This window comes from Liolophura sinensis, chromosome 7 (genome assembly GCF_032854445.1).
Source record: "Liolophura sinensis isolate JHLJ2023 chromosome 7, CUHK_Ljap_v2, whole genome shotgun sequence".
In the NCBI taxonomy this organism is placed as follows: Eukaryota; Metazoa; Mollusca; class Polyplacophora; order Chitonida; family Chitonidae; genus Liolophura; species Liolophura sinensis.
The window spans coordinates 6,533,787-6,677,965 of record NC_088301.1 but is presented as its reverse complement, the minus strand read 5'-3'; the positions used below and the strand labels follow the sequence as shown (position 1 = coordinate 6,677,965).

The following is a 144,179-nucleotide window of genomic DNA, read 5'->3' as shown; positions in this document are numbered from 1 at the left end:
TTATAAATTTGTCATTTTGTGATTTTTAGTCTTAAGAAAATATCCCGAGTAAGAAGGTTTTCAGTTATCATAATATTTTTGTAATTTTGCCAAATTATGTACGTTTGTGTCGGATGTACTGAAAGAATATGTCAAAGCCTTCTTTGTGTCATCGATAGAGCATTATATCTGCAAAGTTTCTCTACAATAGTGGCACGAGCAAAATATCCCGTGTTTTTTGTGTTGAGTTTTCATTATTATGTTCGTTTATACTTAGTCATCTTTGTATGTCATGTATATTTGTGTTGTTTACCGTAGTGTAAGAGTATGCCAGATATTCCCCGGAGTCAGTCGATAGCTCCAATCGCCTCTTCGACCTTTGCATTTTCGTGTAGGTGTGTTTTCGACCTTATACTTGTGTGGTTGAAATAAGAAAACGCACCTGGTTTTCACGATCGGACAAAAACATTCATATCAGTTCTCTTACACAAAAACATACGTGTAAAATTGAAACTTGAAGTCTCTTAACCTTTTTCTTTTAAAGTGGATTATATAAAATTCATCTCGAACAATTGAAAGACTTGTTGACGGTTATAAATATTAAGCTTACATGAAACCAATCTGCAAGGAGCGCTCCCAACCTTATCAAAGGGACACTACTCTCAATAGAATACGCGGCTCACATGCAAAGCTAAATCCATAAGGAAGATCTTCTCAAAACTGTCGCTGTTAGAATTGCCCGTGTATGTAGTCTTAGAAAAGACAGCATGAGGTAGTAGCTATCTGGCACAAGCCCTTCATGTGTGGAATCATTTTTTTCGTTCGCCAAGTGTGTGTCAGGGTTTTGGATTAATTTAAATCCTCGTATGAAGAGTGTATGTATATATGTCTGTGTATGTATGCTTGGGATTTTTAAGTTGCACTTAACCACTTTACAGTCAAATACCAAAGAGGAATCATTGGGTGTGTATAGCCACCGTCGTATAAGTGAAATATTCTTGAGTACGGCGTAAAACACCAATCAAATAAATAAATAAATAAATTGGGTGTGTATAAATATACTGTGTCTTCTCGCGGCAGGGAGAGTGCATGCGGCAGGGAGAGTGTATGCGGCAGGGAGAGTGCATACTGCCACTGAACTACCATGCCGAACACACCAGACATGACATAATATTATACTGACACCGGGACAACCAGTCCTGTTTCTTTGCTCTACCTTCTCAGTGCTAAGCGCCAAGCGAGGCAGCAGCAATTACTATTTTTAAAGTCCACCTTACATTACATACTGTATATAGGATCATTGTAGCAAAGATACTAATTATCAGCATCTCCTTCCTACTGTAGTGTAAATCTCTAAACAACACCATTTATGTATATACAATGCTCAAAAATTCCCTCTAAGAATTGAAATGTTTTATGTTACATTAATGATGTTAAATCCAACATTTTTGGCGGTGGCGGAGGAGGGAAAACACTTGTAGTGTTAGGTTACCGTGGTGGAGGATGGAAAACATTTGTCATGTTAGGTTCCAGTGGAGGAGGATGGCAAAACACTTGTAATGTTAGATTACAGTGGCGGAGGAGGGAAAACACCTGTAATGTTAGGTTCCAATGGCGGAGAATGAAAAACACTTGTAATGTTAGGTTACAATGGCGGAGGAGAGAAAGCAGTTGTAGTGTTAGGTTACAGTGGTGGGGGATGGACAAACACTTGTAACGTTAGGTTACCGTGGTAGATGCGGGAAAACACTTATACTGTTAGGTTCCCGTGGCGGAGGAGGGAAAACACTTGTAATGTTAGGTTCCAGTGGCAGAGGAGGAAAAACACTTGTAATATTAGGTTACAGTGACGGAGGATGAAAAACACTTGTAATGTCAGATTACAGTGGTGAAGGATGGGAAAACAGTTGTAATGTCAGATTACAGTGGCGGAGATGGGAAAGCACTTGTAATGTCAGATTACAGTGGTGAAGGATGGGAAAACAGTTGTAATGTCAGATTACAGTGGTGAAGGATGGGAAAACAGTTGTAATGTCAGATTACAGTGGCGGAGATGGGAAAGCACTTGTAATGTTAGATTACAGTGGCGGAGGAGGGAAAACACTTGTAATGTCAGATTACAGTGGTGAAGGATGGGAAAACAGTTGTAATGTCAGATTACAGTGGCGGAGATGGGAAAGCACTTGTAATGTTAGATTACAGTGGCAGAGGAGGGAAAACACTTGTAATATTAGGTTACAGTGGCGGAGATGGGAAAGCACTTGTAATGTTAGGTTACCGTGGAGGAGGATGACAAAGCACACTTGTAATGTTAGGTTACCGTGGAGGGGGATGGCAAAAACTTGTAATGTTGGATTACCGTGGAGGAGGAGGGAAAACACTTGTAATGTTAGGTTACAGGGGCAGAGGAGGAAACAGTTGCAGAGGAAGGAAAACACTTGTAATGTTAGGTTACCGTGAAGGAGGATGGCAAAACACTTGTAATGCTGGATTAACGTGGAGGAGGAGGGAAAACACTTGTAATGTTAGGTTACCGTGAAGGAGGATGGCAAAACACTTGTAATGTTAGATTACAGTGGCAGAGGAGGGAAACACTTGTGATATTAGGTTACGGTACGGTGGAGGAGGAGGGAAAACACTTGAAATGTTAGGTTACCACTTTTTACATTTTAACCTAACATTACACTGAACACCATTTTATGTTAAATAAACACTTTTAGCTGTCGTCTAAGGCATTATAAATGTTATAGTCAACAGTATTTTACAGCTTGCAAGCATTTTACAGCATTTAACATATTGTATTGTTCAAACACGTAGAAAATGTTTACACCAAGCTCCCCAGTTTCTCCCATCCGTAAAACTGACCGCCATCTTGTATATAAGTGAAAAATTCTTGTGCAGGCAAGGTACATGCAGCAGTCAAATAAATAAATAAATACATTCACTCTTTATATAAGTAAATATATAAACTCATAAACTGTTGAAATTTAAAGATTTGCGCATGAAGAGAGCGTCTGCTCGGATGTGGTCGATTCCTGCTCAGTGCAGCAAATTGTTCCGTCATAAAAATTACTAACGTAATTTCGTTGAGAAAATTCTTAGCAAAGCAACAAGATATATACACGACGAGATTCCCTGTCTGCCAAGTCACACAATAAAATCACTAACTCATAAAATCTCGTGCTGATACAGCAATCCTGTTTTATTGATTCCTCTATGGAGAGTATATCAAAGCTCTTTTGTTTGTTTTGACTACATTAATATATGGTCTTGAACAAATTCCATGAAAATGGTCCCCCGTATGCCACAAAAAAAAACATTTTTATACTCCTCTTGGTGTAGTTAACATATAAAGTGAACTGACTAAAACTGAAACAGACTTGGTGGGAAAACATTAATGAAACGTCTACACGTACTTATTTTGGTTTAAAAGACTTTAAACACAACTATGTTACAGTGGTTCACATTGGAGCTGTGCTATTTGGAAATCTCTATTTATTTCAAAGAAGGAAGGGCAAGTGACTTGGCTGTAAGCGTATGTAATTTAGCTCTAAGCCTATATGCTTTAGCTGTGTAAAGCTTCTGTGATTTAGCTGTAAGCCTTTGAGATTTAGCTGTAAGCCTATGTGATGTAGCTATAAGCCTATGTGATTTAGCTGTATGAAACCTATGCGATTTAGTTGTAAACCTTTGAGATTTAGCTGTGAGCCTATGTTACTTAGCTGCAAGCGTTTGTGACTTACAGCCTATGTGATTTAGCTGTAAACCTATGTGATTTAGCTGCAAGCGTATATGATTTAGCTGTAAGCGTATAGGATTTAGCTGTAAGCCTATGTGATTTAGCTGTAAGCCTATGATATATAGCTCTAAGCGTATGTAATGAATCCGTTATGGTCGTCATATCCATATCGATATCTTCTGTTTTCAGCCCTCTTTGTTAGTATCTAGTTCTTCTCGAATAGCCTCGGCAAGACGGTATAAAGCCTGAAATAAAAAAAACATCAGACGTAGAACCAACATCTATAGGGCGGTAAAGTCTGAAACTATAGTATAACAACGTCAAAATATGGAGAAAAATCATTTTTTCCATGCGTCGAGTCAATAGTATGATACCATTACAGGATAATGTTGGATGATATCGTGGCACGATACTGGGATACGTGTCCATACCGTGATACCACGGCACGTTACAGGATTCCATTCCACGATACGATAACCATAATATACCATATTATGACAAGACACCTTTACTTAGACCTGACCTGATACCAGGAAATGATACTGTGACATAATGTCGTGACAGGACCTAATGACATGATACCGCAGTACAGTAACGTGACATGATACCATAGCACGGCATTGTGACAGGATAACTTGCTACCGTGACACTATTCCATGAAATAAACAAAATAAACATGATACCGCAATACAATTACGTGAAACCATAGCGTGACATGGTAACGTGACGTGAAGGCGTAGCATGAAACCACGACGTGATACCGTGACATGGTACCGAGACGTGATGTCGTGACATGGTACCACGACGTGATACTGAGAAATGGTACCACGACGTGATACAGTGAAATGGTACCGCGACGTGATGCCGTGAGATACCGTGACAGGACGAAATTACCGTATTCATTTCCTTCTCCGTAACACTGGAGTATGATATCCGGACGTAAGAAGACACAGGGTCATTTTCCGCGTGGAATCCACAGCCTGGAGCACAGATCACGCCCTTGGGGATTACTTTACCCCGGATAAAACTGTTGCTGTCCTTAATACCCTTCAGTTTCAACCAAAGGAAGAATCCGCCGGATGGAACACTCCACTCTGCGAGATCTGACGGGCAGAATTCACAAGACACTGAAAATGATCTAATTCGTCGTATAAACTCACATTCGTATAGCAGTTGTCAACCATAATGGACGTTCCAGACCAATGAGAACAAGGCCAATTTCCACAAAAACGTTCAACACAAACCACCAGGCAATGTACGAATTGTACAATTGTACAAACGATTCCATGTTTTCTGGCTGAGAGATTTCGGGTAGTTTTGAGTAATCTATGACCGAAGCAAACTGTACTACGTTCACATTTAGGGGTCTTTCAATCGCAGCCACGTTGGATATTTACCGAAAGAATTCCATGGTCTATGCTAGAGCGTGCCTTTCAATATGTGCACTGGGCCAGGGAATTCTTTCAATAGAGATCCAACAAGCAACCTTTGACTGAACGTAAAATCTTCGGTTATATTTCAGGACTATTAGATTGAATAATTTAAATATCGGAATTCATAAAGTGCAAGAACTGGATGTGGTTGTTCGAGGCGTCGTTGTTAGGGGCCTGAGGTATTGTTCTCGCCCCAGCTGATCATCCTTTGATCAATGAGGTCGCAGACTCGAATCCAGCTTTCGTCGATTCAGCTGAAACTTTATGCCAGTAAATTTGTCAAGTACCTGGCAAATCATCGTGGTTTCCAGGTTCTTGATCTATTAATTTAAATATCGATAGGTGAAAAAAAAATTCTGGAGCGCTGCGTTAAACACAATCAGATAAATAAATAATTAAGTAGTGAAAGGCTATAATAACTAAAGTTAGTCTTGGACTGACCCTTAAGATGAGTTTCAGCTGCTCGGACACACATATCTCTCCTATTCTTGTAGGTTTTACAGAGCTTTTCCACGTGCTTTTGAAAACCTTCCATTCCCCAGTTCTCCATGAGCCCGAGTACCATCATCTGTAGAAATACACCATCAAGTTTGAGCGGCAGTGCGATTTCTCTTTCTTAATTGGAACGACTATGTTGCTGACTTCTCCCTAAAACTCTTTCAGCAAAAATTTAATTTCAATTTTCAAGAGTCACGAGATAAGCTCACCTGAGACAGATGGTTACCATGGACACCTGAGGACTGTATGTCATAAAGCAGAACGTTCAGAATGGCTTCCGGTCCGCTGACAAAACCAAGTCTCATCCTTCAAGTAAATTAACATGGTTGATTGTTTGATTGATATATGACAAACTGATTGATTACAAACTGTCTCTGAAAGACAACCCATTTATTCAGAGATGTAAGCAGCTATGACAAAACATTGGCTTTTTGCGTTAATTTGCTTGCTTCCACTCCAAAACAGTGTTGTTTACTTCGCACGTATTGAGAAGTAAAGAAATCTGTACTCTTACTTTCGATAAAATATACATACAAACAAGTTTTAATGTGAATAACGGCCTACCATTTTACCAATCCTGACTCCTGTCAGCTTACCTAAGATAGGGTTTTATTGAAACTGTTCATGTAAATGATTAAATAGTAGGCCCCTAGCATGCACCATGAATTAAACGGAAGTAGATAATAGTTCATACATCTCAAGCTAGTAACTTATTTATTGTATTTATTTGATTGTTGTCTTACGCCGAACTCAAGAATATTTCACTTATAAGGGTATGGTGGGAGCCAGCATTATGGTGACAGGAAACCGGGCAGAGCCCACGGGAACTCACGACCATCCGCAGGTTGGTGTCAGACTTTCCCACGAAGGTGTGGATTTCAGATAGTTGTCAAAATGAACAGAATGCTGGCCGTTGTCGTAAAAGTGAAATATTCTTGAGTACGATGTAAAGCATCAAACAAATAATTAAATAATATTCCTGACTGAGGCGTGTGACACAAATCAAATCAAACTGACACGATCGCCTGTAACTAAATGTACACCAGAGAATGAATGAATGAATGATTATGGCTTTACGCCACATCGGCAATATTTCAGCCATATCGTGGCGAGAACATGTTTAAAACCAGGAATCAGTATATGGTTTTCAAGACTGAAGTATGAACATACAAAACAAATGAAAAATGACAGACATGTTTAAAACTAGGTAAAACAATCAAAGCTCTTTAAAAACTTGAAAACCACAAAGCTTTTGAAATTTTAATTTGTATATATGAACTAGAAATATCTATGTGAAATAAAAATGAAATTATATCTTATGATATAATCCAATATGTTTTAAGTAATTAATGACAGTATCGCCAGCGACACTGTCAAATAAATCAAATATAGAGCTGACTGTGTAGAATCTTTGCCTAATATGAGCAAAGTCCACACAGTCAACGAGAATATGTTTGATGCCGTACTGTGTACACCAGAGATGTCGTACATGTATGATAGTCGCACATACAAGACGGTAATGGTGACGTACAAAACATTGCACGACAAATATACGATAAAAAATAAATGTCGTGCTCCACTGCGTGAAACTGGGCCCAGCCAATGAGCGAACAAATGAGTAAAGCAAATCCCAAAGCATCACGAGGCCATCAAATTCAGTCATGTGACTTACCCAGGGGAGATAATCTTGGAGAATGAATCCAGTCGTATTACCCTGCCATCTGTGTCCAAGGAGAGGAAACTCGGCGGGGCCGTCTGCAGTTAAACAAGCAATGATTGGCCGACTGACTGATTAACTGATTGACCGATCGATCAATAGATTGGTTGGGACGCGCCCAAGAGTTATTAAGTTATATGATTGTGGTCAGTTTTATGGGTGAAGGAGACTGGAGCACAGGAAGTAAACCACCGACCTTCCCCAAGTACCTGACAATCCTCCCAACGCTGCCAAAACATCGATAGTTGTCCAGATTCGAACGCTTGACCTTACAGTGCCTTTAACCATTGGGACCAGAGATGTACCCAACAACCAATGAATGTAGCATTGAAAAACATGAAGCCATACAATAGCTACATTGTCTTGTCTAATGAAGTAGTTCATCTGTTCAAACAACTGTGCTAAGTTTATAGTTGATGATACAACTGCGGCGACCCCAACTGTTCTTCTCCCACCGTAATGGTGGCCGCCGACATATAAGTGAAATATTCTTGAGTACGGCGTAAAACACCAACCAAATAAATAAATAAATACAAGTGTACTATACTTCAGCGTATTGACCTAGGAATCTCTCACCAATGCGGTCGCTATGAGTTCAAGTCCAGCTCACGCTGGCTTCCTCTTCGGTCGTAAGTGAGAAGATATTCCAGCAACCAGCGGATGGTCGTGGCGTTTCCCCCGGGCTCTGCCCGGTTTCCTCTCACAATAATGCTGGCCGCCGTCGTATAAGTGAAATATTCTTGAGTACGGCGTAAAACACCAATCAAATAAATAAATAAAAAAAAATACACACGCACCTCCTCAAAATTATGAAAGTAGTAGGGGTCGTCTTCCATGATTAGAAAGTCGTACTTCTGGGCCAGACTGTATATTTTCCGCTTACTCTCCAGGGATAGATTCTGGCCAGTGGGGTTACTGCCCGTGGGGACGACGTACATCAACTTAGGACTGTCGCTCGTCTCATTCTGGACGTCTTTGGGAGACCATTTGCTCAAGACTCTCTCCAGATCTTCTACGTCTATACCTCCCTGAGTAGATTTGACCGTTTGCATTCTGACGCCGTGTGGCCTAAGCTAAAAGAATGGTTCATCGATCGATTATTCGCATTTGTAATGTATTGGTTCATTTATTTCATTGATTTATATATCTGATGTCTGAGAAAATATTAAAACTCGCTGAGTCTTGTATAAATGCATATGACGGTGGAAGACACTGTCCTAAAGCGCCATTAGGACTTGAGTGTTAAACATGTATATTGATTATCTGAGGTGAGAAAATGAGTCCTAGCAAAGTTCAATCCAAGCCTAGCTTGGTCTGTTAGTTGGCTTGTTACGTCCATTTTAATATTACATTGTTTACATTATTACATTATGATACATCAATATTACATCGGTTCTATCATGCATGCAAGATGGTGTCAGTTTATAGTGGTGCAAACCAACGTCAACATATTTATAGCGCTGCCTCCTTGACACGCAATGCTAATGATACTATGCATGGTCAGTGCACCCATAGTTTACTGAAAGCAGCTGCGGTATATCGGGCCTTCACGTCTAGCTATGACGTACCAACGAAACCAATGTTATGATCTTAAGAATGATTCTACACGGTATATTGAGCCAGTTTCACGCGATAAAGACACGAACGGCTAGTAAACATAGATTACCGCTCACGCATACAGAAGAATAGTTGAGGTAAAACATCCACCCATGTCATGATCAAAGGTTTGTGAAAAAAGTAATGGAGAAATTGAACAAAATCACTTACAGCAGCTAGGCAGCCTGCGTATACACTCTCCTCTATCAACACTGTATCTCCTTTAGAGCAGAGAGCCCCAAACAACTGTGATTCAAAAATGGGATGTTACATGTATATAAAATATTTCACAAATGATATAAAAAAAGTCAGGATAGCCAGATTCGAACGCACAACATTAGTGGCCAAGAGCTATTCATGAAAACAAAAAAAGCAATTTCCACGTGATAGTTTATTCACAACTTTTCGGAAGAATTGATCTCCCGTCATCAGGTGTAAACTGCAAAGGGGCAGTATCCTGAAAGAGTATACGTTCAAGTTTAGAGATTACAGAAGGGCAAAAAGGACACTGTTCGGCTATTTATAATGCAGTACGAAATTAGCAGTTTAATGGTATAACATAAATACAACAGTGGAAGTATAGACGCGAGGATAGTACCGTACACCCCACCTTTGATATGGCGTCCTGACATCCATTGGTCATCACAATTTTCGTCCGGCTGCCGTTAGAGGGCGTTGTCTGCGGGTGCAGAAGTTTGGGGTTGTGAAACTTCACTAGTATCCTTTCCAGCCATCCCAGTAAATCTTCTATCCTTTACATACATAAAAGAATGTTATAAGAGTCTGTTCGTGGTCTGTCTGGACCGTATGCCAAATCGTAAAATCTAATCATTGTCGCTCTGGAAATGTCGTGTTGTTCATCTTGTAAACTTGACGTCTATATTCAGCTCTCTGTAAAATTATTCAAATTCACTACCAAAATTGCCTTTAGTGAGCGATACGTAACAACACAAGCTCTACACATGGATATGTTGGAATCCATGTTATTGCAAGGAAAATACAGTTTGAATATACTTTTAATTCATAATGAGTGCAGGAAAGTCACTCCGGTCTAACGAAGGCCTATACAGTAGCAATGTGAATCATTATACTGATCACCGAACCAAAAGATTAACGGATTCGTTGATGTTTAAGTGATGCTCAAGAATTTTCCACCTATGTGACGTGGGCCAGATTTATGGTGGTTGGGGGAAACCGGAAAGTCTGGGGTAGACCACAACGCCTGGCAATGAAACAAGACGGGCGACTTAGCCACATAAGCGTCATCGACGGTTTATTGCTACCATGGCGTTGCAAGCAGAATCTAAAAACTCCGCAGACCGGGCGTGATAAACTGAACAGGTTCATGTCATTTAACATTTGTTCTTGATGCCACCAAGTATGTTCCTGTAACATTTACCTTAGCGTTGCTGTAGATACTGAAGTTACACTTTTCGAGCTTCAACTGTCAACGTTATTTTGTAAGACGCATATTCTTTTAATTTTAACGTTATGCTGAACTATATTTAAGGCGATTTTTAAATTTAGCTAAAATTTACGGCTTATTGAAATAAAAGTGTTTCCTGTTCTAATATGTTCTCACTACGGTGTGGATGAAATACTACAAAATGTTGCTGTTAACGCCATGCATTCTAAATATTTCCAAAGTAACCGCATGTGGTTACGTTATTTCGGACATACAATACACGATAGTGCCACTCCGCGCATATATCTAACTTCTGATCATTACTACTACTACACGCCCACGCGGTGGACACACCTACATGTACCCAGCGGACATACCTATCCAGCGGACACACCTGCCCAGCGGACACATCTACACAGCGGACACACCTACATGTACCCAGCGGACATATCTACCCAGCGGACACATCTACATGTACCCAGCGGACACACCTACATGTACCCAGAGGACACACCTACCCAGTGGACACACCTACATGTACCCAGCGGACATACCTACCCAGCGGACACACCTACATGGACCCAGCGGACACACCTACATGAACCCAGCGGACACATCTACCCAGTGGACACACCTATCCAGCGGACACACCTACCCAGTGGACACATCTACATGTACCCAGTGGATACACCTACATGTACCCAGCGGACACACCTACCCAGTGGACCCACCTACATGTACCCAGAGGACACACCTACCCTGCAGACACATCTACATCTACCCAGCGGACACACCTACCCAGCTGACTCATCTACATGTACTCAGTGAACACACCTACCCGGTGGATTTCCCATACTGTAGGCACTTGGCGGTTGTCTTCTCATCCAGGGTCACCGTCTTTCCGTCACTGTCAACAAATTTAAATAAATAAAAATTCACATAAAATAACTAACATACCCCTCTGCCCACCAAAAACAAAACCAAAAAATATATTCAAATACACAATACATACAAAAAGCCAAACATTGAACTATTGGTTGTATAACTGCATGTTCCAGGACGGCAGATGGACAATGACTAGATCCAGCTGCCAACCACTGCGGTCGCTATGAGTTCAAGTCCAGGATATGCTGGCTTCCTGCCGGTCGCACGTGAGAGCGTCTGCCAGAATTCTGCGGACGGTCGTGGGTCTTCCCCGGGTTCTGCCTGCTTTCCTTCTACCATAATGTTGGCTACTGTAGCACAAATGAAATATTCTTGAGTATGTGGCGTAAGAAATGTCTGGACCTGATTATTCCAGTGCCCCCCCCCCCCCCCCCCCCACACCCCCCACCCAACCCCATCCACCACTAACAAAGATGCACAAGCATTGGAGCTATAGCAGTCCGTATCCTTTCTTTCCCCCACATAACTAACACTGGTCAGACGGAGCTATATACCATGATGAACATCAGATGGTGCTGTAAGCCCACACAATTGACAGAAGAAGAACATTAGCTAGATGACCCTGTACCCGTCCCCCTACCTCTGCCAGACATCCCACCACACGGAAGATGAACATAAGCTAGATCATAGATGAAGCTGTATCAGTCAGTCTGCCTCTGTCACACATCCCAGACACACATCCCAACAGTGAACATATACAGAAGATGAACGTTACTACTCCTAGCTGTAACAAACAGTCCACATATCCCAACCCCGGAAGATGGACATTACTACGTCTAGCTGTAACAAACAGTCCACATGTCCCAACCCCGAAAGATGGACATTACTACGTCTAGGTGTAACAAACAGTCCACATATCCCAACCACGGAAGATCAGCATTACTACCCCTAGCTGTAACAAACAGCTCACACATCCCAGCCCCGAAAGATGGACGTTACTAGGTTTAGCTGTAACAAACAGTACACACATCCCGGCCCCGGAAGACTCAAACTACAATCAAAAAATTAATCAGTTAAACTTAACAGAAAGTCAGTTGTATGAGTGATGCTAGAATGTATTCTGTTATTATTGTACAATATTGTGTCACATTTAACATAATTTCCTGTTAGTCTTATAGAATGGTTATCATGAATTAATAGAATATGTGTGTAATATTTAACAGAATAATCTGCTGCATTAACAGAATACAATCTAGCATTACTCAGATAACAGACTATCTGTTAAATTTAACAAATTAATTTTTTTTGAGTGTAAGGAAATAAAGCTCTAACTGTTCACATCCCTCCTACAAATGTTACCAAATGTAATCCAACTGACCTGAGTTCAAACGAGATGGTTTTGACAGGAAAGGTATCGGCTGAGGGGATTCCCCCAGACAGAGATATCAGATGATCCATAGGCTCCTTCTGAGCAGCCGTACCATCTGTCCAAAATACAAACACGCATGCCCATTTCAACGTTATGGCAAGAAACACAAAGTGGTGGTGACGTCGTTTTAGTTGTGCGGTGATACAATTAAAGCTGTTAAAATCAATTTAATGGGGCTCCGCTCGGAAGGGCATTGGAGGGTAAGGAAGCTGCATTGTCTGGCCATTCCTGTGGCTCAGCAAGCTTTTCTGCAATGCTCTTCCCTGGGCTCCGTCGGAGATGTTTGACAAAAATGTACTTATCAGTACATGTATGTGCTAAGCAAATCAAATTTTCTGTATTTAACATGAATATCTCAAATTAATTCCCTTCAGTAAATATCGGACGGGTAGCTGTACTATTCATGATTGGTTAAAATGATTAAGAACTTTTAAACATCCTCAGCAAAACCTGTTTAACACATTTTGTAGTATAATATACACAAGCCAAACTGGCATGTGAGATAAGAAGGTATGATTTGGAAGGTTGATAGGAATTTGCTTATATGCGTAAATGAGCATGTAACAGTCGCGAGTTCATCCGTTTAGTGTGCAACATATACCGTAATGTGGCCTTAAGTCACCAAGGGACGACAGTGTGCTGTCACAATTACCTCCTAGAAATTTATTTATTTGATTTAATTGGCGTTTTATGCTGTACTCAAAAACATCTCACTTACACGACGATGGCCATCATTATGAAGAAACACGGCAGGGGAAAATTCACGACCATCCACAGATTGCCGCAGGTTGATTGACGACCTTCCCAAATGTTTCTTTTGACATCAATGCAAATAAATCCTTACTACATGCCCTTTACACACAAAACTACCATTATGGCGTTTCAAAAATCCTTGCAGAATTAAAAAAGAAATCCTCTTTGAGAAAGTTAATGCGTGACTAAATGTATGCAATGGAAGATGCCTTTGAATGTATAACTGAATGTGATTATGTAATCGCGAGCGAGCGAGAATATCCTCTTTCGAATCTTCGATGTTTAATAGTTGTCCACCCAACTGATGTACTACTGAGATGTTGGCTTTGTGGTTACTTCGCAAAAGTATCGATAAATCAAGGTGGTGCCAAGATTACCGATGTTAAAGTTTTACAGATGGTGGGGATTGAATCACGAGTCGTTATGCGGCTCTTATCACTACGCTACCACAACCGATCTCTACTCTGGAAATAAATGGCCCACAAACCTAACACAGTTTACATTTTGATCTAACATTTAGTGCGTGCGTATGAACTGTGGCACAAGTTACACGTTGACGACACTAGCCTGTACGTGGCCTGATATACACTCGTGAACTTATTTATGCAGGTCAAACGAAACACTTCAGCCAAGGGATATGACCCGATCCTCGCTCTCATGAACAGTTTTAGGTTGCACTTTTACAGTCACATACAGTACTATGGCGTCAACTAAATGCTGCTGCACTGAAAACATGTATGCCATATAAGTAAAATATTATCACACATCATCGATATATACAATGATACCGCGCAACAAAACTGCTGGCTATGATGACGCCTGGCCGAAAACAAATAGTACCATGTTATGAGACAAAGTTATGTTAATTCTAAATCAGTGACCTCTAATAGATTGTAATTACCATCACTGCATTTTTTAAATTCATTCTACTTAAGCAATGCATGGTGCTAAGAGGGCGTGTAATTTGCTTATATTTTTGCATATACATGAACAGTTATAATAAAACCCTTACTGAGATTAAAAGAGGCCGTATTTCACTGGTTACCTGTGCCCATTCGACAGCTATCACGCTGTCGTCGCTACTTTGCTTTTGCTCTCCATGCTGAAGGTCTTATAATTATATCAGAAGAGGCCTGAGCAACAAGTAGCACGTCAAAAGACACGAATATGTTATTGCTAGCATGCAAGTATGCAAGCAGTACATCTATTAGGTCCCTTACAAATTAAGCACGAGTGGTTCATACCTAATATGTGTCCACAAAAATTCAAAAAGTTCCTCATTTCATTAAATATGTCGTTCATAAGATTGAATGTCACCATGCATGCACAGAAAAGGTACAAAAATTGTAGGCAAGGTCTGTATGCATGGTGGTACATCAAAGGGAATTATAGGTTATGGTAGAACTTAATATCCTGCATCGTTTTATTTGTTGTGTATCGATTTAAAAAAATGTACTGCAAGGATGGACTTTTTGTAACAAAATATAAACTTTGTCCAAAAAGACACCAGAAAAGAGGAATCATTAGACGGAAAGTCATTGCCCGATCTATCAGGTCGAGCTAAACAGAGCAGCTGTTGACTGTTTATCTCACACGATAAATGGGACGGCCATGTTTAGAGGGGTCTACCCGAGATCTGTGGCCTGTATTTACGGACACAAAGGCGAACTGAGCGGCCGGTTTTTACCATATACTAACTGAGTAGGCTATATAATTCCAGACCAGGCAGTGACGACTGGTATATACTATAAATTGCTATTACTATTACCCCAATTACTTTTTATCTAATTTGCCGTACGTGGGAAGGTTGGTCGTGGGTTTCCCCCAGGCTCAGTCCGGTTTCCTCCCACCATAATGCTGGCCGCCGTCGTAGAAGTGAAATATTCCTGAGTTCGGCGTAAAACACCAATCAAATAAATAAATAAATTTTATCTAATCTTGCTTAAGTCATTTTGCAAAGGGGGAGGGGGATGTAAGTTGCAGCAACATAAGTATTTGCATGAACAGTTAGAACAAATCCCTAACTGAGGCATATTGGCATATGGTCGAATTTTATTGGTTATGCTCTGGTTTTATTCTCCGTGCTCTTTATATGTAAATAGTTACTCGTTTTTAAAGATAGACGTAGGCAAACCATAGGGCTTGGCAACAGATTCAAGGTTCACCATAAATCAGGGTAGTGTTTATCAGTAACATGCACACGAGTTAAGACAGAACCGTGTTGTCATGGAAAATAAACTTCAAATCAAAAACTGCTATTTGTACTCCAGAGAGCTTTACCTTCATAGAGCTGTCGTAGAAACGAGGGCTGGCGAGATCGACCGAGATCGCTGAAAAACCGATCGTAGTTCATGTCGGCTGTGAAAGCTTCCAGTGCTGGCCTTATGTAAGATGTGACACAGATTTCATCTGGTTATAGAATATTCGCAATTTCCAAAGGGTATATAGCTATAGCTGTACACGAACCGTTGACTGAATCTGCGGTCCATGTATGATCCAGGACATGTGCACTGTGCTGTTCAAACAGGGAGAGCCATCGTAAACAGAGATGTTCGTGATGGCTCGTCTAACTGGTACAATAACATGCTGTGTGCACGCATAAGGCTAGGTTTTATTTTATGAATCTTTTTTACAGAAAAGTACATACAGACTAAGCTTACTGTTGACAATTTATACACACGTCTAGGAAAACGCCGATAACTTTAGTCTATGTCTGGGGTATATAAATTTGAAATGATCACTAAAACGGGCTTATTTTTATAGCCGCTATAGTATGCTGTACGTGCCAATATATAAAACTAAAGGTTGGATTGGATTCATTTGGAATAATCGTATTGAACCATATGTTAACACTGGGCCAGCACATACGTAATGACATACACTATACAAGGATATATAGGCACACTATATAGCAATCTTCTTAGGTAAACAAAATATTGCTAATACCAAACAAATGAAGATTTTTCGTGTTGTTTGTAAACATGCGTCACAGTATAAAATATGTGTCAACATACCAAGACTGTAGTTGTAGAGTGTGCTAAGATTTAATTACTGATTATTGTTGAAAATTTTCTGGAGAGTTTAATGGGTGGAGCAGAGCAAGAAATAGAAAGTTTAATTCTTCTGATGCTAGAGTAGATTTTCGTTCCCAACACAAGCGAAGTGAGAGGTATTAGTGACATTCAGGAGAGGTGGGTGGCCACATATACAAGTAGTCGTGACATTCTGGAGATGTGGCTGGCCATTTTTGCCATGACAATGGCATCTTATAGGCAAATAGGTTATTAGTGGATACATGTTCGATATCAATTGCTTCTGGGTGTTACTGATTAATAGGTGGTTAGACATTGCAGCATTACAGTGATTCAGATATACTGTTAGCGACTCCTGAAAATGGATCAAACAGTGCGTCGTGCTTTTCTATTACCCAATGCCCCCAAAGAATGACAAGAACTGCATTTGACTGATAAAAAGTCACTCTCTATTTCTGACTGAAGTAATGCTATTAGATAACTTATATAGACTGAAGAAGGTCTAGCAGCAACCTGCGGATGGTCGTAGGTTTTCCCTCGGCTCTACCCAGTTTCTTCCTCTGATGTCATGCTATTAGATAACTTCTATAGACTGTAGAAGGTCCTCAGGATGGTCGTAGATTTTCCGTGGGCCCTGCCCAGTTTCTTCCCTGGCCGCCATCTTATAAGTGGAATATCCTTGAGTGTATCGTAAAACACGAATCAAACAAAATGGAGATTGTATATTTGAGGATTCTACAAATTTGTTACACATTTGTTGAACAAACATTTTAAATTTCGCTTTAAATGATTGCAGCAATGAAGTAGTTGGCAGTTTATGAAATGTTTTTGAATAGCATTGGTAATACCACATTCGCGATCGGTAATTAGTGTGAATTTCACTGTAGGCTAGATACTCTGGGTATGGCATTCACTACATTCCTTAAAAGTGTTCGCGAAGGCCATGATATTTCCTCTCGTGAATTATATATTATATTAAATATTTGTTGGCGTTTTAAATTGGCTTTCTTCTTTGAAATGTTTTATAACAGATGGGCCTGTTGTTTGTTGGGCTATAGCCACGAGGAAGTGGTGTATAGATATAGCTGTTGTCTTGTCAAGCGCATAGTGCGCCAACACTGTTAACAGATCTGTTGTTAGCCAGCAACACATGCGTTTAAACCATTTAGAGTAAATATGTCTCCTTCCACCTTTTAGTTTTAGTTTTAGGGGGGCTGGTTGGTTTAATACCGACGACATAGAACGACCACGCCCTCAAGTTGAGTGTTGAGGAAGAGACGCCCAGTGACTAACAACTTGCACTGGTAATAACCAGTTTTGTTGAAAATTTGCATTTATGCCTAGATGACTTACTAGTGCAGTGAAAGTGACAGGCGGGCAGTGTCGACGTTGACGTCATGGATGGTCACAGTACATCGTTTCAGAATGGTTTCCGCTACCTCGTTGATCTCTAAAGGGCTAAGTGATGGCCATCTCGGCCCAGGAGCCACCTGTTCAGCACCCCTCACGTAGGTGTTGAGCCTGGGTATAATCTTGGCCAGCCTTAACAGGTGACGATTTACATCAGTCAGGTTCCTGTTAATCTCATGCAAGAAATCTGGCTGAGTCAGGCTCCGTGGAACTCACAGGCTACGCATAGCAGAAGACCTGAAATGGTGACCAACATCCTGAATGAATTTGAAAAAAAAAATGTATGCACACCTTATAAAATAATCTGTTGTACTAAAACAAAGTAGTTTTAATTTATGGAACGAATCATTGATACCATCTCTATAGAACAGACCGATGCTATTGTAGACGTGAGAAACTGTTTGGCCCATTTACGGTCTTAAATCACAGTGAATCACAAATAAACTTCTGCCCAGGAACTTTCTAAATGAAAAGATTGTAGTTTTTAGTACTTGTGCAATTTTTGTTGCCATGTTGGAGGAAAATTGGCTTTCGTTCCATTCGTTTCAATTTGTAAAAGGATGCGAGGGATAAGTAGGGAATTTAGACCATAGTCGATTCATTAAACTTTAGTAATATTCATATTATTCATATCCATACCCTAGTGTTTATGTTATGAATCCGAGCGTGACAGATCGTTAAGACCCGACATCAGGTTGCATCCTCTTCGCTGTGTTATACTATATCCTCTGTCACAAAGGGATACAAAGAAAAACAACCCAACCAAACTTTTAGTGCTTTTTATTTCGTGCTTATTTGTACAGTGTCTGCCAAGAATATTTATAAGCTACGATTCAAGTATGTCTAACTCATCTGAAATGCAAGACTGCATTCTTCAATTATCTCATGGTGTTAGACTCGTCAAGTCCAAAAACCTCCCTTGACATCCTATACGCTTTAGTCTCAATTCCAGCATTGTATATTTTGTATGGTGTGTGCCATTTAATTGTGTCTCGTGCCCACCACTATGCCTTTTGTGTAGCCACATCGACCACGTTACTAAGGCAAGCAGTTCGAGATGTCGGACACGCAATGGTACAATCGGAAATTCAGCGAATACTATTTTACACATATTGTGTAAATGTTTATTTTTTACAATAAACATTTCACATGTATAAGATGAGGTAATGCATTTTTACTCGAAATAGTAATTTTTTACATAAGTAACAATCAGTAAACATGTTTGTATGCTCAGGTACGGGAACATCCCACACTCCACCCAAATAGCTGAACGTTTACATTTGGTCATGTACAAGACATAATGTAACCTTTACATTACAAAAGTAAACGTATACTTTTATGTGAAGTGAAACTTTCCTGATTCGGATGCTGCCCAGCTGGTTTACTAGAAGAATTATTACGCGGTGTGAATTTGTTTGAATGTAATGCACTCTGCAACTACCTTGCTTGAGGAGTTACCCGTGGTATTAACGATCCACTCCACCATCAGAAACAGCACTTTGGAGAGCTGGCTTACTCTTGTGATATTCCAGTTCACGAGATGTTGAAACAACATGATGGACTTTCAAAAAAAAAAAAAAGAATGAAGACAGAATCTATGTCATTACTACCTTCAATGAAGAATGAAAGAGTGAGTGAGTGAATGCTTGGGGTTTAACGTCGTACTCAACAATTTTTCAGTCATATGACGACGAAGGAATCATTAGGGTGCATGTACGTGTAATGTGCCTCCTTGTTGCAGGACGGATTTCCACCGCTCTTTTATTTAGTGCTGCTTCACTGAGACGACTTACCGAAGGCAAGTAAGCCGCCCCGCCCGAGCCATTATACTGATACGGGTCAACCAGTCGTTGCACTATCCCCTTCATGCTGAACGCCAAGCGAGGAAGTTACAACTTCCTCTTTTAAAGTGTTAGGTGTGACTTGATCTAAGATTGATCCTGGATCTACCGATCCCGAAGCGGACGCTCTACCAACTGTGCTATCCGGGCCGGTAAGGATGAAAGAAGCATGGCCGGTGTCTGGGGGTGGGTATAAAATGGTGGGACTACAGTACTGGTACTGTAGTATGTTACTTTTCAGAATGGTGTTTATATTCAAAATTGCCTTTTCTCAGTGACACGCAGCGCCACAGGCTACTGTCGAAAGCCCACATTATTGTGTATAACGTAAATGCAGTTAGCATACTTTTTCTACTTCATAATGTTAATCTTCATAGGCTTAGTTTTCGAGACGAATGGTTCACGACATCTCCTGCACTATACAGTTTCCATCTGGCATGGTCTCCATTACAGAATTGTTGTCAGTACTTGTACGTTTCTCACGTTTCTCATAATACGAGGCTCAAAAAGCAGAGAGATGGGAAATGACGATCTGTTACTCTCTAAAGCCAGATGATGCCAGTGTGGCAGAATCGTCTTATCACAAGCAGCCTTAATGTGAGACAATAATACTATCCTAGTCGATGCGGCGATAGCTCGTCACAACATCATAGTGCACATTCGCAGTATCGATCAAAACATTGTAGCAATGAAAACCCCAACAATGAGATTCTCCTTAACCTTACAGAAGTCTACAGAAGCTGTTCCCAGTGAATGGTAAGGTTTTAACATATCGTTTCGAGGATATAGGTTCGAACTTAGGAAGTAGTTAACTATGCGTTGAAACAGACTCTGGTATACCAGCCGTCAACCAAGATGAGCCTTCCGGGTTAATAATAAGTCTTTCCACAAGACTTCCAATCAAAACATCGATCCAAAATTCAAAAAGACAAAAAGTGGACATCTTTAAATGCAGCTAAGAATCCAAAACACTTATAATTTCAAAAAAAGCAAAAAAAAAAACACAGATAATAGACGATGCTCTATAGAATCTTGTTGCCTTAGTTACAGAATTACGGGAGAAGGTATCACAGGCACATGCCGAACGGTTGTGGTTTTCTACAAGCACTCCGGTTTCCTTCATTCACAAAGCTGATTGCCGTCCCAATAAGTGGAAAAGTCAGCCGTACATAGCATTAAACACAAATCTAATAAACAAAATCAAGTTCAAGAGCATCCCATATCAACTAACAATCCTGATTGAGATTTGTAAATGCATGTCGTCAAAAAAACCATACTACATTCGTATGTCTTTGAATACACAAAAAGTAAAGAGAAACCATCTCTGTTGTGTGATCAGTTTTTAATTATATGAAACATACATCGCAGGGTGATAAAAAACGTGGTAATAAACTGATGTATTATTTATTATAGTAATCAAATTGGATTGAATATCAGATTCATGGTGGCAGAGTTTCTAGGGGTCAACACCAGAGGGAGTCACATAAAGGGTATTAAGGTCAAGGCCGGGAATCACCTGTACAAAGTCGTCAGAAACTGGCATGACCAATAACCAGTCTTACGAATAAAATGAAGTTTTGTTCCTTTTGTATTACCTGAACTGACTCTAAAAGTTGAGTGAATTAGGAACTGAAATTTAGACAAAAGTGACAAACTTGTACAGCTGGCAGTTGCTCAGCAGGGAGGGTTAACAAGGGAAGTGTCTGGATGAAAAACTCACACTGGGATGTTACTATGTGATCTTCCCTGCTGAAGAACCAGTGAATTATCAAACTTACTGAGTACCATATAAGACAGTTGTACCCTTATCTCTGAGGGCAAACCCCTTACAAGTTGCATGATAGATCTGATACGTCACCTCCCGTATCAAACCTTTAACTGGCCCCAGACGCTCGACCCGTACGTTTATGCCCTCGTCTGGGACCAGCTGGACCATAGCTAATTTGATACCCCTAAAGCAGACCCCTAGACACTTGGGTGTACCACATTCGTTTGCCGCGAAAGTCCATTTGAGAGCTGTTGCTGAAACATTCACTATTTTGAAGTACTTTTACACCAGAATATTTCACTTATACGACGGTGGCCAACATTATTGTTGGAGGAAACCGGACAGAGCCCGGGGAAAACCAACCACCATCCGCAGGTTGCTGGAATACCTTGCCACTTACTGTCGGAGAGGAAATAAATAAGTGAAAGAGTAGTGCGTCGGACTGCTGCGTGTAGTCGGTTTAACAGATGATATCTCCGACACGACTGACAGTGTCTGTATGTCATCACTCATGCACTCTCCTTACCGTGAGAATATCAGTTCTTGAGATAATGCGTGGGAAAAAAGCGAATGACAAGTGAAGGTGAAGTACAATGTAAAAGACAGTTACCTCGAGGTTCCGGATTTCTCCACTCACCAAAAAGTGGCTCCCGCCAGAAAAGCTCGGAATTTGGAAACCCCCAAAATACCCTAACTCTTGTAATCAGATTTTTCCAGGGTTGTTTGTTCTCTACACCTGGAGACAACAAAACAAACAGACGTGCCCTGTAGTTTAGTCCTGAGATTGGTTGCTGGGTTTCTAGCTTAGCTTTCACATTAACCGCTATCCATGGTTACATTCACCAACCTGGACCTCGGTCCTGCTGTCAGCGATACCCTCAAAATGTGAAAGATGTAGGCGACGAAAACTGGTTTTCCTTAACGTTAAAAGTCATTCTGAATTCATATCACCTCATTATAACGGTAATAATGAAGACAACAACAACGCAATTAGGACGCCATTTACGAATAACGAAAATCACATTTCCTTGCGACAGGTACAATTTTTTTGTCAATTTTGATGTTAGCTTTGACAAAATGAGGATAGAACACTCGAAAAGACCGAGTTCAAGGTTAGTGAATGGAAGAATACAGATGTGTATTTCTGAAAGCTAAGCTGGGAAGAATGAAATAGTGTCAGGTGTATTTGTGGCTCAGTCTAATGCAAAACACGGGAAAAAAGAGATAGAAAATCATTATTAATGTTCTCCTCATTTGAACCGTGTTCTGCTCTGCCTACTTTAAGGGTCTTCATATTTAGCAAACACATCATAAATTAAGTAACTTTTGTCCCCTCCGCCGGCACATTGACCTGTCCCCAGTTAATTGATTTGATTGATCGGTAGGATGCATATAAGGGATAAGCCCTACTTTGAAGTAGTGTCGCCCAAGTGATAGATTGTTTTGAAGCGAAGTTGTTCCGATGCATGTATGTATGTTTCAATGGAGAAACTAGACTGGCGATAACCAAAACTTTTACTGTAAACTTTATCGTCGTTAAATTAGAACGTTATATTTGATGCTGTCTTTTGATTTCGTCATCCATTAAACTGACCGATGGTATTGTAAACATGAAAAACTGTTAGGCCTATATATGATCTTACTATCAGTCTCATTTTCAACATACCACCAAAGAACTAAGAAGGAATACGAGGTAAAATATAGCTACTAAAGCAGCAATGCCAGGGTTCAAGTCAGTATTTCCGGCCGATGCCGCGTTACTTTTGTTTATCTGAATGGTGTTTTTAGCATGTTACGTGTTCTAAATTTCAAGTTAATGAAACATGGGGTCTTGGACAAAATGACGCTCAAATGTTTTTATATCAACCCAACATGGCAGCCAGGTCACGTGACTCAGGACACTCAAATATTTACTCGCTATTGTTTATCTCCAGGTCTACTACATACAAAAGTTTTATTTCTGCCTTGTCTTTTTATTTACAGAGGTTACTTAGGTTTAAAAATGTAAAAAAAAAAAATGAGCGATTCTTTTTTTAGCATGTATTCCTTCCAATTGACGGGCTTCCTTTAGAGGGTTAAGTAAAATTTGACTCCTTGCCGGCTTCCAGTTTCACTTCCGGTTTAGCAAAACTTGCATGTACGAAATCAGTCTCGAAAACTGCATTAGATAAAATATTTCCCCCAGTGACATTTTCAACAGTTTAAAAATTATATACACCTGACATTTCCACCCAAAGTGAGCTTGTCCCCATGAACAGATTAAACATGCCTAAGTTTGCTGCAACTACAGTTTTAGTCCCAATCCAATCGCATTAGCCGTTCGGGAGAATAGAATTTTCTTTGTATTGCACAAAATCCAACATGGCCTCCAAGTCATCTGATCAGAAGTTCCCAAAAGTTAAGGTGCACAGTTACAGGTCCTTATCAAAAACATACTTAAGTTCCATAAATGTCTGATTAACCGTTTTCTCAACAACAAAAAAACGCTCCATGATTTTAATGAGAATAATAATAATCTGAACAGATACAATAGGGATTCGAGCTAAGGTGAAGAGATATAATAGGGATTGGAGCCTGAATGACTGTAACCTCTAATAAGGTAAAGAGATATAATAGGGATTCAAGCTCGAAGGGATCAAACCTCTAACAAGGTGAAGAGATATAACAGGGATTCGAGCCTGAATGACTGTAACCTCTAATAAGGTGAAGAGATATAATAGGGATTGGAGCCTGAATGACTGTAACCTCTAATAAGGCGAAGAGATATAACAGGGATTCGAGCCTGAATGACTGTAACCTATAATAAGGTGAAGAGATATAACAGGGATTCGAGCCTGAATGACTGTAACCTCTAATAAGGTGAAGAGATATAATAGGGATTGGAGCCTGAATGACTGTAACCTCTAATTAGGTGAAGAGATATAATAGGGATTCGAGTCTGAATGGCTCGAACCTCTAATAAGGTGAAGAGATATAACAGGGATTCGAGTCTGAATGGCTCGAACCTCTAATAAGGTGAAGAGATATAATAGGAATTCAAGTCTAAATGGCTGTAACCTGTAATAAGGTGAAGAGATATAATAGGGATTCGAGTCTGAATGGCTCGAACCTCTAATAAGGTGAAGAGATATAATAGGGATTCGAGTCTAAATGGTTGTAACCTCTAATAAGGTGAAGAGATATAACAGGGATTCGAGTCTGAATGGCTCGAACCTCTAATAAGGTGAAGAGATATAATAGGGATTCGAGTCTAAATGGCTGTAACCTCTAATAAGGTGAAGAGATATAATAGGGATTCGAGTCTGAATGGCTCGAACCTCTAATAAGATGAAGAGATATAATAGGGATTCGAGTCTGAATGACTCGAACCTCTAAATATTAGGACATAGTCATCCAAGGGAAGTATAGTCAACAGTTTTCAATGCTGGTGTTCAATTTTCACAACCTTCATGAAAAGCCATTCTGAGCGTATATTCAGAATGAACCGCTCCGCAACTCATACTTAGAAACACGTCAACTTCATAATCTTAAAAGACGTCCATTCTGATTCTAGGACAATTTAAAACAATCTTCCGCTGAGACATGTCCATAATTCCCTTCACGAAGTTTGAAGAGGCGGCTTTTGCTCAGACCAACAGCGTCTGACAACGACATTTTACTGCAGAGAATGGCACGATGGCTTCAGTCGCAACATCGTGGTGCAGATTCACAGGTTCACCATAATGCAGACTAAAAAGCCGATAATTTCTGTACAATGTTTAAATTTCCGAAGTATCATTGTATCCCCTATTAAGTCCACTCCAAAGACCCTATCTGGTTGAAGTGGTGATGGAGGACCTCTCGGTCACGACCTACAGTCAGATTCAGTGAGATATTCCCGTTTCCAAATCCCAATAACTATTGAAGCATGTGGGTTAATTACGGGCTTGCGCGTATCTATGGTTTCAGTAATCACCTTTTAAATACAGACTGAACGGTCGTGATGACGAGTATACCTGTAACACTACCTATGTATAGCGTAAAGCCTTAACCCTTCATGTAACGGCGTAAAACACCAATCAAATAAATAAATAATCCCTCATGTAAGAAAATTTTGATAATTTTGAGTGTGTTTCTTATTTCGTGTATCATGTGAAATAGTGTAATTAATCTCTTTAATTTTATGTAAAGTTGCTGTTACCGAAGCTGTTCTCAATGAATGATAGGTGTTGATCTCCACATTAGCAGTATTTTAGCCGTAACCTTACAAGATCATGTTGAAACTACGAAGTAAGGCTTTCGACATGAAAATCAATAGATGGTATAAGGTGAAGTACAATGTAAAAGACAATTACCTCCAGGTTCCGGATTTCCGCAGTTCTCATAGAAGTGATTGTATGAACATAGCATAATCAAGTTGGTTAACACAGGTACCAAGATACTATTCACTTATAAGCACAATAGCAATGTAAACGAATAGTTAACAGTACTTCCACTTCCAGTACTTGTCACTTCCACGTCATTATACTCGGTCAATGTCAGGTTAACACAGTGAATAAATCCCTCACTGAGGGAATTTGACAAAGGTCGACATTTCAACTAGCACACTGCCGCCGCAGCTCTGATTTTACTCTTTATATTTTGTGTGTTTATATTTCAGTGCACTCTGGGAAAATATATGATGTACAGTGTTATAAACTACCAGGCAAAAGAAAGGTTTCACCCACTTCTTGAGCACTTAAAACAAAAACAAAGGCAGATATAAGAATTAAGAAGATTGGTTTATAAACAGGAATCATTGTGAAATATTCTCTCAAAAAGGCTTTAAAATATTGGCATTCAATTGGTCACAAAACACAATGAAAGAGACAAGGGGTCAGAAGAAAAAAATTACACAAATTTAAAATTAACTGGCAAGTGCATGTAAAGTCACAGTATCCACAGAAATGAAGGACTACAGTCATCAGTAGCGAGTGTGGCCACCCTGGGCATCAATACAAGCAAGCACACGCCTCCGAATTGACGTCGTCAGTCGCCGGATGACGTCACCAAGGATAACGTTCCATAGGTTTAACAGAGCTTGCTCAAGTTCCTGTTGGTTAGTTGGAGGAGGCACCAGCTGTCTCAAACGGCGGTCAAGGTGATCCCAGAGATGCTCAATGGGGTTCATGTCTGGTGAGTTGGCTGGCCAGGGCAACACGATGACGTTTACGGTCTCGAGGTAGTCTGTAACAATGCAGGCAGTGTGAGGTCTTGCGTTGTCGTGTTGCAAGATCGATCCTCTTGGCTGTCGTCGGAGGAAAGGAACGACGACAGGTCTCAGTACCTCATCAACGTATCGCTGGCCAGTCAGATTACCTCGCACAATAACCAGTTGCGTCTTCATTTGGTCACAAATCCCTCCCCAAACCATGACGCCTCCGCCTCCAAACGGATAAACCTCTCTTACGCAGTTTGGCGCGAGACGCTCGCCTCTTCGTCGGAAAAATCGAACTCTGCCATCGTTCCTGAATAGACAGAACCTGCTCTCGTCTGTAAACAACACTCTCGCCCAGTCACGTCGCTGCCACCGACGTACAATACGTGCCCATCGCAATCTGCGTTGACGATGTAAAAGGGTCAAGGCCATCCCACGGAAGGGGCGGTAAGGTCGTAAACCAGCTGAACGAAGACGACGCAGTGTTGTTCTGGGACTGATGACATGGCCTAGTGCCGTCGCCGTGACGAATCGGTTTCGGAGGTGGAACTGCCGGATGTAGCGATCTTCAGCCGCAGTTGTTACCCTCGGTCTTCCCGATCTTGGTCTGTTTTGGGTCTGGCCTGTCTGCTGATAGCGTATCAACAACCTCCTGATGGTGGTTTGGCTGCAGTTGAACGTTCTTGCAATGTGACGTTGAGAGACACCCATGGTGGACATACCGATGGCCTGGTCTCGTTGCGCTTGCGTAAGTCTTGGCATACTGTTGGTGTTTTTTCGGTCACTGAATGTCTGCTCTTTCGAGCAAGAGTATTTATGCAACATTACCTCACGTGCATCACGAGCCATGCCTCAAAAGGACGTTTTGCATGTGGTCGCAATTTCACAATTCCAATTGCTTCGTTCGTGACGATGCGTTCTGGTAGAGGAAACGATGCAGTCATACACTAAGTCCTGCTTAGAATCAAACCCGGAACCGCGTTTTTACTTTTTTATGACAAAAAAACGGTGAAACCTTTCTTTTGCCTGGTAGTTTATTTAAATCCTCGCGCATGTGCATGCACAGGCTCAGAGGACGGTTTTATGAATTTGTCATATGACAGAACTCTAGATTATGATGCGTTGCTCAGGAAATGGCTCCATATGACGGTTAAGTCTCAAGAACAAACTGTCTGGACATAACAATGAAGAAAGGAGGTCATGCATTGTTTCTATTTCACACAATCATTTATGGTACAGTTAAAAAACATAAGCTATAGATCATGAGTTGTTGTTGAGGTGTTAATTGTGGAGGCCCTCTGATGCAATAAGGCTTACAGGTGAGACTTGGGTTGCCTCCTACAATGGTATGTATTGCAATGTGTTCCATGGGTGTTTTCTAAGCGAAACCCATATAATAATAACTGAAAAACCATAAAGAAAACTGTGCTATTTGTCTTTTTATCGAATTTTGAGGATGACCACTTAAAATTACCTTTGCTAACAAGAACAACAACAGGATGTATCTACTGAATTATGTTATCAATTATCTCAAAAACTGTCCGTTTATTTATTTATTTATATATTTGGTTGGTTGCGTTTTTTACTCCGTGTAGTAGTTTTCATCCATGAACATATTGTTTTTTTTCATCGTAAGCATTGTTGTAAAATCTCCTCCGTGCTATTTATTTCATAAAATAAACTTTTTTCAATTTCTCAAATGTTGCCACTGCAAGTCACCTCACTCCGCCAATGACAAACACCCACCCATCCCAGAGAGATCAACATGGCCCAATTAACAATGTCTCAATAGCTCTGGGAGTTAATAGGGGCCTTTATAGTTGGTTGACCATTCCTACAGGTGTATATGTCATATGCCAACATCAGCACACCAATATTTCATGCTATATGGTCAGTGGAGAATGTTGGTCAATCCGTAGAGCCAGACCGTAGTGATACCTTGACGAACCATGGCGACCAACCCACATCGTACTCGATCCGTGGAGCACGTTGATCAGTTCGTAGAGCCAAACCGTGGTGATACCTTAAGGAACCATGACGAATAAGCCGGATAGAGCTCGGTCCGTGGAGAACGTTGGTCAGTTCGTAGAGCCAGACCGTAGTGATACTTTGAGGAAGAATAAACGTGCACTATAAAGACAACTTTACTTGGGATTTCTCGACTCTCGATAATACTACATGTGTTGCTCACACACATTTAATTGATGAACTTCATCACTAGTTGTATCGGTTGGCACCCTGCACAATTTTTTTTTCAACGCTGAGTGAAAGTAAACAACGAATCAAATGTCATTTTGCATTTTATGGTACAGACTTGCTGGTCGAGTTCAGTACTGGTAAGTCCGTTGCGCTTTTATAAAGGATTGGAGTTTTGAACAGTTTCAGCGCTTGTGAGCTTCATGAATGGCCCTGCGACGGAGAGCTGCGTCAACGCGTGGAGGGCAGCAACGACGCTGGAACGACAGCGGAAGCTTAGGTATAAACTTGAGTAACATGAAGATGATTTGGAAAACTTGCCAGATGCGATAGCCTCCTGATTACGTATCACTCTGTCTGTATATATCACCACCATAGATCCAGAAACTTTTAAGTTGGTGCCGCTTGCACGGAGTACACAAACAACCGCGACGACAACAACAACAACAAATTGTAGTCTCAACCATCAGCAGAGACGTCTGTGAGGGACTTGTTTATGAGGTTTGTGTTTACATGCTGCTTTCCACGTGTCTCTTTACGTCACTTTTTTACTTCTTGTTGTACACCCAACGCTGACTCATTTCTTACAAGTGTATATCTGAGGTACCAGTAATTAAAAACCAAAAACCAGCGAAACCAAATCACTTAATTAAATGTGTGAAGGTTTGCATATAGTATTAGCCGAAGCTCTGTGTGTTGACTGGTACTCGCAAAATCATTTCTTAATTACTCCCATTCACCCCTTTTGGATAAAGTTTTGAAAAACAGTCAATTAACAATCTCCACAACCTGCCAAGTTACCTTTTCAAAATGCTTGGGGTCTTCAAGTACCACAGTGCCGCCCCGATGATAGGGCCTAATACCATTGAAGTATCCATGTTTATTCAAGTTCAACTTGTCAACATTGGCAGTTGGGGATTTCGCTTTTTTTGGGGCCATAAGCATTGTAAAGAAGTAACCAAATAGGCCAGATAGGTTAATTTTATTAGTACAGACATAAAATAGCAGACATAGTCATCTAAGACCAATATGGTTCATAGTAATTATGTGAACATGTGTATTTATTTGTGTCTCCAGGGCTGGCTTTTTGTCTTTAGGCAGTTCACTATGAGGGTGCCAGTGATAGATGTGAACAGTGAGAACCTGACGGAAGTCTGGCCTTCCTTAGTGCTGGCTGTCAAATCAGCTACGTTTGTCGCCTTGGATACGGTAATGTTGTAAGACTGAAGATTAACAGTGTTAATGGAACACAAGAATATGTTGTATTTATTCATACATTTAGGCATGGCAAGCTCTGCCCTGTTTCCTCCAACCATAATGCTAGTGGCTGTCATATGAAGTGAAATATTCTTGAGTATGGCGTTAAACACCAATCAGATAAACGAACAAAAAATTAGGTATGGACAGGTTTTATACCATGCTTGTGCTGATGAACGATAGTACAGAATATATATTCTAAGACGGACGGGTATCACAAATTATTAGAGCGTCTGATTTGAAACGCTTCTAAAATCTTGTGCTGACTACACTGACAGAGAATATGGCTGCCTCAAAATACATGTATATGCTGTGTCGATATAGTGTTGATGAATTTCTGAGTACATGGTGGCCTCTGTGGCCTAGTGGTTAGCCTAGTAGTGCAGCACAATGACCAGAAGCCTCTCACGAATGCAGTCACTATAAGTTCAAGTCCAGCTCATATTGGCCTTATCTCCACTGGTACATGGGAAGGTCTCCAACAACCTGTGAATGGTTGTGGATTTTTCCCTGGCTCTGAACGGGTTTTCCCTGCCATAATGGAGGATGTCAACGTACATGTGTACAAGTGAAACAGTCTTAAGTACTGCATAAAAAACTGATCAAATATGTGCGTAAATAAATAATGCTGGCCGCCTTGGTATAAGTGAAATATTGTTGAGTATGATGTGAAACACCGATCAAATAAATAAGTTCTCAGTACATGTTCTCCACATGTTTAGCCATTGAATTGACCAGGTCTCCCCTTTTCTCTTTATGTACAGGAACTGAGTGGATTGGGAGACAGAAAATGGCTAAATGCAAAGTGGGTATTTCAGAATTTCTGTATTATATGAAAATCCAAGGTATACAAGTAAATATACAAGTACTCTGTGGTAGTACATGCGTTGTAATACATGGATTTTTTTATTCTTGCATACATAAGCACCTCTTCTGTTCTTCAGTGTACAACTTTACCTTAGAAGAGTTATGTACCTGTGACTTGTACCTTACAACAGTTATCATGTATCTGTGATTTCACCTGTGATTAATACAAGCTTTGTATCAATGCCATAGCCTTATTTACAGCCTAATTTGCCATTAATATAAGTAACCTTACTTAACATCTGGGTTATTTGAAATAAGGTACAATTAAATTAAACAGTTCCATTTGAAAAGAACTATGGGTTAAGAAATCAATATGCGAACATTATAATAACAGTTGTAAAATACCTGTGATTAAACATTAGAACAGTTATCATGTACCTTTGATTTCACCTTACAACACTGATCATGTACCTGTAACCTTAGATTGGTTATCATGTACCTATGACTTTTACCTTAGAACAGTTATATGTTACTGTGATTTCTTATTAGAACAACTATCATGTTCCTGTGATTTCACCTTAGAACAGATATCGTGTTCCTGTGATTTCACCTTAGAACAGCTATCATGTTCGTGTGATTTCACCTTAGAACAGCTGTCACTTTCCTGTGATTTCACCGTAGTACAACTATCGTGCTCCTGTGATTTCACCTTAGAACAGCTGTCATGTTCATGTGATTTCACCTTAGAACATCTGTTATGTGATTTCACAGCACAGTTATCACGGTAAATGACTTAAAAACTGACAACTGTTTTATAAAGCAAAAAAATATACTTTTTTAATCCAGAAGATTACCACAACTTGCTAAAAGTTATGACAAGAATAATTTTTGGGAAACAATGATGTTGTACCATAAAAATAAAATTGAAATACACCTGAGGACTCTACTCACTGAAGCCTGTATACTGCCAGCATAGCCAAATTATATCCTACCATCACTACTTGAATCTCCTTATATATCTGAATCTTGCGTGTTTCTAACCTTAGTTTACATAGAAGTGTTTATTCCTTTGGGTACTAATTATTGGGAAGTCATCTCTTAACATTGAGCACTCGGGGAATTTACCACGCCCTCATATGGGCCTTCCGTGGCTAGTGCAGCACATTGACTTAGGAGCCTCTCAGCAATGTGGTCGCTGGGAGTTCAAGTCCAGTTCATTCTGACTTCCTCTATGGTTGTATGTGGGGTCGTCTGCCAGCAACTTGTGGATGGTCGTGTGATACCCCAAGGCTCCAGTTGCTTTCAAATTCCTTCCACCATAAAATGTTTGTCATCGTTGTGTAAGTGAAATGTTCTTGATCACTATCTGATTGATTGCAGATGTGTGGAGGAGAGGTACAAAGCTATCAGTCACATAGCAAACACCAGAGCCATTGTTTCCTTGGGAATATCGGCTTACAAGTTTTTACCTTCTACACAAGAGGGCAACTGCATGAAGGGAGACAAACCTTGCACTAACAGAGAAAAGCTTCAGTGTGACTTTGCGATGAAGTATATGGTTCAGACATTTAACATATCTGTATTGTGTCAGCAAGACTATGTGGTGGAGGCAGAAGCCCTGAGATTCCTGGTGGACCATGGATTTGACTTCAACAAACAATATTCTCAAGGAATCCCATATGATAAGGGTGAGGATATGGTAAGTTATAAGAGCTATTCTGTTGTTTGTTCATCTCCAAGTTAAAAGCCTTCCGGATAGGCCTGGAATATTAAGTCTCTTTGTTCATATGCCATCTTTAGTAAAATATGTATAGTGTGTTTTTCAGACCTAATTAAGTCTGCTATGTGAAGTCTTTTTACTTACACACATGCTCAGTCAAGTCGCTTTTTTTTCAGACTAAATTAAGCTTGGATAAGCCTGGAATACGAAGTCTCTTTGCTCATATCATCCTCAGTCAAGTTCCTGTGGTGTTCCACAATGCTTTCGTTGACCTTGGCTTTCTCTATGAGAATCTCTATGCCACACTTCCAGCCTCACTTGGTACATTTGTCTCGGACATTTCTGAGATATTTGAAGCAGGAGTTTATGACACAAAGTACATTTCCGAGTTTGTCGCTCATTTTCCGGCTTCCTACCTAGATTACGTTTTCCACAAGAGGTAAGTTATGGTTTTCTGTACAGTAAATTACTTCCAGTTTCACGGCATTTTTCACCAGCTAATTGCCTGTTTGATCATGATTATACATATCAAAGTGTGACTAGAAGGTGAAAAGTGATGAGAAATCATACATGTATCACACTGCAATACAATAATATTATGGTGATTGTGGTAAATAACCTAAAATTTGATCCACAACTATGTTGCTTTTTATTCTCGATTCTGAAGGATGTTTTGAGGTTTGTTGGAAAGTTTATTGGTTGATATTATACTGCAAAGTGGTATTTTATGACATTTGTTTGCCCCTAAAAGTGCAATTCCTTAGAGAGATATGAGGTCATTTCTAATAGACTGTGAAAAATTCCTTGATATTCTAGATTATTATTGTTTAATCAGATTAATATGGAGCTTAGGATTCAATCTGACTGTGATTAATGTTATGGGTCAGCTGTTAGTGTTATAAATATACTCAGAGATGGCCTGCTTAATAGATGGCCTGTTCATTACTCAGGGATGGCCTGCTTAGGAGGTGGCCAGATCAGTACTCGGGGATGGCCAAATCAGTACTCAGGGATGGCCTGCTCTGTATATGGCCAGATCAGTACTCGGGGATGGCCTTCTCAGTAGACTGCCAGATCATTACTCAGGGATGGCCTTCTGAGGAGATGGCCAGATCATTACTTGGGGATGGCCTGCTTAGTAGATGGCCAGATCAGTACTCAGGGATGGCCTTCTGAGGAGATGGCCAGATCATTACTTGGGGATGGCCTGCTCTGTATATGGCCAGATCAGTACTCAGGGATGGCCTGCTCAGTAGATGGCGAGATCAGTTCTCAGAGATGGCCTGCTCAGTAGATGGCGAGATCAGTACTCAGGGATGGCCTTCTGAGGAGATGGCCAGATCATTACTTGGGGATGGCCTGCTCTGTATATGGCGAGATCAGTACTTAGGGATGGCCTTTTGAGGAGATGGCCAGATCAGTACTCGGGGATGGCCTGCTCTGTAGATGGCCAGATCAGTACTCCGGGATGGCCTGCTCAGTAGATGGCCAGATCAGTACTCAGGGATGGCCTGCTTAGGAGGTGGCCAGATCAGTAATCGGGGATGGCCAAATCAGTACTCAGGGATGGCCTGCTCTGTATATGGCCAGATCAGTACTTGGGGATGGCCTTCTCAGTAGACTGCCAGATCATTACTTGGGGATGGCCTTCTCAGTAGATGGCCAGATCAGTACTCAGGGATGGCCTGCTTAGGAGGTGGCCAGATCAGTACTCGGGGATGGCCAAATCAGTACTCAGGGATGGCCTGCTCTGTATATGGCCAGATCAGTACTCGGGGATGGCCTTCTCAGTAGACTGCCAGATCATTACTCAGGGATGGCCTGCTTAGGAGGTGGCCAGATCAGTACTCAGGGATGGCCTGCTCAGTACTCAACAATGGCCTGATCAGTACTCAGTAATGGCCTGATCAGTACTCAGTAATGGCCTGATCAGTTCTCAGCAATGGCCTGCTCAGTACTCAGCAAATGGCCTGCTCAGTACTCAGCAATGGCCTGATCAGTACTCAGCAATGGCGTGATCAGTACTCAGCAATGGCCTGCTCAGGACTCAGCAATGGCCTGCTCAGTACTCAGCAATGGCCTGCTCACTAAATGGCCTATTCGGCACTCAGCAATGGCTTCCTCACTAAATGGCGTGCTAGTACTCAGCAATGGCTTCCTCACTAAATGGCCCGCTCAGTACTCAGCAATGGCCTGCTCACTAAATGGCCTATTCGGCACTCAGCAATGGCTTCCTCACTAAATGGCCTGCTCAGTACTCAGCAATGGCTTCCTCACTAAATGGCCCGCTCAGTACTCAGCAATGGCCTTCTCACTAAATGGCCTATTCGGCACTCAGCAATGGCTTCCTCACTAAATGGCGTGCTAGTACTCAGCAATGGCTTCCTCACTAAATGGCCCGCTCAGTACTCAGCAATGGCCTGCTCACTAAATGGCCTATTGGGCACTCAGCAATGGCTTCCTCACTAAATGGCCTGCTCAGTACTCAGCAATGGCTTCCTCACTAAATGGCCCGCTCAGTACTCAGCAATGGCTTCCTCACTAAATGGCCTGCTCAGTACTCAGCAATGGCTTCCTCACTAAATGGCCCGCTCAGTACTCAGCAATGGCTTCCTCACTAAATGGCCAGCTGAGTACTCAGCAATGGCCTGCTCACTAAATGGCCTGTCTGGTATCCATGACAGGGTTGTAGTGTATAATGTAAATTTACATACTGGTATTTGTATGTACAAGTACATGTGTGTGTGCACATGTGTATAGATACGAGACAGACATATGGGGTGTGGAAAAATAATTTGCATAGTGTTACGTAGAAGCTTGTATCCATAGTGACACAGACAAATCATTTTTGCATCATTTTGATTGATCGTGCAAATGCTCATCAAGTGTGCGTGGCACTACCTGCCTGGGCTTAGATCATGACTGCCAGGTATGTACAAACTTCCAGTTATGAAAAGATATATTTGTATGCATACAGTTATCTACCCATTGATTTATTGAACTTTCAGTTTGAGAGAAAATTCAGCAGATGGAGGTTGCCCTCATGTGGAACTGACTTTTCCCAAGTATCCAGCTCAACAGACCTCTGTCACCTACAGAAGCTGTACTGCCCCTGACCCCAGCCGACCTCTGCCCCATCCAGAGATTCTCAAGGTCATGAGGGGACTGGTCTGTGACAACTTTGCTGTGAGTTGTATTTCTTGTAGTCCTTCCATAAGTATTTCTGTTTTGCCTTATGGTTTCCTCTACTGCCTATCGAGATTGTACTACATTAGAGCAAAACATACTTTATTGGTAAGAAGAATCTTTAATTATTTTTTTTTTTTTTTTACCTTTATTTGTGTTTAAAAGATTTATCAGTGCGAAGTTCTTGAGGGTGGTAACTAAGGCACAGGCATGCGTTTTCCCCACAATAAATTGATCCCGTAATAATGTACACAATACTTCCATTGTGAGGTGCAATAAGCGGTTAATTCTACTTTTCCACATATTTGCCTCTACTGCCTATCCAGAAAGCAATGCATCAGGGGAAGAAAGTGTTGAAAGAAAATTTGATCTGTTTTCATTTGTCTACGTGTTTCATTCTAGATTCCGAATTATTTTATTTTACAAGCCCATGTATGTGACCCCAATAAAACAGCTTTTTTAGCTACATCAAGTACTGTAAGTCTGTAGGGGGCTCTGTTGGTCTGTGGGTTGGTCAGACATTACAGTAGCTCTATAAGGTGCTCTGTTGGTCTGTGGGTTGGTCAGACATTACAGTAGCTCTATAAGGTGCTCTGTTGGTCTGTGGGTTGGTCAGACGTTACAGTACCTCTGTAAGGTGGTCAGACATTACAGTAGCTCTATAAGGTGCTCTGTTGGTGTGATGTTACAGTAGCTGTATAAGGTGCTCTGTTGGTCTGTGGGTTGGTCAGACGTTACAGTACCTCTGTAAGGTGGTCAGACATTACAGTAGCTCTATAAGGTGCTCTGTTGGTCTGACGTTCAATAGCTCTATAAGGTGCTCTGTTGGTCTGTGGGTTGATCAAATGTTACAGTACCTCTATAAGGTGCTCTGCTGGTCTGTGGGTTGGTCAGACGTTACAGTAGCTCTATAAGGTGCTCTGTTGGTCTGTGGGTTGGTCAGACATTACAGTACCTCTATAAGGTGGTCAGACATTACAGTAGCTCTGTAAGGTGCTCTGTTGGTCTGACATTACAGTAGCTCTATAAGGTGCTCTGTTGGCCTGTGGGTTAATCAAACGTTACAGTAGCTCTATAAGGTGCTCTGCTGGTCTGTGGGTTGGTGAGACGTTACAGTAGCTCTGTGAGGTGCTCTGTGGGTTGGTCAGACGTTACAGTACCTCTATAAGGTGCTCTGTTGGTCTGTGGGTTGGTCAGACGTTACAGTACCTCTATAAGGTGGTCAGACATTACAGTAGCTCTATAAGGTGCTCTGTTGGTTGGTCAGACGTTACAGTAGCTCTATGAGGTGCTCTGTTGGTCTGTGGGTTGGTCAGACGTTACAGTAGCTCTATAACGTGCTCTGCTGGTCTGTGGGTTGGTCAGACGTCACAGTACCTCTATAAGGTGGTCAGACATTACAGTAGCTCTATAAGGTGCTCTGTTGGTCTGTGGGTTGGTCAGACGTTACAGTAGCTCTATAAGGTGCTTTGTTGGCCTTTGGGTTGATCAAACGTTACAGTAGCTCTATAAGGTGCTCTGCTGGTCTGTGGGTTGGTCAGACGTTACAGTAGCTCTAAAAGGTGCTCTGCTGGTCTGGGTTGGTCAGACGTTACAGTAGCTCTATAAGGTGCTCTGTTGGTCTGTGGGTTGGTCAGATGTTACAGTAGCTCTATGAGGTGCTCTGTTGGTCTGTGGGTTGGTCAGATGTTACAGTAGCTCTATAAGGTGCTCTGTTGGTCTGTGGGTTGGTCAGACGTTACAGTAGCTCTATAAGGTGCTCTGTTGGTCTGTGGGTTGGTCAGACGTTACAGTAGCTCTATAAGGTGCTCTGTTGGTCTGTGGGTTGGTCAGACGTTACAGTAGTTCTATAAGGTGCTGTGTTGGTCTATGGTTTGGTCAGATGTTTGACAACCAATGTTTTAACACGGACCATTCACGTAATGAGGTCTTCAGGAATGTCATAACTGTTGCAAATTTGTGAGTCTTGTATCATGACTGTTAGTACTGGAAATCCTCACATTTGACACTGAATTCTTTCTGTTTACAGTCACATGGATGGTGTAAAAGTGTTTGTCCACGTCAGGATTATTGCAATTATTAGTGTAATTCTCTACATTTGACACTTATTGCTGTCTGTTTACAGTTAAACAGATTGGGAAAAGTTTCTCCTTATCACAATTATTACTGTAATTCTCTAGATTTGACCCATATTGCTGTCTGTTTGCAGTTAAACAGATTGGGAAAAGTTTCTCCTTATCACAATTATTAATGTAATTCTCTACATTTGACACATATCGCTGTCTGTTTGTAGTTAAACAGATTGGGAAAAGTTTCTCCTTATCACAATTATTACTGTAATTCTCTAGATTTGACCCATATTGCTGTCTGTTTGCAGTTAAACAGATTAGGAAAAGTTTCTCCTTATCACAATTATTAATGTAATTCTCTAGATTTGACACATATTGCTGTCTGTTTGTAGTTAAACAGATTGGGAAAAGTTTCTCCTTATCACAATTATTAATGTAATTCTCTAGATTTGACACAGAATCTTTTCTGTCCACAGTCACATGGATGGTGTATCAAGAGACGAGAGTGCACCAAATCTCATGACATAGACCTGATCCTGGACTGCGAAGATGTGGTGACCAAGAAGAGACGCAGATATCGCAAACGTAAGCATCATTGCGAAGAAGACCAGAGCACCAAAGGGGCACAGTGTCTTCCAGACACTCCACATAGCAGTACAGAGGTTATGAACAGCACAGTGGAGTGTAGGGATGATCAGAGGAATGGTGCAGAAGCTGGTTCCCTATGTAAACAGAAAAAAATGTCCCCTGAGGACAGAACTTTTGGCTTGAATGGTGCAAATGCAGATCAGAGTGAGGAGAGCAAAGAGCCTGAAAGCAGGGAGATATTGCAGACAATCAGTGAAAAAATAGCAGGAGTCGAAGATCTGTCCAAACCACAGGCAATTTACACAAACGGTAACAAAGGTCATCGAGCTGGCTTTGATGCCTTTATGACTGGGTTTGCCATGGCCACTTTTGTCGCGCGATATGGTAGTGCTCTTTCCTCAGGTCACAAGAATAAGGTATCATTATCAGACTGGGGATTGGAAGAGTTGGTTAACAAAGTCTGCCTCAGTGGAAAGAGTATCCCCATGATTGTCACAAAGAGTAGTTACTGTAAAACATCCAAACAGCACACAGAGAAGTTGGAAATCTTACGCTCGTTGCCATTATAGTATCCCCATGATTGTCACAAAGAATAGTTACTGTAAAACATCCAAACAGCACACAGAGAAGCTGGAAATGTTACGCTTGTTGCCATTATAGTATCCCCATGATTGTCACAAAGAATAGTTACTGTAAAACATCCGAACAGCACACAGAGAAGCTGGAAATGTTATGCTTGTTGCCATTATAGTATCCCCATGATTGTCACAAAGAATAGTTACTGTAAAACATCCAAACAGCGCACAGAGAAGCTGGAAATGTTACGCTCGTTATCATTGTAGTTCTCTCTTGTATCAGCTTGTTTAAGACGACTAGCCTTCCGCAGATATGGCATACTTTTGTGTGTCACATGTGGGAAATTTGTTACTAAGACACCATGGGTTTTCTCCACCCATAAAAGTGAAAATCCTTGAGTATAACATTCAGCAACAATCAAATATAAAGTAAATAGACAGACAGTTGTAGTTGATGTCCAATTTTGATTTGCACGGTGGTGACAGATATGTAAGTTACAGTAATTTCAGATGTTGAAACGTTATTTTGTGCATCTGCATCATAGAGATGTTTTCATTTTCATCTGCTGTAAAAAGACTTTATTAGCCTTCCCATAAAGTGTATTCTGCGTTGCATATGGTTTACATTGTACTTCGTGAACACATAAAACAAATAAAGCCATCCGAGTTATGCTCAGTAAAAGTTTCTGGGGGAACTGCATATTGTGTGCAATCAGTGTCAGGTGAGCAGCATAGTCAGGTGAGTATAGCGTAGTGAGCAGTGTCTGGTGAGAGTCAAATAGTGAGCAATGTCTGTTAAGCAGCAAGTAGTGGGCAATGTTTGGTGAGCAGCATAGTCAGCAATGTCAGGTGAGTATAGCGTAGTGAGCGGTGTCTGGTGAGAGTCAGATAGTGAGCAATGTCTTGTAAAGCAGCAAGTTGAGGGCAATGTCTGGTAAGCAGTGTCTGGTGAGCACTATACGATGAGCAGTGTATAGCCCACATCTTATATCTGCCATTTAAACTTTCCTAACTACATTTGTTATGTCACCTGTACCTTACTGGCAATCTGTATATTCCATAAGACGCATTTACTTCATCTATCCTATGCACAAGAATATGAATAAATTTATTTTCAGTTTTATTCTTTTCTTTCATTGTGAGATGAAATTTGTAACTTGTACAGTGTAACAGATGAATGATAACAGATGACAGTGATTAAACAGGGACCAGTTTCATGAATTGCACCTACATGATGATCAGTATTCAGCGTTTGAAAAATACAAAACAAAAAAAACAAAAAACCATACATTACATGTATTATCCTTTAACTACCATCATTATGCTATCCTACAAGAAACATAAATTTAACTTTGCTGTATTTTTAAAGGGCTGTACTTAACAGTAAGTACACTTCAAGAACTGACCCTCTCTCTAAGAGCACCGGACTCACAGACAGACTTGTGTAAATCAGGGCTTTCCAACCAATCAAATCTCGACTCCAACACCACATACGTTTTCAGCCCAAGAATTACAAGAAGTGCATGTGACTTTAATCAAGATTAACATGTTTTGAATGTCTTTTTCACAGTAGTACATATATAAAACTGTATGTACCGTTGCATAATCCTAACAGATAACTTTTCATACATACAAACATATTTTTTTAATTAAATCAGAAATTCTGATGAGCAGATGCATTTAGTATGAACATGCTCTATATTTCAGGTGTATTTTTACTGTTTATGCTACAAAATTCAAGACAGAGACCCGCCTCTCAACCACTGGACTTGCAGACAACCGAGCCCAACCCATTACACACCTATACGTGTAGCTTACCCTCATTCTTCAACCTTTTCATCCACCTCTGCAACCAATATTTTGCAACATTCCGAGAGAACTATAGGTGATAGAGAAATGATTTGCACAGTTTTATGGAACTTGTGTATTTACGGACACAAAGAATTTTCATAATCATTGTTTGCATAAATTCCACTGAAAAAAAGTGCGTCTTAGATCAAAAACGTTGAAGATTTACAGTATGTTACTGGACTTAAATCATTTGGCCAGCACACAAAATGGCTACAACCGACCTGTACACAAGGTGGCTGTAACCATGTGACCTGTACACAAAATGGCTCCAATCACTTCACCCATACACAAAATGGCTGTTACCATTTGACCTGTACACCATATGGCTCCAACCATTTGACATGTACACAGTTGACCTGTACACAATATGGCTCCAACCCCTGACCGGAACACAAGATGGCTCCAACCATTTGGCCTGTACACAAGATGGCTCCAACCATTTGACCTGTACACAAGATGGCTCCAACCATTTGACATGTACACAGTTTGGTCCAACCACTTGACCTGTACACAATATGGCTCCCACCACTGACTGGAACACAAGATGGCTCCAACCATTTGACCTGTACACAAGATGGCTCCAACCATTTTACCCGTGCAAAAGATGTCCAAACTTTGGAACTGTGCACAAGATGGCTCCAATCATCTGACCTGTGCACAAGATGGTCCAACCACTTGACCCGTGCAAAAGATGTCCAACCTTTTGACCTGTACACAAGATGCCTCCAACTATTTGGCCTGTTCACAAGACGACTCCAGCTATCAACCTGTACACAAGATGGCTCCAATCACTTGATTCACAAAAAGAAATGGCATGAACCACTGCTGTGTTTATGAAAAAACACAATGTATTTGACTTGTACACCCACCATGTCATCATATGATGTGTGACTTTATGTAGCGCACCCAGTGGTGAATCTATTGTCCACAAGAAGTACATTTACACAATCAATGTTCATAGACAAACATGCAGCCGTTTCCAGACTCCCGTACCACATTCACTTGACTCTCTTGCCCATCCAGAACTTTGGTTTGGTTTTGAAGCCCTTGGATATATCAGCAGCAGACCTGCGGATCTTTCGTCTTTCCGCATGGTGTTGTTTGCTCAGTAACTGACGACGACTCTCTGTTTTGGGCTGGAACAGAACACAATGTATCAGTTAGGCATTGTGCATATGTATAAACCGCACCTTCTCTAAAATTTCAACACATGCATTTTTAGCAACTACAACCCTTGATGCCTTGCAAAGACTGTTGTCTTGGAGGTTAACCACTGTGCTTGTCATTCCAGACCTAAATGATTACACAATACTAAAGGAAAAGACAAAAAAAAACAAAAAAACATTTGGTTCAAAGCTACCAAAGAGCTGTTGTGCAGCACCAACAAGATTTCTAAACTCCAACTTAATAAAGAAGACACCACCTTCACATAGTTTCTAAAACACAAAAAGAGGCTGTTATGAAGGTTGCAATTTACTGCAATTAAAAACCATGCAATGCAGCAATGTGTGATACATGCATGCAAAAGCCGAGTTCAATACAATGCAGTACTTTTGAGTCACAGCCCTTATTAAACAAGTTTAATAATACAGTAACAGCCTGGGTGGAATTACATGTACCTTTTTCAGTGAGAAGGTGAGTTCCTTGTTGCCAATGGAGTTGCCAGCCTGCCTGATCTCTGATTGGTCCACTTCATCCTCCAGTCTCTCAGCTAAACTCTTCCTGTAAACATACAACACTTCGATCACTTGCTGGCTCAGATGCTTAAAGCACTGACTTGCTGCCAACGTCATGCCATTGACCCATGAGGTCACATGTTCTAGTCCAGATCGTACTGTTTCGGCAGAAGCTTTAAGTAGTTTGTCAGGTATAACAAAAAGACCAATGCTTACCTCCAGGTACTACAAAAAGGCCAATGACTAACTCCAGGTATTACAAAAAGGCCAATGCTTAACTCCAGGTACTACAAAAAGGCCAATGATTATCTCGAGGTACTACAAAAAGGCCAATGCTTAACTCCAGGTACTACAAAAAGGCCAGTGATTAACTCCAGGTACTACAAAATGCCAATGATTAACTCTATGGTACTACAAAATGCCAATGATTAACTCCATGGTACTACAAAACGCCAATGATTAACTCCAGGTACTACAAAACGCCAATGATTAACTCCAGGTACTACAAAATGCCAATGATTAACTTCAGGTACTACAAAATGCCAATGATTTACTCCATGGTACTACAAAATGCCAATGATTAACTCCATGGTACTACAAAACGCCAATGATTAACTCCAGGTACTACAAAATGCCAATGATTAACTCCATGGTACTACAAAATGCCAATGATTAACTCCATGGTACTACAAAAAGGCCAGTGCTTAACTCCAGGTACTACAAAAAGGCCAGTGCTTAACTTCAGGTACTTTAAAAAGGCCAGTGCTTAACTCCAGGTACTACAAAAAGGCCAATGCTTAACTCCAGATACTACAAAAAGGCCAATGATTAGCTCCAGGCACCCCCATTTTCCTCCACCATGACCACCGTCCCATTACATATACATTAAAGCGACGTATTCTTGAGCAGAGCACTGAACGTGGGGAAAACATAAAAATTACATGAAGTTCAGATGAAAGAGTTATATATATGGTCTTTGTTTTTTGAATTCTCATGAGAAAAATTCATTTGAAAATAATTTTTGTATGGTGGGTATTTGGGACCACCCCTTTTTATATGTTGTCATAATAATGTTTTAAATGAGGATGTAACAAATATGTTCAACCTGAATTTTAATCATTTATATTTTTAAATATATTCATAAATATTTTTGTAATCAAAATTTAATGTCTTTGGATATAGACAACAAACTTACATTGATTTAAATAATAGACATGCACCACATCCTTATTTACAACATTATAATGTGTAGGCGATATAGACCAAGATGTGGTGTCAACTACCCGTTATACAAAAATATTTTCTAATACTCTTTTCTCCTGAAAGAAAAAAGACAATAATTGTAAATGACTTTTCACACTCTTTCATCTGATATTTACATCGTTTTCTTCTCCTTTAAACAACCCCTCAATCAATCCATCAGTGATTGAATACTAGTTTTTCCCATTTTTAATACTGTAAATCTTCCCCCTTTTCAACCGCTGAAGCACATTTTTCTGTGCGATTCGATCGATTTTCTTGTGTCAATAAAGATCCAAGCTTCAGAAAACTGCACAAAACATTTCTCTACAACCCAAAGTTATCTCAGAATGTTTCAAAATATTAGTTGCAGTGGTGGTTGAAAGGGTCGAGGAATTAGGGTAGCTCCTTTATGGGGATGTTCCTCATTTGGACGATGAAGTATTTAATACTTAACAAATCGGTCATTTTCATATGGGCTACAAATTTTTGGCTCTAGATTTACCATGGTAAAAGTACATTAATCTGGTGTATTTCATCTTAAGTTAAAGTGACACAGTTTTCTGGATTCGGATAGCTGGATTCATCCACCATATACAGAGCATATTAGTGAAGTTTGATTATTTTTTCAGCAAAAGTCAAATATTGGCTTTATATGCCTCTCAAAGTGTATTTTTAGAGGCCAAATTTTTCAGTAGGGGAAATACAGTGTTTCACACAAATACATATTTTCTTTTATGTATTTCAGTCCATCAAGCTACACCTATAATAATCTAGAAGGGTCAAACGGCTGTAGCCATACAAACTACTTCCTACACTGCTTTTCCCAGAGCCAATATTCACATTTTCCAGGCTACTTGGAATAAATATTTGTAGTCATACAAGCTTAGAGCAATGGAAAATGATCTAATTTCTCCCAAATACAGCAGTTAATTAAGCAATCTAACAGATGCTGGGAAACAAATTTTTCTAAGAGAAAGTCTTCACACTACATGTCCATGTATAGACAGTCATTAATACCTCAAGTTGTTTGTCCCCTGTACTCTTAATTTCCATACCCAACCACAAAACCACTTGGTTTTCAAGGCCTGGAAAAGTCACTCTCAATTTCCATACCAAACCACAAAACCACTTGGTTTTCAAGGCCTGGAAAGGTCACTCTCAATTTCCATTCCCAACCACAAAACCACTTGGTTTTCAAGGCCTAGAAAGGTCACTCTCAATTTCCATACCCAACCACAAAACCACTTGGTTTTAAGGCCTGGAAAGGTCACTCTCAATTTCAATAGCTTTTCTCAGTTTCCAACATGTCCAAGGCCCACCACATACCCTGTCACATACATTACACTTTCTGCTCCACCAAGGATGAACTCAAATAAGTATTACATTTTCATGATGATTGCTCCCTTAAAAATACTACTAACTATCATGACATTTCTTACATGCCAATGTGCCAGTGATGACATGAATGTCTAAACACGTCATGGCTAATCAACGGTATGTTGTCGGAAAATTGGTCTCTTGTACACGTAAATTTGTTTATTTATTTGGTGGGAGGAAACTGGGCAGCCTGGGGAAACCCATGACCATCTGCAGGTTGCTGTCAGACCTGTGCAAACAAACACTATGATACAAGTTATTTTATGTAACAGCACGTTAGTCTAAGACATAAAAATGTAAACAGTCGTAATTAACTTGCTACTCAATGTCCTTGTACTCACTTCAATACTTTTGACTGTTTACTTTTATCTTTTAAGCTTTTGAATTCTGCCCCTTCCTTGATCTCATAGAATTTGGGCTTCTGTGAGGTACTCTCGTCGTCATGGTGACGCCTCAGTCGCTTTTCCGTTCTTAAGAGGCGGTGCTGCTTTTTGAGTTCAGCCTTCCACGCCCTCTCATCTTCATCATTGCTGCTACTGTCCTCATCATCATCGGGACTTCCATCGCTTTGCCCACCCTGTGATCCCAAGGTCAAAACAAGGTCAAATTATGACGATCAAACACACGTTCCTTTCACATTTCATTCATTTGTGTTCTGACATTTACCATGAAGTTTGTTTACAAACCATATCATACAGCACTGCCGATTCATTAACTTTCACTGAAGCATCCAGAAGTCAAGTTTGCAGGCTTTTTTGGGGTGGGGGTGGAGGGGAATGTCAATTTCTCACTTTAAAATTTCAGCATTTCGAAATTCTCATATTACTGTCGGATTGTTGTAAACAGCTAGATTTGAGATCTGTTTCATTCTTCCCAACTTAATTTGCAGATATACAGATCTGTTCTCTTTCATTCACTAAACCGGTAACACTGATGTTTTGCACGTGCTGTCCACAACGTGTCGAAGCTGTACGCTACCAAAAAATGTTTCCTGTAATCCTTCAGTAACTTTTACTTCATATAACCTAGTTATTTGTGAATAATAAAGACCTTTCCATCAGAATTTAAACAAACATACCTATTACATCGGCAATAAGCCAAACTCTGCTGACCGTCATTTTAAATTTGAGTTGGCTGCACTTGGCTTCATCAAAAAATTATAAACTCGTGGAATGATTTGATTGAAACCAATGAGACGTACACAATCTAAACGGTGATTGACAAATTATTTGAGAGTCTTTAATTTGTATCTTAATGAACAGAAAGGAACCCTACGTATAATCAACTATTGTGAAAAAGGAGATGATCTTCATTTTGGGGAGAGTAGGAATGGAGTCACATGATTCGAAGATGGCGGTTGGTAAAGTTCTGATACGGTCCGAGTCGGTTACATTTATGTTAACTGCGATGCTATGGTCTTTATTATTCCAGCATAATGCGGTGATATGAATTCAGAAGTACTTTAAGATCACAGGACGCCTCTTTTTGTGGTGTACAACATTGGGACTACGAGAGCAGCACAGACAACAGTATCGCATTCCATGTTTGTGATTGTAACGATTCAGAAAGATTGACGTGGGAAACATGGCTAAACTGGGAACATGGCCAACCCATCTCAGAGCTGGTAAAAAAGCCCTAACTATATGTGTACCGTACCATAAAATAGTCATAAATTTTGTTATAAAATACAGTTACCTCCACTTCCTCAAACTGCTGGCCACCAGGTGGCAGTTTGTGTTTTTTCATCCTCTGCTTGTCCAGCTTGGAGACCACAGGGTTAAGCAGCTTGTACTCCTCACTCTCTGTGTCCACTTGAAAGTCAGGGTTTTGGAACATGGCTGAGAAACGGTCATCCTTCAATAAACTTCCTACTGGCTCCTGAAAACAAATCATAAATTCAGATTTACCAATTTGTGCTTTTCTTTTGAATTCTCCCACCCCATTCAGATCTGAAGCATTATTAAGTACAATCTCTTATGTATGGTAAAGCATGAACCAGCTCACAACCATGAAACATTAGCCTTACAAAGTCCACATTAGCCTTACAAAATCCACATTAGCATTACAAAATCCACATTAGCATTACAAAGTCAATTTATAAATATTATAGTGACTGAAGATCAGACAGTCAGATCTTCTTTTCTTGTGGACAATGCAATGTGGACAAAATACATGACTTTAATAGATACCTAGAATAGATATTCATTTAAAATAATTAATACTATGAAATAGGCCTAAAGGCCAAAGGTAGTGTGTAGGCCTACATATACATCTATACAGTTTTAGGCAAATTATAACTAAACTATTATCTATATTTACAGTAGCTGAAATAGTAACCAAAGAATTTATCAAATACTTATATGTGTGTTGCATGTGGTGCATTTCTCCATTCTTCAATTTTTCTGCTCTTTAAACGCTGTTTGCTTGGCTATTATCGGGGAAAAGTCTTTCGCTTATAATTAGCTGTTCCATCAGACTCACAGCCTTCTACAGCATGGATAATTAAAATGGGGCCAACAGGGAAAAAAATAATAATTTGAGAAGTCACTGATTTATTTATTTATTTTTTATTTGATTGATGCTTTATGCCCTACTCCCTTTAGTCAACAGTGACCAGCATTATGCCGGGAGGAAACCAGGCAGAGCCCTGGAGAAAGCTACGACCATACGCAGGTTGCTGACAGACCTTCCCACATATGGTCAGAGAGGGAAAGAAGTCACTGAAATGTGATCCTAGATTTCTGGTACGCCATGTATGATATAAACCTTGTCAAAACATAGATCCTTTGCTTTGATATAATAATTCGTTGCAGGCTGTGAACTCAAACTGGTAACATCCATGTTAAGCTACCACCACCTGTATAGATCAGTCTGGATGGTCTTATGTCTTAAACTTGGGTGGCTAATACTCTTTTCAGGCTTACAGCCTTATACTTCAGTGATTACTGTCCATGTTTGCAGCTCTAACAGGAAACTGTTATATCCATAATTTGCACATTAACATTCTAATTAGTATATTACATATTATAAAATAATTACGCATACATGAACTATGAACAAAATCGCAGGATGTGCTCCAAAACCTGTAAAAGGCTTTCTCATAGGCTGGATAATTACACATATGTGAACTATGAACAAAATCGCAGGATATGCTGCAAAACCTGTAAAAGGCTTTCTCACAGACTGGATAATCACACGTACGTGAACCATGAACAAAATCGCAGGATGTGCTCAAAAACCTGTAAAAGGCTTTCTAATAGACTGGATAATTACACATACGTGAACTATGAACAAAATCGCAGGATGTGCTCAAAAACCTGTAAAAGGCTTTCTCATGGACTGGATAATTACACATACGTGAACTATGAACAAAATCGCAGGATGTGCTGCAAAACCTGTAAAAGGCTTTCTAAATGGACTGGATAATCACACATACGTGAACCATGAACAAAATCGCAGGATGTGCTGCAAAACCTGTAAAAGGCTTTCTCACAGACTGGATAATCACACATACGTGAACCATGAACAAAATCGCACGATGTGCTCCAAAACCTGTAAAAGGCTTTCTAATAGACTGGATAATTACACATATGTGAACTATGAACAAAATCGCAGGATGTGCTCAAAAACCTGTAAAAGGCTTTCTCACAGACTGGATAATCACACATACGTGAACTATGAACAAAATCGCAGGATATGCTGCAAAACCTGTAAAAGGCTTTCTCACAGACTGGATAATTACGCATACATGAACTATGAACAAAATCACAGGATGTGCTCCAAAACCTGTAAAAGGCTTTCTCACAGACTGGATAATTACGCATACATGAACTATGAACAAAATCGCAGGATGTGCTGCAAAACCTGTAAAAGGCTTTCTCACAGACTGGATAATTACGCATACATGAACTATGAACAAAATCGCAGGATGTGCAGCAAAACCTGTAAAAGGCTTTCTCATAGACTGGATAATTACGCATACATGAACTATGAACAAAATCGCAGGATGTGCTCCAAAACCTGTAAAAGGCTTTCTCATAGACTGGATAATTACACATACATTAACTATGAACAAAATCGCAGGATGTGCTCCAAAACCTGTAAAAGGCTTTCTCATAGACTGGATAATTACACATACATTAACTATGAACAAAATCGCAGGATGTGCAGCAAAACCTGTAAAAGGCTTTCTAATAGACTGGATAATCACACATACGTGAACTATGAACAAAATCGCAGGATGTGCTCCAAAACCTGTAAAAGGCTTTCTAATAGACTGGATAATTACGCATACGTGAACTATGAACAAAATCGCAGGATGTGCAGCAAAACCTGTAAAAGGCTTTCTCATAGACTGGATAATTACACATACATGAACTATGAACAAAATCTCAGGATGTGCTCCAAAACCTGTAAAAGGCTTTCTCATAGACTGGATAATTACACATATGTGAACTATGAACAAAATCGCAGGATGTGCTCCAAAACCTGTAAAAGGCTTTCTCATAGACTGGATAATCACACATACGTGAACTATGAACAAAATCGCAGGATGTGCAGCAAAACCTGTAAAAGGCTTTCTCACAGACTGGATAATCACACGTACGTGAACCATGAACAAAATCGCAGGATGTGCTCAAAAACCTGTAAAAGGCTTTCTAATAGACTGGATAATTACACATACGTGAACTATGAACAAAATCGCAGGATGTGCTCAAAAACCTGTAAAAGGCTTTCTCATGGACTGGATAATTACACATACGTGAACTATGAACAAAATCGCAGGATGTGCTCCAAAACCTGTAAAAGGCTTTCTAAATGGACTGGATAATCACACATACGTGAACTATGAACAAAATCGCAGGATGTGCTGCAAAACCTGTAAAAGGCTTTCTCACAGACTGGATAATCACACATACGTGAACTATGAACAAAATCTCACGATGTGCTCCAAAACCTGTAAAAGGCTTTCTAATAGACTGGATAATTACACATATGTGAACTATGAACAAAATCGCAGGATGTGCTCAAAAACCTGTAAAAGGCTTTCTCACAGACTGGATAATCACACACACGTGAACTATGAACAAAATCGCAGGATGTGCTCCAAAACCTGTAAAAGGCTTTCTCACAGACTGGATAATTACACATACATGAACTATGAACAAAATCACAGGATGTGCTGCAAAACCTGTAAAAGGCTTTCTCATAGACTGGATAATTACGCATACATGAACTATGAACAAAATCGCAGGATGTGCTGCAAAACCTGTAAAAGGCTTTCTCACAGACTGGATAATTATGCATACATGAACTATGAACAAAATCACAGGATGTGCAGCAAAACCTGTAAAAGGCTTTCTCATAGACTGGATAATTACGCATACATGAACTATGAACAAAATCGCAGGATGTGCAGCAAAACCTGTAAAAGGCTTTCTCATAGACTGGATAATTACACATACATTAACTATGAACAAAATCGCAGGATGTGCTCCAAAACCTGTAAAAGGCTTTCTCATAGACTGGATAATTACACATACATTAACTATGAACAAAATCGCAGGATGTGCTCCAAAACCTGTAAAAGGCTTTCTAATAGACTGGATAATCACACATACGTGAACCATGAACAAAATCGCAGGATGTGCTCCAAAACCTGTAAAAGGCTTTCTCATAGACTGGATAATTACGCATATGTGAACTATGAACAAAATCGCAGGATGTGCTCCAAAACCTGTAAAAGGCTTTCTCATAGACTGGATAATCACACATACGTGAACTATGAACAAAATCGCAGGATGTGCAGCAAAACCTGTAAAAGGCTTTCTCACAGACTGGATAATCACACGTACGTGAACCATGAACAAAATCGCAGGATGTGCTCAAAAACCTGTAAAAGGCTTTCTAATAGACTGGATAATTACACATACGTGAACTATGAACAAAATCGCAGGATGTGCTCAAAAACCTGTAAAAGGCTTTCTCATGGACTGGATAATTACACATACGTGAACTATGAACAAAATCGCAGGATGTGCTCCAAAACCTGTAAAAGGCTTTCTAAATGGACTGGATAATCACACATACGTGAACTATGAACAAAATCGCAGGATGTGCTGCAAAACCTGTAAAAGGCTTTCTCACAGACTGGATAATCACACATACGTGAACTATGAACAAAATCTCACGATGTGCTCCAAAACCTGTAAAAGGCTTTCTAATAGACTGGATAATTACACATATGTGAACTATGAACAAAATCGCAGGATGTGCTCAAAAACCTGTAAAAGGCTTTCTCACAGACTGGATAATCACACACACGTGAATTATGAACAAAATCGCAGGATGTGCTCCAAAACCTGTAAAAGGCTTTCTCATAGACTGGATAATTACACATACATGAACTATGAACAAAATCACAGGATGTGCTGCAAAACCTGTAAAAGGCTTTCTCATAGACTGGATAATTACGCATACATGAACTATGAACAAAATCGCAGGATGTGCTGCAAAACCTGTAAAAGGCTTTCTCACAGACTGGATAATTATGCATACATGAACTATGAACAAAATCACAGGATGTGCAGCAAAACCTGTAAAAGGCTTTCTCATAGACTGGATAATTACGCATACATGAACTATGAACAAAATCGCAGGATGTGCAGCAAAACCTGTAAAAGGCTTTCTCATAGACTGGATAATTACACATACATTAACTATGAACAAAATCGCAGGATGTGCTCCAAAACCTGTAAAAGGCTTTCTCATAGACTGGATAATTACACATACATTAACTATGAACAAAATCGCAGGATGTGCTCCAAAACCTGTAAAAGGCTTTCTAATAGACTGGATAATCACACATACGTGAACCATGAACAAAATCGCAGGATGTGCTCCAAAACCTGTAAAAGGCTTTCTAATAGACTGGATAATTACGCATACGTGAACTATGAACAAAATCGCAGGATGTGCAGCAAAACCTGTAAAAGGCTTTCTCATAGACTGGATAATCACACATACGTGAACTATGAACAAAATCGCAGGATGTGCTCCAAAACCTGTAAAAGGCTTTCTAATAGACTGGATAATTACACATATGTGAACTATGAACAAAATCGCAGGATGTGCTCCAAAACCTGTAAAAGGCTTTCTAATAGACTGGATAATCACACATACGTGAACTATGAACAAAATCGCAGGATGTGCAGCAAAACCTGTAAAAGGCTTTCTCATAGACTGGATAATTACACATATGTGAACTATGAACAAAATCGCAGGATGTGCTCCAAAACCTGTAAAAGGCTTTCTAATAGACTGGATAATTACGCATACGTGAACTATGAACAAAATCGCAGGATGTGCTGCAAAACCTGTAAAAGGCTTTCTCATAGACTGGATAATTACACACATGTGAACTATGAACAAAATCGCAGGATGTGCTCCAAAACCTGTAAAAGGCATTCTAATAGACTGGATAATCACACATACGTGAACTATGAACAAAATCGCAGGATGTGCGCCAAAACCTGTAAAAGGCTTTCTAATAGACTGGATAATTATTGGTGATCTGATTTCAAAACCTGTAATGTATATGGCTCATGAAATTAAACAAAAAAAGAAACAGGTAGAGATGAAAACAAGTTTGTAATAAACTGAAATACATGTATATTATTTATACTGATTATATAACGGGTGTATTTGATTGATTTATTTATTTGATTGAAGTTTTACGCCGTACCAAAGGGTGTTTGACTACGACAATGGACAGCATTATGACAGGAGAAAATCGGGACATTTGTCTGAAATGATATTGACGTATACATGTAGAAATGCCGATAATAAAATCTCTTCAATGAACCTCATTTCACTTCCCGCCTGAAATATATCATCAGATGTCATTTACACTTCACTTGCTGCACAATGCATTTTTCACTGTCTGTCTGCATGCACTCATGTCTCTACTTCTTTTGGATAAATGTTTACTCATTTTATCAATCGAGTGTGAGGTAACTGAAATAAATTGTTAATGAAATATAAGGTCATTGACAACATGTCAATGAAAGGAACTAAACAATTCGATTTTTGTACTGTTTTTTTTTTTGCCTACAGCATAAGTTATGTTGTGTACTGTCTTTACCTTAACAAAAAAATAAATCAATAAAAAGGGAAGTTAGTTTGTGACTGAGTAAAACATCTAGTAAAGCTTTCCATTTGAAAAGCATTAATTTAGTCTCAACTGAGTGATGTGAAACTTGAAAGTCTGTTGCAGCCGATCGCTGATTTGCACGTGATTGCTAGGATGCCTTCATGCTGAACTTTTTTGCGTTTTCGCCTTTGGTCTCTTACACCAACTTTGACTAAAAATGGCCTAGAAAGAAAATGCTGTCTAAAAGATTAATGGTGATTGTGTGCCATAGGGCTGTGAAATTATAAGTGTGCAGTGCTGATCATTTTTAGATTCTGGTGCAGATGACACTTTCTTGCTATTTTCCCATAGTTCTTTCAACACAGCAGCTATCTAAGAAACCGAAGTTCCGTGGTCACATTTACCGTGCCTCACGAATAGGTCAGGTAAATGTATTTAGCTTACACCTTGCCTATAGGCCATTCTTAGCTCGCCTCAGCCTTTGGCCTCACCTCACTGCGTTCGTATTAGCTAATTATAATAGTCAAATTTTGGATATCCATGGCAACATCTTGCATCTATATTTAGCCTGGACAGATAGAAGATACCCCAAACATGCCACCCTACAACCCCATCACCTGTACGACAACCTCACACACATGCTCAACTTCCCCTGCCCCCCTCCCAACTCACCTTCTTTCCCTTCTTGCCAAAGCCAGGATTCTCTTCCTGCTCCACTAGCTTCTCCGCCAACATTCTGTTCACTCGAGGCAGTTTCTGCAGAAGAAATTATATATACACGTACAATAAATACTGCAGTACAATACATATTGCTGTACAATAAATACTGCTATACAATACTGCTGTACAATAAATACTGCTATACAATAAATACTGCTGTACAATAATACTGCTATACAATAAATACTGCTGTACAATAAATATTGCTGTACAATATTTATTTTTTTCACCATTTCAACAAAACAGAACCATATTCTTATTTTTTGTAACTAAAGGTTATTTATTTATTTAAGCAGTATTCCAGAATATATCGCTAATATGATGGCGGGCAGGTACCAGGTACCATACCAAGGTGCATCTGTAATTAAAGGCTGACGCTGATACGCTGTTATGTTCAAGCACATACGATCTCACTGCTTCGGATCTGGACACAGCCTGGCAGCTTGCCCATGGAGGGGCCCTTATGGGCTATGATTACTCACATACATGTAATGTTAACAGTTACACAGATAAGTTGGTATTCAGGGGGCTCAAAGTTATTCAGAACTGAATATACAGAAACCAACTCTGAAGCCTGCAACTCTAATGCCAAATAGGGCATGATGTCTACAAAATCTTACCTTGAGTCGAACACGGTTCTCTCTAGCATGCTCTATCTTCTCTCGTATTTTACTCTTCCTGTATTCCTCATAGGCAAAGGGATCAGCTATGGACTTGGCCTATTAAGTACCCAATAACAGAACAAAATGTGCAAAGTATAATAACAATAATAAATAGTAATAATAATAATAACAACAATAGAGACATGCAAAGGTCCTGCAAAACCCTCTATATGCACATGTGCACTACAGGAAGTTTTATGTTCAAACTTCCCATCTATCTAGCTTAATGAATGAATGATTATGGCTCAACACCACACTGGCAATATTTCAGATGAAATATGAAATCTATCAACATGAAATCTACATTGTATACTTGATTTGCACGCGCCCTTTTCATGAAGTGGACATAACATTACATGTACTTAACTTCCATGGCGACCGGAACTATAGGTATTACACTGCTATCGTAGTTATGTTAACGTAGCGCTATGTGCACTTCGTGAAACAGGCCCCTGAACATGTGTGAGCAAGAGTAACCAGCTTCAGGCCCCTGAACATGTGTGGGCAGGAGTAACCAGCTTCATGCCAGCCTGAACGTGTGCAGGCAAGAGTAACCAGCTTCAGGCCCCTGAACATGTGTGAGCAAGAGTAACCACCTTCAGGCCCCTAAACATGTGTGGGCAGGAGTAACCAGCTTCAAAGAACTTTGTGTATTTTCTTCTAAATTCCACTACGTATTGATTTTAGTACATGTATTTACGCTGTACAAAGTACAGGGGTAAAAATTTTTGATATTTCGAGCTCTTCAGAGTGATGACTTTTATAAAAATTAAGATCTTCCAATATGATTTAAGAAATGTATTAGATTCCATTTAGAGACATTGTAAAACTGCCATTAAGTTGACAAAAAACAAACAATCAACTAAGTGAATGAAATTATGCACGGTCTAAAGTCATCTTTTTGATGATCTGGCCTCAAATTCAGGTCATCATTTTTAGTTTGAATTCTTAAGAATGAGGGAATGACCAAACATTTTAACCCCTGATTAGTATAAATGTATCCCAAATTTGTCAGCAATTTCACCAGGTAGGCCTACGTGTATGTACATGTACAGAGTACTGTCATTCTTCAATCTTTTCCCGTGTTTTCAAGGTGTTTATTCAGGCATATTCTTAAAGCATTATTTTGTGTAGACTGGTAAAGTAATATTTTTTGTGAAGCCCTGAAATTGGCCCACATAAACAATGTAATTTTGTCTTCAAAATAACATCATAAAGGTTCATAAATTGCACTGAAAGTTGCTCTTTCATATGCGAAAAGGTTGAGGAATTGGGGTACTATCATACCTTGTTGTATAGACGCATGTCCATGAAAAAGCCATGCATGTACGCTCGTAACAGACTGGAGCCAATCAGGTGAGAGAGGCCAAGATCGTCCAGTTCTCGTCTTGTTACAAATTTGTAATCATCATAAACTGCCAAGAGAGATACATGTGCGTGTAGTATACAACAGACATGTCACAAAAACAACAACTCAATATTACAGTAAATGACCTAAACTTTCGTCCATGCCAAAGTTACCCATTTTGTCTAATTCTGAGAGTTCTGCTGATCCTAAAAAATTGAAGATGTTTTGAGTTTTGTTTAAAAGTTAAGCTAGGATGATATTATAACTTGTAGCTCCAAAATTAATATTTTATGACATTTACACACTTTTGGGGGGGGGGGGGGAAGAATTTTAGGAAATTTGACATAACTAGATATTTATTGATAAGTTCCAAGCTTATATTTCATGGTGTCGTTATTGTAAAACAAAGGTCATGATTAGAAGGGAACTTAATGCCTTCAGGACACAACAGGCATCCCTGTTTCTTATTAACTTTGTAGGTATGTATGTATGAATGTATGGGGTTAAACGTCATGCAATTTTTCAGCCATATAATGATGAAGAGTCATTAGGTATGTGTACATAGGTTCTGGCAAGGTGAATCCATGCTGCCAAAGCTAGTTAGCAGCAAGTACCATTTTTAAAGTCCTTGGTACAAAACGACCTGAGCTTGAACCCTGGTTGCCTTTGATATTAACTTTGTCATTTCCAAGAAATGTAGCAATACTACAGAATTTATGCCTGCCCGACAGTCTGCGCCTGTATCTCATACTGTTGGCACAACACAAAGTTTTATCCTTGCAAACCTCATTGTAGTTACACTGATGCTGTTGATGTGTCTGTATTTACCTATAGAGGAAGCAGTCTCCTCCAACTCCTCTGTAATGTTATCCAGAAAGGCACACCATTTCGGCGCTGTCCCAAGTCCCTGAAATGTAAAGCAACAGCCTGCCATAAGTGTAAGCAGACAATTTCATGCTGACATGGATACATAAACTTTATGACTGTAAGAGCTACTCCACTGTAAAAGCCTCTGCTCTCTACAAGCAGGGGTAACCAAGGATTTAGACAGTATGATTTGCTATCCCAAACTGTACAAAAATTTGCAGTCTATTAAAATTATTATTTATATTTTGAAGGATAAAGTGATAACACACTTTTGCCTTATGAACACATGACATCGTCCATCACTTACATAATATTATAATAGCCACAAATGAGGCCGAACTGTCAAAAAGCATTAGAGGCATAACTTCCTAACTCATCTTCACATATTACGACTGGAAAGGAAGCCAGGGTGACCTCCTGGGTCACTGGACTAAGCTAGCAGGCTCAGTCTGACCACTCGGCCACGCAGTCCTTTATTTCACATCATTACAATACAAATACATGCGTAGATGTACCTGCAGTAGCTCATCTATATTCATGTTGAACATAGAAATATACCAGCATTAACACCATGTTTAGCAGCAAAAAAGAATCTGGTGACTTCAATGATTGTTCAATGTTGTCTAGGAAGTCCCCAAAAAATTCGTATTTTATTAACTGTCAAGACAAAAAATGACGATATCATGAATTGATTTAGGAATCACCACGAAATGGCCTTTCATTCATTTATTAATTTCACTGTTGTTTAACATCATATTCAAGGATTTTTCAGTCAGTTTGAATGTCAGTTTTATGGCTCACGGAAATCGCCGGGCTTAACCAACTATCCCAGATGTGAAATACAAGTCTGTAGCCTTTTGCAATGATGCTTACTTTATTCAAAGGTGGTCTGTTCTTTTAAGACTTCAAGATTTTCCTGAGAACTGTATCAAAGTCTTTCATTCCACCCCTTTGACATAAATCCTAAACCACCCTCAATATACATGTTAATTCAAATGAGAGCCAAGGGAACACCAATTTAAATCGTTGTTTTACGTGCAGAATAAATCTTTTCTCAATGTCAAAAGAGGGTATAGAAATAAAACTTGAAAATCATCAACACTGCAAAATGTGAACTACCTCAGCAATTTTTTTTCCTTTTAACGACATATTTACATAACTGTAAAGCCTTGAAAAACAGGAATATCATAAAACATCAACATCACACAAAATACAAGTAAAAAGTAGGATTTTCAATTTTATTTTTATTCCATTTTGGATTTTTTTTGTATCAGCTTGCCCATATATAACAATATAATATTAACATCGCCTATAACGCAAAAACCTTCCACATTGGCAAGACCACATGCATTTTTTCCAGTCTCTCACAATATCAGCACGGCTACTGTGATGATGACAACTACTTACGGGTATGTAATAGGCTAAGACTTTGGGTGCCTCGTTAGCCATGAACAGTAAGCCTGTGTTGTGGAACACACAGAGGTCGTTCAGTGCAGTGCCAGGTTCCACGGCTGTGAAGGCCTTGCCCTGGGGGGGAAAACAAGAAACATTACATGTTTTAATTATTGATTTGGGTACTTTTACTGCACTGGATTTCCAGTATGTCACTCTACTGTTCAACAACTAAATTCCAAAATGTATTAGTGATTTCCATATTTTTTTTTCAGAATAGACTACATGCACACAGGTAATGGGTTTCTTACAATATCGGTGAACAGATTACAGAACAGATTACACAGGTAATGGTTTTCTTACAATCCTGGTGGTTCAAAACAGATTACACAGGTAATGGTTTTCTTACAATCCTGGTGGTCCAGAACAGATTACACAGGTAATGGTTTTCTTACAATCCTGGTGGTTCAGAACAGATTACACAGGTAATGGTTTTCTTACAATCCTGGTGGTTCAGAATAGACTACACAGGTAATGGTTTTCTTACAATCCTGCTATCCAGGAACAGATTACACAGGTGTTCAGAACAGATTACACAGGTAATGGTTTTCCTACAATCCTGGTGGTTCAGAACAGATTACACAGGTAATGGTTTTCCTACAATCCTGGTGGTTCAAAACAGACTAGACGGGTTATAGTTTTCTTTCAATCCTGGTGGTTCAGAATAGACTACACAGGTAATGGTTTTCTTAAAATCCTGGTGGTTCAAAACAGATTACACAGGTAATGGTTTTCTTAAAACCCTGTTGGGTTCAGAACAGATTACACAGGTAATGGTTTTCTTACAATCCTGGTGGTTCAGAACACATTACACAGGTAATGGTTTTCCTACAATCCTGGTGGTTCAAAACAGCCTAGATGGGTAATAGTTTTCTTACAATCCTGGTGGTTCGGAATAGACTACACAGGTAATGGTTTTCTTACAATCCTGGTGGTTCCAAGTTGTGACCAATTTGTCTCAATTCTCTTTAATCTAGAGATTATTTAGAAAATTAAAAATTAAAACCAATGTTGAAGTCTGCCTGCTCACACCAGGAAAAGAAACCGTTCACAAAAATATCACCATATAAGCCATGACAGATAGGTGGGGTGGGGGGGGGGGGGGGGCTGGGGAAATGGAGAGGTTTATGAGCCAGATCAGATGGGTGGGGTGATGGGGAAAGTGGAGAGGCTTATAAGCCATGACAGATAGGGTGGGGGGCTGGGGAAATGGAGAGGCTTATTAGCCAGGTCAGATGGGTGTGGTGCCTGGGGAAATGGGGAGGCTTATAAGCCAGGTCAGATGGGTGGGTGCTGGAGAAATGGAGAGGCTTATGAGCCAGGTCAGATGTGGGGTGCTGGGGATATGGAGAGGCTTATAAGCCAAGTCAGATGGGTGGGGTGCTGGGGAAATGGAAAGGCTTATAAGCCAGGTCTGACGGGTGGGGTGCTGGAGAAATGGAGAGGCTTATAACCCAGGTCAGATGGGTGTGGTGCTGGGGAAATGGAGAGGCTTATAAGCCAGATCAGATGGGTGTGGTGCTGGGGAAATGGAGAGGCTTATAAGCCAGATCAGATGGGTGGGGTGATGGGGAAATGGAGAGGCTTATAAGCCAGATCAGATGGGTGTGGTGCTGGGGAAATGGAGAGGCTTATCAGCCAGATCAGATGGGTGCGGGTGCTGGGAAATGGAGAGGCTTATAAGCCAGATCAGATGGGTGGGGTGCTGGGGAAATGGAGAGGCTTATAAGCCAGGTCAGATTGGTGTGGTGCTGGGGAAATGGAGAGGCTTATGGGGTGCTGGGGAAATGGAGAGGCTTATAAGCCACGTCAGATTGGTGTGGTGCTGGGGAAATGGAGAGGCTTATAAGCCAGATCAGATGGGTGGGGTGCTGGGGAAATGGAGAGGTTTATAAGCCAGGTCAGATGGGTGTGGTGCTGGGGAAATGGAGAGGCTTATAAGCCAGGTCAGATGGGTGGGGTGCTGGAGAAATGGAGAGGCTTATGAGCCAGGTCAGATGGGTGGGGTGCTGGGGAAATGGAGAGGCTTATGAGCCAGGTCAGATGGGTGGGGTGCTGGGGAAATGGAGAGGCTTATAAGTCAGGTCAGATGGGTGTGGTGCTGGGGAAATGGAGAGGCTCATATGCGTTTTACACAGAAAAGAATGACTGTCTTATCAAAATGGGTTGTCTGCTGGAAAGCCCTATCAAAGAGGGTTGTCTACAGGAAAGCCCTATCAAAGAGGGTTGTCTGTTGGAAAGGCCTATCAAAGAGGGTTGTCCGTTGGAAAGGCCGATCAAAGAGGGTTGTCCGTTGGAAAGCCCTATCAAAGAGGGATGCCAGTTAGAAAGCCCTATCAAAGAGGGTTGTCTGTTGTAAAGCCCTATCAAAGAGGGTTGTCTGTTGGAAAGAGATTTCAGACTACATTAAAGTAAGGAACCACTAAGATGGTTTCACATTATCGGTTAACTTTTTAACAAATCCGGTTAAGTTTGCCCATTTGGGGTTAAGTGTATTGTTTTTTGGGTAACAAACAGTTCACATTTTCAGGTAATGTTTTTACAAATTCAGGTGATCTTACAAACCCTTCCAATTATTTTCCATTTTTGGGTGACTTTTGCTTTTTCGGGTGATTTTGCATTTTCAAGTTGCACAGAAGCCATCAAGAATAACAATCATGGATGTTTTCTTGTGCGACTGTGATTGATCTCTGAAACATTAAGGCTTGTTGGGGAAAGTTGAACAAAGAATCATATCTCTTCAGACAGCAGAAAAACATATACAGTAGTTAATACCGTATGCCTGTTCCAGATTTTCAGGATGCGATTAGAGAGGACCAAGTCTTGTGACTCTTGGAAATGCTATAGATTTGATGGGCAGTCCATACTGATGGTCCTTCACTAACATGGGCTTGTCGGAGCGTATGTCAGTACTGGAGAATCTGAAAATACAACAACAACTGCTGAGACACAAACAGGCAAAACGAGCGGCACACAGAATACGCCTAAACAGTTGCCATTTTTATGTGAAAAACTTGGTCTCCATGGCAATGTTAACTGCTAATCTCTATGTCCCATACTGGTCCCCATGGCAATGTTAGCTCTTGGATCACATGACTTTACATGTCCCATACTGGTCCCCCATGGCAATGTTAGCTGTTGGATCACTTGACTTACATGTCCCATACTGGTCCCATGGCAATGTTAGCTGTTGGATCACATAACTTCCATGCCCTGTACCAATTCCCTCAGGCAACGCTAACTATTACATCACATAACTTACACGCCCCATACTGGTTCCCCCGGCAACGCTAACTATTAGATGACTTAAGTTACTAGCCCAATACTGGTTCCCCCGCGCAATGCTAACTATGAGATCACATAACTTACATGTCCCCTACTGGTCCTTCCCGGTAACGCTAACTATTAGATCACATTACTGACATGTCCCCTACTGGTCCCTCCGGCAACGCTAACTATAAGATCACATAACTTACTAGGCCTAATACTGGGCTCCCCCATGCAACGCTAACTATTAGATCACATAACTTACATGTCCCATACTGGTCCCCCAGGCAATGCTAACTATAAGATCACATAACTTACATGTCCCATACTGGTCCCCCAGGCAATGCTAACTATTAGATCACATAACTTACATGTCCCATACTGGTCCTCCAGGCAATGCTAACTATTAGATCACATAACTTACATGTCCCATACTGGTCCCCCAGGCAATGCTAACTATTAGATCACATAACTTACATGTCCCATACTGGTCCCCCAGGCAATGTTAACTATAAGATCACATAACTTACATGTCCCATACTGGTCCTCCAGGCAATGCTAACTATTAGATCACATAACTTACATGTCCCCTACTGGTCCCCCAGGCAATGCTAACTATAAGATCACATAACTTACATGTCCCATACTGGTCCCCCAGGCAATGCTAACTATGAGATCACATTACTTACATGTCCCCTACTGGTCCCCCTGGCAACGCTAACTATTAGATCACATAACTTACATGTCCCCTACTGGTCCTCCAGGCAATGCTAACTATAAGATCACATAACTTACATGTCCCCTACTGGTCCTCCAGGCAATGTTAACTATAAGATCACATAACTTACATGTCCCCTACTGGTCCCCCAGGCAATGCTAACTATAAGATCACATAACTTACATGTCCCCTACTGGTCCCCCTGGCAACGCTAACTATTAGATACACATAACTTACATGTCCCCTACTGGTCCTCCAGGCAATGCTAACTATAAGATCACATTACTTACATGTCCCATACTGGTCCCCCAGGCAATGCTAACTATAAGATCACATAACTTACATGTCCCCTACTGGTCCTCCAGGCAATGCTAACTATAAGATCACATAACTAACATGACCCTTATTGGTCCCTCAGGCAATGCTAACTATAAGATCACATAACTTACATGTCCCATACTGGTCCTCCAGGCAATGCTAACTATAAGATCACATAACTAACATGACCCTTATTGGTCCCTCAGGCAATGCTAACTATAAGATCACATTACTTACATGTCCAGTACTGGTCCCCACAGCCAAGTTAAGGCCATCCCTGTACTTGAGAGAGGTAATGGATGGGATAGTGTTTACTCTGAAATTCCAACCAAATAAATATAAACATGGGAAAAAATTGTTCACTAAAAAATAAAGTTAAGAAGCAAATAAAAAAAATACAGTATAATCATGCAAATTTTAAATTATTATCATGACTGAAATTATAGTTCTAGAAAGCACAGTGTGTTTTTTCACACTAGGCAGACATTGTATTCAGAAACAGTAATAGGCAACTAAATAATTGACAATCAAGCTTTCTCAGTGGTAAACTTCTCGCACTGCCACAGTAAACGCCTGCTGACGAATCCCCACCCTGCTGAATCCCAACCCAGAAACTTACTCCATGTCCTCTATATGAGAGCTGAGTGCACAGTCTAACACCCCAGCCCGAGTTCTTGTCCTGGGGTCCCAGCACTCCACCTGACCCTGAAGATAAAAATATAGCATACTTGTATACACTGGATAACATACAGATTCAAAACACAAGTTTTCTTACCACATCCCTGTTGGCTAATTGTAATCAGTTCATTTCACCAATGAAGTCAGCCAGTTATCATCATTCTGGCAATATATTTTATGTCTATGAAAGCACTGTAACGTACATCATATTCCAGTAAACGATACAGAAAGAATAATATACAAGACAATATAAGTATACCCATCATCTTTAGTTCATTCTGTACACCATCAGCCATATTTATACATAGGTTATCTATTTCCACCAGCCCGAATAACCTGATGTTGTGATAAAGCCTGCATAATGACGCTGCATTTGTATCATATATCTGAGAGTTAGGTGAAATATCAGATCCACACAAAAATTATATGTAATACGATTTTAGATTTGATCTCAAGGTGATGAGAAACACAAAAGCATTTCATTTAGGTACAAACCTTGAATCCCAAAACCCTCAGCGTATCAACTTTATTATGTAAATGTAGCCACATCAGGGGGCAAAATGTTTCATATTTTGGGCTCTTCAATACTCAGCTGACTATATAGTCACTGTCTGCGTTGATGGTTTAAACATTTCGTCACTGTACAGGGAGGCACATGCATCGGCCAGTGTCACAGGCTGCTAGTACTAATACAGATGTGGAAAGCTTTCCACAGATGCTGCATATTACAGACAAATTGGTACACGTTAATATAAATTCTTACACTCTACAAATCTGGTAAAGTAACCAGAGAGACAAAAAGCTTATCTAGATAAGTGATTGCATAAGAAACTGTAGCCCTACAAGAAAGGTTTGTAGAAATCCGTATTTACAGGAGAACAGAATGAAGTCAATCTGAATGTGTGTCCACAAAAGAGGAAACTGGTAAAATCACCAGAGGAACCCAATACCCTCCTTGTTCTCCTAGGTAGTGCATAAAAATTGTAGCCCTACATGAAACTTTTCGTGATCACAAAAATGACAAATCTGGTAAAGACCATAAATTTCAGTCCATAAAGTCAGAGAAACCCTGTATACAAGAAATTGTTGCCCTGCATGAAGGCTCAATTTCTAGAGCACATGTTTACTACAGAAAACAAATTGAAGTTTATATAACTTGCAAATTTTGGAATTGAAAGTCTATCAAAATCATTAAAAAGATTCACAAAGACTATAAAATCAAAACCAATAAAACAGTTCAACCTTCTATCAGTAGGCCCTTTGTAGATGTACACAGGCAAAAAGAAATATACAAAAAAAACAACAACATAACTTTCTATTGTTGTACGCTGGAGATCCATGTATGATTGCCATTATACAGGAGCTTAAAAAAAAAAAGCTTAACCTTCCATCTGAGAAGGTGCATTTACACACCATACCTTAGACTAGAGAGCTAAACATAAAAAATCTTAACCTTCAATCAATAAATGAGAGCCCATTATACATGTACAGGAGCTAAAAGAAAAACCTTACTTTCATTTCATGTATGAGCACCCATTATACAGGAGCTTAAAAAAAAACAAAAAAAAACTTAATCGGACACCACCACTGACACCACCACTTGTCCCCCTCTCACAATACCTCGCATTACTTTGTACAGGCGAGCTAAAAGGGTGCACTGATCCAAGAAGATGTGAAGGTGTCAAATGTAATAGATTTATATAAGACAGATTTTGAAGCAAGGCTATCAAAGGCTGTTGGAGACACATGACTGCAAAACTTCAGCTGATTTTATCAGACCACTGATTGTAATACACAGGAGACTAAGTCATGAATTTTGCACTATATGGTAAATAATAAGCACACAGTGACGGGATATCAATAATGGAACATCACCTCATAATACAAAAGTGACAAAGCCCAGACGAAGTCCTGAATTTTGTTCTATACGATAATTAATGTCCACACCGGGCATTAAAGACGAAACGTCTCCTCATGTTATTCTGCTTTAACATGTGTGCCAAACTGGAGCTCAATACACAGAGTGCTCTTTGAAATAACATCCATAACATTTACCTTAAAATTGGTTCTAATACACAAGAAACCAAATCATTTACAGTAATTAACATGCACACAGGGCATCCATGATGGTATGCATTATTGTGAAGTGGAAGCCAAACCTGAACCCAATACATGCACAGCTTTTTTTTTACCATCCTTAATATTGCTTTACGTGTTAGCAGTTACGTGTTGCTAAAATATGCATAGTCCTGGTCGTTTGTGTAAACATGACATATTGTGGGATGGTCACTCTAACCAGCGTCGACACATCACGTGATGGCAAGAGTATCTATAGAAACTCACTCACTTCTTTGGTGCCACAAGCAAACAGGTGATGTACAGGATTGAACTCACAGCAGCTTATCTCTCTGTAAATAAGAAAACATCAAAATGAAAGACAAGCGCAAACTTGCAACAAAAAATTGTTAAAAATTTGATACAGCTGGTCATGTTAAAGAATAGGATATTAAGTCTTTGAACCATCAATCCATGTTAAAAGATAAGATGTCAAAAATTTTACTGACTAACAGACAGACAGCAAGATTTACAGCTTGTTGGCACTAATAAAGTACATGAAAGTTTAATAAATCAATGAACAAAACCAAACTCAGAAATTGGAAAACATTTGTTTGTCTAGTTTTTTAACACAGGATGTCATGCTAGTGATTTGCTCCTAACTGGGTACTCTCAATTCAAAATGGATTACTTACGTTGCCGAGGCAACCAGTGGCTTGAGAAAGCGACCTTGTTCCAGATTGAGCCTATAAATTTCAGAGCTGAAAGAGAAAATTATTAGTGAGTAACAGATTGCCAAAAAGACTGTCAAAAATGTATCACAGCAATCAACATCATCTAGAACTTGTTGTTGACTGAAAAAACATTACTCTACATAGTTGAACAATTAGAAAAAAAGAACACAGCAAAGGGTTGAATTAATTTCTATTAAAATAAAAGAGTGATCACAAGAAAATAAACAACATATTTTTATGTTGATACTTGCTCACGATTTAAACCAGTATATCAACACAGAAGTTTCTCAGTCAATTACCTGACCCCCATAAAGTGTATGAACAGAGGATCTCCTCAGTCAATTACCTGACCCCCACAAAGTACATGTCACAGCTGGGGGAGTGGTATGCCATGTCCCGCCCATACTTAGGCAGCCTCGTCCTGTAGTACCGACCCCCCTGGGAATGGAACTCCACAAAGCGGTCAGCCTGTAAGAAGCATGGCTGGAAAGGAAGACAAGTTAAGGCTACTTACAATGAAGATGTAGAAATCTTCAGACCTTTATAGATACATGGACATTGCTTTATTGACATATAGGGGAAATTACCTACAAGTTTTGCCAGATCCTGCAAGTTTTATTAGAAAGGCATTTTTATTTGGCAGGTAAGATGACACATCTTTTTGGAAAAATAAAAAGTTTCCTCTCCAAAAGTAATATTTCATAAGCTTTATTTGCCTCTAAAAATGCACTGTTGGGGTGAAGTCAATGACTTCACTTTAACTGTATGGCTGTTTTTGAAGATGATACTTTTTAAGATGAAAGACTAAAACTTTGACTATCAGTTTTACTTCTAAGTAGAAGGAATCTTGGGTACGCTAGTTAAACCACCACAGAAGTAACCACTCTGCTTACAGATAGTCCAAATAGTTAAAGGAACCTAAACCAAATTCATATTCAACTATCCCTGAGCAACCACACCAAATGTGACCCACTGGTCAAACTGACCTTGGTGTAATCTTCAGACAAGGTCAGAAGTTTGACAACATCTGCATCCAAACAGCGCTCAAACTTCATGGACATCTGGTTGAGGTCATAACATCGCACCCGGGGTTTGTACGTTCCTGACAAGCAAACAGAGAGAGATAGAGAGATAAAACAGGTGGTCTTTGCACAGCATCTATATCTCAGTGTGAAACCTGAAGCAGCATTCATCACCTGTGATACAACAATGTGCTAGTTTTGTAAAACACCTCCTCAGATAGTTGCATTTTTTTTTCTACAGGAAATAATACAAATAATACAATCTTAACTATTTCAGCACTGGGGTGGTAACAGACCTATGTAACAGCCATTTTATTCTGATCTGTTTTGCAACAATCAATTTTTTATTGTGTCACCAACATCATGCCGTACAAGGCCAAACAGAGTCCTTTGATCTCAGCTGAAACGGGTATGTTCTCATAGTACAGAAATAACTCGCACATGATTGGTTAAAACTGATAACATGGTGGCGCCTGAACACTGGACTGCGCAAACAGCCATATCGCAAAGTGTATGTCACCATGGTGCCATAAGCAGTGAGAGGGCGTGAATCTACAAAATCCCTGCCCAAGGCCAGGATTGACCTATCGCCTCACGTGTCCTAGTGATTGAAAGGCCAGCATCTACTGCGAGAACTTACCAGTCACAAAGAGATAATTTCCATCCTGAGATGCCTGTACACAGCTGCTGACTGTCGGCATTTCAAAGTCCTGCAGCAACTGGATCCTGCGTCGAACATCTGGGTGAACACACAAAATACGAATGTGACCAGGTATGCGAGAATGTAGCCGTACACTCATGATACATACATGTAATCTCATCAACAACAGGACAGTGTATCTGTATAGTAGGGTTAAATGCAGTTTAGTGCTAATACCATCCTCAAGATATCAGACACTGCACCCACAGTATACCAAGGTACTGCTAATCAGGGCCATGACTAGAGCCATTGTAATTTCAGAAAGCACTTGGGCACGCAAACTGAACAAGTTGTATTTAAACTAACAAGTACATTGACCAAAAATCTAATGGTTTACCACCAAAAAGTTTTGTTTTCCTCAAACATTTCTTTAATCTGCAGACTTACACGTAAAAAGTCTCAGAGATCATCATTTCGGTATACATTTTATAAAATTTCTTTCTTTGTGCACCATCATAAGGCGACCTATCATGTTAAGAGTCAAACCCTCACACTCTTTTTTTCATAGATATGGCCTTTTCAATGAATAAACACTCTCAAAGTAAAGGCACATGTACAAACAGGATTATTTCAGTAGTGAAAGGTATGGGAGTGTGATAGTACACTTGTATAGTATTTTATTAGAGCAAAGGTGTAGGAGTATGATAGAACACCTGTATATTATTACAGTTGTGCAAAGGTGTGGGAGTGTGGTAGCACACCTGTGTATTAACTCAGTAATGCAAAAGTGTGGGGCATGGTAGAACATCTGTATATCATATCAGTAATGCAAAAGTGTGGGAGTATGGTAGAACACCTGTATATTATTACAGTTGTGCAAAGGTGTGGGAGTGTGGTAGCACACCTGTATATTAATTCAGTAATGCAAAAGTCTGGGAGCATGGTAGAACATCTGTATATTATATCAGTAATGCAAAAGTGTGGGAGTATGGTAGAACATCTGTATATTTATGTATTTATTTGATTGGTGTTTTATGCTATACTCAAGAATATTTCACTTATACAACGGCGGCCAGCATTATAGTGGGTGGAAACTGGGCAGAGCCCGGAGGAAACCCACAACCATCCGCAAGTTCCTGACAGACCTTCCCACGTACGGTCGGAGAGGAAGCCAGACTGCACGAAGTTTTGTGCAGTCGGGTTACATTAATCAAAGAGTTTTTAAGGATCCTCTGACGTGGATTATGAACATGACATAAGTTTATGAAGATCACGTATAGCAGCATACACAGTGTTTATAGTAAGTCCTTGCTAATATCATTTCACTTTGTTTAGAATAAATGCTCTGCAACTTACCAACATCTTGCTTCTGTAGTGCCCTCCTCTTTCTTTCTGAAAGCCACTACAGAAATAAGAAAATGTGAGCATAGTTACTCACTCATTTAGAATTTGGTATAATGAAGTAACCAATAAAAATAAAGTAAACAAATTATATGTGCTTGATAGGTATTGAAAATCATACTGAAAAAATATTTCAATTATGCAAGAACTATAAATTTTTAACAGAGCAGTAAACAGGAATTCCTGTCTGGAGTACACCATCAGCCTTTGGAACATAGGCCTACTGACCTAAATAACAAACTTTACAACATGTCATGTACATATCCCCCTATCCCATGATGAACATCAACATGCATGGTAATGTGTGATGAATGTAAGGCTGGGAGGTTGGGGGAGGGAGGTGGTAATTGGGGGGAGGGGAGTGGAATGACTTAAAGGGATACAGAGTAAACACTGATTGGCTAAGAGTGGAGACACTTTACTCAGTATCCAACATGGGTGAATTACAGTAAGCCATGAATATGCAATCACCAGTCCAGATATAAACAAAGCATTCAGAGAATACCTGTAGCTGGCAAAGTAAATGTTGAGCTGTGAATGAGGTAAACAACTCCCTTGGTCTTTGATATGCAAATCGCTACAGATCATTGTCTATCTATGTACAATCTGTGACTACTGCAACCCTATGATTGGCCAAAAACTTTAACCAAACTGGACACTGACACCTTCACTGACAGGACCTGATCCCACTCTCACAGTACCTCTCCTTACTTCGTAAGACGAGGTAAAAAGTAAACAGGATAGGATATTTTATAGTAAAATTTCAGAAACAGTCAATTACTGTCTGACTTCCCTGGCCTGTCCAGTTACACCTTTACAATGTTCCTAGACCATCACACAGATAAAATCCCGAGCTGGCGGTCATCCCAAAAGTAAATATCCATTATCAAGTTCAACCTCATCATCAAGTTCTTACTTGTACTTCACAAAAATGGCCGCCAATCATATACACATCCAGGTTCCTGGGTCACACAACTGGAGTCGCAAGGCATAACTAGCGTCATAACCGACAGAAGACAGTGCTCATTTTGGGAACTTGGAATCAGCAGACAGGTTTAGCTTGATGAAATAATATGGATGAATATTTACCTTTGGGATGATCAACAGCTCTGGATTTTATCTGTCTGGCTGTCTACCACACTAATCATTGTAAAGGAGCTTAAGGAGTACACTGACCGTTGGCATACATTGAGCAACCATGAAATAGCATTCCCACATGCTGGCAGGTGGCGCTAGGGGTAGGCGAAAGTGAAAATAGCAGAAGCTGACCTCGTTAGCCTAACTGACAGAATCTTCTTATTACAGCAATTTACTTCACTCATATTTTTCACAGTAATTATGTGAATCAACTACACCAGTTCCAGCTGTCCATGATACAACACTGCTGCAGTGAAGTTTTTGTTCTACATCAGTTCAGGTTGATTTAGGAGTACTGAAGTACATGTGTTCACTACATCAATTATACAGTTTAACAAAACTGAAACACTAAAACTGAATTTATTACATATATTAAATGTGACAATTAACATACTAGGGGTTTTGACCACTGATTGATGTCTCTAATAATGATTTTTCTCTCTCTCTCTCTCTTCCACAGTCCTTAATGAGTTTTGCAAGTGGGTCTGCCCTCACAGATAAAGGAAATTTTCAGTTTACTCAATTGTATTAATTCACTTGTCTTTCAGTCTCAGTACACGGAGGGAAGTATGAATTGGGTATTGCTTTCTCAGAGTACATGTGCCAAGAGTGATTTCAGGGATTGTGAAAAAAGTTGAAATCTCCATAAAACAGTGATAGATTTTCAAAAACAATGGGTTTTTGTTGTACATATGGGCTGGAAATTAAGTCTAAGCCTAAAAAAAGTAAAATAAAATTGTTTTGGTAATAATATGTTATTTTATTTGTTTAATATATTGTGAGGTTACTTTTTCTCTATTTTTTCAGATTTTCTCGTCAGAGTTACCTGCCCTTGATCGCCCCGCGAGAACAAACTGTTGACCACTTCGCTTTTTGTGTATTTTGAAGCAGCCTTTTTCATTAAATACATGGATTTCGCGAGTACAGTTTTTGGTCATTTTTTAGGTGGGAATGCTACATGAATATGACGCATCCAAATATTTCTCAACCAACAGTCAGTGTACCAGGACTACGGGGATGTCAATTATGTTTTCCGAAATTTTACTACGTATCCTGCATGGGTGAATGGCAGTAATCATGACTATCCGAGCGCCGTCTAAATATAAAAAAGCTAACACAGTCAACCTGGGCTACTTAAGATTAATAAACACGTACATAGCCCTGTTGTTGTTGCAAATGTGACATAATCTTACCTCTGGCAAGGACTTTCCTGCACTCAGATTGTAGATTTTCACATTATTTGGATTGGAGACTTGCATTATTAGCACACAGAATTTAGTACAATATAAAATATACCAATAATCACAGACAAACAACTTTGAGTCGGAAACACACGTTGCCGTCACTGGTCGCGGACATGTTTTACACAAGAGCGATGTAAGGGGAGGTAACCCACAGCAAAGTATAATTAACATAGGTTGAAGTTACACAGCGTGACTTGGCAAATAGATGTCCCGTGGTAGGTCTAGGGCTTATGTAGTAGGTCCACACCTACCCACCCACCTCAAAAAAGAAAAACAAAAAAGAATTTTAACCAACAAGAGACTGGTTGATAAAATTATTTATTTCACATCACTGTGTGCAACAACAAGAGTTAATGGGTAAAGGATTACCAGTTTCACTGGTTTGGAGTCGGGCTCAGCCCAGGGCACGCAAGGCACATGTTCAATTCCATCCTAGAAAATTTGTAGATTCCCGCAAGGGCCTTGGTAACAGTAAGAGGTTGATAATTGTGCTGTTTGGCGTTCCTTGAAGACGAGTAACACGCTGCTACAGGTCAGTGGCACTTTGATTACCTCTACCCGTAAAACTTACCAAAACATTCATGAGTATGGCATTAAACAACAACAAAAATAATTCTAGTTTTGTCCATGTAAAGTCTACATATATCTACACTGCAACCTAGCCAATGCCGTCTGTGGGTCACAGGGATTTGAGTTCAGATCTCCATCCATATCCAAATTCCAGCACTCCATCCATTATTATAAAGCTGTGAATTTATGAATGTTTCAGTCTAAAAGCACTACACAACTCTAATATTTAACATTTTAAAACCTATTTATGCAATAAAAGATTTCTATATAGTCTGCAATTTGTTATTTACCACAATTAATTGCAGGAATATTACCCTATTTCTTCTAATTTTTGGGACACCTGGCCTGCTCTTTCTAGCCAATATGCATGTAAATGTAGTAAGAATATTTAGTTTCTTTTTTTTCACATAGTTAGACCAAATAATGAACAACATACTCATATCTTTAACAAAAAGCGTTGAAAGAAATGTAATATTCTGCTTTCGGCACTACTAATATTTGTCCCAACACTTTGAAGAATTGGGGTAATAATGTAACATGCATTTTTCTTTATTTGATCGATCTTTCTAAACCTTACTCAATAAGATTTTACTTATACAACGGTAGCCAGCATTATGGTGAGGGGAAATTGGACAACCGGGCTGGAGTCAGGGGTGAGACCCATGATCATCTGTAGGCTGCTGCCAACCAGACCTTCCTACCTTCGACCATAAACTGGACTTGAACTCACGGCAATTGCATTGGTGAGGGGCTTTTGTGCCATTGTGCTGAGCTAGCATGCTAACCACCAGGCCATGGAGGCCCCACACAAAGTTATGTAATTGTATGCATACTGTATGCATTCCCATAAACATGGTTTATTAAGAACAAAAACAAAGACTTTCACAAGTACACAAGACTGTATTTGTTCTGGTTGCATGGTCCCACATTATCACCAGGGTACATACAAATAGGGTTATTACACATAAAGAATTGCATGTCAACAGAAAACCACATGATGATATTATGTAGCCTACATTTACAGTTTAATACCCAGTGGACCTTTTGCAATAAACAGCTGAACAAACACAAAGTAATTCTAAACAGAGCCACTCAAGCCACTTCTTGGCTAGGTAGACTATCTCAATACCAGGTCACAACAAAATGCATCAATCGAACACCTCAAGATGATACACCTGTAGCTCAGACATATATAGTGCAATTCCTTCTATATGTAGTTTAGATGAGTGCAGTATAACTTGTTGTACATGTAATTCCAATGCATAAAGTGCAAAGCCTTGATGAAAAGGTACATGTAGTTTAGATGTGTGCTGTGAACGTTTTGTACATGTAGCTCAGGTGTGTGCTGTCAATGTGTTGTAGTAAATGTAGTTCAGATGTGTGCTGTAAATGTCTTGTACAAGTAAATCAGATATGTGCTGTAAATGTCTTGTACATGTACTTCATATGTGTGCTGTGAATGTCTTGTACATGTACTTCATATGTGTGCTGTGGAATGTCTTGTATATGTAGTTCAGATGTGTGCTGTAAATGAGTTGTACATATAGTTCAGGTATGCTGTGAATGTGTTGTAGGCCTACATGTAGTTCAGATGTGTGTGGTGCAATGTCTTGCTGTACATATAATTCAGATCTGTACAGTGTGTAGTTCCAAGAATTATATTATAGGAGAAAGCAACATCAATCAACAGATACCATAGAAAATAAAAACACTTTTGCACTTCACAATATAAACATTTCTAAAAAAGGTAAACCCTGTGGAGTATGGGCAACTAATTTGGGAAGCAACATGGACTAGAAATGGCAGTTGATTGCAAATCGGTAAATCAGTAACTCAGATGCGAATATACATAATCACAGATGGGATATAGTGTATACAACATACAAGACTTGTGAATAAATAAAACATAACTTACTGCACTATATATATATATATATATTAATGCACTATATATATATATATTAATGCACAATATATATATATATATATATATATATATATATATATATGTGTGTGTGTCCTTAAGTTAATAAACAATAGTTTAATAAATTGCATTTAATGTGAACATACAAGTATGTTTGCAATTAATACAACAAACTTAGTCCTGAACATGACACCTGCAATAGTAACATCATTCTTTTTACCCATTACCACAAATATATTTGTGTATTTAAGTGCAGTTACTATGAACACTTAAATTATACATGTAGTTTTTGTTTTTTCATTGTTAACGGCAGAAGGAGATGTCATTAAGTTATGCCTACATATATTTCTAACAGCTAAACTATCTACAACAGTTAAATATAAGAAAATAGCAGATATGACACACACTTATTTAATATACCATATTAACTATACAAGTATATGTATATAAGCCTACACCATGAAATATGCCCTGGAAACATTTCAGCTAGATCACCAGAATTTGAGAACAAAAACCCATACAGTGATGTTGTGTGTAAAATTGAGGAATTATTTGGTAAATCTGTCAGGATCTTGGTTTAGAGATTAATTTGTAAGCAAATTCAGAGACTCTGTTAAGAAAATGTACATAAGCTGACAAGTAGTCAACACTGAAATCTGTTACCTGATCTAAAAGTAACATATTATTTTTTGATGCTAACAAAACAAATAATAAATAAAAAACAAATTGTGACCACACGAAAGTGCGTATTTATTTTTCTCCAGGATTGCTAAATCCATACAAAAATGTAATGTAACTGGGATTTTTCAATTTTTTACATCGTCGCAAAAAGATCAGAAACAATTGGAAGGGCAGCTTAAGACTGACAAAGTGTTTTGACATAACACGGATATCTCATAGATGTCTTTTTGTCACATTACATCACTGACAGTATCCATAAATTAACATGGAATTCAAAGTTCCATGAATATAATGTGCACAATAATAACATACATGAACACCTACTTGTAATTTGCTGCTTCTTCAGATATGTTAGTTTGCAGAGCACAAAACTGCTCGCTGAGAAATTGGAATGCTTCAGTTTACAACATCCTATAGGAATTAATGCACACAGTCTGCATCATAGGGAGAGTAAGTGCAAATGAAAAACAGAGTTTGTATTCACAACATGGACGGCAAGAATAAACAAGAGACTGGAAAATATACAATTTATGGAAATGACATAAAATTTCACCCCAAAAAATGTATTTCCAAATTGCAAATAAATGTCATAAAATATTACTGTTGTTGCTACAATCACATTTTTTCCTGAAGGACATCTTCCTACCTTTAAAACAAATCCTGAAACAACTTTCTAAGATCAATAGAGCTTTCCGAATCAGTCAAAATGTGCAACTTTGTCATGAGCAGAACCTAAGTCATATACAAGTATGTGTATTTTGTGTTAAAGATAAATTAGATTTATTTATGATAAGAAAAAACAATTCCAACTACCGATAACCGACAAAAGCCTGGAAAATAGTTATGCATTTTCAATGAACATCTGAAATCAGAGCATTTCTACAACTCAAGAGTGACAAATACATACAAGTCTATACATATCTCTCAGTACCTCTAGCACTACAGGTAGTGTATGTTAATGTAGGTGCAGAGAAGGAAGATTTCCCCTGTATAAAATACTACTTTCACTGAATGCCTATAGGGAAATACCAACGTAAAAAGCAGATGTCCTTAAAACATAAGATACCAACTGAACATTAAATACATACATGTACATATAAACAAATTGCTCAATTCTTATTATGCTTAACAAAAAATATGTACATGCATTACATGTAGTTGAATTATACATTATACATGCTCTAAACCTGTACAATATGTAAAACAACTGTGTATGTAGATTATCTGGCTGAATAAACAACACACCACACAGCCATTATAGAGCTTGTTTATATTGTGCACTAAAGTTTAAATGTTCATTACCAGATGATACTGGAACACAAATAACTGGTCATGGACTGAAGATTCAGACCTGAGCAATATCCCTTGGAAGTTCATACTTCTGTTATGTAAAACAGCCATACAGTCTGCCCTGACTTTAAAATAATCTTCCCACTCAATGGTAAGCTAAAGATTCACATGCAAGGCATAAATTAACCTCAGTTTGTAAAAATTAAAACCTGAGACTATGCTACTTGAAAAGCTTTGACATGTTACTTAATTTACAAATCAGCTTTGGAGCCTTCTCAGTTACACTGGCTGACACCAAGGCAACAAATACTATAGAAGTTGGGTAACTGTGGCTTGCTGCATGTATGCAACACTGCACAGAGAAATGAACCCGTGCATATGATCATTTAATCAGGCCAGATATTAACTTAATGTGTGTAATGAAGCTACACAGATTCTTATTTTTCTATGATAAATAAAATGGTTTGATTTTTTTTTTCAGCTTGTTTTTTTTAGACTGAAAAAAAAAACAACAAGAAAACTACCCTGAAGGTCAGGTAGAAGAATATAGGCCATGCTCCTACACTTGCCCCACGCATGTGGTTTGCTGAATCAGCAACATAAACACAATAACTTCTATAACCCTGAGCATTGGTTATATAAAAATACAACCTGCTCAGCTGTTGATCTCACAAAGCTCTCTGGCCTATTAAATATCATCAAATATCCCTCGAGGAGGACGGGAGGCAGATCTTGCTGCTCCGTAGCGACCCACTTGGGACCGATACCCCGAAGGTTGGTAACGCTCAGACATCAGGTCAGGGCTATCAGTTACCTGCCCTGTGTAGTCCACGGGCTCTGCTTCTTTCAACAGCTCAGTGCGATCGTTTTCATCTGGACTTCGGGCCACTTTGTGTCTACCTGGAAAATGCGAAAATGTGCACATTTACATGTTAACTCCACTCCCTCATTATTTACCCTAAGTATTTACCAAGTAATATTTCTGACAGGACACTAAATAATAATCATCCTGCCAGATGTAAATGTTTGGTAAATATCTTTCTATTATCCAACAGAAGGCAACATGATAATTGTAAAGCTAGACTTATAACTTTGGTAAATATCTTCCTATTTGCCCTCAGGAGTCTAAACAATAATCGTAAAGCTAGACTTGCATTTTGTCACAGTTTGCCTCAATAGGTCACAAAATATGAATGGGACATGCAACAGTTTGTGACAGGCAATGTGATACCTGCTTTAATACCCATACTTTAAGACCCCATTTTGAAAATAGATAAAGGTGTATTGGCAGAGAGGACAGCAAAGAAGAATTACACAGTTGACTGGCTACATGTACATTTTCCTTGCAACATGGGCTTGTGAAAAGATGCAGGGTCTGTGCTCAAAGAATCTGGAAACTTTACAATGAAGTATAATTAGCCACAGGAGCTGGTAATCCCCTTGGCCAGTTTACAGTGCAGAACTACATAAAACCAAAGGTAGGGCTTTCATTAACTTATATGTTCCCTTTATTATCCCTTATTGATTTGCATTCAAAGTTGAGTTTACATGGTTGAAAGAGTTGAAGAATATGGGTAAATCATTTCTACAGAGAACAGTATGAATTGGGAATTGCTTTCTACAGGGATAAGGTAGAGCTGAAACAAATGGATATACAGATCGCATACCTTAATTTTTTTCCGTTTCGGATTTCAGCAAGTATAGATGATGTTTGTGATGAGGCATTATTAACTTGCTTAATATTTTAATAGTTTAGTTTCATATAGAGAACCTAAGAGAGTTATCGATAGCTTCAATAATTAAAGATCTGACCATTTTATACAATACAATTACATAAATATACATGTACATTTGTTTCAGCTCAAAGACAGAATCTGAAGCTGGTTTCACCAGAAATTTCTGACATAAGTTTACTATTCACAGTTATAAGAAAATGACATACTGACTTATTGGCCACTTTAAAATTTTCAATGTGTGCTTGCTGTAAATCTTCAACCTTTTCGACCTCTAAATCACTTTTTTAAGTGGAATTTATGCCTACAATTATTATAGCAAGGCATTCAGAGAATCACAATAGCACACTTGCTATAGCAGTCAACTAGACAGTGGAATAAGAATAAAGATAGAAATTATAAAAGTGTTGTGGTGGTAAAGACGTCATTGTGGGGAATTCCTGCACAAAACTGAGGCAGTGGGCTATGCTATGCAATTGTCAAATGCATGCAATAATCTGTGAAAAATTCCAACACTGTGAATGGCTGAGCAAGTGTTGAGCTAGCTATGGTAGTATAAAAAACTTCACTGTTGTGTGTTCAAGTAAAAACTTGCTGTGGTCTTTGATACTTCGTTCAGGCGAGCTACAAATGACACCAAAGATAATCTGTGTTTTCCACTATGATGCAAGTTTACCAAAAATGTGCAGATTATTTGGCTTCACACCTTAGCTGTCTCAGAATGTTTCAAAATGTTGGTCACAGTGGTAGTTAAACAGGTTGAAGAATTACATGAAGGCAACTGTTGAAGGTACATTGCTAAAAGACTGAATGCAACTTTGTGTGGCCCTTAATAAAACAGGGAGCTATGCATTTCCAGCCCTAGGATCAGTTTGATGTCCAAAAAATTGCTAGTGAAAAACCGGCCCCTGGAACTACATGTTGAATATGAGCTGGAAGAGAATACAATCTGCAGGTAAGCATAGTTCAGTGTTAGCAGGAAGCTGAGAACTGAAAACGTGTCACATCACAACAGTTGAATATGGATAACAACTTCTTATTAATAAGTACACACAGCACTTTGATGTACATTCTAATATCACGGTCAAGGAGATGTCAATGCTAGAATGTACACCGAAACACTGAGAATGAATGAATCAGAAGTTATTATCCATATACAAGCCCTGTGAAGTTAGTCTTTTAAATGTCTCTTTTAAAGAAATGAAATGTGTTAGTAAAAGCAAAGTCTTTGATTAATACCTGGAAGTGGGGAGTCTGGTGCTGTGGATCAAAGCAGACAACATTTGTAACATCTTTACATGGATATCAATTTATTATAAAAATCACTGTTTACTTACAGCCACAAAACAGTATATCTGTATTTTAAATGAGGTTTTAAATGTATTTCTAGTTTAAAAGTAAAATTTACTCCTTTACATTCATGTATTATCTATAAGATTATAAATTCTTCACAGAAAATAAAAACTTATTTTACGTACCTCTTTTATGAGATTCTAATTGGTCGATACGATGATCTCCAGACCGCTCATCTCCAAATCGTTCATTCCACATTCGTCGTCTTTCCTCTCCTTCAATAACTCTCTCTCTTTTCCTCTTCTCTATAATGAAGAAAACAACACACTTGTAAAATTTATTTTCCTTGATTATTTGCTGTTAAATGCCAGTTTAATACGTGGAGGAAACCGAAGTTTCCACCACACAGATGTATGGAAAAATCCCCGAGGAACCTTCTGACATGTCTCAAACGCCCACCAAGCAGTGACTTGTAAAGATAGTCTATAACTTTATATAGTTTCTATGGATCCAAATGTGCAGTTATAAGATGTATTGTCGATGTCAAGCTCAAATATACATTACATTGTTTTTAAACGATCAGAAATAAAATTGAAAAGCATTCCAGCATCCAACTGTCTGAATCATGAATTGCATCTTACAACTCAATATTAATTTATTTCACTGGTGTTTTATGCCATTCCAAAATGTTTTGGCATGATGTCAGCAGTTAGTCAGGTTCCAACAAAACCACTGACACATATATTTCTTTGATTTATGTATAACAATGAACTCGACAATTTTTCAAAAATCTGATGGCATTGCAGTTTGTGGGTGGACAGAAATCTGCTGAACCAGTTGGAGGATCACCTGGAATCACAGATACATTGCAGGCAGGCAGGGGACATTCAGTAGAAGCTGTTAATTCCCTTGGCCAAAGTATGGCCTCCACTCCTCAGTACAGATGTAGCTGGACCTGGGTTTACCTGAGGTTGAGGGCTAGGGAAGTAGCAGATATTTGTTTCCTTGGACCTTTGGCCAGCTAGGTCCCTCGGCTCAGTTAAAGCTGTAACTGTTAAACTGGAGCTGGATTCTTTGTCAAGAGGAAGCAATATCAAGAGTATCATACTGGTCTGTTTCATAAAAGCCCACATCATTTTCCCCCAGTCTGTGAAGCATTATATGGAGGTTGTAAATATGAACAACCTATTGAGTGGTAGAGCTGTAAGTATGTGTGACATTGTGTAGTTTTAAGTATGCAGTGGAAATGTTACATGTCAACTTCCGCATACATACCTCTCTTGATGAGTTCCCTCCCTTCGTCTACCAGCTCCTGCGTCATGTCATCCTCTCCAATAAACTGCTGGAAACCCAGGAAGTGGAGAATACGACTGCCCAGGCTGAAGTAAGTGAAGATACACAGCAGGACAATGGCGATCGGGAAGTAGACGTTAAACCCATCAGAGATGAATGATACAACATCCATGTGACCCATGATCTGAAGAGAGAACAAAGCATTTTGTATATGTATTTGTTCCAGAATAACACGGTGTTAACTGCTTGTCAAAAAGACGTCTTCGTACAATCAGTAATTCAGTGAGAATAATTTTTTTCAGATGAAAATTAGCAGTTAACCCTCATAATATCAACGGAATGTCTCATCGTACTATTTTTTCCGCTGATAAATATATAGGCCTACTTCAACATCACCACACCATAAATATTTACAAGCTGTGTCAGCCAAACAACCATGTTCTTATTCCATGAGCCTACACTTTGAACACACCTGAGTGTAGGAAGTCTCCTCTAGGTGTTCGTGGATCACATGACTATCCAGGTGGATCAGTCCCAGGAAGTTTAGACACATAGGCGGGGTTAGGCGACACAGCATCCTGGTAACAAATTTATCAATCAAACATTTATAAATCTCGCATGTAATTAGGTTAATGCCAGCAAAATTAATTCATTCCTTTACACATTCACAGATTGAATAAATGCTAATTAAGCTTACAAAGCTTATATCAAACATTGTACTAGATTTTATCAGAATTCAAAGAAAATTCTAGAGTTCTGATTGATAGATCAACCTGCCTCAGGATGATTTTAAATATTTACAACAAACTCTCTTTTCCCATCATGTGAGCCATGACACTGGCCTCATAGGCACATGAAAACATTGTGTGCATTGGCTTAAAAACAGTCCTTTGTACAATGCTCCACTAGATCAATTTGTTGTGAAGTACATGTATATGGCCTGATGTTTTGTCTTGAAGATCTACACCAGGCCAGATAGCCAGGTGACACGCTGATGATAATCCATAGTATGTCTTAAATCAGAAATATATGTTTGAACCACAAGAAACACAAGTACATACACATGTAATATGTTTCTACATAAGGTGAGTGATACATGAACAACACCAATAACATTTGAATCCTTCTTAATTCACATTCTGGAAAACAATAAATCTCTGTAATACATCATCCATGATTGCATACAAATATTATGAAAATGACACCAAAAATGATTTGTTTGTGTCAGTAAAGATGCAAGCGTCATAAAACTGCAGATTTGTTCTCTACACCTCATAGTTTACTACACCACATAGTTTACTCAGAACGTTTCAAAATATCAGTCACTGTGGTGGTTGAAAAGGTTAAAGAATTAGGGTGTGTGTACAGTACAATTACACGTATACATACATTCCACAGAAGAGCAGGCTGTTCTCATCGGTCTGGTGATGCGGGGCAATGTAATAATAGTTGAGGATGCGAATCTGGAAGATACTGGAGTAGGCACAGATACACAGATAGCCTATGACAATGATGCTGGCCAGCTACAATAACAAAAAAAATATTAATAAAAGCATTACCATTTTCACCCATTTACACATAAAAGTAACTTTACAGATAGAACAGAACTCAAGCTGTCAAATAATAAAGGGCCTTTGCTGCTTGATTTCACTCAATAAAGGCCGGGTCGTTTCAGTTTAAAAATAAGGTCAAGAAGTTGTCAGGTGCCAGACAAAGGTCTGTGATTTCTCAACCTATAAAATTGACAAACTGACCATCACTGTGCAACTCTAACACGCTAAATAAAATAATTAATTAAAGTCTACTTAAACAAAATGGCATTAACACATTATTGGTCTATTTCTTCTCTAAAAATCAAGAAAATTCTGATACCTCAATATACAGGTAGTCATAGTTTTCCTTGGCCAAGTTGATGAAGACAGCGAAAAGGGAGAGAACTGGCTCTTTGATGAAGAAGAGACATTCAGACCAGACGACCATAAAAGAGAAGATCATCAGCAGGACAGAGAACACCTTCATTGTGATTGGTCGAAACTGAACCTTCCAGTACCACTCTGTCAAGGGAATAAAATATGTGACGTATGTAATCCAGGAAATGCAAGTGCAGCACTGACCAGAATACAAACTGCAGATATCTTTGCTGTCCTTGTTTCACTGGGCAGTGAATGTAACATACCAAATACGTGCCAATGAGTTAAATAGTTTACAAAATGAAGTGAGAGAGTGTCAATGAAAGAACGGAGTAATCTGACAGGCATTCATCCATGATTATTATGACTTTCCAAAAGAATACAACCTCGACCATACAACTAAAATTACTGTACTTTCCCTTGACATGTATGTACAATTATTGTTGGCACTTAGAATCTAGCTTAGAGTTCTAATATCTGAATGCATATCGTTTAAAAAAAAAAAAAAACTAAGAAGAGAAGATATTAAAATAAAGAGTTATGTCTTATTTAATTCTTGACAGACAATAACATGCAAAATGTTCAAATAAAAACCTCACCAACAGTTGGTGTGTAGACCATTCTAAAGATTTGGTGATAATTATTCTGCCCTAAGGCCTTCCTGAATTTCTTATCCGTGTTGTTCTCATTGGCAGCCAAATCTTCCAGCTCTAAGGCCTTTTCTATCAGCATGTTCCACTGACAGCGTGTGCGGAATTGGTTCTGTGAGGCCCGGATCAGCTTACAGTGGAGGCGGATCAGTGACTTTTGCGTAGGAGTCTCCGTGGACATGTTGTAGTCTTGGTAGTCGTCCATGTTTCTTATTGTCTGCAGGAACGACTCAGGGCACTGGAAAAAGTGAGACAGAGGAAGCGTATGTGAGAACAAGTTTAACTCTCCATATTCATTTTTGTCTGTTTCGGGAGCAAGCAGAAAAAGGATAAAGGGGAATGCAGGGCTTACAGTGTATTTTGAGTAGAAGGCTACATTGGGTAAGTAGCTGGCTATCTGGCAGCCATAAAAATAAAGTGAAAAACGAGCTTTGGTCAAAGTACATGGTTACCTGCTCAAAATTTTAACACAGTAGCAGGCTGGTGGTGACTGGAAACTGCCAAACATGAAATAATTACCTTTCTTAAGATAGTGTCTACATTTTTCCTCAGTGGGTGGTTGTACTTAATGCTTTCTGCAGCTTTCTTAATGTCCTGCAATTGACAAAACATGAAAATCATGAGGCATAAAATTAATAAAACATGAAAAGCATTAAGCACACAACATAAAACATCCTTATGTGGTCATTCTAACTCACAAAATCTACCCAGACCTACCACTGTTTAATAGGGGCATTACAGGGAAAAAATGAAGACAAACCATCAATTTTTTCTTGACATAAACGGCAAATGTAACATTTTAACAAAGTGCAACAGGTTCAAAGCTTTGCACTACCACTTTAAGTTGAAACATGTTACTACTACCATAATCAAACACCTCTGTGAACTCCATCAGAGATTGAAGGAGTGGTACAGGTTCTAATAATCTTTTTACATGTACTTCAATGCATGCTTAGTGTAAATATCTGGACTTCTTTTATCACCATGTCTCTCTGCTTTATCCCTGACATTTGGGTGCATTCCGGTTTCAATTTCTGAACCAGTATCACTTTGTCCACCTGTTGTAACCCTTCTCCATTTGCTGTAATCTTATTTGCTGTGTCCTTGTCTGCTTGTTGTAATGTTGCCTATTTGTGGTTTGCAAATGTATTTAGTTCTTGCAGTATAATTCAGTGTAGCCATGTCTTAAACATGTTAAATGTACACATAACAACATTCATTTTAAGAGCTTTTGCTTGTCTTACATGATAAGTAACGCTATATAAAAAATTCTGGTTATGTATAAAATTAAGAAAATTCAGTCCATTTCCTTTTTTTTTTTTTAAATTTCATTTACTCACTGAGCTAGGACCTATTGTTTTCTGTTGTATAAATGTCTGTCTGCTCTTACTGTGTCTGCTTTACATGTTTTCACAAATAAAATGTAAACTCCAAATACATCTTAGTACTTTAATTTTGGATGTAAAACTACAGTGGTTGTGTTGTTCAATGACAGGGCCTCATAAAAGGCATGTTTTATCAGTCTAAACCTAGTAATGCCCTCAGAACATGCCTACAAATATATCCCAGTAACTGGAGACAAGGCTCAAGAATTACAGAAGTTGTAAATCTTAAATCTCCAAATCTTTAATTAACATTGGTCATACAAGCATATATATATAGGATTATATTTACTTTTAAAATGATTTAATGCTCCGTCAGATTAGAACTGTTGAAGCAATGTAAAACCTAGTTGCACAACAGAGAAAAAAAAATCAATTAAATACTTTGCTTAAACCTCAAATAAGGCACATCTACAGTCAAAATGTTCAACTGAATGACCTTGAGTAAAGCAAATTTGTATCTTAAATCATGTTTGTACCTCTAGGACATCCTCCAGTTCCTCCTCAGCCTCTGACTTCTCCGTGCTCAGCTTTGCAATTTTGAACTGAGTCTTGGACAACGTGTAACCTCGCTTGGAGTTGTTCCAGATAGATCGCGGCACCTCCACTAGCCCATATCCCAGCAGTAAGACTAGCAGAAACAAGCCCCATGTGTTACTGGCTGTCACACCTATCACCTTCAGCTTCTCGCTGTTAGGTAAATTATAAATACGTAATATGAGGGAATAGTACAAATACATAGCAGGGCAATAACATACATGTACATGGCAAAAGTGGGGAGATCTCATTGCTAAAATCAAAATAATATACCTTGTATTGTACACTGTCACCCAGATTACAAATCTGAAGTCTAATCATTACATATTACAATTGTTGTTTGGTGTATTCAAAAAATAGTTGAAAAGGAATTCTGGATGGATTACCATAATTTTTATTTTTACTTTTGAGACATACATAATACCTCTTCATTACCTCTCAATTTTAGGCATATTCTTCACCATGTTCTTAGAAATGACATCAACATTGAGGATACTGGGATGTTACTACAACAAGCTACTTTTTTACGGGCTGACTGCTGGGGCATTAGGAAAACTTAAAGCCATGCTCTTAAAGTACATGTATGCTCCAAACCTTTACACAAATCTCATTTCCTCAGGACCATGATGGACTTGCAGAGTTACAGTTCATGATCTGCATCACCCATAAACTTCTATCAAAAGCCAATGCTTTCCAAAATATAAACAACTTCACAACAATAAAACGCAATGAACATAACTGAGAAAAAGAACTCACGCATCAACATCCAGATCCGGCCTGGCAGCCACATAGATAAGACACACCCCAAAGATTAGTAGGTATGTCCCGTAATAAATGGCATTCTGTATGAGAGAGGTCTTCAGTTTACCTGCCACACTGAAGTCTCCAGCATTGGAATAGGACTGCATCATTGGTAAAATAATCCTGAAGGTGAATAAATAAAGTTTATAGTCTAAGAATAACACAATGCACTGTTGATGACTTAGGCCCAGTTGTTCAAAACTGGTTTAAGACTTAATACCAGATTTAACTTTAAGCCAAGCCTTCAATTTTGTACTTAGTCTAAGAAAAAAATAATGTAACATTATATTAAATACGAACTGAAACTGCTGCTGTTATACTTTGACTTTGGGGACCTGCACTGACTGCTGAGTTTGGCTAAAAAATTAAATATAAAATATGACTTAAAATTAGCTAATACACTTTCAAACAAGTGGGCCCAGTGCGGTGAATGTTTGAAAGGTAAATTCTTCTGAAAATGTTGATATTTATCTTTATTAGTACTAATACTGTAAATGCCTTTTTATTCACGGGTATAAACTTTCACGGATTTGGTAACAAGACACATTTGTGAAAATCAACTTTCGCGGATCTTAGCAGAATTTTGGGACAACTGATAAACGAAAATTAAACATCAATAGAGAAACGTCAAGTAATAAAACAATTCAAGCATTCAAGTAACAATGTTATCATTTAAACTTGTTTTTACCTGTAAGATGTGACAAAAATTCTATACAATACAATACTATACAATACAGACAAAGGAAGTTAATCGTAAGCTTTTAATCTTTTGAAGTCTGTTAATGTTTATAACACTTAGCCCTTACCTGCTGTGTGAGCAAATATTCATGTCACTCACTCCGGGAGATGACGAAGGATTAAATGTGATATAAATAAACCCCACTTTCTCATTGTATGTATATTGTATCATGTACACATGCCCAGTACAATTTATCAATTTGTATGTCGAATTGTAACTGTGACAATAAATCAACAACAACAACAACGTCGCAATGTGACGATATTTAGACGGAGCTAAGCCTCCTTAAAAGAAAGCAAGATTAACTGATGATCAATTAAGCTGGATTTGCATAAGTCGGAATACATTCTAATTAGCTATTTCTCATTAACGTGTCTGTAAAAGTATTAGAACTGTAGTGCTTGTTAACAAATTTATAACTGTAACGCATGCTACATTAATAAATTACTTACATGGGTTTAATATTCGATAACACTTATTTTCGCAGAAATGTGTTTGCCGCGAAATCCGCGAATGTTAGTACCATGTAAATAAAAAGGCATTTACAGTATCATATAACTAAGTTCAAGCAAAACATTTAGACTGATAGCACTGATGGTGTGACCTAGTATTATTCAAGCTGATTGGTATCAAAATATCTCCAATACTTCAAACTTTAGTTTTCAAAGTTATCATTTTTTCTTAACACAACATTAAGCTAGAGTAAACTAACTACATGTATTAAATTAATGTCATGAACTTTCAAAAGGACATAAAGTCCTTAACAGGATACTTTTGGAACACTTCAGTTTTTCCTATAAAAATTTAATGACACTTCACAAAAACCCTGTTAACAGCTCCACAAGGAGAATAAACCAATCAGAATCAAGGAAAATGTGTCACTTGAAAAAAAACTAAACTGAGTGAAATAAAGTACATGCAGTACAAACAAGTTATTTTTCAGTTCATCTCACCAAGTTAACACCTGTGATGTCCAGTAGACAACATGCCAGAGAGTGGGGAGGACATAGTCTGGTACGTGACCAGTGGGGACCTGACATACACTCGTTGGCTCTGTTGGCTCTCCTGTCACCTTGGACTCTGATTCTGTCACCTCTGCACCGCTAACATTGGGTGTTGTCGGAGAGGGTGTTGTCACGCCGGAGGATGTCACATTGGCAGATGTGGGAGAGAATGTGTTCACATCATACTTGCTTTCTCTTAAACACTGGCGGTAATATGTCTGAAGTACACAAAACAAAATATCAAAACACATGTATATCAATTCACAGCTTAGATTTGCTGGCAAGGCTACCAAAGAGCTTGCCTGTAGGAGACACATGCTGATGCTCAGGGTATGTCATACAGGTAGCTGTACTCTATACAGGAGAGTTAAAGACTGGAGGAAAAAAAGACTACACAAAATTTTATTTTGATCTCACTCCTCATCTCTCTAAATATGACTAGTGGGGTTCACCCAGATTGATAAGGGTACAGTTTGGCTACTGTGGTCACTAATACAAATGACACAAGTGGACACATGATTTAATATTCCAATTTTATTTTAATCACTTTCATTTTTTATTCAAATCAAATGTCATTTGTTCGAAGTTTTCAAGAATGAATTCTTTCTTTATTGAATCATGTATGGCCTTGCGTCATTTGTTGGAGTTGCCACAATAGTCTACTTTGTGAAGTTTATCAGTTGGAAAGAGAAAGTGAATTGTGCACTACTCCATTAACTACTTACTGAGGTTACATCCAATGGAAGGATGAAGATGATCATAAAAGAGAAATACCAAGCCACAAAGGCACCCACAGTCACAAGGACACGTTGTTTCCTCAGGTTACCATAGTGATGGAGAAGAAAAGCTGTCACTATGAATATACATACAATCTCCACAACCAGAGGTCCATAACTCATTGTTTGTTTCTTGATTTCCAAAGTTCTGAAAGAAAACATAACATGATCATACCTGTACAGTGCACAATGGACACTGATATACAATAAAAAATAATAAATATATTAATAAAAGTACATGTGCACTATACTGTGAACCTTTCATAACAGTTTACCAAAATTCATTGAATATTCTGATATGGAACACGTACGTTTGGTTGGGGAAAAACAAGAAACATTTTACTAACATTTTTTTTCTCTTGAAGGATTGCATGCCCTGTAAACAGAATGTTGGGTGGGATAAAATTTTCGCGGCCCTTTATCTTGCCCCAAGTTGGAATAATTCCAAACATGGCAGGTGTTGATTTGAGTTATCTCATTCGAAAGTCTGAACGGTTGGATTACTGCTGAAAGATGGTTTACCAGTGCTGACTTTGACACATTACATTTCAAGCATTTTAGATAATCAGTAGATGGCAAAAATAAGGTAGGGTTCATGCCCTTTTTTCTTTTGTGAAATTGTCCATGTGGAAGCCTATATGACCAAAGTTGGGCGTTGCAGTAGTAACGTCCAGCTTAGCTTTGGGCTACTGCTAGCACACTGCAATGACACAGGAGCCTCTGACCAATGCGCTTGCTGTGAGACAAAGTCAGGTTCATACTTCTCAATGCCAACCTGACAAGAAGCAGTTCAGTATTTTCAAAGATCTAGCTGTTTTGACCAGAAAACTGTTAATTAATTAGAATAACTGGTGATGTAGCCCTGGATAATACCGTTTGTAGGGCCTCGCATAGTCATGGATCATTCCCCCTTTAGTCCAGTAGGATGAACTGTAATATTTTAGAAAGCAGTTGATTACTTATTTACCCCATCCCATCCAGCCACCCCCTTACAATGCTTAAGGTTCTAGGACACCTGGCTGTTAAAATCCTGAGATATCGATTATCCCAAAGGCAAATATCCAATCTATATTTATTAAAGTCTCCCTCTCCGCTGACTTCTCATTTACGAAATGGCTGTCATCTACGTGGCACGGCAGGCACTGTATACGAAACTATCCCTCCCTTCAATTATGCTGGCTATGAAGTCCTTTTGTTGTTATACGATCACATACTGGCTGGTTTAAAAAGGTCAGTACGGGTCAGCCATTTCATTATCCATTATCCAGCTGCCTGGCTGTGTTTGCACGCTGTGTAGATGGCGGCCATTTCGTAATACGAAGTCAGCAGAGATGGGTTTTCAATAAATATGGATGTATATTTACCTTCAGAATGATCTACATCTTGAGATTCAGTCAGGTGCTCTGGTACCCTCAACACTGTAAAGGAGTGGCTGGATGGGCAGGGTAGGTTAGCAATCTATTGCTTTCCGAAACTACAATTCATCCTATCGGGATGAAGGGGGCTGACCCATGACTATGCGATGCCCTACGAGCGTTGTCACTCAGGGCTACTGGTGATGGTAGGAAATGAGAACAGTATTATTTGCTGAAAGGAGCCCAGGAGATGAGTTTGATATACACGTCAAAATAAATGTTTTAATTCTAAAAATGTCAATGACTCCATGCATTAAAAGTAAACGTGTAACCTGCTAGTAAGATTAAGTACTGTATACTGTATAATAAATATACTGATACTGGTAGCTAAATGTAAAATAATGCATGAATTGTAAAATCACTTATGTTATTAAGGTTACCACAGTGAACAAACAAGGAAGTACATGAAAGAAAAATACTTCGCCATTCAAAAGAAACAAATAATCGACACATACACCGTACACTAACTTATGCTTTTATTTATACAGATGATCGTGACCAAAATGAATGAATTACAGCGACCTAAACAACAACAACGCCATACTGTGATAATGTCAGTCCTGAACTGCATTTTCCTTACTTTGTATCCCACCAAACTCTCAGAACCAAATTTATTCTGAATCAAAGACGTATAAATTACTAACAATACGTCTCATAAATAGACATTTACCTTTGAAACCGTTTTAAAACATCAAAATATCATCAACAACTCATTTTGATAGAGCAGCCGTCAAATTCGTGTGACGTCAACACGCACTCTCCACGTCAGTGGCATTGCTGCACAGTTTACACTTCCGGTATTTCATGACAACGCGCCACGAGTGGCAAAAGCTCAAAAGCCTTAGGAAGTGGCAATTGTTTTGGGTTAAGTTCAGTATGATTGTTGTAAGCAAGCGTCACGTGGATTGGATTCTGAATTTTGTAAGCAATTTCATCACATTCTAGTGTAATTAGACTGTTTTGACTGTTTTGGTGATGATCTTCTGTCATTTGGACCACAAAGCTGGAGACAGAAATCAGAACTTGTCAAAGCATGTAGAACGTTGACTGTTGTTATGTTGGATATCTTTTGATAAAACCCATGTGGTGCTCACATCATTTATAATTATATGCGTCACCTGTATCCTACTGCTGGTCAGTCTGTTGCTTCAAGTAACAAAATAATTTGGATAAATACAACATTATAAGCTGATTACTATTTATTATTTGTTAATTTTATTTCGGTTTAACTTTAAGCTGCATTCAAGAATGTTCCACTCAGACGCTTCACAATGCTGCCCAGTTTATGGATTATGCCAGAGTGCCCAGAGTAAACCATCGGCCTTTGACAAGAATCTGACAAAATATTCTGAACATGTATACTGTAAAATTTATTTATTTTATTGAGATTCCTAAGTGACATACACCTTCCATAATAATTCATGGGCTGGCCTCCTCTCCAGCTGCATGTGGGAAGGTCTGCCTGCAATCTGTGGATGGTTGTGAGTTTCCCCTCAGTCTCTGGGAGGTTTCCTCCCACCGTAATGCTAACTGCCATTGAACATGGGAAATATTCTTGAGTACATCCCAATCAAGTAATCCGAAAATCCCATATCTAGTAATCCCAAACCATTTGCAAGCTGAATACAAGACACCAGGACAGCTATACAAGTACTGTCAATCACTTTTTGCCAGTAAAACGCCACGTTCTTTGATAAAAGCCTCATAAGTATCTGAAGTGTAAATATATTTTTGTAGCTTTACAAAACTTTAAATTGTATTTACATGAAGTTTAACATGTGCATTTGTTTTCTTTTTTCTAGCTGCTACTGGTGATTGTTCTATTGGCTTGGGGCTATGTCATAGTGGCTGGGCGATTTGCATCATTAAAATATTTGCAGAAAATATGAGCCAAATGCCCAAATGTTGAACCAGGGACAATAGCTCACAGGATCCACACTTTCTGAAGTGGCTTGGCCAAAAACGTTTGAGAATGGAAGTTATACAGGATAATGCTGCTATGCTGAGTAACTATGAGGTGTTCTCACTACTGCAGGATATTCAGCATGGGAAAAGCCAGGAGAAACCAGGGAAGCACCAAGAGCAGTTATCTACCATTGTATACGAGACAACCAAACACTTGGGAAACACAACATGTGTGCATCAAACCCCAGAGGTCATACAGAACTTTATGGAAGCGCTGAAGCCTTACAAATTAACAAAGGCAGAGAAGTTGCAACTGCTGAACCATCGGCCTGTGTCTGCTGTTGAAATACAGTTGATCGTTGAAGAGAGTGAGGAACGATTGACAGAAGAACAGATTGAGGAACTGTTGCTGGTTGTAGAGAAGTATCTGCCTGGGGGAGAGCAGGAAGAGGAGGTAGGGGAGGAATACCAGCAGATGGAATACCATTAGGATTGCTTAGGTGGTGACATAGGAGGAAATTACGTGTACAAGGAGGTTGGGTATATAGAGATCAGTCAGAGGCACTAAGGCCCTGTGAGAGAACTACCAGTGGGTATTCCAGGTCAGCCAGTGACCTGTGACACAGCTACCAGTAGGAAGAGTAGGTCAGCTAGTGATCTGTAAAAGCTCTAACAGTGGATAGAATAGGTCAGCCCATGACCTGTGAGAGAACTACCAGTGGATAAAATATAAGTGATCTATGAGAGAACTATCATGGGATTGAATAAAGTACAATTAGTTGGTGACCTATAAGGGAATTACTTGTACAAGGAGGTGTGGTATATGTAGGTCAGTCATGGGACCCAGAGGACCTTTGAAAGAACAACCAGAGGATGTAGTATAAGTAGAGAGTAACCTTTAAAAGAACTACCATGGTATACAAAGTGCCATGGGTCAGTCAATAACCTCTGTGAGAACTACTGGTGGACAGAGAATAAATTAGTCACTTGTGAGACAATACACAGGAAACTGATGTACAAAGTAGGTCACTCAGTAACACATGGGAGAACTATCCGAGAAGTGATTAGAAGGCGGTCACTTATGAACCAATCAGGGTGCTACCAGGAGGTGAAGCATAAGTGCATGTGTGTACAGATGTGCAAATTTTAATCAATATTTCAAGCTAATGATATCCTTGGCTCCTTTCTTACATGTATCTCTCTTGGAATGCCGTGCTGGCTCTTTCAAAAAGTGGTCTCTCCTATTAACAATATTCATCTGTCTATATGACAAGAATTACCAGTGGCACAAATGTACAATACTGTAAATCTTCAACCTTTTCGCATATTTGCAAGATGTTTATTCAAGCATTTTCTGAGGGCATTATTCTATTAAGAAATAAATTTATACTTTTTGTGAGGCCCTGAAATTGGCCAAGCCAACCAGTGTAGTTTTTTCCCCAGTATCAAATTTAAAATGTGCATAAATGGAGATGAAAGTTGTTTTTTCATATGTGAAAAGGTTGAAGAAGTAGTATAAGACAGTGTGTTAAGTAGATGCTCTTCAAGAATTATGTTTCCAAAAGAGATAATTTTCACCACTGGCCTGATAAGTTCCATTTAGCTACATGTATAAATAAAATGATGTTTATCTACCAATTTATACCTAGGTATGATACAGGGACCAGTTGCTCAAAAGTTAAGGTAGACCTAAATCTTAATACTACTCTCATCTTGATGCAAAGTTAATGTGGCCTTTGTCCAGTCTAAAGGTAATACCAGATCTGCCAATCACTGATACACTTTTAATATACTACTCTCATCTTGATGCAAAGTTAATGTGGCCTTTTGTCCAGTCTAAAGGTAATACCAGATCTGCCAGTCACTGATACACTTTTGAACAACAGGGCTCTAATATGGGATGACTGGTTTGGTAATTTTGTTATGGGAGTCTCCCATATACATATGTATGATACATAATTGGTGTTTAATTAGGAGTTAATTTTTGATTTACATATCTTACATGTATTTAAAGTTACAATTTATTTTCAGTTTTTTCCAAAGTTGTCCTTTCTGTGGCCAAATAAATGTTCTGTTGTTATGCAAACTGAAATCAATTTGAAGGCATTTTATGTTCTGTTAGCTTCTGCAGCTAAATAAATGTTCTTTTAGTATGCAAATTGAAATTTATTTGAAAACACTCATATGTTGTTAAATTTCTCTTTGTTTACACCTAGAACACCGTGTGTTTCCCCTGGGCTCTGACCGGTTTCTTTCCACCATAATGTTGGCTGCCGTGGTATAAGTGAAATATTCATGAGCACAGCCTAAAACACCAATCCTTAAGGCTTCTTGTCCTTGAGGCTAGCAACTTGCAGAATACAGGTTTACCCACTGATCAGCCAGCATTACCCTTATATGGAAAAGAAAAGGGATTTGTAGCAAATAATCACTCCAGGTTCAGCCAGGTTTACTAATCCACCAGACAAAACATCTTGTCAGTCCTTCTAGGCCCTCACTGACATGACTACAGCACTCAGGTCACCCCAGGTTCAGCCAGGTTTACTCCTCCACCAGACAGGATCAGTTGGTATATCTAGGCTCTGGCTAACATGACTACAACACTCAGATCACCCGTTTACTCCTCCACCAAATCAGTCAGTACATCTAGGCCCTCACTGACATGACCACAACAGTGAGGTCACCCCAGGTTCTGTCAAGTTTACTCCTCCACCAGACAAGATCAGTCAGTACATCTAGGCCCTCACTGACATGACCACAACAGTCAGGTCACCCCAGGTTCTGTCAAGTTTACTCCTCCACCAGACAAGATCAGTCAGTACATCTAGGCCCTCACTGACATGACCACAACAGTCAGGTCACCCCAGGTTCTGTCAAGTTTACTCCTCCACCAGACAAGATCAGTCAGTACATCTAGGCCCTCACTGACATGACCACAACAGTCAGGTCACCCCAGGTTCTGTCAAGTTTACTCCTCCACCAGACAAGATCAGTCAGTACATCTAGGCCCTCACTGACATGACCACAACAGTCAGGTCACCCCAGGTTCTGTCAAGTTTACGCCTCCACCAGACAGGATCAGTCAGTATATCTAGACTCGGGGTAATCTGACTGCAACATCCACGTCACTCCAGGTTCAGCCAATTTTACTCCTCCTCCACCAGACAGGATCAGTCTGAAGGCCTATATCTCGACTCCAGCTAATCTGACTACAACATTCAGGTTTAACCAGGTTTACATCTCCACAAGCGGGAGTATGTTGTTATACATGCAATGTTTTGTCACATGAAGATTTGTCTGCTCTCCTAAGGAAGCCAAGGTTTGAATAAATGATTACGCCTTAATGCCACTTCAGCATTACTGGGATTGCAGCTACACCTGACAACAGGATGTCATGTTGTCATTCTAATTCCAAATAGAATTTTAGAGATTATTTCTGAACCAAAGAAATTGTTATTTAAAACTTCTTTCACTGTAGCAAAGGTGGTAGTTTGCAAAGAATTTTAGAAATATACTGCAAGTAACCAAATTTTGGAAAATAAGCAGACTTCTCAGAACTGTACACCGAATGACTTCTGTGGATCGTAAAGGACCTAGAATTTCATCTCTAAACAGTGCATTTTAAAGGAAATACGTCATAAATTATTACTTTTGCAGCTGAAACTTATTTTCAGTTTCATCCAAACAAACCTCAAAACACCTTTTCAAGATCAACAGGATTCTCAATCTAACAAAATGAGTATCTTAGTGATGGGGAGAAATTTTAGGTCATTTGTCAAGTACTTATTTTTCTCTATCTCTTTTTGTAACATGTCTCTAGCACAGTGTTGTAGTGATGCAGCACTACAGTCAGTCTTGGAACTGGTTTGCATGTAGACATCATTGTGATAGGACCTAATGTTGAAAACAACGCTGATATATTCTTAGTGCTGCCTCAGTGTCACAGTATACAGACATCAGGCTCGTCTATATCAGACCTGTACTGTTTGTATGCTTTGGGTTTAACGTCGTACGTAACAATTGTTCAATCATACAACGATGAGGAGTCATTAGGTGTGATTATATATATTGTGTCTTCTTGTGACAGGGTGAGTAAAAGTGCTGCCTCCACTGAAGTATCATGCCGAAATCACCAGACATGATGCTCCACCCTGTCACATTATACTGACCAGTTATCAAGGCACCAGTTTTAAGGATTTTATTTATTTATTTGATTGGTGTTTTATGCCGTACTCAAGAATTTTTCACTTATAAAACAGTGCCGCAGGTTGCTGGCAGACTTCACCACGTACAGCAGGAGAGGAAACCAGCATGAGCTGGACTTGAACTCACAATGGCTGCATTGATGAGAGGCTCTTGTGTCATTGCGTCGCACTGGCGTGCCACGAAAGCCCCATAAGTGCAAACGTAACACCAACACATAGAATATGTCAGATGAAAAACCATGCATAACATACTCTACACGAAAATTGATTCTTAAGAAAATGTTCATGCAAGTAAAATGATTATATTGTGACCAGTGACGTAATGTCAGGTTTTTGCAACTAAACACTGAAAACTGGAAGTCTTCTGCATTCAAAATGCATATATCCAGCACTAAGAAGAGACTGTAAAAGGAAATATTATACATAAAATATATGGGTGTGATGTAACTGATACCTAATGTTTCCCAACAGATAACAAAGAATCTTGTATAAGAGGATTTGACTCAGTCAGACACCTAAATGGACTTTTTTTACCATACAATGCTGAACAGTTTTACATCTGACATTTAGTTCTTTTCACTGTTTCCCTTCTCTTTAAACTTAATGTGATATTGCTGGACTGGATGTAGTGTATCATTTTTTTTGTCTAATGGATGGATCCAACACATCCGATGTCCAACTCCTCGTGAAAATGTAACTTTTCATTCCATTCCTGGTGAAAGCAATTGTGACGACGTGACATCACACAAAGATTGAACATTTGTGACCAATGTGTGGGACATCCGGTTAACCTATTTGCAACAACACTGCTTATGATTGGTCAACTGCATGTTCTTGATTGACAGTTAGGCAAGGTCTAGAAAGCTTTTGTTAAGAAGGAAATAAAATCCAATCTATATTTCAAAACAATTGGCTATATTGAATTTATTATTATTATTATTATTTTTAATTGAAGAGTTTCAAATCACATCATAAACAAATTCACACAGTCAAGTATCCTGCAATGTCATTAGCACTATTAATGTGGACAGATCAGCTGTGTGGCCAGACCTCTGAATAATTGTCGGTATTAAAGTCAAAAAAGTGCACACATCTTGAATCTGGAATATGACTACAGTCTTTGCAAAAGTTTCTACGCAGCACTGGTTTTTAGATCTCTCAGAGCTGTTCGTGACTTGAATCCTCTGTCAACAAAGTCATCATGTGCTTTTGGTGGCAGGCGTTGATCCTGTGAAGATGAAAATTGTCAGTGTTATTGATAATTCATCTGAGTTTACTTTTCTTTCCACTGTATTCTGATTTGTATTTCGTATATACAAGTGGATTCATTTTGAATTTTGAACCAGAAATGAACTTAACTCAAAAGAGGTAGGGTACAATGTAAAATTCTCAAACAAGGGGGAGAGTTGAGATATCCACTGCCTATGACGAATTTGCATGTTGGTTACTGTCATTTACTACTGCACGGTCCGAGTTGATGGCAAGATGACAGAAGAGGGTGATTAACCCCCTTCCTGTTTTATTACTCTGATGCTAACCCTCGCCACGTGGGGTGAAGTCACTGACAGTGAGGTGTGCAGACCTTATAAGTAGTACATGTAGATATATAATTATAGTACCCACAAACTCAACCCAAGAAAGGATCAAGTCAGGCCATGACTATTACAAACCTGCAAATTTTGTCACACTGCAGACCTCAATATAATGATGGTTTGAATTACATAAAAGTAACCTCTTACAGCACTATATTTGTACATATGTATTTCAGCTACTGGCGATATAGAAAAAAGTGCACGCTTTACGTCTAATGGTATGCAAATTTGCCACAAACGTAATCTACTTGTAGCCAGCCAGGTGAGATTATTTTTTGTCATTCACTGGCACAAATGATGTCAATGATGGACGGACACATGGAAATTTCGAATAATGTGATCATAGGTGGCTTGTACCTAGATGAAAACAATCAGTTTGACCATTTCATCCGACAGAACTCAATCAACAATAAATTAAGTATTCATGTTTATGAAATATGGGTGGAAGTTGACAGGAATCCTTCAAATTATATCAGAATGACCAGGAAATGTTTAGCTGCAGCATGACAAACGCATGTGTGTAGGTGTCGTTTTAATCTTAGTTTGACATCTTCATCTGATGGCAATTTGCAAGTATTAAATTCTGTTATAGTTTTGTACATGAAGAGCAGTTACAAAGACATTGGACATGACACCCCATATGTGTATTAAAAGATAGGCTACTGGGTAGTTATCTCAAGGGAGTTTTCTCTGAGGTTTCAGTTATCACAAAATGGTGGTCATAAAACAGTCAAGGTGCACCTGCTGTGAAGTACATGTACATGTATTGAAATCATTATGATTAAATAATGTGAACTTCAACCTACTGTTACCAAATGAGTAGTAGTACACCAGAATGAAAAGGATTAAAAAAAGAAGAAACACAAAGACTTCTGAACCTTAAATAACCTTTTCAACTGCCCCTACAATCGATGTTTCGAAACATTCCAAAGGAATTATCGGATGTAATTTGCACAGGTTTATGCAGTTAACATCTTTAGTGACACGAAAAAAGTGCTTTTCAGCAAATTGGAGGTTGAAAAGTTTAAAGATTTCCAGTACATCAATTTGAGTGAATCCCACAGCACAGTGTGAAGTATCCCAATCAGCACATATTCCTGTATTTGCATGAATCCTCACAAACAGCATCTCCAACTAACTGCTTTCTCAGGATTCCTACACTTTCTAAATTTCAACTATCTAAGCTTTTTTAAGATTTTTCCATATCCAGAATTCACATTTCCCATGCAGTGCTACTTATACACTCTTACCTTAATTCTTTTAACTTTTGGGACAGATCTTAGCAGTGCTGAATATTACATTTCTTTCCCAGCTTTTTGGAAAACTAAAGATAGGAGTATGTTGTTCATTAGTTGGTGTGAGAAAAAAAGAAACTAAATATTCCTGTTACAATTACATGTACACTGGCTAAAATAAGCAGACCAGGTGTCCCAAAAGATAGAAGAAGTAGGGTAAATCAATGTAATATGACCTTAATTACTTCAATTCTCTCCTTTACAAATGCAAAAGCAGCATAATAAGCAAATTTTAAAGATGCTTGAAAAGAATTTCTGTCAGGCATAGTATACACAGTAGCTCATGTTGATTCTGTGGTCTCCATTTCAAGGCGTTTCCCCATGACAAATCTGTGTATCTATACTTACATACAGCATTTCATCGCGATTCGTAATTATATCCCAGCTTTCATTCTTCTCCCAAGTCTGAAATAACAGAGTAAAACATTAAAGAAACTACTTCTATCTTCTTCAAACTTGTTATTTATATTAATACTCTCTGCTTGTCCTCCATCTCTGTTACTTGATACATCATGTATCATTATGTTTATATTATTACCACAAAGAGATAACACAGTCTGCACGTGTCCAGCATGAAAGACATCCAATCGAGTAACAATATCCCAGATACCAATCTCATCAGTCCTTTCAAATGGCTTTAAGATAAGCACTGCACAAAATCAAGAAGTGTCACTGACAGCTGTTTGTTTGGCAGTTTATTCATTCACTTAATTTATTAGATTCTACATACTGAAATTCTTCAACGTTTTCACATTTTTGCAAGGTGTTTATTAGAGCATATTCTAAAGGCATAATTCTTTGTACACTGATAAATACTTTCAATGAATCCCTGAACCTGGTCAATCCAACCAATAAAGTTTTGTCTCAACAATTTAACTATAAATTTTCATAAATTACACTGAAAGTTGCTCTTTCATATGCGAAATGGTTGAGGAATTAGGGGATGTATTTTTTCTTATAATATATTTCTTTTTTCACTTATACCATGGTGATTAGTTTGGTGGGTGGAGAGGGCCTTAGAGCCCAGAGTAAAACCACTGTCCTCTGGCAAGTCAGTAAGGAGCCATATTAGTTAGGACCAGATTCATTTTTGAACCTGTCAAGAGACATTTTCATGTGTGTCATTCCAATATCTGAAATTAACAGCTTTGCGAATCATAAGATTACCCTGAATTTGGCCTTGAATAAGTAGTCGAGTGGTGTATAGACTTGCATGTCATACTGGTGAAAGAGGTTAAGTGGTTTTTGACGAACAAAACGCTACACAAATGGTCTCACAAGCACCACTGACAGCTTATTATTGCAGAAGCCCGACAATCAATAAGACGGGAGAAGTAGACATTCCTTGTCCAAGAAAGTTCTTCATTTCACTTGAATGAACTGAAATTACCTGGGATTGATCTAGAAATCATGGTGGATGCTCTGAACATGAAAATTATCAAATTTACACTGTGTATGTAATAAGAGTAAATGACAATGAATCGATGAATAAATAAATGTATGGTATGTTTTTCCACAAATTACAAAATGTAACTGGCTGGTTTTAAATGCCCCATACACACCTTGGCGTTGTACTTGAGATGGTAATAAAAGGCCCAGATACCGCCTAAGAACATCAAAGTCTTCGGAACCAAAAACCTTCCTGCAGCTGCACCGTAATTACCCTGAAAGTTTGGGAAATAAAATTTCTTCAGTTTGACTGAAATTATAGGTATTGCGACATGTTTTCCTTAATGTCATATTTTCAGCCTAACTGTAACAAGATAAAAAAAGTTGGACTTCTGATATGGCTCGTTTCAGATTATTCATGACCGGACATCTGCACATTTACCACTGTACACAAGCCAACACGTTTTATCTGTGCGGACATGGCAATAAAAACAGGATGTCAGAGTTAATAAAGAAAAAAGGCTTCATGGGTCCAAACAGTATTTTTTGGATGTTTTTTGACGTTCATAATTTACATATGTGTAGATTGTTATGTTGCCTTACATATGGTAGCTTCTGGTTATTATCTATCGCAATTCTCAAAACAATCGTCCAAATGTGTTCACTTCCCTATATCTTCCCTAGCTATCTTGCTGCTGCTACATGTTAGTGAAGTGCCTGTACGTCCGCGGTCTGGAATACAAATCTCAAAACAGGTAACACCTAGATCTTGTAGGTGCTGACACTGCTGGCTGAGCCAACAGACCCAACTATGCAAAATGTATATTACATATATAGCAAAGCACAGCAAAGTTTAAATGTGTTGCCATGATTAGCTTGCAACAGTCTCCATCTTGTCTCATCTGAAACTTGTAGGCTCTGGCAATGCTGATTATTCCAATGTAGCTGCGAAAAGGTAAACAGCCCCAAATGTGTCGCACTGACTGTAAGGAACATTAAGCGCTGTTCACACACACTGTAGACGCATTAAATCTTCCCTTGCATAAATCAGTAACAACCACATGTTCCTACAAATTAATTAACCTGGGATAAGGTGGGAGATTTCATAAACTAACATGGCTAAAAGATGGGATTTTACAAGAGCCATTCAGCTCACAGACATGACAGACTGGACTATGTGAATTGTATATTCTTTTAGCCGTAGTTAGTGTTAGTTGCAAGACCCCTGACCTTGAGCTTCAAGTTAAACAGGCTGCTCATAAAGGTATAACGGTGTGGCCGCCAAAACTGTTGCACACATATCTGTGCAGGTATGTAGTTTGCCTGGTAGGTACAAGGTAGCATAACTCTGGTACTAAAAATAAGGACGAGATAGAGATACGCAAACTAACACAGCTAAAAGGCAAGATTTTACAGTACTTGTTAGAATATACACATCTCGCATAGCCAAGTCTGCAGCTACCGTAAAATTACGCCTTTCACATGTTTTAGCAGTCAAGGATCAGTCAAGGCTGTGATCTTTTAATATGGGGTTTGGCATAGATCACAGCCGAGGAGTCATCTAGGTTAAAAATATTGGTATTCAAGAACAGCTTAGCATGGAGAAACTGCGCAACAAAAATACATGCAAAATGAACCAATACATGCATTAACCAGGCAAACCTCCAATAAAGTATGTCCACCAAGACATTCTCTGTTTCTCTGTCAATTTTTTCCGCATTCTGTAGCCTTTACGAACAATAAATCCATCATAATTCACACTTGTGCCTTATGCTCACATGCTGTGTCAACATCATGACCTAATAAATCAGGTTGTTCCTACCCCTGCATTCGTGGTTGACCATTCACAACATCACTACGTTTTGATCAGCTTCCTGTCAGTTTGGACAGACAGAGAGTAAAGTGACTGCATCAGAATTGAACGCAAAGGTAGTTCTTTGTAAGCATTATACCAGAATCTGGTCCACATACTTCCCAGGATATGTGTGGCCATCGGTTCCCGCTTATCAGATATCCCTAGACCGTGGTCTAGCACTAATGTGTTAGCCGCGTTAGTTCGCGGGAGCCCTCACCCTGTCTCGCCTTAACCAACATGAACTCGCGAGATTCCTGAAATGCCGACTCGCCTTTTTAAATATAATGTTGTATCTCATTCTACTGGAGTGCCAAGAAAGGCAACATCTCATGCTGATACCTCAGTGCCTGAGTGTCTAAATGTAACAAAAGTGGTTAGGCTACACATGCATATGGACTTAATCAGACTTAGTTGAAGTGTTTGACATTACCACAATTGGACGAAGAGCCCCAAAGAATATATCCCACGGCTTGCCGTAAATTCTTTTAACGATGTTTCTAGGTTTCAACTCAGGTATTTCCCTGGGTTCATGTGGAGACAGCTCTTGATCCTTCAGCCACTGACGTCTTAATGCACGGTCAGCATCTGTCATACCAGCCCCAGCGAGCCTTTGTCGTTCACGGGGCATATGTTCAATTGAGAACGGTGGATATTTGCTTCCTCTATTAATGTCATGTTGTACCATACGCCGTTCCTTTTGCCAAGGTTTCTCCAAGTCCTTGTCCGGCCCCGCCATCTTGATGCCCTAGTGGCGTTGTGGAAACAGGGGACGTAACTCTTACAGGCCCCGAGACAGGACTTGTGATCCTTGTGATCATAATTCTTTTCCAAAAATTTTCAAATTTAACAAAAAATTATAAGGATGATACTTATCACTGAGCGAGTTCAGTAGATGGAAGAATGAACGAATGGTAGAAATTTTTGTTGATTAATAGGCCACTCTGTACAAAAAGACTTTAGGTCATCCTGTCTCTTTTACAATTGCATGTCCAACAATATGCATATATTTTGGGAGAAAAAAATTGAGAAATAGTGGAATAATGACCTTGAAGTGATTGACAGCTTAAACAAATTTATCATTACACTGAGGAGAGAACCATCCGAATTACCGTATATTGCTAGGGAAGTAGTCTATATACAAATCTAGCTTTGGGGTAAAAGAACTGATTTTCAAACATTTCTGTGCAAACCCCCCGCAAGAAAGGAATATTAATCATGAAAAGGAGATGCTGTATTTCACCTTAAGTTTGGTACAAATGCACTTTCATAAGTGGATCAAGATCTTAAAATGATACTTTAGATGCAAACACTTAGGTTTTTCTGATTAGAAATTGATCAAAATTAAAATATATACTCTTAAGTGGCACAATTAGGTAGATGAATTAATGAGGGTCAAGCAAAATGCATCACCTGAAAAATGCTAAACTTCACGTGAAATACGGTGTGATAAATTATAATAATTCAGAAGCACTTCAGCTTGAAGAAAACTGGGAAACTACTGTGTACATCACTTGAAACATACTTCACCTACACATTCATCTGCATCACGTGTCATGATGCCAAACTCAAGATGGAGGTGTCAGAGCCACCATAAAGGGAGGCGCTTTAAACAATTTATAGACCACACAGATGTGTCTGGTCACACAAAACCACATTTCTATGCTACAGTTTGTAAGCATAGCACATATCAATAAAATATGTAAAAAAAAACAAAAAACACTTGTCATTATTTTTGAAAAAAAAAAAAAAAAACACAAACAAAAACATGTCTCAAAACAATAGCAGTTACTTTATTTTTCTTCCCCTTATCTTCATTTGCTAACAGGTCCAGCTGTGTTTCGGACAAGAGAGCACAATCTTTTACATCAATATACAAACAGATCATAGGTCTCACACATTAATCTGCCAGAAAGGCGACCAGAAGAGGGTACCTTGCCTTGCCAATAAGCAACAACTAACACTTGTCCAATGATGATGACTTGTGGAGGGCAGCTGATTTTCACTGCAGAACAATGCTTGAGAAGTTCATACATACAGCTATGTGTCTTAAAACTTACTTTATTAACAGTATTTAAACTCATACCGAATGTTCTTTACAAAAATCAGACTTTTGATAGAAGTTCAAAATTATATTACGTGCATAACAAATGTGTAAATCATTTCTTTAACATCCCGTGAAACATACTGTTCCGCAGATACAGTAATTATTAATGTATTTGACTGGAGTTTTATGAAATTGCTGGCTGTCATTAATGGTACAGGGCCACCTGTCTTCAGGTACATTCCTGCCACAAAGTCTTCCCTTAACAGATTTATTACCTAAAGCACTCCAAAGCCTCTTAAGACAACAATGAGTTGACCCAAGTGGGATTTGAACATGCAACCACACTGGCCCAGGGCTAAACGTCTGAATCACGAAAACTATCTCATGAGCCAGTAACCAAATGTTGAAACCTGAGATATAATATGGTGCCGTTAATTCCACTTACTCAAGACTAGTAGCAATGAAATCATCAGTATGTTACCTACACTAACCTGCCAAGTATAAATCATTAGAGTACAAACATTTGCTGAAACATTGCTAATGATAATCAAGTGTATGTTCACCTTGCATAAAGCTGGTATTCTCAAAAAGAATGTCACAGTAAAATAAAAACTTTCCAATAAAATTCAGATTTAACACCAGAATTTGTCATGGGTCAATTTCTTCTGGTTCATTTCGACAGATGACTGATATTCTTCGAGTTTTAGGTACATTCTGGCCTTTAAACACAGAAGAATGCCCCGGCAAAACTTCATGGGTGTATTCATATCTTGCTCTGTCCCTGAAAGACAAGAAAACAATGAATTAGCCCAAGCAAATGAATTTGGATCTTATACAGTCCAAATCAGGTTTTAAAGACTGAGATGTATTTGGTGAGGGTTATATGAAAAAACCACGACAGTTCATTTTATTTACCTTCAATGAACTCAATACAAAGCAGATATTTGATATTTGATTTTTTTTACTGTAACAATGTAACTTTAACCAACCTCCTGCATGTAATAAGAAAGATAGGTTTAATCCTAACCCAAGATGAGTCAATCAAAGATGGTGAGTATCAGTGCCCCACAACGTGCTTTTGATACATCAGAAAGCATATAGGACATGTATTACAAGTAAATTCAAAGGCACCATGCAGAATTTTAAATGTTTGATTAAAAAAAAAAAAAAAATATATATATATATATATATATATATATATATATATATATATATGAGCTAACTGAATAATTAACCTTTGAGTTTTATGAATCTCCTCTAGTTAGTTTTTAAGATACATGTATGAGCAAGCTATTTAAAGCCTGTGTGAACCACGGAACCAAAGAAAAAACTACATACCATAACATCTTCCATCTACATGTAATCTAATAAGGTCTCTCAGTCATAGCATGTGTTGAGAGACCTAAGTGCAGAAGATGGGAGATCCTGTACTTTTCAATAGGGAGGTACAATGACCTCTCCTGACACACTTGGAATATTATCCAGGTAAACTTAAACTGACAAACCCCAAACATCAATGGTATCAAACTGTCCCAAAGGATACTAAATTATTAATGACAAATGTGTGTAATTTTGAAAAGTTTCCGGGTTGGCAAATTGATTTCAATTGTATGACAGCTTTTTCAGTGGGATTTCAGTGAGATATGTTTTAAATTGCAGTACAAGTACCGTAGTCTGAAGTAAAGCACTGTAGTCTGAAGTAAAGTTTGACGTACAGCTATTGTCTATGATTAAAAACTTCAAATTAATCCAGTAGAATTCAAGAGCTGAATTCCAAAAGCTGACAGTAATGTAAAAATAACCATGCTGTTGCCCTTTGAAACCTTTTTCAATGAAATATAATTAAAACTTTTATAATAGTGCCCATTTCCATGAAGCATCCTCAAAGTCATTAGGTATTCCTGAACAAATGATTAATGCAAGTAACATGTTCTAACGCAGCTACTTATATATTTATAAGGAAATTTCTCGAGGAAAAAAAAATGATAATGTCTCCACTTGTCCACTCCCTACTACAATGCATTTATCACAGGCTAGATAAATTTAACGCCTTAAAAGTAGCAATTAGTAAATGATATGGGTGCATCCCGTGGCCGACGTGGTTAGGCACGTCAGCACTGTGCAGTGACCCAGTCGTATGTGTGAAAGTTTTCCAGAAACCTGCAGATGGTCATGGGTTTCCCCTTGGGGCTGTTCCCGGTTTCCTCCCACCATAATGTTGGCCACTGTCGCATAAGTGAAATGTGCTTGAGTACCGGTACTGCCAAAAACACCAAACAAATAAATATATATATAAATAAGTAAATGATGAGGAAGAGCACTCTAATGCCGCAGGAAAAGAAAAAAGAGTCAACTCGAGCTACTGTGAGGACTGGGAAAGATCATTACAGTTGGGCACAACTACTCAGCTACTCTTTTCCGTTAAAGGATTTATGTAGCCAATATAGAAATACTTACTTCATGATGTACAGGGATCTTGGCTGTAGAAGGATGTTGGCAAACTTCATCTTGTCTTTGTCATTCACCAGCCTCATGACACAAGGTGACAATAAGCTCAGGCCTGCAATTGTGTCACCACAAAACTGAAAGGAATAAATGTCACAGCCACTTACATGACTTAGCAAATAAGCAGGTATCAATGTACTGGATATTAAACAGCAACACCAAATCAAAGGTAGTTTGAGTAAACTGGCTGTTGGTTGACAAATATTTGGATGCGCCATATTCATGGCTGCTCAACCACAGTCAGATCTGAGCAAATTTGAGGTAGCACGGGTAGCGGCCCCAATAACCACTCCTGTGTAAATGCCGTCGTAACACTTTCCATTTGCCACACAGCATTTGTTTTCAAATCACTGATGATAGTATGGCCTGGAAGCATTTTACGTGTGAAATCATACTTCACTGGATTATCATTACAAAATTTTGTGTGGCAATTGAAAGGATATGTGCTATGATGTGGATATGACCAGCTAGAGGTAAGTGAAGTGGTTACTTGGGCTGCTACCCATGCCGCACCATTGAGACAAATATGCTTGACTCTGACAGTGGTTGCGCAGCCATGAATATGGCGTATCCAAGTATTTCTCAACTCAGACTAAATCAAAGGTAGCAGCAGCATAATGCGCAAATTTGAACAAAAATTTGCTCAGCAACAAGAATTCTTACAACAAAAAATTTTACCAATTTATTGCATCTAGAATTTTCTAGTCAATAGAGTTAATACCGACCCGAACAGCATCTATATGTGGCTTGATGTAACCATCTTCAGCCAAATCTAAGATGTGGACATAGGCTAATGCAGACACAGTAGGTGGGAAGGCAAACTGCTTCACCCGTTCAAGTATCACTTTGTTCCTGGCTGTCCAGTGCTTCCTCTCTGTTTCTCTATAACCATGAATTGCCTAAAAATATCAGAATAGCGTTTCTGCATATAATACTAACTCGCTGTAATGCACTTACAGAAACACATGAAGACCTGAAACAGATACTACATGTATTCACAAATCTGAATGCTTTAAGTCTACATAAAGAATATGGGCAAGTTGTTCCATACAAAACAACAGGGGTAAACTCAGCCTGAAACTATTTCTATAAGGTGTATATTTCTTTTATCGAATTTTTGCCACTTACTGCATCAGTAAAAGCATTTAACGTAGGATAAATTATGGTGGTCTTTTTGGATCAAATCAAAGCAATGTTACGTCACATCACTTTCTTCTTTATAATTTCCTTTATTTGCCTATTGAACATTCCAAAAATATTTATTTTCTCTGAAATCATCTCTGATGAACTACCTTAAGATAATTTCTGGTAAGTTTTAATTGATTTCTAGGCGCTCAAAATAATGGGGAAAGCAAATTACTGCTGTTTGCCCGTTACCTAACAAACCTCTCGACTTAAGGTTGCAGCCGCGAACAAGCAAGAACTGGGTTTGAGTCTTAATAATCATCTTATGCAGCAAGAACAAAGTATGCGATTTAGTATACATCAGTGTCACCGTCAGCAAATGTGAGATTGCATGAACGGCCACTTCAGTGTCACTGTCAGCAAATGTGGGATTGCACAAACTGCCACTTGAGCCTCACCGTCAGCAAATGTGGGACTGCATGAATGGCCACATGGGTGTCACCGACAGCAAATATGGGACTGCATGAGCGGCCACATCAGTGTCACCGTCAGCAAATGTGGGACTGCAGAAACAGCCACTTGAGCCTCACCATCAGCAAATGTGGGACTGCATGAATGGCCACATGGGTGTCACCGACAGCAGATGCATGACTGCACGAACGGCCACTTCAGTGTCACCGACACCAAATGTGCGACAGCATGAACAGCCACATAAGTGTCACCGTCAGCAAATGTGGGACTGCATGAACGGCTACTTCAGTGTCACCGTCAGCAAATGTGGGACTGCAGAAACGGCCACACGAGTGTCACTGTCAGCAAATGTGGGATTGCATGAACGGCCACTTCAGTGTCACTGTCAGCAAATGTGGGATTGCATGAACGGCCACTTCAGTGTGACCGTCAGCAAATGTGGGATTGCATGAACGGCCACTTCAGTGTCACCGTCAGCAAACATGGGACAGCTTGAACTGCCACATGAGTGTCACCATCAGCAAATGTTGGACTGCAGAAACGGCCACATGAGTGTCACTGTCAGCAAATGTGGGACTGCATGATCTGACACTTGAGTGTCACCATCAGCAAACGTTGGGCTGCATGAAGGGCCACCTGAGTGCCACCATCAGCAAATGTGTGACTGCATGAACGGCCACTTGAGTGTCACCGTCAGCAAATGTGAGGCTGCATGAATGGCAACATGAGTGTCACCGTCAGCAAATGTGGGACTGCATAAACGGCCACATGAGTGTCATTGTCAGCAAATATGGGACTGCATGAACGGCCACATGCATGTCACTGTCAGCAAATGTGAAATTGCATGAACGGCCATATTACTGTCACTGACAGCTAACTGCCACCATCACACTACACAAACAGAGAGGGCGGGGAAATACACTTGAGGTAAATTGCTATCTAGGTAGGAGTATAATTCAATGCATCGTAAAGAAATTTGCTTGTTTTCAATTAAAAGTTTCAATTTTACCAGTCCTAAAACTGGTTAAGTTTCCACAATGAATGACTTACTACACAAGACTTTATCATGATTTATCAATGAGATTGACAGTTCAAACAGTTTTGGATCAGCCTTGGATGACCACGCTACGCTCTTTTTTTTTATTTATTTTTTTTTTATGATGCTCACGTGGTCATGGCTGGGTTCCTTTCCCCCCAGTGGGAAGAATTGTAAAATTTCGGAAAACAGTAGATAACTAAACTACCACGCCTGCCCAGTCACTCCTTCACAATGTCTAGGGTCCTAGGGCACCCAACTATTAAAATCCTGAGATGCTGATCATCCCAAATGTAAATATCCATCCATATTTATTGAAGTGCAGCATCTCTGCTCATTTGCCATTTACGAAATGGCCGACAAACAGCTGGGTATGAAGCTATCTCTTCCTTCTAATGCTACTTGTGACGTCCTTTTGTTGTCATACGATCATGCGATGGCTGCTTTTTGTCCCCTTGACATTAGATGTACAAATCGCGTGCCAGGGAACCAAACTAGAGCATGTGCTGTTGCCTGGACATGGGAGCCTTCACAAATGAGGGCAGTATGGGTCAGCTGTTTCGTATCCAGCTGCCGTAGATGGCAGCGATTTCGTAATGGACAAGTGAGCAGATATGTTGGACTTCAATAAATATGGATGAATATTTTCCTTTGGGATGATCGACATCTTGGGATTTTATTTATTTATTTATTTGATTGGTGTTTTACGCCGTACTCAAGAATATTTCACTTATACGACGGCGGCCAGCATTATGGTGGGAGGAAACCGGCCAGAGCCCGGGGGAAACCCACGATCATCCGCTGGTTGCTGGCAGACCTTGCCACATACGACCGGAGAGGTAGCCAGCATGAGCTGGACTTGAACTCACAGCGACCGTATTGGTGAGAGACTCCTGGGTCATTACGCTGCGCTAACAAACTGAGCCACGGTCGCCCCCTCTTGGGATTTTAAGTCGGGTGCCCTAGAATCCTAAGCATTGTAAAGGAGTGACTTGGCTGGCGTGGCAGGTTAGTAATTGCCTGTTTTCCGAAATTTTACAATTCATCCCACCGGGTCGAAGGGGACCCAGCCATGACTCCGCGAGCGTCAGAACAATAAAAAAGAGCATGGCGTAGTCATACAGGGCTACTTTGGAAGGTTTTAGGTGAGGAAGTTGAGGGACATATACTAACATTATCCCAGTGGGCATATTCGTATCGTAGTCTAGAGAGATAAGGAATCATTTCTTCAAGTAAATGATGTTCTTCTTCTTCACTTATAAAGTCTTTGTGAACGAGCATGTCTTTTGACAAAATTTCTTCAGTGTTGCTGTCGCTGGCTTCTAAGTAATCCGGACACACTCGTTCGTGTTGGGGTGATGACATCGATGCATTTGGTGAGTGTAAACGGTTAGACAGAGTACAAAACTCATGCTTTATCCACCTGATCGACAACGAGCACAAGTTCAGATGTGCAAACAACGTTTTGGTTAGCCGTTTTGAGCGAGTTATCACGGCCAACGACATGACTTCAGTTTCAGCTGCATAACACGTCGTCTGCAAATTTACGGGGGGGGGAAGTTGACCTCTTTGACCCGGAAGTTTGACAGTGGCGCTGCTGACGACTGCGCAAGTTGTCATTAGCAACCAAGTTCTAACAAGTCTGTCGGGAGACCAGTGTTAAGCATCAAATTTAACTCATTTTAGTCTTAATTGACAGGAGTCGAAACCGCAAACAAGTAGGTAAGCAGATTTCGTCCATCTCTGTTGGATGAATATGCGTGCGAGGTAGCAAATCATGTCGGTGGAATTATTTTCGGCTTCCGACTCGTGCAGTTACAAAGTTGTCATCGTCAACATTTGACACGATCTCCAGGATATGCCACACGCCTGCTTGTATACTTTCCTCCCTCTGTGTAATTTTCACTCAAGTGACGACTGACGATAAGTGCATGGTTGTTTAGTATAATTATATGGTTGAAAATTTGTAATAGTAGGTATTTGTAATATTATTTATCACTTAATACGATCCATTTGTCAACTTAAATATTGCACATGTATGTATTTAAAATTTAAACAAGTAGACCTCTATTATGCTATACTTTACTATACTGTATTAAGTAGGCTATACATTTATAGAAATAGAAATTAATATGTTACCATATTGTGTGCATGCTATTGTTAATGATTTTAACTATTTTTTTAGCAGTATTTGTCATGAGACAAAGATACGAACATTCATTTAATTATTCATCGTTTTTTGTTCTTTTTTCCTGTTCTAGCTTGGCCTGACTTACACAGGAAAGATGTCTATTGCTCTAGCAAGCGCAAAGCACATATTTGGGCTTAAGTCCAAGGTAGCCAATAACATCTGCTACCATGATGAACAGACAATTGTATACCCGTCAGGGTCAAATTGTATTTTGTACAACATTGACCAGAAATCACAGAAATTCATCCCAGGCAGTGATAAGGGAGAGGGGATGACAGTATTGGCTGTCAGTCCAAACAGAAGATATGTTGCAATTGCTGAAAAGGGAGAAAAGCCGACCATAACTATCTATGACTTGCATTCTCAGAGAAAAAAGAAAGTGTTGACATCTCAAGATGTTCAGTCAACAGAGTATGTCAGTTTGGCTTTCTCACCAGACTCAAAATACCTGGTGGCACAAGGTGGCAAACCAGACTGGACTCTGCTTTACTGGACCTGGGAAAAATCGAAAGTTCTAGCTATGACCAAAACATCCAACCCACAGAACAATCCCCCCATTTATCAGGTAATAGAGCTGCATATGCATTGCAATGTGAAATACAACATATTTCTTGAAGTATGTACCATGTAATTTGTATGGCATATATGAGTTATTGGGTATGAAGTATTGATTCACTATACCAATGAGTTGACAAGTACATTGAGGAGTAATATCTATACATGATTTTATTCTGATGGTATTGTTCTGTGATAAATACAGTATAAAGAAAATGGGGGGGGGGGCGGAATCTGTAACTCAGTAATGTCCCAAATGGAGTGCAATATATTGTGTGTCAGCCAAGAAAGTCCAAATACATGTACTTTTGTTTTGGTCCCACCCAGGTATCCTTTAACCCACAAGACAACACCCAGCTATGTGTTGTTGGCAATGGAATTTTCAAACACTTCCGCTACAGTGAAGGAAACCTGAAGCCTTTCAACTTCCAGAAGATAGACCCTCAGAACTACCTGTGTCATGCATGGGTGTCAGACGAGAGAGTTATTGTGGGGACTGATAGTGGGAGACTCTTTCTCTTTGAATCTGGAGAACAAAAATATGAATTTAGTCTTACAGACAAAAAGGAGGACAGGTACAAACTTTTATACAGATTTTTCACAATTATTTGTTCTGTTTTATTTGTTGTTTTTTTTTTCTTATTCAGCTTAAGGACAATATTTTGATTATTGAAGAATGCAGTTAAGTACATCTATTTTCTCTCTTTGTTGTTGCTTTTACTCTTATGTGTAATGATCTGTAGTGGGAGAGATATTTGTAAAGAAGTGCAACATGCACAAAGCATTTTTAAATAATGGGCTTGTGTTGTTCGAGAGAACTAACTTAAAATATTGATGTACCGCCTCTCTACAAGTGCTCGATTTTCAAGATGTTTTTTGTTTTGTCCAGGTCAAAGGATGATGAATTGAGTGGCCCTCCACAGATCACTGCTGTTGTAGCCTACTCCAAAGGTTTTGCCTGCGCTAATGGACCAGGCTCTGTCCTGCTGTATGAAAAAACAGATGACCGTGATTACTTCAAGCGAACTAGGGAAATAAAGGTATAAATGGTATTTTGGTTTGTTAATGGCATTGTCAGATTTCTTGATGTTTCATGGATGGATTTGAGCGGCATAATAATTATACATCCTCATCATCAATCAAAAAGGATTTTTAAAGCAACTGCTTGATGTTATTTCACACTAAATTAGATTGGTAGAATGAATGAATGGGGGTGGGGGGTGGTAAGGAGTGTGGGGAATGTCACACGTGAATATTTAATGCTGTGTTATATGTTTCTTTTTTGACTGTTGATAACACAAAGGGCCAGTTGTGTGTAGCTTTGCTGACTTACAGTTATTAATTTAATAGATTATGGCCTTATGTTATGAAATTTTTAGGTGCTTCACTTTGGTGCCATTGAGTTTCTGTAGAGAAAATGAGTGAATTCAATTGATCCACACTGTTACTTGTGAAATTTGCAATAATAACAGCAAAAGTGGTCCATATTCAAAATGTGTTCAAAGTATAGATGACCTTTTTAATTTCATACATGTATTTTATTTGTTCAGATTCCATCAGACACAAGCAGCGCGGATCCCAGTCGTGCCACGCGCCAGATCATCACCTGTCTGACTGTAAGTCCATCGGAGGAGACACTGGTTGCCAGCACAGATCTTAACCAGCTCTACTACATCGCCCTCTCTAGTGCTGACCTCAGCAAGGTAGGCATCGCTTGAGCTGCACAAGCACAATTAGGGATTCACGTCATTCATGTGAGCAGTGCAGGTCCAAGTAGTGATGTGTCCTACGGCAGAAGATAGGTGTCAATGACATGGAATTTTCTGAGAGTCTTAGTTTGGTGAAATAGTTTTCCTCCATGATATAAACCCAAAAGCAGTTATACAGGCAAAAATGATTCATTGAAACAAAAGTTAGGCTACATAGAGTTTCAAAGTAAATGTATATATCTCCATCAATGAAAAAAATACCTCAAACTGCTAATTCCACAGGACATACTGTCTTATGCCTTGACTTCATAACCTGTATTTTTTTTTTTACTAATTTATCCAGCAAATGTTGGGATTTATTGGCACATTGGCAATATCTCAGCTGTGTCAGGACATAAATGCTACATGTTTTTCTTGTTATCAGGGAGACCTGGCCCACTTTGAGGTATTAGCTCAGCCCTTCCATCACGGCAATGTCACAGGCCTGGATGTCTGCATGAGGAAACCACTTTTGGCCACATGTTCTATGGATCGCTCCATTCGCATCTGGAATTATGAAAGCTGGTTGGTTCTTCTCAAATGCCTCTTAGCATCATTAAAAACGTTATTCCATTAGTCAGTGCTCAGTTAAATTTCCATTTCATAAATTCAGGGGAAATGAAGGCATTAAATAATTTGTTGAATTCAACTATTTATTATGTAGTTTAGATAAGGTATCCTATATCCCAGTCCTGGAATATCAGTGAAGGAAAAGGAGCACATGTGACATAATGGTTTTTTGGGGGAATAAATTTACTGTTAGATTGTAATTGTTGTTGTAATGTTTACAGCAATCTGGATTTGTACAAAGAGTTTGCTGAGGAGGCCTATAGCATTGCTCTACACCCCTCTGGCCTGTACATACTGGTGGGCTTCAGTGATAAACTGCGGCTAATGAACATTCTCATTGATGATATCCGTACCTTCAAGGAGTTCACTGTCCGCGGCTGCAGGGAGGTGAGAAATAGGCCTTAGTTACCCATTATATTTTTGTGCGTCAAAAATGACTCACTAGTTTTGACCACCAACGGTTTACATTCAGTTATATGCACAGATTGGTATCAGTGACTGTGAATTGAAACTGACATGAACTCCGAAACACTTGGGCAGTTACTGAATTAGTTTTAGAAGGTTAAAGGAAATAACTATGTAATTTTTTAAAACTTTGGGTTAAGTTTTTCATATTTGATAAACTGTATTTTACTTTAAGTTTGTTTTTCGTAAAGAATGTACTTTCAGAAGCACTTAAAGACTTGCAATATATGATAGTCCTGATGCCAGCAATTCAGTTTTTCTGATAAGAAATTGGCTAAACTTCACAAAAAGTGGATGAATCAGTTAGAATCAAGCAAAATGTGCCAGCTGAAAAGTGCTAAACCTACAGTGATGTTTGGTATTGAATAGTCCAACAACCCCACAGTTTCCTACAATATATCTGTCCCAAAAATGTCTGATTACAGGTTACAGTAGTAATTTTGACACTGGTCTTGAGTATGGTGTCACTTTTGATGTGCCCTCAACACTAAGCTTGCTTTCAATGTTAATGGTAAGATGATGTGTGTGTGTTTCAGTGTGCCTTCAGTAACGGTGGTCACATGTTCGCTGCTGTGAATGGTAACGTCATTCACATCTTCTCCACAACAACCTTTGAGAATGTCAGTAACCTGAAGGGTCACAATGGCAAAGTGCGCTCAGTCGTCTGGAGCACGGACGACATGAAGCTGGTGTCTTGTGGCATGGACGGGGCCGTCTATGAATGGGACACGGTCTCATCCAAGAGAGTCGGGGAGAGTGTCCTCAAATCCTGCAGTTATACCTGTGTCACCGTCAGCCCAGATGGCAAGACAACATTCGCTGTGGGATCTGATCGCTCCTTGAAAGAGATTGCAGATTCTACGGTAAACAAACTTTATGCAATGCAGTAGGTGAAAACCATAGAAAAAGGTGAATTAATATGGAAAAAAAAAGGAGTTAAATATTCAAACATCTCAATGTCATGACACATATATTACTAGTTTTGCACCATGTTCTGTTTTAGAAATGTCTATGATTGATTTACCAGTGCTTACCACTGATTTAAAATGTAGATTCAAAATCCCAAACAGAAAGAGAAAATCATTGTCAAAGTCAGAGGTTTGGGTTTGTTTGAATTTTCAGCAGTTTAGACTGAATGTTTACATTTGACATTTGTACAAGCTTTTTATAGACTTTTTACAGCCATTTTGACCAAGCAGATTTTATTTCTTACTCTTCAGATTCTGCGAGAGATGTCTACCCAGGAGCATATGCTTACGTCTGTGGTGTTGTCCCACTCTGGTCGTATGTTGTTCGGTGGTACAAACATGGGGTCTCTCTGGTCTGTCCAATACCCACTGACCAGCCCTGGGGCGTGGCAGGATCACCAGGGTCATGGATTGGCCATTACTAAGGTATGACACTTAACTTAATATCTTTTGTGGATGTTTAGGCAAATGGAAGTCTCATTTGATAATTGGTCACACTAAGGGGGAACAACTGTGGCAAAGAGGGGATAAGCCTTGTTAAAGTTGAACATTGTACATGTTTTCCTTAAACACACACACAATTTGAATTCTCATATTATCAAAGTCTGTTATCAAAATATGTTATTAAGTAAAATTCAAAACTAACAAGATTTAACCAGCCCTGACAGCACAGTTTGTAGAGCATCCGCTTCGGAAGTGGTAGATCCAGGGTCAATCCTGGATCAAGTCACACCTAAGACCTTAAAAGAGACAGTTGTAACTTCCTCGCTTGTCGTTCAGCATGCAGGGGATAAGGCAATGAATGGTTGACCTGTATAAGTATAATGGCCCGGGCGGGGCAGCTTACTTGCCTTTGGTAAGGCATCACAGTGAAGCAACACTAGATAAATGAGTGATGGAAATGCGTCCAGCAACAAGGAGGCAAATTACATGCACTCTAAAGATTCCTTCGTCATCATATGACACCATATAAAAAATTGTTAAGTACAACGTTAAACCCCAAGCACTCACTCACTCACTAACAAGATTTTGCACCTGTGTTTTTTTCACCTGTTGTGAACGTAAAAACTAAAGGAATATCATGCAAAAGAATCAGTTTTCACCTTCCACAGATGAAGATAACATATGATGACCAGTACCTAATAACTGTGGCCGAGGATTCGTCAATCATCCTGTGGAAGATTCAGGACAAAGAAGGACGTGGCCTGAAGAGGGACAAGGAGGTGGGCTGGGCTGAGGAGATTCTCATCACCAAGAGTGACCTGGAGGAGAAGGTATGTCATAAGATGAAGGAATACTTGTATAAACAAAAATAAAAACTCATGCTGGGGAAGAGATCATGGTGAGCTTGTGAAGGAATCTTTAGAGCTTAATGACATATGGAAGAGAACAGGTGATGAAACTAACCTGAAGGAATACTGAAATTTCAAGTGATGACACCATGGTGATGTTCTTCTGGGATGTGACATCACTTTACAGCATGGGTGGGCAGATCAGTGCATTTTAACATGGGTATGTATACACAGTAATTAAAAATTTTTAAATGACAAACAATCCTCTAACCTAAATATTTCATGAAATAAGAACTATGGGTAGTATTAATTATTGTATACACCCGCCCACGTTAAGCTGCACTGATTAGGCTCCCCTCTTCACCATGACGTCTGCTGTGCAAATTTGAAACTCTGATATTATAGGACTTGAATGCCATATCATGCCTAAAGTGGATGAAGGGATATTAAACATAAATATGTGGTTTTAAGATAAGTTATACCGTATAAGCAGATCTTCTGGTACCGGCAAATGGCTGCTCCCAGGTTGTCAGTGAGTTGGTCATTTTTCTGACTTTAGGGGAAATGTGTTCAAACCAGCATCCTTCTTCTTTACATATTTACGTTTGACTACCAGAGATACAGGGCTGAAGAATGATATACATGTAGTTTGTTCCTTATCTTTAAGAACTCCATGATGGCAGAACTGAAAACCAGAGTAGAGGAGTTAAAAATGGAAAATGAATACCAACTGAGACTGAAGGACATGAACTACAATGAAAAGATCAAAGAACTGACAGAAAAGTTTATCCAGGAGATGGAATCCTTGAAAACCAAAAACCAGGTGAGAGGAAATGAGAAAAACAAAAGCTACATACAAGTGTAGGATGAAAGTGTACACAAATGAGTAACGTGTTTCTAGTCAATAGGAAAACTGGCTGCCAAATAAAACCTTTTATAATGCAGATATTAGAATTGGAAAACAACATTGACATAAATCTGTTTCAGGGTATATCTAAAGAATGTTTTTTGTTGTTAGGCCAAAAAATGATAATCAATACCTAAAATATTATGGGTAATTCTGTATTATATTGTTTAACTCATATGGTGTCACTTTTGTAGGTTTTAAAAACTGACAAAGATAAGGAAGAAGCCAAACACGAGGAAGAAACAGCAGAACTAATGGAAAAGCAGGCTAAGGAATTACAAGATCTGGGTAAGCTTCTATAAGACCTTGTAAATTCAGAGTAAGCTCTGATGAGGTCGGATTGTAGATTTGGTGGAGTTCTTGTAGGATATCATAAAGTTATTGTGTGATACAATGAAGTGAAGATACAGTTTGGTAGATCTGCTGGAGTTATTGTTGTAAATGGTGTACTGTAAGATCTGCTTGAGATACCAAATGATCTTGGGTGTTAATATCTGCATTGTGTCTTACCTACAGAATCCGCTAACAACCAGAAGCTGATGCTGGAGTATGAGAAATTCCAGGAGCAGCAGGCTAAGATGATGAAGATGCAGGAAGATTATGAGCGTCAGCTCCAAGAGATGGAGGAAACCAAGGCACGCTCCGAAGAGGAGCTGACTGAATATTATGAAATTAAGCTACAGGAAATGACAGCTAAGTTAGAACAGGTAACAACAGCTATGTGCATATTAACTGTATGCTGTGGACTGTGAACCCTTGCCATGGTTCAGTTGTCTGGGCATCTACAGTTTCTCAACACAACCAAAGCCAATTTAATGAACTATTCAGAGTTTGAAAATAAGATTTTAGAGCTTTTATTTTTTTGTGTATAGAAAAGAAAAGTTTGACCACCTCATCAATGTTGTCTTTTATCAAAATTTAAACTTGCACTTCCAGAAAATGTAAACTCCAGTGAAGGTAAACCTTATGAAAGTTCAGTTTTTAGGCTGTTCAGAGTCACAAAAGCATGTAGGCAGAAATGATTCAAATTTTTAACTTCAAAGGAATAAAGTGAGCATCAAGAGAAAGGTCATAAAAACTGGCAAATGCGTCACCCGAGACAGGGATTTATAGATTTTAGGTGTCAAAATGGAAAGTCTTTCCAGTAGCAATTAAGTGATCAGTATGTATGTGCTTTGACTTCAATTGGCATCATGTTTCTACCCACAGTCCAGTGAGGAAGCCAGGCAGCACAGTCGGGAGTATGAAGAGACCAAACGTCAGATTGAGGAGGATGCTGACAGAGAAATACTGGACATCAAAAACAAATATGAGCGAAGACTGAGGGATGAGAAAGAGGCTAACATGAGACTGAAGGGCGAGACAGGCATCATGAAAAAGAAGGTAACTGCATGTGTCATTGACAACAGCTGGGACTGTAGCACACATCAGTGTACTTCATGACTGTGACTGGGATTTCCAGTTGCAAACTTAAAACAGCACTTTCTAGATTCTGAGTCCAGGTTTCTCTACTAGACTCTGGCTCTCTCTCCACTACACTGAAGGAATTTTCCCTCCAGCTGGCATCGAGATAGCGCTTATATTTTACCCTGTTATGTCACACAGACAGCAATTGTTAGCAGTAAATTTTTCAAAACTCCTCTGAGGTTTCTGTAGTGTTGTTTAGGATTTAGTTCAGTTATGGCTCTGCATAATGCTGGCTGCCATCGTATAAGTGAAATATCCCTGAGCTAGGCACAAAACACTAATCAAATAAATAAAGAGCTCTGTGTGTCTTTCAGACAATTCTTCAAATTTTTTATTTAAATCTATCAACATGGGCCATTCACACAACAAGAAATCTGAGTGGGAAAAGTAGGAAAACATATGTACCTTAAGCGGTTGACTGTTAGCAAGATGTTGCACCTGTTGCAAATTTGCGCTTTATTAAGGAAAAAGGTTGACATATTACTCCCTCCATATAGATGTCGGGTATGACTGTGACATTACAGATACACATACTGATGGTTTACTATTTGTACTATTTGTCCAGTTCACCAGTCTGCAGAAAGAGATTGATGATCACAAAGAGGAGATTAAAAAGTACCAGGCTGAGACGCAGAAGCTGAACAATATCATACGTAATCTGGAGAAAGACATTGCCGGCTTGAAAAAGGAAATACAGGAGAGAGATGAAACCATTCAAGACAAGGAGAAGAGAATCTACGATTTGAAAAAGAAAAACCAGGAGTTGGAGAAGTTCAAGTTTGTGTTGGATTACAAGATCAAGGAATTGAAGAAACAGATTGAGCCAAGAGAAAACGATATCAAGAATATGAAAGAACAAATTCAAGAGGTGAGGTTTTATTACGGGAGGAATTAAAATGGCATGGCTTTTATACTTCTGAAATGCTGACATATGAAGGAAGGCTATGTGTTAATTATCAGAATCAAGTTAATGTCAAGAAACAAAGCCAGAAATCTGCTAACCTGCATAGTGGAGCAACTGGTTTAGATATGTTCATAAAAATCCCCGTTTGTGAGTTATCCCAGCTTCATGACATAATAAACATTTTTTAAATGCATTTTTGATCGTAAAAATGTGAGGATGTAACATGTAAAGCTATAAACTATCATGACGAACTGGATATTATGTACACAGGAAATACAATGTAACAATATTACAAGTATAAAAGGACACATCGGATAAGCTGATAAGAAGATTCTTGGTACAAGTTCACAGTCGGTGCACATTGTAAAGTTGTAACAGTGAATGTTTTTGTTACAACAACTCATCAACTATGGTAATAATTATATTCTTGTTACAAGTATCCAGCAGTTACGGTGAAACAAGGTTCTCATTACATGTATCCAGCAAATATGGTGATAACAAGGTTCTTGTTACATTTATACACCTAGTGCATATAAGAAGTTGTGAATAATAACAAGCTATATAACGCTGTGCCTACAGATGGAGAGTGAGCTTGAGCGGTTCCACAAACAAAACACCCAGCTGGAGCTGAACATCACTGAGCTGAGACAGAAGCTGAAGGCCACGGACAAGGAGATGCACCAGGAGAGACAGCGGGTGCGTGATGTGGAGGCAGTGGTGCGCAGGTTTAAGACAGATCTGCACAACTGTGTGGGTTACATCCAGGATCCCAAAATGTTGAAGGAGAGCATTAAGGCACTTTACCAGAAGCATGTGCAAGAAGATATTGTGAGTACATTTCAACAGTTCTAATTTACATGTGTTTTTTATGCGTGAAATCATTTTGTGATTTTTGTGCCAGTCCATTGATTTACCATGTTTTTCCTTTATTGAGTAAAGGAGGCAGGAGGAAGTGTGAAACTGTAATCATGTGAAGTTTCTGTGTGAAATGCAGACATGTAGAAAACAAGATTAATGGTGAATGATTTGGGCACAGTTTTTGTGTTGAGATGTCACTGTGTGTATGATTCTCTCCCACAGACGGAGTCAGCTAGTGTTGATGCAGACATCCAGAAGGAATACAGCCGACAAAGAGAACACCTGGAGCGGTCTGTGGCCTCTCTCCGCAAGAAACTCACCAAGGACTCTGAGATCCACAGAGCTGATAATGTCCGCATTATGCAGGTAAAGATAATCAGGCGTACTTTGAGTCGTGCTTTTCCTCCTAGGGTAACGCAATACACGAATACAGGCTCGTTTGATTGTTGGTCATAACATCAAAAGTGATATGGAATGGATAGTATGAAATATTCTGTGTAAGAGGTTCGGGGTACTTCTTGTCACATGTACGCTTCTTAGTGTATGTACATACCCTTCCAAGGCTGCATGGGTTGTAATTGGCATACTCTTCTGGAGGACCGGCCCCGATAGCACAGTTGGTAAAGCATCCGCTTAGGGAGTGGTAGATCCAGGGTCAATCCTGGTTCGAGTGACACCCAAGACCTTAAAAGAGGAAGTTGTAACTTCCTCACTTGTCGTTCAGCATGAAGGGGATAGTGCAACGACTGGTTGACCCGTATCAGTATAATGGCTCAGGCTGGGTAGCTTACTTGCATTCTTTGTCGTCATATGACTGAAAACACATTAAGTACGATGTTTAACCCCAAACACTCACTCACTCGCTCTTCTGGAGGTCAGCACATTGCATGGTCATCATTAGCTGCTTCTCTGAGGAAGGTTTCATGAAGTGCACCTTGCTAGGCAAGCCCTTAACTACCATGATAATGTATGTTGTAGAGAAAGAAATTGCATTTTGGTTAAGGGCTACTACACACAAAGTAGTCTTCGTGAAACCTCTGACACACTACAGTGTATATTATGAATTTCAAAACTACAAGGTAGATAGATCACTGAACCATGCCTTTAGCTCTGTGAGGCAGCATTCTTTTATTTTTATTGTTCTTAAGAGAAAAAGTTTGAATTTGTCAAGGCACAAAGTTAATTCATAGGAGTTAATTCAGCTATTCATGGAGATGCTGCATACTTCTAGATAGTGAGAGAGGGGACTAGGTTCACACTGCGTCCTTCAGTCAATCAGGAAACAGTTGGTCTTTCTGAATTGAAAGCCTGCATATGGTTTCACCAAGACAAACTACAAATCAAGTGTGAGTTTTCACATCCATGTTGAACAAAGCCAAGGCTGTAAATATACAGTTCACGTTTTTTCTTTATGGTTCAGTTCAACTTTGAATCCTGCTTCACCATGAGAAGTTGCAGATCATGTTCCTTATCAAAAGAGCAGAATAGCATTATTACCTTTGACACAGACATCTAATTCATCAGCAGCTTGGCAATGTAAGATGCTTACAACTGAATGCCACTACAATGTGTCTTTTTTTTCAGGAGAACGTATCATTGATCAAGGAGATCAATGATCTGCGACGAGAGCTTAAGATGGCTCGCACACAGATCCATGACTTGGAGGCCGCTCTTGGCCTTCACAGGAAACAGAAGAACACGGATCAAAACACCCTGGCTATCATAGCCGCCAAAACACCGGGGGCTCTGATGGAACGTGACTTGGACGAGCGCAGGAAAATCATTGACCTCCAGAAAATAGAAATCCGCAGACTACGAAACCAGATAGAGGAGTTTGGACTAATGAGTCGGACGTCATCGGGAAATATGAGGTTACCTCCCATGGAACAGTCAGCGTAAAGTTCTGGGTGATGTGCCTCCGCAGTCTTACTGGGTTTCCGCTCTGACTGCTATCAGTTCGTATAATATTTATTGTGAATGGTTGCAGTCTATTTAACAAAAAGAACGAAGTCTACTTGTGCATGCCTCAGTATTATTTTTGTAACCAGTAGTAGGCTTTATTCACCTTCATGTCTGTTTAGAGATTGCTGCATGCAAATAACAACTATGGACAAAAGGATGTTTGTATAAAGATTGTACGTATTCAAGCACCAAACTCTGTTGTTTGTTATGGATGTGTTAGACAAACTGTTTTCAGCAACTGTGATATTGTTTCCATTTATATGGTAATAAAGAAAAACTATAAACTGGAGACATCTTTTCCTTTTGTTATGTTAGTCCCGACAAACTTATGTGAAAGCATGGTCCTACAGTTTTTACAGAAGAGACGGCCTACATTGTCTTCAACAATTCCATAAAGATTATCAGTTATAGTGCTGCATCAATTGAGAAGATGTGGTGGTTCTACTTGTACACAGTACCTTGATTATTGTTTGACAATATCATGCTCATGATTATTACATTAACAAGAATGATGAGAGAAAACCAGACAGACCCCTAAAGCCCAATGCTCAAAGACAACACTTGTTGTCGAAAATGGGATTTCCAGATCTTATGTGCCGGGAACGACTGTGCTAGAAAACTGGATCTGAAGATTTAGCTTGTTTATTTTTCGGCAAAAGGCACAAATGAGCCAGAAAGAGATTTATTCCACCCATGTGAAACACTTGTGGGATTGTTGCCATTTACATCAACCAGCGTTAATGGAAATGTCAGGTGAACATGGACAAAATGGTAAATTCTGACCAATGTTGTGGCGCTTTGTTCTGTCACATGACACCGATTTGTGCTTAAATTCTAAAAACAAGTGTGTGGGGAAACTGATATTCCAGATATCTGCTTGGCATTACATGGCTTAACATTTCACAGCACAGTTTCAGTTACCAAGCAAATGCCGACTTGATTCAGAATACTGTGGTCATGGACCCTAGGTGATTAAATGGTGGCCGTTTTACGGGTGGAGGAAAAAATGAAGACTTGGTTCGTTGAACAAGACTGCTGGTGCCTATAGCAGTTTTGGATTGATTTTGCTGTAACACCTTCACCTGTGAATATTTCACTTATACAATGGCAGTCTCGTTCATGAAAACCAAGCACGGTCCTCAAAAAAACACCACAATGTTTAGGCCGCAGTTCATGTCATGCAAAATCCTGCTTCTCTGCCTCAATTTTCTTTGAATTGAGAGGACTGATCAGAGTCAGATAACAAACAAATCTTACTCTAAAGTGTGATTTCTCCTGCATGACTTTCACTCCCACTATATGAGGATCTGTTCTAAGCAAGATTGATTTTGAACTGAGATTGGGTCATATCAAATGACCAATACTGATTACTTGACCATCCACTTCACAAGAACTAGAGGACATATAGCAACACAACATAAAGATGCAAATATTTAGATTTCCATTTAATCACACAATTCACAAAGTACATGTATGTATAGCATAAAAAGAAAATTCAAATCCCAAATGTCACCATGAAAACCTTGTATGTTTCCTGACTACCAGTCATAACTAGAAAATGTTCAGCTGACACATAAGACAGAGCAATCATTCTCCAATGTAGTGGTAATACTGTTTCTTATTCCTCTACTGTAATAATTCTTCAACCTTTTCGCATGTTTGCAAGGTGTTTATTTAAGCATATTCTGAAGGCCTTGTTCCGTGTAGGCTGTTAAAATTATACTTTCATGAAGCCCTAAAATTGGCCAATCCAAGCAAAGTAGTTTTGTCTCCAAAATCAAATTGTAAATGTGCATAAATTGCCCTTAAAGTTGTTCTTTTTTATGCGAAAAAGGTTGAGGAATTAAGGTATTATGACAAGTGGACATAATGTTTCTGTATACTTCGGTCTAGTATGAAAACTGGACATGAATCTACAAACATGTACAAACAAATTAAGATTTTCACGGTTATTCATTATGCTTTGCCCATGAATATTGAGCTAGCTTATTTGGCATTTGTTTCATAATTTTACCATTTCTACCATAAAATGTATTCCCCTATTCATAAAACAAACAAACATGTTCTTTCTGACAGCACAGGTGTAAAAAAAAAAATAAGCAGTAAAAATGAAAACATTCTTACAACAATGTAACACATGATCAGTTAAAAATGTTGAAGGAACAAAAATGCAATCCTGCAGGCAGTGCTGGTGGGCAGTTTTTTTTGATGCTTGATTACTCTTATGGCGGGTATTTAAGAGCATATTTTTTATACCATTAATATAACTTCTATTAATATAATAGAAACTTTGATACTTAATTACTGTTATGGCGGGTATTTAAGAGCATATTTTTTATACCATTAATATAAGTCTATTTTTTACAGGACTTACTGCAATCAGAACGTTAATGGGTCTTACTTGTGTACTTGTGAAGACAAAAGACTTAAGACTTAAGCATATAAAACATAATTCATTTCACACAAAAGCACTAGACCAGTGTACCTATTTATTAAACTATTAAAAAAAGATTTTAGTTGATCTCTACACAAATCTGAGTGTACAAACTTGAAATCAACCTACACATTACAGCATACATCTTGATGTACATGTTATGAGCACACAAGCCTTTCACGTATGAGAACGTCTTATAAAATGAAGGGTAATATGGCCTTCCTGCTGCGCGGGTACTCCTTGAACTCTCGCCTGTAATTGCGCAGTTTGCCCAGAGCCCATATTGACATCTGGTAGAATCCCGCTGCCGTGAATAAGGCCGCTATAACACAGAAACGACGACGAGTTAATACAGATCCCTGGTAATGATTTTTTCAGACAGAATACCTGGTACAACCTCAAGTCAGACCTAGGGAGTGCAGTAGTATCAATAATCAGATCTAAGGAGCACAGAGGTAATTACAAATCAGACCTAGGGAGTGCAGTAGTATCAATAATCAGATCTAAGGAGCACAGAGGTAATTACAAATCAGACCTAGGGGGTGCAGTAGTATCAATAATCAGATCTAAGGGGCACAGAGGTAATTACAAATCAGATCTAGGGAGTGCAGTAGTATCAATAATCAGGTATCAGGGGCACAAAGGTAATCACGAATCAGACCTAGGGAGTGCAGTAGTATCAATAATCAGATCTAAGGAGCATAGAGGTAATTACAAATCAGACCTAGGGAGTGCAGTAGTATCAATAATCAGATCTAAGGAGCACAGAGGTAATTACGAATCAGACCTAGGGAGTGCAGTAGTACCAATAATCAGGTATAAGGGGCACAAAGGTAATCACGAATCAGACTTAGCTAGTGCTGTAGTATCTGTCATCAATTCTGAGGAGATGCAGTAATTACCAATCAGACCTAGGGAGTGCTCTTATATCTATGATCAGATCTAAGGAGACGCAGTAATTACAAATCAGACTTAGGGAGTGCTGTAGTATCTGTCATCAGGTCTGAGGAGACGCAGTAATTACCAATCAGACCTAGGGAGTGCTCTTATATCTATGATCAGATCTAAGGAGACGCAGTAATTACGAATCAGACTTAGGAAGTGCTGTAGTATCTGTCATCAGGTCTGAGGAGACGCAGTAATTACCAATCAGACCTAGGGAGTGCTCTTATATCTATGATCAGATCTAAGGAGACGCGGTAATTACGAATCAGGTCATGAGTAGTACTGTGGTAATTACGAATCAGATATGTGATCAAAGGAAACTGACAGCTAAACAGAGACCTAGGGATGAGGGCTTAGAGGAGACTCACCTGGAAGTGATTGTGAGAGTACACTGAAGCCAATCCAGGCCAGAGCCTCGTACGTGTAGTTAGGACAGGAGACCAGGCTGGCTAGGCAGGTTAGAGGGTTGCTAGTGGGGTTCAGAATGCGGCGCAGTTTGGTTCCTGAGGATATAAAAGAAAGAGCATTTAAGCTTTGTGTTATATACAATTTCTTAAATTGTCCAACCTTCTTTCTCACGTGTGTATCCTAAGAAAACAAGAAAGCCATTCTATTCAACACCACAATCACACAATTAAAAAACCCTGGAGCGTCTTGATTTTAAACATTAACTAATCATCTCTATCATAATTAAAGAAGCCTTTTGTTAAGTTTGTAGGCGCACAAACAGCATCTAACAATAACAATACTTTGTGCTAATGTGTGTGTTTATGCTTACTTACCATTGTAACTTAATTTGGTAATTATGTAGTTCTATCAATTTACATAATATTGCATTTATATCATCACATCACCAATTAGAACAGAAACTAATTATTGTCAATATGCTTTATTTGTTAAATGGTTGACGCTAAACATGCCTGGGGGTCGTAAATTCTTCAGAGCGATGTGGATAGAGAGATTACCCAATTCAGCAACCTGGGGAAACAAAAGGAGAACAGCCAATACAACTCTTGAAGACTAGATGTACATTACTAGGAACTTAACAAAAAGATGAGTTTCACAGCTGCTGAAGCTTGGGTATGCTTCATTCACTCCCAACAGAGGTCCCAACAGGATCTAGTTGCCCTAATGTATCGTATCGTTTCAATGTTCAGCAGTGGAGACTAGTGCCACCACCACTGTAATTCTTCAACCTTTTCGCATGTTTGCAAGGTTTTTATTCAAGCATATTCTGAAGGCATTATTCTGTGTGGACTGATAAACTTATACATTTTGTGAAGCCCTGAAATTGGTCAATCTATTCAATGTAGTTTGTCTCCAAAATAAAATTCAAAATGTGCATAATTTGCAATGAAAGTTGCTCTTTCATATGCGAAAAGGTTGAAGATTATGGGTATGTCTCATGTGTCTTGCGACAGTATGGAGTCACAACTTCCAAAACACTAGGATGTCACACTGTGAAAATGGCAGCCAGTGCTTGTGGAACTTTTCTTTGTGAAAATAATTCATTAAGTATTTCAAATATTAGCCTTTACAGTTGTCTAATGTAATGTTGTGCAAAAAATTTTCATCACTTGGTGTCTTTGTTCTTAGAATGTCTGGTTGTAATTGGTGATCCCTGTCATCCCATTGTAGCAGTTTTTGTGGTCAATGAACCAGGGCCATATTCACATCATGACACTCCAAAATATAAGGAGAACAAGCCATGGCATTTTTAGCAAATTACAGAAACATCTATGTATTTACTCCAAATGATAACTTTCAGATCAAAAAAATCATTACAGTTCAATTTTAAAGCAAATTATATTAATGCAGTGACAGAGCAGTATTTACAGTAAGAGGCACCCATGCTTCAAGTTACTTCACAGCAAGTTGTAAAAACATCTCAACGGCCTATTAACTTACCACAAACAAAGCTAGTCCTCCGTAAAGCTGAACATTGCCGTATGCTGAAAATTGTATATTGTTTTAGCTCATTCAAAGTTCTTATTACAATTGTAAGTTCACAGACGTTGTAAACCACATTTCAAACAATCCTTATTATTTTAACACATCTCCAAATAAGTGTGACAGTATGCAGACTTGAAAATGATTAGTTAACTTTTTTCTGTAAAACTTTGGTCTTAATATAAGAGAACAAAGAGAATGAAAACCCATGTTTATATTTAACTGGAAGAGCTATAAAAAACAATACTGTCTTCGTATTAGTAACATTGCAAACTGGCACAAAAAATCAGGGTTATTTAAAGAGCGACATACCTGGAGGGGTATACAGAGGATGGTTGATGAAGTAAGAGACAAAGGCTGTGAAGCCCCAGTAATACAAGGAATTCTGAAATTCGAAATTCATTTCAAACACATTCTGAGCTTTACTTAATATTGCATATATTTCATTCCATGGCAAACTTATTTACAGTTGAGGCATTAAACTACAATAAACAAAAAATCAAACAGAAGTCTTTCTCTCTTTTTTTTTCCATATGATCCAGCTCATGATTATATCTAATTTCCCTGATTTGTAAACATTCTGATTGCCCTGATTTGTGTTTTGCCCTCTACTGAAGAATACTTCACCTGCACCCTGGCAGTCAGTGTCTTGGGTAGAGGAAACCAGAGTGTTTTTGGTACATCAACTGTCAATGGCGAGCAACTGACAAACTGGCAACAGACAATGCAATGTGCCTGGTTTCACACAAAAATGGGCTCCATCTGCCTGGTATGTTGTTTGTTTGCTTGAAGGCAATTGATCTCGAACAAAGATTATTTAATAAGCACTTAATGCCTTGTTTTATGAGTGGAGGAAACCAGACTGTCCAAACAGTTCAAACAGATTAAACGACAGGTCTTTGCCCTAAGACACCTTACAAAACATAAATGGATTCAAGGCCCTTGCAGTTGTGGGCAGCCAGCACTTTAACTATTAGCCAGAACGGGTCCTAACAAACTTTGTATGTGATGTCAACCACATATTTTCATCAAGGCACCAAGAGCAGTGGATGTAACGGGATCCCTAAAAGGCACTCTTCTGGGGTTGCATTTCCACCACTACCTCGTTTACTAGACTTGGTTTTTTGAGATAACGGTGAAGAAAAATCATTACATCCTAACATACTTAGCTCTGTGGAAATGCACAGCTTAACCAGGTAAAAGAGTAGGGGAGTTTCAACCTCTTTTATAGCTGAAGGTAGAAAAAGTCCAACAATATCATGTGACCTGTCAAAAATGTTGGGCAACTATTTTTTATCACACTCACCATAACATGGGCATCTGAAAGAAGTGGTATAAAAAGTAATTCAGAGTGAAGGAATGATAGAGAAGATTGAGAATCTGAATGTTTGTGAACTTGAGAAGTTCCTAAAGGAAAGGGGTATTATTTGTGCCTCTGGAAAAGGGTGAGACAGGTGATCAGTAAATTAATGTCAACAAAGTTTACCTAACATTTTTCATCATTCATATGACACAGCAGGACTGTATTTACCTTTGATGACACAACAGTTCTGTCTTGAAACTCCCCTATTCAGTCACATACCTTGAATATGTTCATTATGGGCATGGTGGCATGGGAGAAGCGATGGACAAACACAGTCTCCAGTAATCTCTTAGCATAATGGAATGTCCAGCAGGCTAAAGCAATACTGAAACAACAACGACAATAATTACAGACTGTTAGTTATCTATTTGATTGTTTTTTAACTCCACACTCAAAACCTTTTAGAGTTGTATGCGTGGAGGAAACACATTTGCTTGGAGAAATCAAATGACCTTCGGCAAGTTACTGACAATCTTTCTCATATGAGAAGTACAGATTTTCACACACGACAACTGGAAGACATGTTTTTCAATGAATGCAGGACTGCAGGTTAACCGCTTAATGTCACAAAGGCCACAGAAGCAATTCCCTACCTTTGCTCGTCCTAGTGATTGAAAGGCAAACGCCTCTAACCTGCAGACCACCCCCTAGTTCGCATTCATGCATTAAAGAAAACTTGGTACAGGGGCATCAGGTTAAAGTGCTGTTTCAGATCCAAGAGAAACCAGGCATAAAAATGATATGAAGGATACCTAATGGAATAGAGCGAATGCCAAGGTTCAAAAAGATTTACAATAAACAACACTTTTTTAACATGTACAGGTGAAAAAATCTCACAAAGAAACTCCTTTTCCTGATGTGATGTAAAAATTAATTCCTAATGTGATGATGAATGAGACAGATATGATGTTGAGCAAGTCAGTCATTCCAGGAATGACACCGTGTGCGTTTAAGGGTTTATCACCTCTGTAGCGGTGTTTACTGTCAAACCTGATACCGCTGAACCTTGTTTCACACTGAGTCAAATCCAGAGAATGCATAGTATTCGAGGGATTTGACAAGGAAGGCCAAGCATTCAACAGTTTCCAATGATGTCAGAACGACATACCTGTGGGTGTGTAATACCTGGTGGGTCAAATCCAGTACATAGTCCATAAGACTTTATGCTTGAACACAATATTTATACCATACACAATATCTTGCTACAACATATACAGAAAAGGTATAGAAGTACAAGGAGTTCAGTTACACTTTTATTGCAACTGTTCACACAAACACAGTGATAATATTACCATTTATTAGGACTTACTGTACAGCTTTAGCATATGGCTCTGAGGTAGCTCCAGCCCCGTAGATACAGGAGGGTCGGATATAAAAGATTGGATAGATCAACAGCGGACCCGCATACTCTGTCAGAAATACCTGCGAATATAAACAATTGTTCATATTTATTTTTCTTCTCTAATGGTTTATCACTGGAGTCCAAATTATCAATAGTGTGCCTATGCTTAAGGTTAAAGCCAGACTCCAAGTGTGACAGTGGCTCTGCATTTTTGATATTAACCTCAGACACTGCCAGTTTAATTCAGATCAAAAATATCTTCTCACTCTAAATCCCTACGGCGTAGTGTTTTCCCATGTCAGTTGTAACAGATCCACACACACGGATCTTAATACATATTCCGTCTCACTTTGGTTACTGACAATCAAACCAAAATATGTCCACAAAATGCCAGATATATTTTGAAGTGATGTCGAGTTGTGCATTTCACCTTGGAAATCATATTTGGTCTTGTGGTTTGGTGCATAGCCACAATGGACTTGTAGAAATCATGAAGAATGTGGTCAAGGCTTCTCCTCTAAATCTACTTGGCCTATAAATATGTAGGCAGAAGGCCTTTGAGGTCAAGGTGGTTAGTGGGTCAGCCCAGCGCAACGATCCAGGAGCCTCTCACCAATGCTGTCACTGTAAGTTCAAGTCCAAATCATGCTGGCTTCCTCTCCCGCCGTACGTGGGAAGGTCTGCCAGCAACCTGTGGATGGTCATGTATTTCCTCAGGGCCCTAACCAGTTTCCTTCCACCAAAATGCTGGCCGTCGTCGTATGTAAAGTGAAATATTCTTGAGCACGGCGTAATTAATTTATTTATTTATTTGCTTGGTGTTTTACGACATACTCAAGAATATTTCACTTATGCAACGGCAGCCAACATTATGGTATGAGGAAACCATCTGCAGGTACTGCCAGAAAGGAAGTCAACATGAGCTGGACTTGAACTCACGGCGCCCCTGCGTCAATGCGCCGCGTTGGTATGCTAACCCCATTTGCCACGAAGGCCACAGTATGGCATAAAACAGCCATCAAATAAATAAATAAAACATCTATATGCAAATGTAAAAACAGCATGAACTTTACAAGTCAAAATACATGCATCTAAAAACAAAACTTATTTCAATGTGTTTAATTGTCTAAATCCTACCCTTTTGATGGGTAGGTATTCTACTTACAGTGGTCCATCCTACTTGAGGTCCCAGATCCTTGAAATAGAGAACACCTTTAGCGCCTAACCCAAGGCTCGATAGAGTATCCTCATCTTTCAAGCTACGTCCACCTGAAAGTGTTTTCAAACAATGCGATGAATTTTGAATGAGGCTGTTTCTTCTGATTCAATACAAATAACGATCAGTAAAAATGTAAAAACTGAAATCTAATCTAAATGATCATCCAATCTCCATCTAAACACCACTCCCATTGTGGAACTATAGCTACTGTAATTCTTCACCTTTTTCGCGTGATTGCATGATGATTCAAGCACATTCTGAGGGCATTATTCTGCGTAGCCTTCTAAAGTTACTGTGAAGCCCTGAAATTGGTCGACCAAACCAATGTGGTTCTGTCTCCAAAATCAAATTCAAAAGGTGCATAAATTGCACTGAAAGATGCTCTTTCATATGTGAAAAGGTTGAGCAAATAGGGTACATGAATTTGAAAGCAAGCTAGTGATGACAGAGTGGAAGCTCTTACTTTCAATTTCACACGACATAAAACGATACTTTTTCTAGACACCTACGTGGTTCCAAACGATAACTTTGCCTCTCAGGATAAAGGCTCGTTTCTGAAATGAGAGAATGAATAAATGAATTTGCTATTTCAGCAATATTTCAAAGAAAAAAAAGACACCAAATTACAGCACTTCTCAATTATACACGTCACTTTAGCTAACTATTCCAATTACATGTATAAATACATTCACCGTATAGAAAGACCTGCAGCAGAAAAACCATGTGCTGAAGGAACATTGGGCTGGAATTCTGGTACCAGAAAAGGTTAAATTGATCTGTAATGTATTCATGTAGTCATTTAAGATTGCTATGGTCAAGGACATAAATTTCATCAAAGGTAATATATTATGACGATTACTTGCCTCTAAAACTGCACTCTACAGTAGGGAAGTTTATAATTTTTCCTTCTTATCAAGATGCAATTACTTGAACACCTTTTTCTTTTTAGTTTATTCACCTGATAGCTGTTTTCTGTTGACGCATTTAAAACGTGCTCTATTCTCCACGAGTAATACGAAAACAATATAATGCCAATCACTCCATTCAATATAAAATAGGTCAATGTGACAGTTCATACTTTTTGTACATTGTCTATTGTCAAATGATAAGTCAAATATGAATACATACACCTAAGTGGCTCTAGCAAACCAAAAAGACCAAAAATCCATGTATTGCACAAATTTTTTTTATTGGTAAAAAGAAAAAAATACACCCTGCTAAAACCACACTGGTGTTTTGTTTTTGTGAATTTTGTAATTTGCAGTAATTAATACGCACATGACTGAACATCCCACTCAAGGTGATTGTGCTCTCCATACATCCAAACCGGAGTTCAAAACCTTAACATTTAACTTAGCACTGACTGTAATGCACAACCTTGAGGCTAAGGTGTGGAGTTTGCAAGTTACTGTAATTAATTATGCACATAGGGCATATCCCTCTCGTATTATTGTCATCTGCATGTATGCAATATCTGAGCTCAACACATGCTGTACAGTTTAGGAAACCATCCTTAACATTGCTTTCACTGTTACTGGATGCTGACAATTGAGGTATGACATAAGCCTACTTAGATACTTTGTACAGCCGAGCCAAAAATACATTCGGAATTATAGACATTTATTTATTCATTTATTTGACTGGTGTTTTACGCCGTACCCAAGAATATTTCACTTACACGACAGCGGCCTGCATTATGGTGGGAGGAAACCAGGCAGAGCCCTGGGGAAACCCAGGACCATCCACAGGTTGCTGCAGACCTTCCCACTTACGGCCGGAGGAATTATAGAGAAGCTACAGTACACAAGGTGATAGACTTTTTTACGTACACAATCTGTTTTGACAAGTCACTGATGAACTTTGCAACAGGTATTGTATAGATTTTACAACAAGTGGTCTTCAACGATTCAGGAAATGGCCACATGAACGTTGTTGATCATTTTTTTTTGATCACCAACAAAAATCTAAACTTACTTATTTTTCTATATTCCTTTTTGACATCTAAAATGGTAGAAGCTGGTGTGACCTGTCCATACAAAAGAGATTTGAATGATGCATCAAGGAATTAAAATATTCAAATATTCAGATCTTTCTACTAAAATTATGAAACATTAGAAATCATCATTATGTATATCCACTATGATTAGCTGCTAACTACAACAAGCAACTGAGCACTTTAACAAGTTCATCAACATTTCATAAAATTTATACTAGCATGAATCTAGTTTAAGGAGTGAATTAAATTAAAGTGACAGAAAATTGTTAGATTCCAGTGATGTTAAGTTCATTGAACTATTTTCACTTTTGGCAGAATTCTTCTTACAGCAGAGGTTTAGCCAATGGGGTGATTCTCAAAAAGTTAACATGGAAGAGATAGGGTAAATAGGAGGAAATTTTGAAATGTGATTACAAATTTCGGCTAAATCCACGTGTGTGTCTCATGGTTACCAGTGTGATGTCTGCTCATGTGTATTAACAAGCAATTTTATCACTAGTGTGTGAAAGGGAAAAAATAGGTTATAATAGTCAATGACACAAAAAGTGGGGAAAAAACTCATCATAGTACTGAAACATTCAACTGATTTTCCAATTACATTGGATAAAATTTTCAGTGGTGTTTTCACTCATGCATGCTAACGCATAATTTTTCTTATTTCCATATCTTGAAAATTTAACTCACAGAAGTCAGTGTTGCCAGCGGCTTCTGGGATTTTGCATCAAGGATTTCTACCTGAAACACACAAAGGATCATCAGAAATACACAAAATCTATCACAAATTAGCCTGAAATCATATATGAAATTACTTCAGGTCTCATTTCAAGTTGAGGAACTGCCATTTCAAGCTGATGTTCAATTTTCCTCGAAATCTGGACTACAGTAAATGACCTAAAGTTTCGCCCTAAGACTTGGAAAGTGCATCCCATGATTCACTGCACTGACTGTGGTTCCTACTGACTGGGTGCCATGGGAAAGAATCGGGGGTGGTCAGGGGATTATATGGACATTTCAAGAATGTAATACACAAGCTCACGCTTCACTGAGCAGTCGGTCTATGCTCCTACCACCAATGGTTCATGTTTTCCTCATAATGAATTTAGTACACATAGGCTTACTTCACAAAAAGGTGCACCACAATTTTTTTACGATCGCCATTTTATGATGAACGGGGATTTGAGAGAAAACTCTCTGGAGAAGAAGAACGACTACTTAATACCTTTGCAAATGTGGAGTGACGTCAAATATCCCTGAAAATGCAGAGCTCTTTATGTACAAAAGTAAAACAGACTTTCACACCCCACGAATCCTTACTTGCAAATTGCCAGCAGATCATGTCAAACTGCATTTAAAGCGACAACTTTACAAAAAAATAATCTTTCCTGTGGCTGGTGACACATAAATCACACCTGGGCAGCTTTGCATATCGGTAATCATAATCAAAACATACACTTTATTTGATACATAGCCAATCTCACTGTTGTGCGAACTCCTATTGTGTCAGAGCCAGTCCGACTCCCGATATGCCAGACTTGCACATGGTGATACAGAAAAGAAGTCAAGGTTAATTAAGGTACATGTAGTTTTCGGAGTATGTTTTCTGTGTTTAATGAGAGGTCTGCGATTTCAAAACATGGGAAAAGTAACTCTTCTGCAACAAGAGGACAGTTTTAATGGTAACGAAACAATGTGCACGTAGAGTGACATACATCATTCATATTATATGAGAGGTTGTTGACAGATATTTCTCAGTGAAATCCATTTGTAGGTGAAATACATGTGTACGCATATTTTTTGCATAACGAGGTCTCTGACAACATTAACGAATCAAAAGATAATGCTGCGACATGACTTCCACGTAAACTTTGTGTCATTTACCATAACATCATCTATCCTGTTATAATACCATAATGTGTTCTGTGTGGATCTTTCATTCACTATATCCGATGGGGGATTTTCCCTTCATTTAATACATTTATCTTTAGTAGAAGATGAGATGCAGTGGATACTTTTCAGACGGTTACTTGAACATAACAGGTAGTGTTCCTTTATGACCTGATATTGACATGACGGCAGCCAATCTGGTACCATAACAAATGATATTTTGCAGCGTGAATTGTGAGAGTTACGGAGTGAAAAAGTTCCAAATGTGTTTGTTTGACAGTAAGGAACATGCATTTACTGCATCTTCACACCAGCATGAAAGGCATGAAAGATGGGGGTTCTCGCAAATTAACGTCACTAAAAGGTGTGATTTTACTATAGTTGCTACTACAGTATAATCATCTTGCATAGTCGGGTCCGTTGGCTCAATAGTGTCATGAGCAGGGAGAGGTAAATCACGCCTTGTAGCCACGTAAGCTTTCGGGAGCTCCCACCTTCCACCTAATCCTGAGTGTACTTACTAGATGCCTAAAATGCATGTTTCAATGTGTGTCACCCAATGTGAAGAATTTCCATGACTCGGGCTTAACCCTTCACAGTGCTGCATGCCGGCACCTTTTGGCTTTGCTTCAATATTATTTTGAAGTCACTATACAGTACTGGCTTCAAAATAATATTGGAAGGCGCCGTCAGGACCACAACCTTCACATGTTCCAATAAAGGCTAACTTTCGAAAAATACATGTACTCTGTTACCATCTTATAAGACATATTGCTACAGTATGAAGAATGTCCACACACATGTAAATGTACATGATCATGTAGGCCGTTAGGTCAACTGAACTACACACTGCTGTGGCAAGGATGTCACAGCTAAACTAGCAGCATCTCATGCAGATTATTGTAAATATATGCAATATCATGTCACTAAACCAGATCTAAAGCCATGCAAACATATAATAGTTGAACCTGCACATTGATCTTACCACCATCTTGACACCTGTTTCTATCCAGTACCACAGTCCGACTCACTCCCTTTGGAGTCCCATGATCCCATGTTATAGCATGGTGTACTATGTATGTCACCTCCGAGGAGCACATGGGAATAAGATGAATCAGGTTCTTGTAAATGTACGAGTCGAAACACATGACTACGGTGAAACAAAATGGCGGCGTCTACAAAATCGGGTAAAATTGATCAGAATTACCTTGGCGACTTTGCCAGATTAATGCCTTAACAAGTGGCTTCTCCAGAGCCATTTGATTTTAGATTAGAAACAATTCTTATTTCTTGAATATATTTCACTACACATTTTTGTTGAGATGATGCTATTTCTTTCTCATGAGTGCCCTATGACATTAACTGATTAAAATAAAACAACAACAACGATTTGTTTTTCACACATTAGCGAAAAGTAAAATATCTCATCATTCTTGGGAGTTGTTCTGCACTTGAATGCTCTCTACCGTCCGGCTTCATCAGTCCATACGTAACGGGGCAAAATCAAGAATGTTTTTCTTTTTTCCTGCATAATATGTGCTTTCAGTTCATAATCTAAAGTTTATGAAACTTCAAGAGGCATTTGTTATTTTAATCCATCCAGAAGTTGCAGGACAAATTTATAGTTTCAAGCACATAGGTTCCAGGCAAGGAGCAGGAGGTGATACGCTGATTTTTGCCGATTCCTAAAGTTGAAAGTACTACAGAACACTGAAACTATTACATGTGAAGGCTAGGCACATTCTGATTACTTTTCCCGAAAGAATTTCTTATCTAAAGGGTATAATTTTCATTTAAAAACTGGCTTTGTTTTCACCTGGAGTACCTGTGTCATGTGAACTCACCTGTAGAAGTTATTTTGTTTTAACAGACGTGGTTAGGACATTTGAACATAGATCTGTACATTTTGACCAGTAGCCTTTTATTTGTTTCTGTTACAGAATGGCAAGATCTTGATGATGACGACGATGATGATGATATTCTCTTTGTGGGTTTGCACTGTCCCAGTACAAAAAAGTTCACAAGTAATCGTCCAACGTCACAAGTAAGCAAGGGAACAATGAAGAAACCAGCACAGTGGGTAGCTCCATCCTTTGACAGCTTTGATGACTTTATGGATTCAGGCTCACAGAAAGCTGTCAAAACTAAGCAGGCAAAACTGTCAAATACAAGCTTTGCGGGCTCATTTCCTTCTGCCACATCTCGAACACAACCATGTCGTTCACTGGGCAGTGGAGGTGCCAAAGGCCATCTTGGACGATCTGTGCAAAAGAGAACAGTTGTCAGTGCTGAAGCATTGTGGTCAGAAAAGTACTGTCCCCAGACTAAAGCTGATCTGGCTGTTCATCCCAAGAAAGTGGGTGAAGTAGAGATGTGGTTTCAGAATTACCAGAAGAAAGCTGGCAGGGCATGCCCATTGCTGTTACTAACTGGACCAGCAGGTTGTGGAAAGACAGCAACGCTGAAAGTGCTGGCCAGAGAGATGGGACTGGACATACAGGAATGGATTAACCCAACCAATAGCGGCCGGAGCAGGGAAGACTGGACTGTCGACAGTTTCACTGGGAAGAAGCTTTCAGACAGTGAGTCTCAAGTCAAGGTTTTTCAAGACTTCCTTCTCAGAGCAAACAAATATCAGACCTTGCAGATATTCGGAGGAAGTAGCTCCTCAGGAAAAGTTGTTATCATCGAAGACTTTCCAAACTTTTTCTTCAAGGACCCGCAAAGCTTTCATGATGTGTTACGGAAATACAAACAGCAAGGAAAGTGCCCTCTGGTGTTTGTTGTCAGCGACAGTGCTAGTGGTCAGTCTAATGAAAGGCTGCTGTTTCCACCCAGTATACAGGCTGAGTTAAACATTAGCAACATCAGCTTTAATCCTGTGGCAATGACTTTGCTGACGAAGCTTCTGACTCGTATTGCGAATTCGGAAGATAGTCAGCCTGGAAAAAGCAATACATTCACCAAACCTACAGCTACAGTAGTAGAGTCCATTGCAATGTCTTGTGCAGGTGATATAAGGGGTGCTGTGAATGCCCTTCAGTTTGCTTCACTGAAAGGGAAAGGGGAGATTGTGAAGGGACAAGTGAAAGTTACTAAAGGAACAGTCAAGAAAGGCCAAACACAAAGAGGTAAAGGTTTGTCCAAAAGCAAAACAGATTCTGGCTGCGGGGAAGGAAAAGAAGGGGCTCTGGGCTTCAGGGATTCCTCTCTCTTCCTGTTCCGCGCTCTAGGCAGGGTGTTGTATGCTAAACGCGACCCTGAGGACTCCACACAAAGTCTGACCCTACTACCGTCACACTTGAGCCATCACAATAGAACGCCATTGCAGGTAAATGCCGAGGACGTCATCGACAGGTGTCACATCTCAGGTGACTTCTTTAATGCATATTTACACCAGAACTACCTTGAGTTTTTCTCCACCATTGAGGATGTGGAGCGAGCTAGCGAGTACTTCAGCATTGCTGACTTTCTGACATCACAGTGGGCTGCCAAACGCCTCATGGACGCCTATGCCTCCTCTGTGGCAGTGAGAGGTCTGATGCACTCTAACTGTGCTGGTCCTCCAAGTGGGTCTGGGAGAGGCTGGAAGCCCCTGCACAAGCCACAACTGTATGCATCTACCAGAAAGACTCGTGATACAACCGATGCTGGCAAGGCTTTGTTCCAGGCACATTGGTGCACACCAGAGGTTCTTTTCGCAGAAACCTTGCCGTACATTTCCCTGATTAACATCACCCTGCACAACCCTCGGCAGATCGCCTTTCTACAGGAGATTTGCAGGTTTGCCGAGATGAAAGGTCTAGTTAAGCTGGACGATAAGGAAGGTACTGAGATACAAGAGGAAAATGAGGATGGATTTTCCTGTCTCTCAGCTCCCAAGGTGTCTATGCCAAGTGTGGTCTGTCACAACGAGGACAGCAGTGATACCATCATATCCAACAGTCAGTCCACAGTCAAAGTACCAGCAGAAGATGAGGAGATAGTAATTGATGAGTTTGACGAATTTGATGATTGATTGTTCAAAGCCATTGACTGACTTGCAAGTGTGGCACAAGTGTAATGAAATTCTTTAGTGCTGTGAATTTGACTACAAGGCTATTTATCTGTATTGCCATCAATCATACTCTATTAAATGTACATGTATAAAGTTCTGATGTGTGCTTGACTGGTTCATCATTAGTAGTAATCTCTTTATGTTGAAAGTGAAAAGTTGTTATGTATAGTGCTGAACACCAATCATAATTAAATAAATCACTGTGACCTGTAACACGCTTGGTTCTGTCCCTTAACAATGAATGTAACATCAGGAAGGCTCCTGGTATATGTATTAATCCTTGTGTGTGTACATATATTTATTGAAATCTACAGTTATGTGAACAGTGTTGTCGTGTTGATTCTCTGCTGTAGCAGAATGTTACATGTATAATGTACAATTTAGTACAGTCCTGCAATTATTTTGTGTACAGAATTTGATTTCATGACCTCTAAAGCTGTGTTAACACAGTGTAATATTTGTATAATATTAACCCATCAAATTTGGTTTGTTGAAGAAAAACAAGGTATCTTTTACTACCCTATTTCTTCTAAATTTGGGGACATCTGATCTGCTCATTTTAGCAAATATATTCTGGCAGGAATATTGAGTTTCTTTTTCTCACATGGTCATTAGACCATCTAATGAACAACACACCCATATCTTTACTTTTCCAAAAGGCTGGTAAAGAAATGTGATATTCTACTTTCAACACTACTAATATCTGTCCCAAGTTTTAGAAGAATTAGGGTATATTATAGCAAATATAGGGTTGGTCTTATTTTGATCGACTAGTTAATACGACAAGTTGCACAGTGTTAATGCAGCTTTAACCAGGTGATCAGTGCGTGTTGGGATTTGGTGAAGACATGGAATTGCTTCTTCCTGATGTAGATTCTCATATAACTCAACGATGGTTTTTTTCACCAGTAAATTACTCACTGGCTTTGCTTAACAGAGCTTCTTAACTCACTTTAAGCTTTTTTGTACAATTTCTTTTTTCTGTGATGTTAAGTTGTTGTTGAGAATGGCGTGTTTGTGGACTGATGTTCCTAGGACTGCTGCTGTTCATTTCTTCATGTATATAGAGGTTATTATGGAAGACAGATGTACCATTTACATTCTGGAGCCACATCTTTTGATACCCATGAGTCGAGATTTTACCAAAAAGATATTATTACTAATATAACATGGTTTGTTAAAATTTACCTGAAAATAACTGAAAAAGCATGCAGTTTTTTTAACAAACTGCACAAGATCAGCAATAATATATTGCACAGTTTCACTAATCTTGTATTTTTGATTTCTCGACTCTTGTGTCTGGTCATAAAACCCATCAAGATTAACAAAAAAACACAAATTTTTTTCTAAATAATTGTGTGGTTTTTGTTAACCTTGACTCTCGTATTTTTGACCTGTGGGTATGTGGCTCTAGGAGGCGAGTGGCCACATCTGTCTTCCATTGGTTAAGCTTTATGTTTGTATTGTTATTGTCTGTAGAACATGAAAGATTTGATTCATTGACCCTCACAAGTGAAGTATGATGTGCCTTAAAAAATACTGTTATGCAATAAAACATATAAGACAGTTATTGATTATTGTGTAAACATCTATTTCATTCAAAATCAGTCCCCTCTTACTATCAGAACATACATCCTGTTTTTGAAATGTATTAATTGGGCTTTCAGCTGAAAGCTGTAATCCTATTATTCTTTTTTTCGGATTATTCTTTTTTCAGTTTGCTTTTTAGTATTTTTCTACTAAATTGCAAACCACAGCTATTTGATTCACTTACATGTTCAGTGGTCGTTACCAAATCCCTTGCATTACGCACTGGTATGTATATTGATATTTAATCACTTGAGTGCAGTCTGCAAAATTCAGATTACTGGCCACATGCATGTGCTTCAATATTAAGGCTCTAACCCATGGGCTGACCAAGGGCATTCTGCATATTCAGTGTAATGGTGACAGAGCTTTTCCAGGTGAACACACTTTTACACAAACTGTAATTCTTCAACCTTTTCGCATGTTTTCAAGGTGTTTTTTTCAGCATATTCTGAGGGCATTACTTTGTGTAGAATAAACCAGGGTGTAATTGCTATCTCTACATAATGATCTTGTTCTTCATGAAGGTAAATAGTAGTCATCACTTTTTCTCTGCACCCAATTTTTGTCCAGAGTAGAACTACTACAGTTTCATTTTTGATTGGTAAACATTGGTCAGACCATGTCTTGCAATCCACAGATAACAACGTTGGAGGTTGCCACAGTAGCCATATATTGTCATGTATCACTGTACCTCCAAGTCAATATACACCCAACAAAAATAGAAACTCACAAACCAAAAATGCTATGTTAAAATGACCTTCCATGAAACATGCTCCCTAAAATTATTTATTTTGCGTACTCCAGCCCCTCCCAAGATCAGCTCCAACCAGCGACACAAACTACTGATGAAACTCTTGGCCTGCACAACCCATCAGTCTGAAACCGCCTGAGCCCGCCGACCACATTGGGGCTTTGATCTCAAGGCAGCCTGGTTTCAAATCTGACTGGCTTGGGCCAATGTTCAGGTGCACTGGACACTAATGCACGGTGGAGGTCAGTGCTCTTCAGCAATGAGTCTCGGTACTAACTGTGTCGCGCTGATGGCAGACTCCATGTATGGTGCGGTGTTGGGGAACATTATGGTGGTGCTAGTGTCATGGTGTGGGCAGGTATATGCCATGGATAGCTCACTCGTCTCTATTTTATCAATGGCAACTGGAATGGGCAAAGGGTAGAGACGAAATCCTGAGGACACACTCAGTTCTGATTGTGGTGAACTGTGCTTACTGACCACTCTGTTTTCAAGCTGCCATAGTTCTTGGATTATTGCCCTAAAACGTGAAAATCTGATGGAAAGTGAACCTGGAAGGTCCTGCTTCATGCTATAGCTAACTTGCTGGATTAAAAACTATGCCGCCTTCAAACTGCCATGGAAAGCAGATAACGTTTGTGGCCATCAGTTTTAAAAACGGTCTGAATTACAGCTTGAAAGCTTTCCACCAAAACTGGGAGGTGATTTCTGAACTGTGAACACAAATTGTACACCAAACCAAACATATGCAGTACTTCAATAAACCTAGGCAATACTTAAATATAGTGCATACTACAGAAGGTTTATTTCCTTCAATCATTACCAACTTGACATGGGACAACTTGACAGAGAACTTTAAATTCACATGTACATGTACAATCAACGATGCATGCTGTGAAAGGTAGAATATAAATATACGTGTAGTAGTGCAAAGAAACATCTAAATCCTAATAATATATATATATATATATATATACACACACACACAAGTATACTAAAAACACATCATATAAGTATATACAACGATGTATGTGTGCATTATTTTCACTTTGGTCACAGTATGCTATTAATAATTAGTGCCAGTCATGATGTAGATCGACTTTAATACAAAATAATTTACGAAAACAAAATGGCACATCATTACGTGAACAATTGTAAAGATAACATGTTTACAAATGAACTTCTTTGGTGAACATCAAATAATCTATGTCAGTGTACATGTAGGCCTAACTATTTACACCGATAATTTACGTTTGTATTATGCTTAGGTACTGAACATTACAAGAAAACATGAAAATGGGAGACTGGGCTGTCATACGGAGAGGGAATAAGAGATTGAGCTGTCATAGAGAGAGTGAACACAAGACTGGGCTGTTATATGGAGGGAATATGAGACTGGGCTGTTATACAGAGAGGGAATACAAGACTGGGCTGTCATACCAAGAGGGAATACAAGACTTGGATGTTATACAGAGAGGGAATACAAGACTGGGGTGTTACACAGAGGGAATACAAGACTGGGCTGTTATACAGAGAGGGAATACAAGACTGGGCTTGGGCTGTTATACAGAGAGGGAATACGAGACTGGGTTGTTACACAGAGAGGGAAGACGAGACTGGGTTGTAGTACAGAGAGGGAATGCAAGACTGGGCTGTTTGGAATACAAGACTGGGCTGTTATACAGAGAGGGAATACAAGACTTGGATGTTATACAGAGAGG

The 144,179-nt window shown here is 39.1% G+C and overlaps 10 protein-coding genes across 14 annotated transcripts; 4 read left to right on the top strand and 6 right to left on the bottom strand.

Annotated features, from left to right (window-relative positions):
* Positions 1-729: 729 nt before the first annotated feature.
* Positions 730-15,838, bottom strand: LOC135471089 (kynurenine/alpha-aminoadipate aminotransferase, mitochondrial-like). Of its 2 annotated transcripts, XM_064750137.1 has the most exons (11): positions 15,715-15,838; positions 12,631-12,736; positions 11,206-11,274; positions 9,573-9,714; positions 9,134-9,208; positions 8,164-8,439; positions 7,322-7,404; positions 5,859-5,955; positions 5,593-5,719; positions 4,613-4,821; positions 730-3,963 (listed from the first exon to the last, which is right to left on the bottom strand). In XM_064750137.1, exons 1-11 carry the CDS (start codon positions 15,785-15,787, stop codon positions 3,904-3,906), a joined length of 1,317 nt encoding a protein of 438 aa, XP_064606207.1. In that variant the 5' UTR covers positions 15,788-15,838; the 3' UTR covers positions 730-3,903. The 2 variants fall into 2 exon arrangements, with proteins under 2 accessions (XP_064606207.1, XP_064606208.1); XM_064750138.1 differs by lacking the exon at positions 4,613-4,821.
* Positions 15,839-29,108: 13,270 nt separating this feature from the next.
* Positions 29,109-40,182, top strand: LOC135469584 (target of EGR1 protein 1-like). Of its 2 annotated transcripts, none has more exons than XM_064748072.1 (7): positions 29,109-29,358; positions 29,955-30,066; positions 30,879-30,919; positions 32,302-32,620; positions 32,818-33,080; positions 35,650-35,827; positions 38,373-40,182. In XM_064748072.1, the coding sequence occupies exons 1-7, from the start codon at positions 29,354-29,356 to the stop codon at positions 39,051-39,053; spliced, it is 1,599 nt and encodes a 532-aa protein (XP_064604142.1). In that variant the 5' UTR covers positions 29,109-29,353; the 3' UTR covers positions 39,054-40,182. The 2 variants fall into 2 exon arrangements, with proteins under 2 accessions (XP_064604142.1, XP_064604143.1); XM_064748073.1 differs by having other exon boundaries at positions 29,935-30,066.
* A 1-nt stretch (position 40,183) lies between these two features.
* Positions 40,184-71,734, bottom strand: LOC135470426 (nucleolar protein 10-like). The gene is given in 20 exon segments (XM_064749362.1): positions 40,184-42,046; positions 42,530-42,632; positions 45,547-45,782; positions 46,901-47,083; positions 54,030-54,113; positions 54,698-54,796; positions 56,027-56,154; positions 56,916-56,994; positions 58,362-58,481; positions 61,182-61,247; positions 61,249-61,318; positions 62,927-63,025; positions 63,329-63,414; positions 65,735-65,795; positions 66,138-66,203; positions 66,523-66,659; positions 67,163-67,278; positions 67,839-67,937; positions 69,195-69,240; positions 71,570-71,734. Coding segments are annotated over 20 exon segments (2,082 nt in total). The 5' UTR covers positions 71,636-71,734; the 3' UTR covers positions 40,184-41,908.
* A 2,475-nt stretch (positions 71,735-74,209) lies between these two features.
* Positions 74,210-90,364, bottom strand: LOC135470066 (G-protein coupled receptor-associated protein LMBRD2-like). Its single transcript, XM_064748786.1, has 14 exons — positions 90,289-90,364; positions 88,153-88,351; positions 87,377-87,645; positions 85,640-85,807; positions 84,826-85,036; positions 83,484-83,558; positions 82,914-83,202; positions 82,277-82,458; positions 81,794-81,927; positions 80,877-80,982; positions 80,387-80,588; positions 79,297-79,416; positions 79,058-79,078; positions 74,210-76,985 (listed from the first exon to the last, which is right to left on the bottom strand). Exons 2-14 carry the CDS (start codon positions 88,324-88,326, stop codon positions 76,774-76,776), a joined length of 2,163 nt encoding a protein of 720 aa, XP_064604856.1. The 5' UTR covers positions 88,327-88,351; positions 90,289-90,364; the 3' UTR covers positions 74,210-76,773.
* A 57-nt stretch (positions 90,365-90,421) lies between these two features.
* LOC135470493 (DNA-directed RNA polymerase III subunit RPC9-like) lies at positions 90,422-93,660 on the top strand. 2 transcript variants are annotated; one of them, XR_010444393.1, is made up of 3 exons: positions 90,422-90,539; positions 91,421-93,274; positions 93,366-93,660. XR_010444393.1 is itself a non-coding variant. In XM_064749469.1 (2 exons), the coding sequence occupies exon 2, from the start codon at positions 91,591-91,593 to the stop codon at positions 92,011-92,013; it is 423 nt and encodes a 140-aa protein (XP_064605539.1). In that variant the 5' UTR covers positions 90,422-90,539; positions 91,421-91,590; the 3' UTR covers positions 92,014-93,359. The 2 variants fall into 2 exon arrangements, 1 of the variants encoding a protein (XP_064605539.1); XM_064749469.1 differs by lacking the exon at positions 93,366-93,660 and having other exon boundaries at positions 91,421-93,359.
* A 2,489-nt stretch (positions 93,661-96,149) lies between these two features.
* Positions 96,150-102,595, bottom strand: LOC135470411 (uncharacterized). Its single transcript, XM_064749337.1, has 4 exons — positions 102,290-102,595; positions 100,178-100,279; positions 98,964-99,020; positions 96,150-96,956 (listed from the first exon to the last, which is right to left on the bottom strand). Exons 1-4 carry the CDS (start codon positions 102,593-102,595, stop codon positions 96,861-96,863), a joined length of 561 nt encoding a protein of 186 aa, XP_064605407.1. The 3' UTR covers positions 96,150-96,860.
* A 1,051-nt stretch (positions 102,596-103,646) lies between these two features.
* LOC135471505 (alpha-ketoglutarate-dependent dioxygenase alkB homolog 7, mitochondrial-like) lies at positions 103,647-110,587 on the bottom strand. Its single transcript, XM_064750766.1, has 4 exons — positions 110,214-110,587; positions 107,134-107,307; positions 106,361-106,485; positions 103,647-104,684 (listed from the first exon to the last, which is right to left on the bottom strand). The coding sequence occupies exons 1-4, from the start codon at positions 110,544-110,546 to the stop codon at positions 104,552-104,554; spliced, it is 765 nt and encodes a 254-aa protein (XP_064606836.1). The 5' UTR covers positions 110,547-110,587; the 3' UTR covers positions 103,647-104,551.
* An 83-nt stretch (positions 110,588-110,670) lies between these two features.
* On the top strand, positions 110,671-123,209 carry LOC135470296 (cilia- and flagella-associated protein 57-like). Of its 2 annotated transcripts, none has more exons than XM_064749149.1 (18): positions 110,671-110,758; positions 111,302-111,796; positions 112,114-112,361; positions 112,676-112,826; positions 113,337-113,489; positions 113,920-114,059; positions 114,326-114,491; positions 115,106-115,432; positions 115,790-115,963; positions 116,650-116,811; positions 117,497-117,652; positions 117,931-118,024; positions 118,253-118,443; positions 118,946-119,119; positions 119,769-120,071; positions 120,687-120,935; positions 121,188-121,331; positions 122,550-123,209. In XM_064749149.1, exons 2-18 carry the CDS (start codon positions 111,326-111,328, stop codon positions 122,862-122,864), a joined length of 3,618 nt encoding a protein of 1,205 aa, XP_064605219.1. In that variant the 5' UTR covers positions 110,671-110,758; positions 111,302-111,325; the 3' UTR covers positions 122,865-123,209. The 2 variants fall into 2 exon arrangements, with proteins under 2 accessions (XP_064605219.1, XP_064605218.1); XM_064749148.1 differs by having other exon boundaries at positions 110,671-110,762.
* Positions 123,210-125,222: 2,013 nt separating this feature from the next.
* LOC135470570 (probable very-long-chain enoyl-CoA reductase art-1) lies at positions 125,223-137,059 on the bottom strand. Its single transcript, XM_064749590.1, has 12 exons — positions 137,046-137,059; positions 134,861-134,911; positions 134,155-134,206; positions 132,690-132,734; positions 132,127-132,230; positions 130,929-131,041; positions 129,839-129,944; positions 128,569-128,641; positions 128,215-128,258; positions 127,227-127,284; positions 126,675-126,809; positions 125,223-125,683 (listed from the first exon to the last, which is right to left on the bottom strand). Exons 1-12 carry the CDS (start codon positions 137,049-137,051, stop codon positions 125,556-125,558), a joined length of 915 nt encoding a protein of 304 aa, XP_064605660.1. The 5' UTR covers positions 137,052-137,059; the 3' UTR covers positions 125,223-125,555.
* A 946-nt stretch (positions 137,060-138,005) lies between these two features.
* Positions 138,006-140,327, top strand: LOC135471263 (cell cycle checkpoint protein RAD17-like). Its single transcript, XM_064750425.1, has one exon. The coding sequence runs from the start codon at positions 138,120-138,122 to the stop codon at positions 140,076-140,078; it is 1,959 nt and encodes a 652-aa protein (XP_064606495.1). The 5' UTR covers positions 138,006-138,119; the 3' UTR covers positions 140,079-140,327.
* Positions 140,328-144,179: the final 3,852 nt, after the last annotated feature.

What these genes read in the sequence shown, in the direction of transcription:
- LOC135471505 (XM_064750766.1), bottom strand. Translation starts at nt 110,546, where the DNA reads ATGTCGTTGGCCGTGATAACTCGCTCAAAACGGCTAACCAAAACGTTG. An exon ending in AATATGCCCACTGGGATAAT is followed by an intron (nt 107,308 to 110,213) that starts GTTAGTATATGT and finishes TGATATTTTTAG; the next exon opens with GCAATTCATGGTTATAGAGA. An exon ending in CACATATAGATGCTGTTCGG is followed by an intron (nt 106,486 to 107,133) that starts GTCGGTATTAAC and finishes TATTCCTTTCAG; the next exon opens with TTTTGTGGTGACACAATTGC.
- LOC135469584 (XM_064748072.1), top strand. An exon ending in CGTTTGTCGCCTTGGATACG is followed by an intron (nt 30,067 to 30,878) that starts GTAATGTTGTAA and finishes CTTTATGTACAG; the next exon opens with GAACTGAGTGGATTGGGAGA. An exon ending in ATGATAAGGGTGAGGATATG is followed by an intron (nt 32,621 to 32,817) that starts GTAAGTTATAAG and finishes CTTTTTTTTCAG; the next exon opens with ACTAAATTAAGCTTGGATAA.
- LOC135470493 (XM_064749469.1), top strand. Translation starts at nt 91,591, where the DNA reads ATGGAAGTTATACAGGATAATGCTGCTATGCTGAGTAACTATGAGGTG.
- LOC135471089 (XM_064750137.1), bottom strand. Translation starts at nt 15,787, where the DNA reads ATGAACTACGATCGGTTTTTCAGCGATCTCGGTCGATCTCGCCAGCCC. An exon ending in CAGTATGGGAAATCCACCGG is followed by an intron (nt 9,715 to 11,205) that starts GTAGGTGTGTTC and finishes ATGTATGTAAAG; the next exon opens with GATAGAAGATTTACTGGGAT. An exon ending in TCCAAGATTATCTCCCCTGG is followed by an intron (nt 5,956 to 7,321) that starts GTAAGTCACATG and finishes ATTTACTTGAAG; the next exon opens with GATGAGACTTGGTTTTGTCA.
- LOC135471263 (XM_064750425.1), top strand. Translation starts at nt 138,120, where the DNA reads ATGAAGAAACCAGCACAGTGGGTAGCTCCATCCTTTGACAGCTTTGAT.
- LOC135470570 (XM_064749590.1), bottom strand. An exon ending in CTCAAGTAGGATGGACCACT is followed by an intron (nt 131,042 to 132,126) that starts GTAAGTAGAATA and finishes TTATATTCGCAG; the next exon opens with GTATTTCTGACAGAGTATGC. An exon ending in CCATAATGAACATATTCAAG is followed by an intron (nt 128,642 to 129,838) that starts GTATGTGACTGA and finishes TTCGAATTTCAG; the next exon opens with AATTCCTTGTATTACTGGGG.
- LOC135470066 (XM_064748786.1), bottom strand. Translation starts at nt 88,326, where the DNA reads ATGAGTTATGGACCTCTGGTTGTGGAGATTGTATGTATATTCATAGTG. An exon ending in ATTAGAATCTCATAAAAGAG is followed by an intron (nt 79,079 to 79,296) that starts GTACGTAAAATA and finishes TTTGATCCACAG; the next exon opens with CACCAGACTCCCCACTTCCA. An exon ending in ACCAGACTCCCCACTTCCAG is followed by an intron (nt 76,986 to 79,057) that starts GTATTAATCAAA and finishes CGCATTTTCCAG; the next exon opens with GTAGACACAAAGTGGCCCGA.
- LOC135470411 (XM_064749337.1), bottom strand. Translation starts at nt 102,595, where the DNA reads ATGGCGGGGCCGGACAAGGACTTGGAGAAACCTTGGCAAAAGGAACGG. An exon ending in ATCTCAAGTACAACGCCAAG is followed by an intron (nt 99,021 to 100,177) that starts GTGTGTATGGGG and finishes CTGTTATTTCAG; the next exon opens with ACTTGGGAGAAGAATGAAAG. An exon ending in ATCGCGATGAAATGCTGTAT is followed by an intron (nt 96,957 to 98,963) that starts GTAAGTATAGAT and finishes TCATCTTCACAG; the next exon opens with GATCAACGCCTGCCACCAAA.
- LOC135470296 (XM_064749149.1), top strand. Translation starts at nt 111,326, where the DNA reads ATGTCTATTGCTCTAGCAAGCGCAAAGCACATATTTGGGCTTAAGTCC. An exon ending in ATCTGGAATTATGAAAGCTG is followed by an intron (nt 114,060 to 114,325) that starts GTTGGTTCTTCT and finishes TAATGTTTACAG; the next exon opens with CAATCTGGATTTGTACAAAG. An exon ending in CAGGCATCATGAAAAAGAAG is followed by an intron (nt 119,120 to 119,768) that starts GTAACTGCATGT and finishes CTATTTGTCCAG; the next exon opens with TTCACCAGTCTGCAGAAAGA.